General features: G+C 42.6%; 5 protein-coding genes across 5 annotated transcripts; 4 read left to right on the forward strand and 1 right to left on the reverse strand.

The window, feature by feature from the left end:
- Nucleotides 1-1013: 1013 nt before the first annotated feature.
- On the forward strand, nt 1014-34248 carry TRPC3 (transient receptor potential cation channel subfamily C member 3). The gene is made up of 12 exons (XM_036382209.2): nt 1014-1638; nt 9557-10328; nt 18466-18651; nt 23069-23233; nt 25315-25531; nt 26581-26814; nt 28010-28274; nt 28786-28981; nt 30066-30275; nt 30776-30859; nt 31353-31428; nt 33676-34248. The coding sequence occupies exons 1-12, from the start codon at nt 1415-1417 to the stop codon at nt 33816-33818; spliced, it is 2772 nt and encodes a 923-aa protein (XP_036238102.1). The 5' UTR covers nt 1014-1414; the 3' UTR covers nt 33819-34248.
- A 250-nt stretch (nt 34249-34498) lies between these two features.
- On the forward strand, nt 34499-51075 carry BBS7 (Bardet-Biedl syndrome 7). Its single transcript, XM_036382210.2, has 19 exons — nt 34499-34804; nt 34961-35026; nt 36261-36323; nt 37155-37330; nt 37868-38054; nt 38711-38783; nt 39705-39821; nt 40646-40776; nt 41358-41442; nt 42848-42950; nt 43552-43744; nt 44725-44799; nt 45865-45930; nt 46863-47002; nt 47968-48132; nt 48209-48318; nt 48426-48529; nt 49981-50104; nt 50406-51075. The coding sequence occupies exons 1-19, from the start codon at nt 34769-34771 to the stop codon at nt 50537-50539; spliced, it is 2148 nt and encodes a 715-aa protein (XP_036238103.1). The 5' UTR covers nt 34499-34768; the 3' UTR covers nt 50540-51075.
- A 979-nt stretch (nt 51076-52054) lies between these two features.
- On the forward strand, nt 52055-59455 carry CCNA2 (cyclin A2). Its single transcript, XM_036382272.2, has 8 exons — nt 52055-52195; nt 52286-52520; nt 53341-53456; nt 53789-54012; nt 54535-54739; nt 55435-55548; nt 55826-55959; nt 56378-59455. The coding sequence occupies exons 1-8, from the start codon at nt 52055-52057 to the stop codon at nt 56427-56429; spliced, it is 1221 nt and encodes a 406-aa protein (XP_036238165.1). The 3' UTR covers nt 56430-59455.
- Nucleotides 59456-59645: 190 nt separating this feature from the next.
- EXOSC9 (exosome component 9) lies at nt 59646-64504 on the reverse strand. The gene is made up of 12 exons (XM_036382969.1): nt 64401-64504; nt 64145-64239; nt 63400-63519; nt 63211-63313; nt 62666-62803; nt 62469-62551; nt 62168-62300; nt 61627-61715; nt 61307-61453; nt 60792-60985; nt 60415-60493; nt 59646-59902 (listed from the first exon to the last, which is right to left on the reverse strand). The coding sequence occupies exons 1-12, from the start codon at nt 64464-64466 to the stop codon at nt 59821-59823; spliced, it is 1329 nt and encodes a 442-aa protein (XP_036238862.1). The 5' UTR covers nt 64467-64504; the 3' UTR covers nt 59646-59820.
- A 5406-nt stretch (nt 64505-69910) lies between these two features.
- On the forward strand, nt 69911-106139 carry ANXA5 (annexin A5). Its single transcript, XM_036382662.2, has 15 exons — nt 69911-69915; nt 70004-70122; nt 83296-83376; nt 86592-86634; nt 93072-93157; nt 94162-94256; nt 94633-94746; nt 97335-97425; nt 98350-98429; nt 98852-98908; nt 101345-101438; nt 101813-101908; nt 102359-102417; nt 104440-104562; nt 105607-106139. Exons 1-15 carry the CDS (start codon nt 69911-69913, stop codon nt 105667-105669), a joined length of 1206 nt encoding a protein of 401 aa, XP_036238555.1. The 3' UTR covers nt 105670-106139.
- The last annotated feature ends 35535 nt before the right edge of the window (nt 106140-141674 follow it).

A 141674-nucleotide genomic window follows, 5' to 3' on the forward strand; every position in this document is an offset into this window, starting at 1 on the left:
CTACCTGATGATGCTCACAAATGAGAATTTCATCCTAGTGGTGATAGGTGGATAACAAGTCCACTTTCTCTGAAGTAATAGGAAAGCTAAAATAAATTTCAACTTCAGCAGCACCTGAATGCAGATTTGGAATATGGTTGCATGGAAATTTATACCCATACTGCTTAAAAAAGTTTAAAGCAAGAGAAAATTGGCATCTCAGCAGAATGCAGACAAAGTAAAGGCTTTACTATACATAAATTAACACACGCACTCCATATGTACCTACCATTCTGAATGCTGTGCATAAAAAAAGTACACAGGGTCTGCCTTGATTGTAAAGGGGCTTTCCTCACAAAATAATATTGCCTGTGAAATATGGCACCAAAAAAAAAGTCTCCTAATAAGGAAAGAGGTAATATGCCTCTACAGCAGGAATCTTTGTGACTAGGCTCTATAGAGCATAATTTGCTCTGATCATATGCCATGGGCATCTCAGCATCCTCCCACTGTTTTTCAGCTTGGCACCACACAGAAATAAAATAGTCAAGCCGAAGGCAGAGACATCTGAAACACTTTGGGGAACCTCAGCTCGCTCGGTAAGTCAGTCAAAAGCGCCTCTTTTTTACCTACAAATTTTAACTCCACCTGTTTCCAATGTGGGGCTGCATATTTATCTGAGCACCTGCCGAGCTTTGCGCAGCTTTTGTCGGGCTGTTGGCCGCTTTTGGGCCGCTTTGGCCAGATCTACCTTGCTGCTGGCAGACCCCCGCCTCACGGCTCCGGGGTCCCTCAGGACTCGGCGGGCACCTCCCGAGGGCTTCCCCTCACGCCCGGCTCGGCGGGCACCGCCCCAGGGCTTCCCCTCACGCCCGGCTCGGCGGGAGCAGGGTTCACCGCAAGCCAGCAACAGCAGCGGGCGGCTGAGGGGCATTTGTAGCGCTCCTGTGGCAGCGCACCGCCCCCTCACGCCCCCCCGCTCCGGGCCTTGAGGGGCGGAGGTGGGACGGGCGCGTCTCCTCCTCTCCGGAGCGCTCGCTGCGGGAGGCGGGTGCACTCTCCGTAGCCCCGCTGTCTCCGTGATGATGCTGTCCTAGCGAGGGATGATGACAGGCAGAAGAGGAGGCGGAGGAGGAGGTGGAAGAGGGGGGCAGAGTCGCCGCTGCCGCTGGGAGCCCTGTCTTTTGCTCGCCTCGCCGGTAGTTCTCGGTTCCCGCTGCCGGGCTGCGTATCGCGCCGGCTTGCCGACGGGTGGCGGGGTGGCCGTGGGGTTGTGGTGAAGGATTTGTCCTCGCCAGGTGCTCTATCCCCCGCTGAGCAGGGCTTGTGTCTTTTTCTCCATCTCCTGCTTCCTTTCCCGCCGCACACGCTGCCGGACGAGGCCGGCCGGGAGTGGGAGCAGCGGCGCTCGCCGCCGCCTAAGGGGACCCTGACCATGTCAAGCAAGGGCAGGAAGAGCAAGGAGCAGGGGAGAGTGACCTTCCCCCCGCAGCAGGAGGAGGAGGAGGAAGGGGCAGAGGAAGAGGAGCAGCAGCGCCGGCGCCGCGGCTGGAGAGGTGTCAATGGGGGGCCGGAGCCCCCTCCGCCGCCGCAAAGAGCTGTCAAAACCCTCCGGGAGCCCTACGGATACTACCCGCCCCCACCTTTTGCCAGCACCATGTAAGTGGGGCCCGAGGGGTGTTCGCAGGGGCAACTTCCCCGGAGCAGGGCTGCGGCTCCCGGCGAGTTTTGGGCCCGGGGGTGCGGCCCCGTCCCGGCCGGCCCCGGCAGCGGCCGCTCGGCTCCCAGCGCCCCGAGGGGCTCCAAGTGCCGCCGTCCGGCCCCGGCCTGGCCTCGGCCCCCTCACCAGCCCCCGGCTCGGCTTCCTCGGCGTCAGGCGGGCACAGGTCTGTGCCGGGGCAGGGAAGAGTCCATGCCTTCCTTGTTTTTTCCCTGGATGCAAGTGCAGTTGCCGGGGAATTGACCAATTGTTGGCTTGGCTAAGGTTTAAAGAACCCGTTGCTAATGCTGCTTTTTTATTCTTAGATGCTTTTAAAAGCTATGCTGAGATAAAAATGAATTCCCCACAGAAATCTAGGACACGTGTGCAGAAAAGCCTTAGTTCTGGAGAGGTACCTTATGGTACCTTGCTTGGATGTGCTTTTCTGAAATATCTGTTTATTTTCAAAGGTGCAATCCTAAACATCTATCTATGTAGATATATAAAGAGATGCTGCCCATGCAACTAGACCTGCTGCAAAATAAATGCATTCAATTTTACTTGTAGGGATGTTAACTTTCTTTTCCCTGACTTGTAAAATGTAGGTTGTCCATGAATAATTCACTAATTTTTATAACATGCTGCAGTTTAGGTAGATTTAACCTCAGAGGATTGCTTGACTATTTTATGTTTTCATGACAACAATTAGTTCTTAATTAAATATTTTAATTACCGGATAGCAAACACTGAGTTTTAAGATAAGATATTCAGCACTTGTAGAAGCCTTAATTAAAATCACCCCAGAGAAAACTGTAAAATACAGAAATAATTAGGGTAATGCTTAGAATGGGATAACCACAAATAAAAGTGGAGTTTACCGTCCCTGTGCAGAAATTCTTCACAAATACCCTGTGCCCAGCAATTTGCACTTGGAGTGAATTGGTCTTTCACATGTCTTCAGCTGTCAGAAAGTTAGTTGTGCTTGAGTTACTTGTCTAGACTCCCATGTAGATGATGGAATGGGAGCAGAAATAGCAGTGGGAAAAGCAGCATAGCCATTTATCTTCTTTTTTGGAGGTGCCTGTCTTTATCTGCCATAAAAAGAGACTTGGACACATTATTTTTAGACAGTTGAAGCTGGTTCAGATGAATTGTAAGCTATGAGTCCTCAACTTCTGGATCCCAAGTGTCCTTCTAGAGAGATTGACATATTCCTGTGTTGAAGAAATGGATACTACACCACGGGGGGGATCAAACTGGAGTGCAGTTTACACAGCTGTAGGTGTTTGAGCCTGCAGTGAGCTCTGTCTCATGGAATTGTTTCTGGTAGATAATTCTTGATATCCTGGGAATCTGTGAGCCCAATGAAAAAAGAATTGACATGGGTTAATGTAGTGAGAGTATGTTGAACTGTTGGGGTATAGAGGCAAAAGACACAGAACTAGATTTTCCCTGTTATGTCACTGTGGTCATCCTTGGTGTAGCAGTGGGATTTTTCTCCTGGAGTAACATTCTGGGCTGGGTGCTAGTGCCTAAAATCCTTGAGCATGTTAATGAGGTAAAGGTGAGCATCAGCTTGCTCCTGATGTGCTCAGATTGACACATGTCAGGCTTTAGCAGGCCCAGGGTGAGAGTCCTTGGCTGGAAGGGTTTGTAGTGTAAATATTCAGCACAAGGTGTAAGGGAAGGAGGCAGGAAGATGTGAAGTAGTTTGCCCATGAAGGCAGACATGGCTGGGTTCTGAAATCTCTGGAAGCAGCAGCCTGTGCAAAGTGCCTGTCAGTGTACAGCCGGCTCCCTCCTGTGCCAAATATTGCTGGGAAAAAAAGTAATTAACCTCGGATTCCCACTAAGATTGCAGACTGGAGGTAATACTTGGTACTCTATGTCTTAGTGGGAAAAAGGTAGACAAGACCTGTAAATTAAGTGTACTAGGCATCAGATACCTGACTTCCTGAGTCTCTCTGAAAATCACAGCGTAGTTTTCTGGCTGGAGAGACAGAACACAAAGAATGGACTAAGTTTCAAAGGAGCTTTACAGTTCTTTGTTGGTACAGAGAATTAACTTGGTTCTTTCCTGGTGAGATGTTTGCCTTGTTCTGTGCGTGTATAGATGCCCTCCTGCCATCAATATATGGCCCTTTTTTCCCACAGGAATTCAGATGGTTGGTATTTTCCTTTGAGGAGTTATTGAAGGGTAATGGTCAGAAAAAGCTCTGAATAGTTTTATGGGGCAGGAGTTTGTTCCATCCCCTAAGTGCATGTACCCCTCCTCCTGATATTTCACTGTAGTTTTTTTTTCCATTTTTTTGGACTAAATCTTTCCAGTTTGGAGCCAGCACTTCTGTGAGATGACATGAGGGCATTTTGGATGATGGATTATGTCGTTTCAGACCAGTGGGAGAGTATAGACCTCAGTCAGATCTTGCAGCTGGCCTGATTTATGTTCTGCTGTACAGCTGAATTAGCCTCCCTCTTCTGGAAAGCCCAGGCAGTAGCTCACAGAAAGGAAAAGGAAGCTCTCATTTCATGCATTTTTGGATTTGGTGCAGGGACTCCCAGATTTTTTGGAACATGAGCCAGCGTGCATGAAGGCGACGCCAGTTTTAGTGGTGAAGGAACAAATTTACCGGTGACCCATTCTGACACATGGGAAGCAGAGATGGGAGAGATGGGAAAGCCTTCCTTTGGGAAAGGCAGTGAGGATGGGGGATCGCCCCTCCAGCACTGCTTGTGGTCCTGCTCTGAGCCAGGAGCTGCTTCCTCCCATGGAAGAGCTGTTTGGTTCTGTTGCAGTAGCAAATAAAACACTTGAGATGGCTTACTTTGAGAAATCTCAGGAGACATTAGCTACAACTGCTCTTGTGTGTGTGTGCGTGTCTGAGCACTTCTGTAAGGTGATTATGGGTCTTTAATTTTAAAACTGGGACCTCAGAGATGACCTTTGGTAGAGCAAGAGGCACAATCTGCATCTCCTGCTCGGCTGACTCTGGTGTTGTTTCTTTTAAGAGCTGTTGGCATTATGTGCTTACCAGATCTGTCTGTTACCACTGGGCTGCATTTCCTTTTCAGGGCTAGAAGAGACTCATGATCACTCATGTACTGTAGTTTAGCAGGGGGGTAAGCTGCTTGTAAATTGTTGATGCCATCTTTTATTGCTTGTGATAGTTCAGGGAGAGTAGCAGCCTGTTCTTCGGCACAAATTGCTCTATGGATCTGGCAAGACCCAGGATAAAATCTCTGTTTCTCCACCTACTCTCCTTTCCTTTAAAATTGCTTATGCTGTGTGCAGTGTTAAAAAGTAGACTTAGAAACAAGACTATAAATCTTTTGGATTGCTGTAGATAACGAGCGGGATAAGGAAAAAGGAATTCTCAGGTCAACTCTTCATCCCACATTTCTTTTCTGCTGCAGTTCTAGATTGAACATGAAAAGGGATAGGTAGAGTAACACAGCAGAAATCTGTAATTGAAACAGCCCATGGCCGAAGCAGAGAGATTGTTGTGCTTTTTTCTAGCCCTTTGCAGTTGCTGTGCTGCTCAAATGTCTTGCTTTGTACATTCCTTGTAGGAATAACTGTGACCAGGCAAGGATATGAGGCAGTGTAAGGTCATAGTAAAACAGGAGACAAGTGGGCATTGATTGTTCCATGGAAAATCTTTTTTTAAATAATTTTTTATTTCCCATATGAAGGTCATACATTTTAAATGAAAATACTTGAGCTAAGCATAAACATGTTAGAATGTAGGAGAGGTTTTTGTATGTCTTATTTACCAGATCTGTAATGAACCAATGAATTGTTCAGAGTACACACAACATTGCTGCGTCTGACAGCTTGTGATGCTTGTCATTAGGTAAAGGTCTGGAAAGGTGATGTGCTCCTTTAGGAGCCTTGGCCTCACTCGTGTGGGAGTTCTGCTGCAAAGCAGAGCTGAGGAATAACTGATCCTGAAGGTTGCTGCACAGTTCCTGACGTTCTTCCTTCTTTCCAGTCAAGTTTTTCCGTTCCTCAAAGCAGCTGCTTCACTGCTGCAGGCTCAGGGCCAAGTGGAACGTGTCCAGATGTGGTGGGACAGGTGTGCTTCATTCAGTTAACATCACTGATCTCCAATTCCATCCTTATTTATCTCTACTGGCTAATACAGAATAATTGGGCATTTTTCTTACTTGGTTCTTTTGTGGTTTTATTGCCATGCATTCTACAGATAGCTTGATGTTTTTGTCTATGTGTTCTTTCAACTATTTGGAACAGTTGGGAGGAGGAGCATCATGATTCCCATCTCTTCTTCCCTCTTTTTTAAATTAGATTGTCAGTACCTTACAGAGACAAGGCTGAGTATTTGAACTTTAAAGGCTTTGCAAATAGAACACAACTAATTAATGCACACTTAGTTCTATTTTAATCATATTTTTAAGCCAGTCTAATGATTTTGAGAGATGCAACTTGAGATTTTGCTGGTTTGATTATTTCAGATGGCAAATAATAAATATAAAATATGCTGAAAATGGAAACTAAAATCCTAACTATTTTATTCATAGTTTGGGATAGCTAAAGTATTAGATGTAAGAAAAGGAAAGCAGAAAATGGAATAGGAGACCTTGTACCTGATTGTTGCATGCCTTACTCTGACCAGAGCTATGCTGGCTTCGAGGTCCTTGAATTTGCTGAGGGAAAAGTGGAAAAAAAGAGGGGAGAAGTGTGGATGAACACAGCAGCCTCGTGGCCCTGTGGTGCTGCACAAGATTTTTTGCTTTAAATTTTTTTTGGGATGTCTTGACAATATTTTAGTCATTAAAATACCAAGCATCGTCCATCCTTATTTTGAGAAGTATTGCAGTCACTTCAGATCCATCATTTCTGTCACAAGGTTTCCAGTTAAGGATATCTTCCTTCCTAGGAAGCCACTCTTGAGAGGACACTTTTGAAAGGATGTGTGTGTCTCTACAGAGGTCAGATGAATCACCTCAGTGAAAACCCAGATAGTGGGGTTTGAAAGGGAGGTAGATAAAATGAAAATAACTGTCATATTTCAAATTATGCTGAAAAATTAAACTGAATATATAAGAATAAATGTATTGTGTATTTCATAAAACATAAATGAGATTCAAATTGGCAGTTTAGAGTCTTCTTAAAGCAAGAAGTCAGCATGAGTCAATTTGTTTTGTCCTTGTTACATTTTTAATAGCTATAACTTTTTTTTCTTCATAGCATTAAACACTACATTTCTGTATCTGTGTGGTTTTGGATGTGGAGGATAAGTGCAACGGCAAAGACAAGAAGATCTTCTTTAAAAAGAAACTCTGAGAAGACAACGTATCTGGTTTTAATTCTGATTTTGCTGGGGAATAAGATAGCGGCACACTGTGGCTGTTCACGATGTGCACTCTGGGCTCAAGTCTTTATTTCTGAGTACTCCTAAGTGGGAAATATGCCTGAGGTTTAAGACATTAAATCAATTCTGTGTTTAAAGAGTTAGAAATCCTCTCTGTTATGCAGCTTTTTTTATAGATTTAAAGAAAGTGGTATCGAAGTGGGGAAAAAAAAGAAAGAAAGAATGGATCATGTCATGTTTGCCTGAGCAGTTTTGCCACATCTTTGAAAAAGTGAATAGCAGTTAACATTGCTTATTCCATGGTGCCACTCAGACTATTTCAGGTAGTCCAGAAATGCCAGCCACAGATAACAGGGTAAAAAGATCAAATGCTTCATCCCAGGAGAGACCTGCCCTTGCTAATGAGTTTCACAGTCTCTTTGCTTGATGTGCAACTGAGCTGCCCGTTTGCATTCACTGAAACGCTCAGGGCTTGGACTGGGTTTTAGGGTGTTTGTAGCTGTGATCAAGTGATTAGGACTGTACATTGGGATGTAGATAGCTGGAAGGGCAGGCCTGTCCTTACAACCTGGATGGAATTAGTTCTGCCCAGTGAGAACTCCTGGGGCCGGCAGTGCTACATCCAGAGATGGCAAGGGGCGTATTTTGTGCAGTGTCAACAGAGCTCGTTGTTGAGAGACCACACCCACAAAAATCAACCCCCACAGCACTTAGGAGGCTGTTTCTCTGTCCGTGGGTTTGAACCTGCATCAGTTTGGATGTTTATCTTCCAAAGCTGCCCATGCAGATGCTACTGTGTCCACTTTAACGCAGAGCCCTTGCGTGTCCAAAGGTGTGTGTGGCACTTTTTCCCTTGGTTCTTTTTTGCAGACTGACAGTGTTTGCTTAAAAAGGGCTGTTTAATATTTTGGTTTGCCCTTGGCATTCATTACATGGACTCACATCTCTTCTAATGCACTGAGGGTAGAAGGATTAATTTCCTTTTCAGTTTTTCTGTCTGGCTTTTTACTCCTGTGTCTGAGTTTTTCAGCAAAGTGAAAAAAAAAAATTAATTTTCACAATGCTCCTGTAAGATGGGAGCCAACTGTTCTTTTTTCTAAAGATGAGGAACAGAGGCACGTAGGGCCTAAGAAACAAATTTGGAACTTGAAAGATTTCTTTATCTCTAGGTATTGTGTGTGTATGTATATATATATATATAGTGCATTGTATGTATTCAAAGCACACCCTCCATGAAGTCATGTTGTTTATCAGCAGCACTTGGTGTCTCCATGCCCATGAAATCATCCCAAGTGATCTCTGTCTCTTGAGCTACTGGATGAACTGATAGCAGCTGGAGGCTGCCTTCCTCACTGTTGAGCTGGACTAGAAAAGGCAAGGGAGATTGCTGACCTTGCCAGGCAGTTGTCTCCTGCTGCTGTTTGCTCCAGCTGGGCCGTGTCTGCTCCTCAGCCTCTCATTCCTCTTTGCAATTTCTATCCAAGGTCCCTTCTCTTTGCAATTTCTATCCAGTCTCACTGCTCTGAACCTCCCTACCCCTCTCTTGTTTCCTTGCCTTGCTAGATCCAGCTTAGCATCCAATCTGCCTGTTCTCTGAGCACATTCACTGGTTCATAATTCCAGTTTCTGTGTTTGCCCAATTAGCTTGCTCACCCATTCTTTTCACCTGTTACCCTTCTCTTTCCTCCCTCTTTATTCTTTTGCAACTGGTTTCTGTGGAGAGTTGACACATTCCCTGGTTCTCATTTTCCTTTAAAACATTTCACTTTCCTACGCCCAGGTTTCCTCTTTCTAGTGCAGCAGTTATCCTAATTTTCATTCACAGACCCTCTCAGCTCCTGAAATGTGTGATGTAGAAACAGGCCCAGCACAATCCACAGCATTGCAGGAGTCCACTGGAATGAGAGCTGATCCCAGTCTGTACTGGATGACTCCTGGTGCCTGGAACCTGTGAACAGTTTACTTGTAGAAAGTCTGCTGAATATGTATGTAGTATTGTTGTCCAAAAAATCTGTAATTTGACCGAAGTGACTTGTGAGTAGAAGCTTCCAGGTTTAACATTTCTAGTAGTAACACAAGAAGCTATGATCAGGCTTCATCATGTGTTGCTTGGCAGGACATCCTGAGGAAAATGTGTTTTCACCTCACTTTTATGTGATCTACAACATGGTAAGCATTAAGTATTGCCTTACTTATACCATCAGCTTGAATGCCTGTGATGGATAATATTAGTTACTACTGAAAGCAGTAGATGAGTTATCATTTTATATATGGGAGGGATTTCTGAAGAGGAGCGATGTCTTAAAAGGAATGAAAAATGTTAATAAATCTTGACCATGCTAAGAGAACAGCAGTGGCCCGAGGCATTGAGCCTGTGAGTGCCTTTAGATTGCAGACAAGCAAGAGCAATCCCAATTCAGGATACTGCTTGTCAGGAAATGAGCGGAGGACAAGGCACAAAATAAGTTGTTGCAGCCGCAGGATTGGAAGTTACAAATTACCACCAGAGTGAAAACTTGTTACCTCTAGCTCGTTTTCTCCTTAGGTACATCGAAGAGAGCCCGTCCCTGAGGCGGATGACCATGATGAGGGAGAAGGGAAGGCGACAGGCCATCCGGGGCCCGGCCTTCATGTTCAACAACAGGGGCACGAGCCTGACGGCCGAGGAGGAGCGATTCCTGGACGCTGCCGAGTACGGCAACATCCCCGTGGTGCGCAAAATGCTCGAGGAGTCCAAGACGCTGAATGTCAACTGCGTTGACTACATGGGCCAGAACGCCTTGCAGCTTGCTGTGGGGAACGAACATTTGGAGGTGACAGAACTTCTGTTAAAAAAAGAGAACTTGGCACGGATTGGAGATGCCCTGCTGCTCGCAATCAGCAAGGGTTACATTAGGATAGTGGAAGCAATTTTGAATCATCCTGGGTTTTCGGTAAACAAGCGACTGACTCTGAGCCCTTGTGAGCAGGAGCTCCAGGATGATGATTTTTATTCCTATGACGAAGACGGTACCCGCTTTTCTCCAGACATCACTCCCATCATTTTAGCCGCCCACTGCCAAAAATACGAAGTCGTACACATGCTGTTGATGAAAGGAGCGAGGATAGAAAGACCTCATGATTATTTCTGCAAATGTAATGACTGTACAGAGAAGCAAAAACATGATTCTTTCAGTCACTCTAGGTCAAGAATAAATGCGTACAAAGGACTGGCCAGTCCGGCTTATCTGTCCCTCTCCAGCGAAGATCCAGTGCTCACTGCTCTCGAACTCAGCAATGAACTTGCCAAGTTGGCCAACATTGAAAAAGAATTCAAGGTAATGGGTTTGTGTTTCTCTGTCTTTGTTATTGTTTTATAGTTGCTGCTACTTCACGTTGTCCTTAGATGCTGAAATGATTCCCTGTGCTTTTACTTTTTCAATTACAAATACTCTCATGCATTTACTGTCTCTTTTATTCTTGATACATAAGCCTTTAGAAGGAATTTTTAATGGATGAAATTGCTTTTGCACCTGCTGTGTTTGGAGAAATTTGGTAAAATTGGAAACTGGAAAAAGCGTGCGTTCTGATAAGCTTGCAGCAGACAGGAAACAATTCTGGTTGCTGCAGCACACAAGGACTGTTCTTAGTTACAAATGCTGAGTAATATCAGTACAAAAAGCAGAAACATTTGGCTTTTCTTGGGGGCACTGCAGCACTGACCTTATTCCTTCTTCTTAATTTGTACTGATTTTGATGTCTCCAAATTGTTAAAAATACCCAAACTGGTTGTTTTTTGGATGCACCTTTTAGGAATGTCACATGTTCAAAACCAGCTGTTAGTCTGCTTACAGATGTTGGTGGTCTTTCCTGGTTTTCAGCTGTATCTGGTTTTGTATGTCAGTGCCCTGACTTCTTTATATATTTCAATTAATGGCTTAGTTAACTGTTGCCCAGTGCTTTTTTTAATTCTTTTTCTGTTCAGTTGGATACCTTGAGAAGGACCTTTCCTCTTGTTCTCTCTTCTCCCCCTGCAGCCAAACCCCAGTAGACTGCTTGTAATGAGAAAAGCTTGGCTCAGGGAACGGCAGATTGCTCTCCATGGGTGGAGATATTCACAGCATTGTCTCTTGGTGTAGCAGCAACTTTATTGGGGGTCTGCAAGGCCACTGTTGGGTACCACTTGCTCATTGAATATCTTGAAAGATGATCTGAGAGAAACAAAAGATGCATTAACCTCTCCACACTGCTTACCCTGTGGAGTACTCAGAGGAATATCCGACAACCCAGAGAAGGACAAGCAGAAATTAACCAAGTGAAATTTAACAGAAGAGGGAAAAAAAATCCTGAGAAAGAATAGGTCCATATTCAGCTGAGTGAGTTAAAATAGAATTTAAAAAATAAATTTTCAGTGGTGAGAAGGATTAATGTATTATAACACACGCTGATGAAATGTAAAATTCAGCTTTAACCCTTCCTCTCCTTTCTTTGCTGAAGGAACTCACTCATACCATGCTGTGTATTGTGTAACCTGGCAAATTAATGGAATACTTCCTCAATGTATTTATTCAGGGAAAAATGTCAGATTTTTCTTTTTCCTCAGATGAAAAAGTACCCTGCCACCAAAAGCTAAATTAGGGCAAGCTGCATTGTGGTTTTGTTAGGCAAGGATGTAAGTGATTAGAATTGCATAGAAAAATTACAGTGGAAAGAAATTCATGGGAGACTCCCATCTTACAGATACTAATACCATGCATACAAATTTCATTAGAAAAACAAGTAGCTTGAAATTTTGGACGAGAAAAGGTGAAGTTTTTTTGATTGAGCTTTTCATTTCAAACCAGAGCTTTAAAAAATTATTTCAGTTTTTAAAATGGTAATTCCCTGCTATTTTGGAATGCCTAAAACCCCAAGAAATCCACTGTTTTCACAGATTTCAGTATTTTTGGATAGCACTTTCATGGCTACTAAGCTTGCCAGGTGTATCAGATGATTCAGTTTTGGCACCTACAGTAAAAATTGTCCCAGACTCCTTGCTGGCATGGAAATTCCAACTTCTCATCAATGTCAAAACATTCCAGTGAAGTAATTACTGTCCTCATTGACGTCATCTCTCTTTTTTTCCCTTCTGTTTCTATCAAGCCTGATGGGAGAACTGAGTGTTTCCCTGGAGTTCTCCCGTCTGCACCTCCCTTTTCAGTGCTTTCTTCCCTACAGATCTGTCATCTGAAGGTGTTTGGCTGATAACTTGTGTGCTTTGTCACATCCCAGAGGAGAAGGCTTCTAATCCAGCATTTGCATTCCTGCAGTCTTCTGCTGCACTCTCCTCTAGGATCATCACTGCAAATTCTCCAGTATTCCACTCAAATTCCATCTGTAGCACAGCACTGAGCAGAACTGTTTCAGGGTGGGCAAAGTACTTCATCTCTCTCACAACAAAAAAATGGACAAATCTGTTCAAGTCATGATTTATTCTCAGTAGCTCTGGAATATTAAGGGCCATGATGTTTCCTGTGCGTGCTCCACTTCCAGGATGCAGAGCACTCCTACAGAAAATACTGTTCTGGGTGGGTTTCCCACAGAGAAAGAGCATAGGTTCAACCTGTTGAAAAACACCTGAGGGCCAAGTTTCCTGGTGAATGCTTGTTAAATTGAACCTAACATCCATTGCATATGCAAAGCCCAGTCTGCCCCTCTTGCTTATCATTTACACTAAGAAATTCTAATGCACAAACCAGTGTTGGCACAAGTGAATTAGAAAAGTGGGAAGGTGACTTAGGACATTGTTTCATGACAGTCAGTTCCTCAAGAAAACCTGATTCATCACATTGATTTTTAGGTTTTATTTTATTTTCCTTTAGGATAAAGGATTCAAAGAAACCACAGAGCCCTGATTTTTCTTGGAAGATGCACGACACTAGCAAAAAAAAAAGTACTGAAAATTAAAAAAAATAGATGAGGAAACTGGAGCCTTAAAGACCCTTTCCTTCTACTCCTTTCATCTCCAAGCTTCCTCACTTCCAATTGTGAAATCCTTGTTTCAAGCTGCTGTTTGTCCTTTTGCTCTCCATCTATTATATTTATTTCTTCTTGACGCTTTTGAGCCTTTCTGATCTTTGTGTCCACTTGTCTTCTTCCCATGTATTCCTCTATTCAATTCTCTGATGGCCAGGGCAGGGAGTACAGTATTTCTCTGACTTGACTTGGTGTTCCTAGTCCCCCTGGTCTCCTAATTCCAGGGATTGCCTGCAGGATTTCAGATGGCATCAGGAATTTCAGTTTGATCTTGGTCAGGAATGCTACCAAATTGTAAAAACTGGAACTGTTTCTTGTCTTAATGTAAAAAAGTGACCATTACCATAGTTGGAGAATTATCTTTTCCTTTCCAGTAGCACCACAAAGTACTTTGCAGTACAAATATTCCCGATTTTAATCTTTTCCTGTTCTCCTGTTTTTAGCAGACTGTGGCCACTGCAGCTTGCCTTGGGGAGTGTTGGGGTTGGTTTACTGAAGTTAATTGATATTCACCCTCCTCCCTGAGAGCTTTAAAGCTGTTATTGCCCAGGGAAGGGAGGATTTCTGGCAGTCAGAACAGCTGATGGAACTTTCCTTTGGAGTCACCATAGGAAGAGAGAGGACAAGGTAGCTAAAAAGCCCCGTGGTTATCTCTTTATACCAGCTTTCAACTAAATACTGTCCTGTGTAAGCAAGCTCAGTTCTCCCAGCTGAAATTACTCTGGCAAGGATCAAAAAGGTTGTAGTCCTGCTTTCTATAGGATAAAAAAAAATCCCTGTTCCCAGTTTTGCTAAAAGCTCCTACTGAACCAAGGGAAGATGTGGATGTGCATCTAAAAGCAGAATCTGTCAGTGTTCCAAGTAAATTTACATAGTGTTGTCTCAGCTGAACTAACAAAGAGTGTGCAAGCTTGATCTAGGTTTAGGCTCAGCTTTTGAAAGGACAGGGCCCAGATCCATAACCATTAGTGCAGTTATGTGCTTTATTTGCATATACAGTTACACGTGCAAACTCACCATGTATGTAATATCCAAGTGGCCCTTTACCAGATAATAACATAAATTTATGATTCAGTGAAATGGCTGTGAATTAGTTGTGCATTGCTTGTGAGCTTTGGTGCTTGCAGGAGTGTAACAGAACACAGATCCCTACATTTTGTTTGACTGCCTATGATGGCTCAGTATAAATTTCCTTTGCAGTGGTTACAAATCTTGAGTGGAATCAGCTGAAGGTTTTCTGTTTGTGTGCTTCGTCCTTTGCACACAGACTGCTACTTTATTTGTCAAGACTCCAGATGAATTCACAGGGCAGTTCTTGATGTTAGGAGGAGAACAGAACACACAAATTTGGGCAAGCTGAGGTGCAGCTTTTGAAGTGTGTCAGAGTCCTCTGAAACTGCTTGTGAGACACAGCCTTGCATTTCCAGTCATTGTCAGTTGGCCTCAATGTCCCAGAGTCACCTGGGAACTGGAAACACGGGGTGCAGGCTGATTTTTTTTTGATGTTACCAAGATATTTGTGCAACTGTTAGTGTTGATCTGGTGGCTTAATTTGTATGCTCTCAGGAGTGAGCAGAGGTGATGTGGATGACTGGGACCATAGATTAAAATTTCTGATGTTCACACAACGCCCTAGAGGTAGAAAGTTGTTTGAGAATCAGGTACTGTTTGTCTGTTTAATTCTGTAAAGCAATCAGATAGACTGGGATAAATTTGATTTGCTAATACATAGGTAAATAAAGACCTGGAGAGGGAAATCTGACAAGTTTTCCTGCTATAAGATTCAAATCCAGAGTGGGATATTGAGAATGCATGTACTGGTTTGCAGTTCTCATAACAGCATTTGTGAATAATGTAGGCTGTATTTATTCCTTAAATGTGGCAGAATAAAACATCATCCATGATATCGTTAATCTTATATGGCAATAAGCCTAATTTTTATAAGCAAGTGGAGTATCTACCAATGAAGAAACATGTCATTCATGTTTCTACTCTTCTTCTACTGCTATTAGAAGAAATCTGGGTAACTCTCGTGGTAGGCAAACATGCAAAGTGTGGAAATAACTGTTATTTCCTGACTACTAGAAATCCACTATTTCTTTTTCCATATCTTCACAATTAGCAAAATAATGAGAAAACACTTTGTAATTGAAGCCTCTCCCTGCAACTGGACAGCACATGTTTATTCATACAAGGACAAAATTTGGGTTGTGTTACATCATAAAGCACTTGAATAATAAAAAACCTGTTCTAGCAGTTTGTACTTAGAGTTTTGGCCTCTGTGATGAAGCTCTTTCTTGACTAGGCTGTCATGAAAGACTGTTCCTCTTTGTTGTTTTCCTGGTTTTTTTTTTGACTGCTGCTATTTTCTAGCCACCATCCTGGAGTCTGCTTTTGCAGGGTTTTTATCTTTGTAGCGTGTGAGATATAATCACATTTCATGCAAAAACTCTATCTGCATTCAGACCTCCATGCAGGCAAATATATTTCTCTCCCTTGATTAGCTTTTTTATGACACTTTGCTGTAGGGGGATACAGTATGGGTAAATGAAGGTGGTAGAGAATGTAATTGCATCCCCTAAAGAGTTGCAGCTGGACCAATTACTAAAGATCAGGAGCAGGTGTGATGTTAACAGGCCACACCTGTAGCCAATAAGAGCAGTGGTATAAAAGAGTGGATTGGTGGGCTCTGGAGCCACACCTGCAGCCAATAAGAGCAGTGCTATAAAAGAGTGGATTGGTGGGCTCTGGAGCCACACCTGTAGCCAATAAGAGCAGTGCTATAAAAGAGTGGATTGGTGGGAGCTGGAGCCACACCTGCAGCCAATAAGAGCAGTGCTATAAAAGAGTGGATTGGTGGCAGCTGGAGTCAGTTGGCTGCTGCAAGGACCAGGAGCAGTCAGTGCTTAGAGGAGCTGCCTGTGAGAAACATGGAGGAGGTATGAAACTCTGGTGATATGGACTCCTTGCACTATAATGATAATTGAACTCCTGATATATGAGACAACACGTTGCCTTTTTCTAAGTCCTAAATCTTGGTCATACATTACCTTGCTTATCCCTTCACTGAATTTCATCACACATCCCAGTATTATTTTTATAATTGGGTCTTCTGTCCTGTTTCTCTTGGTTACCAAAAGCAAATTTAAATAACCTTACATCCTGTTGCTGCACTGACAACTGAATTAATTTGTCCTCTATGACCAAGGAAATAACAGGATCCTGTTTAAGGTCTATGATTAGAACTGGTTGTTTCCAAGTCTGTATCAGGGATGTTAGTCTTGTGTAATAGCACAACTTGTAGGAGTATTTGTTTGTCTCCAGTAGTGTTTCATTTGGATTCATATCTGAATCTGACCTATGGGATTGATAGCTGATTCTTGCACTTACCCTATGCAGCCTCTTTTCCCATCATTTCCCAAAATAATTTGAAACTACTGAAAGCACATTAGTTTCTCTGCCTCATTGTGTAGATGCTAAGTTGAAAATTTAGCAAAACTACCGGTAGGTAGTTTTGGAGGAGGTAAAATTACTTAGGAAAGGAGGAAGAAGTGAGGGTTTCAGGAAAAAAAAAAAAGTTTAAGTGAGAAAATTATGAGGGCAGAAGCAGTAAGGAAACATTTTTGAAAAGACAGGCACCTCTAAGGGAAATTCTACACCCTCAAAAAGTGATTTTGTAAAGGCAATACCTGGAAATGAACAGTAAAACAGAAAAATGGAGAGGCAGAGGGCTCAAATGAGTGTTTTGGTGGTCTGGCAGAGGAAAAAAAACCTGAAGCTATGGAGTAATTGAAAAAGGTAGTTGTGCTGTTTCTAGTTGGGCACTGAAGGTAAAATTGGCAGATTCAGTCAAGGTTCCTCCTCCAGCTGTAGCCTCATGTGAGGAAATCAGAGGTCACTTCTCAGGTATGGAATTTCTAGGAATCTGTCTGAGAGGACATGGACACAAAAATGAAGACTGAGGTTTGTGCTGAAGCAGAGATCAAGATAAAACTTCATAGGTAATGTCACAGAGGTGGTGGGAGACATTTATAAGTATAAACAACAGTACAAGCAAAATTTCAGATGTGCATGTTTTACAGAGTTAGCTACAAATTCTGAAATGCAGCCACAAATATTTTGTCAGAGGAGGAGGAAGATTAGAGAGAAGCAAATATTTGATGTTGATATGATAGTCCTTGGAAAGACTGAACAGGTGTGGAAGATGAATTCTCCTGTTCTTTCCAGAGCACTCTTACCAGACATTTGGGGTATTTTGCCCACAACGCTGGTGTCCAAGCTTGTCCTGCAGTTACTCTATGCAGTTACTCTGTAACCCACTGTGCCAGTTGTTGGGTGGGAGACATTCCAAGAGAAGGTAGGAAAGGAAAAAGGGGGAAATGTACCTGGTGTACATCAGAGTAATGAGCAATCAGCCACTTTAGCAGTGTAGCAAGAGCTAAATGGTATTGGTAGCCTCACAGACAATTACTTCATTAGTTGTCAGCAAAGTTTTTGCAGCAATGAGGTTACTTTTTTAATAGTCCTAGTCCTGCATTGTTTGTGAAATTGTTACATTTTCAGCTGCCCTTTGTTGCCCATCCAGGTTATTTTTATATAGTGGTGTATGCTCCCATGCTCTGTTATACATCTGCTGTTAGGTGTTGACCTTGTGTCAGAGAATGAATGATTCTCCCTCGGGATCTTTTGGTGGTCGCTGTGACCCCAAGAGATGTTGAAAGTCTCTTTTCCCAGCCTGAGCACTTGAAGAATGAGTCGGAGCTCTTCAGTTCTTGGTCTCAAGGTTGTTTATTTTCCCTTATCTATAAAATTTTTCTCCTGCCCTGCTGAGGTCCATCCAGCAGGACAGTTCCAGGCACTCTGCCTGCCCCCGGGGCAGTGTTATGTCTTTATACTAAAAACTATGTGTACAATGTTTACAATTGCTTCCCAATACCCATCACCTATGTTAGACAGTGAGCTGCTACTCTAAACCCATCTGGAAGTGCCAACATCACAGCAGAAGATGGAGGCCAAGAAGAAGAAGGAGAAAGGCTGGACATGCCCAGATGCCTCCATCTTGCCTCCTGAGCCCCCATGCCAGAAACCCCAAAATCTACTTTTCCACCCTGTGATAACTTCACTATTATTCTACCTAAACTGTTGTGGCTTGCTATTCTTCACATAAGGTTGGTAATTTGCTCCACGGGTCATAATCAAACCCACAGGTGTTTTGGGCTCTGTGCCAGGGCTTCTGAGCCCCCTGGCAGGGGTCTTGGCCGCTCTGGACAGCCAGAGGGGATGTTCTGGGTTCCCACGATGCTGCTGTACGAAAATTCTGTAATATCTGATACACTCCAAAAGTGACACGGTAAAAATCCAACACTTCATTTTTATCAATTTGTACAGGTCCTCTTCTCCTCACCACTGACTCATAAGCACATGTGTGACAGGCCATTTTCTGTCCCCCTCCCATTCCAGAACGACTACCGCAAGCTGTCCATGCAGTGCAAGGACTTCGTGGTGGGCGTCCTGGACCTGTGCCGGGACTCGGAGGAGGTGGAGGCCATTCTGAATGGGGATCTGAACGCGGAGCCGCTGGAGGCGCAGAGGCACCGAGCGTCCCTGAGCCGCGTCAAGCTGGCCATTAAGTACGAAGTCAAAAAGGTAACTCCTCACAGCTCTCGGGCACTGTGGCAGCAGGGCAGTGCCACCTCCTCCCTTCTGCAGGTGGTCAGATGCGCAACTGAGACGTGGGGTGAGTAATCAAGGCTCTCACAGGGCAGAAGGGGACTGTAATGAAGGAGTTCAGTTTAATCTACTTCCCACTGCTGAGAAGTGGCAGGAGATTGTAATGACATAAATGAGGTGTGCTAGCCAGGCTTTGCACAGTTGGTCAGGTCCTTCTCCTGAATAACTCAAAAGGTGTTTCAGTAGAGCCAGATTTTCACTCAGTGACACTCAGGCTGTGTCTTCTGTCAGTTAATGCAATAATACCTACTCCAAAGAGAAGTCTCTGTTGATTTCAACCCATAAGTAACTCATCTGCAACTGTGTGTTGTAGTGAGAAATTCCATGTGATTTACCATGCTTGTTCCTTTAAAAATATTTTAAAACTCAGCCCTGGAAATGCATGGAATGTGTCTGTGGCTGCTTGGTCAATTCATTTCAGTTCTTCAATAAACACAGGTACAAAGGTGGTGTTTTGGCAAGCATTTTCAGTAGATGCCTCTCTCAAAGTAGTTTGTATTTTGTGGATGAATGTTATGCGTTGAGAAAAGGAGCTATGCATCACATATTTGACATAAATACATATCCTTTCACTGTAGTTTTTATTGTATTGCTATGTTGTTCTCCTCAAGATGCCACATTAGGCTAGCACAGAAAATAGTTAATACTGTGTCCTGTTGTGAGAGGAGGCAGGAAGTACAGCAGGGCCTATGTATTATTTACAGCTACCTTTTTGTGTGATTAGCATCACTTCCATTCCTTACAGCCATTATAGTTTCATCATCTCCACAAGAAGCCTTGTGTCTCTCAGAATAAATAACCCTGTGTTCTGTGGCCACCTCTTGAGCCAATCTGCCATATAAAACAAATTGTAAGGACCCTGCCAGAGCAAAGGCGGATTGCTGGTGTTTATGACGGCCCCAAAAGATTGATAATAAGAATTGTAAACACATATGCCAAGCAACAAATCATCATTTCCAGTAAAGGATTGGTCTACAGCAGATAAATGCATATTAATTGCCAAAAATCAAGGTAAATATATACAAGCATTAAACTAGTTTAAAAGACTGGAACTGGGGCAAAAAAATCAAAGTGCATAAGCATGCTTTAGTGTCTAAATATATACTTCTTTATGCTATTGCAGTGTAATGTGTACCAAAACTTTGTTGATGCTCATTTCTCAGCTTTCACACTGAAGGCTGTGATTTTCTTTTATGAGTGTGTTGTCACTGATGAAATTCACTGCTGAGCAAAGGGCCACACTGATCTGTTAAGAATAGCAGAAGTCTAAATAATACCAAAAAAAAAAGAGAATTCCTCATAGCAAACTTGTTGATCTTGTTGGGAGGAAATAGATGGTGCAGAGTTGTTACCATACATGTGCAGTTCGCTGTAAGTGGCCATTACACAGGGCATGGCAAGGAGGGGAATGTCTCTGCCATGGTGGTCCTTTCATGCTGGGATTTGCTCTGTCAGAGCTGTGGTGGATTCTAGTGATATCCTGACTGGAACAGATTCAGATGTGGGAGCTCCACATGGGACTACTTTAACCCTTTCACCACAGGGAGCAGACAAGGGTGTGGTGGGTTTCCTTAGTTTTCTGTATTTCTAGTTGTGCTTCCAGGTCAGGTCCATCAAGGTCAGTGCCCTGTTGCCAGCAGTGCAGCCAAACAGAGCAGCAGGTCCATGAAATAGGTAATGAGCCTATGCCCTGTCCAGAGGGACGAGAGGCAGGAAAAAACATGTGACAAGTAGCAAATGTGCTCAGAACCTCACTGCTAGGGGAAGGGAGTTTTTAATTCTATTAGTAGTGAAACTCTTGCACTTAATGCCCTGGGTACTGCACCCAAGTGGAGCCCATCTTTTAAACATGATCTGATTTTGAAGCTAAGGTTCAGACTGAAACTGCAGCCCCAATAGGGAAGGACTAAGGGAATTACGAGAGGAAAATAAAAAAAAGAGAACAAGTTAATCTTGCTCTGTACGCTGAATTACTGCCATAGTAGTGCTTTTAGTTTTGTGTCTCAACTCTGTCTTTAGATTGCCAACAAAATTCCAGAGAAGAGCTGCAACTGGCCCAACTAATCTGCAGTTCTTGCTGATACAAAAATCAGGATGGAATTTCCAAGTGAAATCAATAAGAGCTGGAATAAAATCACAGGAGTTAATTTTCAAACCCTGAAGTGTTCAACTGATAGATAAGAAAGAAGATGCAAAATTCTCATTGTGTTTTGTGTGTTAGTGTATCGGAGTGTGCCAGGATTTGTTCTTGCTCCATCTAAACCCAGCCATTATGATGACAGAAATAAATAACATAATCACTCTGAGTCATACAGAAAAATATTTACATACTGATTACTTGGTTCACGGTCATGAAACTGAAAACATCAGAAGTGTTACTGTCAATTATGCTTGGAAAAGCAGCTACATTAAAATTGGGATATTTTTTCTTTTAGTGACCAGATACTGTTCTCATGCATCATTTTTGTTCACTGAGGTTCTGCTTGGAGCTGAAAGTATTAGATACATGTGATAATAAGCTCAACACATGTAATGAAAAGTGAGAAACTGCATGGAAAATAGAGTGAGAGAGGAAATGCAGGAAGAACAAGGTTGTAGGATGCTGTGAGCAGTAGGTAAAATCCGATGTGAACCTACTGCCCTTGGAGGAGATGAAGCTGCAGGCAAATACAGGTAAAACAGAGACACACGCAGCAGGGGTGGGCATAGTTTAAAGTTGCTGAAAATAAAACAAACATAATCATAAGTTCAAGTATTTCAATAAAGACTGAGAGAGGAGGGATGAATTTCAGAGCTTTTATGGACGAGAAGTGACACAACTCGCTCCGAGGGCTTGGAAGTGGTGCGCATTGTGCAGTTGCCAGCAGTTGAATAAGTCACTAAGATCCTCTCAAGAGCCTTTAGACTCACTGCCAGAGAAGATCTTGCCCATAACTCTTGGCATCTTATTCACTAAGTCTTCTCTTTTTTTTTTTTTTTTTTTTTTTTTAATTTTTTTGGAAATGGTAGCAGATTTCCTCTTAGTGTCAGATGAAAATGTTGATAGATCAGGAGAATAAACCAGCACAGAACTCTGGATGAGGTGCCACAGGGCCCATGGGCTGATTCCCAGCCCTGGGTAAACTTCCTTAAAGCTCCTTTAATGTTTCTTCCCATTCCCCGTGGTAACAGAAGGAATGATGTGGGTGTTTCTTCCCTCCTCTTCCCTACAGTTTTAAGCCTGATTTTTCCAATGTCTTTGTAATTTGAAATAATTATTTACTTTCCTGCCTTTGTCCACAGTTAATCTGCTGTGGGATTTGTCCCTTTGATGTCCTGAGTTGACAATGAAATTTATCTTAGCAAAAGAAGAGGCTGGGGGCATATGTCAGAATGCACAAACACACAAAAACCCAATCTCTTCTTCTCAAATGGGCCAGGCTGGCAGTTTTTATGGTGCATAAGCTTCAAAAGTGACAGCCTAATAAAAAGAACAGAAGCAGTTGGATTCGACATGAATTTCTTAAAGAACTTTTTTACAATCTCTTTATTTATTTCTCTTGGCCACTCCACTTTATGTACAAACTGCAGTAATATGTGAAGTAACTGCTTAATGCATCACATACTAAAATGCTTAGGGACTTTAATTTTACAGCAAAGTAGATTAAAGTATGAAGATTGCCTTCCTTTTTAAAGTTCATGCAGCAGTTTCAGATTGCTCTTCTTGAGAGGTTTAAGGCTCCCTGTTTTCATTGCCAATGATTTAATTTGATTTTCTTTAGGAAGTCTGTCCTGTTGTACTACTACTCTATGCACTTTTTAATGAGATTTGGAATATTAATAGAGTTTTGCAAGCAAGACCTGGCAAACAACAGTCTATGTAGTACATAATGATCTCTGCAGAGTACAAGGGATAATAAAATGGGTATCCAAGGTTTACAGTATTTTCATTCTTTTTTCCAGAGTATAACCAACTGACATCAAATCTCACTCTTAATCCAACACAAATTATCAGTTATCAGATTTATTTTCAAACCTTTTTTTGTGAAACACCTAGCCTTCTTTATTCTCATTCACTAGTTATTGGTAAGTGTATTACCAGGTTTCTTCAAACTGCTGTGAAACCAGGCTGCTCCACCTTGTGCTTAACTGGTGTCCCACGTGCTCTTAGGAGTGGCAGCTTCTTCTTTATTAACCTTTGTTCAAAAGGGAATGAGAAAAAAGCTACGGTTCTTAAATAACTGGTGTTGATTTAGACCTTAGGTGGTTGCAATTGTGCATGTGGCAGTTATGTAACTCTTCTTATTAATGACAGCATGTCTTGGTTTTTCTTTCTTTTTCCTTTTCTTTGCAGTTTGTGGCCCATCCAAACTGTCAGCAACAGCTGCTGACAATCTGGTATGAAAATCTCTCAGGATTACGGGAGCAGACCATAGCCATCAAGTGTCTGGTGGTGCTGGTTGTGGCACTGGGCCTTCCCTTTCTAGCCATTGGTTATTGGATTGCACCATGTAGCAGGGTACTGAATTTTATAAATTATGTGTCTTGTGCTGTTCTCAGAGCTGCTTTTCCTTTCCTGGCAGTCAACATGCAACTTCTGCTGCTTCCAAATTTTAACTAATTAATGATATTTTTAGCAATCCCTAAACTCGTGCCCAAAGATGCTAAGGGGGCTTTTGTTACTTGCACTGTAAGGAGGGGACCGCAGTGATGAAGTATGACTATAAACTAACATTAAACTGAAGAGAGAATAATAACCTTCTCAGAGAGCTTTTTTTCTTTTTTAAGTTTCCCTAGGTTATGCTCACCTCACAGTATCTGCTGTGTAATTTATTATATTGGTAACATGGATTTTTTGAAAGTCAGCACTCAGATTCTTTATTAAGTCTCCTCTGGTGGCATCCTAAGGTCTCATGCTGTTCCCATATAAACCATTAACAGAACATCTGTTGGCTTTACTGATGCAGAACTTAATCTTAAGTAAAATATTTGTTATCCCAGCCCTCGGAGGTCTGTTTGCCAGCTGAACCATAGAGCAGAAATTAAATTAAATCCATCATTCTGACCATGTAGTGGGGCTGTATTTGTCAAAAAAGCATAGCTGTAAACTCTTACCTTTTAAAAAATATGTTAACACGTAAGGGTGCTCCCACCTTTGCTGCTGGTCTCACAAGGAAAGGAACAGCAGTTTGTTTGAAATCCTCATGGTCTGTAGCACGTGAATTGTTTGCAAATCAGGTGTATTCAGTGATCTTTGGTATATCAGATGAAGGAAGATTTCTCTGTTGCATTAACATTTAAAAAAATTTTTAGTACGTTTACTCCTGTGCTGAATGTGATCTTTCAATTTTATTTCCCAAGCAAGTGTAAAGCAAAGAAATGTGAGTTTATTTTATATTTCATTCTTTCAGTTCATCTCGAAGAGGATAAGGTTTTTCTCATCTACATATTTGAAGGGAACCTGATCTTTTCTCTGGGTTAAATATTTATTTACTTTGAAGATAAACCTTTATGAAAATAATGTAATTGTTACTCTCATTATTCTCTGAAATGTCACTTTCTATTAATATCTTTAGTAAATATATTCCTCACAGCTCCATATAATAGGAACATCTTAATGTATTTTTAGCTGGTGTCTAATATGGAAAAGTGACATTTGTCCTTGAGCTCTAATTCCCAGTAGCAGAAACATCTGATGTATTTCCTCAGTGCTCGTGTCAAATAAAAGTGCTATACATTCAGGTCAGTGGTTGGATATTGCAATTACAAAATGCCTTCTAAAGGTCAGGAGCAGGAAGGGAACCTGAGATTGTTTGCCCAGGTAGTAAGTGCAGTTTAATGTGTGCTGGTTTGCTTAGTTCATAGTAGCTGACCCAAATTTCAAGGAAAACAATTCCTAGAAATAAGAAAGCTCATGTGGTCTTCTGTAAGATGCTGGTCCCCTCTTCTGGTGCAGACAGACTTCCCCTACTGCTGCTGTTCTATTCTTTTACTAGGTGCAGAGATGAATTAAACCTGCTTAATTTATTTATAAAACCACTAATATTTCTGATCTTATCTTCCTTAGTCCTTTTTGTGGAACAGTCATTAGTTTTGATAGACACAGGTACTTATTTTGGCACTTAGAGCTCTGAACATGTGTTCTGTGAATGAAATATAGTGACCAGACATAAGAAAACAACTAATTCTTCCTATAGCTGTAGTTATAGAAAAGTTAATAGTACACTTTTGTTGTTAGGGAAAATATTTTGCTGGAGTTGGAGATGAGAATAATTTATCTTACCCTGGGCTTGCTTTACAAACTTCCTGGTCATGGCCATGGTACATTTGCAGCTCCTTGGAGTGTTTCCCCTCAAACATTGCCATCTAGAGCTTGTGGAATATCATGAGCACTCACTAACAGAACAATGTACTCTGTGAAGCTCCCTGTGGGAGCCTTTTGTCGGAAATGGCAAAGCACCACAGCTGAGTGCTCTTGGAAGAATATCCTTTAAGGATGAGGTTTCTGGCTGTCCTGAGCTCTGTGTGCCCATTTATGCTGCTGGAATGCCTGGTGTTTCTTTGGGAAAATTGAGTGACTGCTTTCATTCTGCCTTGCAGCTTGGAAGAATTCTTCGAAGCCCATTTATGAAATTTGTGGCACATGCAGCGTCCTTCATTATTTTCTTAGGCCTGCTGGTGTTCAATGCTTCAGACAGATTTGAGGGCATAACCACGCTGCCCAATGTCACTGTCACTGATTACCCCAAGCAGATCTTTAGGGTGAAGACCACCCAGTTCACCTGGACAGAAATGCTGATCATGGTGTGGGTTCTTGGTAGGTATATTGCCCCTTCATCTTCCTCTTTTCCTGCAAATAGAAATTCTGAAAGGGAGGAGAGAAGCCCAGGTCCCAAAGCTTTGATCCAGCTGCTGTGTGCAGCAACTAATAAACGCTTAGGGCAGGTAAGAGGGCATTGGAACAGATTTTGAGTAATTTCATCCAAAACTGTGTCAGGGTAGAGAGGTGAGTATCACTTGCATGCTGCCTTTTGGGAGTCCCAGCGCTTTCTCTTGATTTGACAGAAGGCAAGGACTGCCGTGTTCCAATCCAATGTGTGGCTGCTCTGAGTGTAGTTGGGATGGCAGCAGCAGCCCCTTTGAATTACACAGCCAGGGAAACAAGAAAAAGTTTGCGGGGTTGTGATTTTGCTTTTTGTTGTGGTTTTATTTTCCCTAAGAAGCCTCTTTGGATCAAGCAAAAGGTCTTGATTCACAACAACTGCATCTCATGGTTATGGTGAGGCTGTGGTTGGATTAAATCCACACAAATTAATTTCTGAGAAGAAGTTTAAGTGAGAAAGCCGAATTACACATAGCTAAATTCCACTTTCTATACTGAAAATAATCTTATTCTGTAAAGTGGAAAAACAGTAGTATAATTGTGCCCCTTATATTTGGTCATCTGTGTTGTTGGGTAGTTGTGTTCTTGTGGAAAAATTAAACTCTCTGATTCAGAAGTGGCTGAGGGATGTAAATGGTAGGAAAGTAGGAGGACATTTTTTCCCTATGCTTTTTTTTTTCTCCTTTGGAATTACAGAGGTTTTGTTGTTTGGCCACAATACTTGTGCAAAGTCAAGGCTCTACTCTACCCTCTGTGGGGTGATGTCTGAACTATATTTCCATTAATTAATCTCAATTAATACCTTGCTATTTAACCCTGTTGAAACTAAGAGAGCATAACCTTGGTGATGAGGCTGTGATACTTCAAATAAGGGAATCTCTGCTCCACTGGTATCATCCCCTTCCATGAAATAGGAGAATGCAGGGAATTTAAGTTACAACAGATGGGTGAACATTGCTGTGCTTTTTCATTTCTTGTTGCAGGTATGATGTGGTCAGAATGCAAAGAGCTGTGGCTGGAAGGACCCAGGGAATACATCTTGCAGTTATGGAATGTTCTGGATTTCGGGATGCTGTCCATTTTTATTGCTGCTTTCACAGCCAGGCTCCTGGCATTCCTTCAGGCCACAAAAGCACAACAGTATGTGGACAACTACATTGAGGAGAACGACCTCTCCGAGGTCACACTTCCTCCAGAAATTGAATATTTTACTTATGGTGAGCTTAGTTTTTCTGCCAAACAGATCTGAACATAGGAAAGCTTGAAGGATGCATTTAGAAGCCTCTCTTTACCCTAGAGCTAAATTTGAACCCCTTGATTTTAAACATTTGGAAGTTATATTTTATTCTTGGCTAATTGCACAACAGATGAAATGTTGATGTGATTAATTTCTCTGTTTTTTGGTTCAGTTGTTTGAGAGTTATTCATGGTCATGAACATATATCAGCATTTCCTCCTGTCTATTTAAATAGAATAAAACTACAAAATACTTATTGCAGTGCAGGAATTGTCAGTAAAGGTGTGATTCATCTGTATTTACAACACAAGAAAATGCCTCTGACAGTGTATTTTAGGATGGGCTTCAATATATTGTAACAGCAGACTTGGTTGTGTTAATTACCTTAATTGCAGTATAACCAATCTGAATATTGTATACTGAATATAATATCTGAATATAACCATTGTGCATATGTAAATACACATTTAGAAACACAGGGTATTTTGATAGTCACATTTTAATATTTTGATAGTCACATTTTAATATTTTGATAGTCACATTTTTGATAAACACATTATAATTCAGTGTTGCTGCTAAGATGGTGCGTGAAGTCACATAGGAATTTCTGTATAACTGAATTTCTGTATAACTGAATTTCTGTATAACTCAATTGTTTCTGTGCACATTGTGTGTAAAACCCACAATCCTATTTCTTTTGAGGTAATTGGCAAAAATCTTTATGGTCGCTATGGGAGCTAGGTGATATCCTGCAAAAAGAAAAGGCTTGGTGTGACTAATAAATGAAATGGTTCATCAGGCAGCACTTATCTGCCCATCAATAAAAGACCAAATATAGGAATACATTTCCCAGCTTTAGCATAGTGCTTGTTAAGATAGCTAATACAGACAAGTTTAAAAATGCAGTGAAAAATTAATTATTGTCTAGTTCAGGTTAAAATGCAAACTGCAGACGAAAATGTCATGTGTCTTCAAGTCTCTTTTCTTCTAACAGAAGGTAATGTAACTCATACTCCTAATTTGTGACTTAAATGAAAAAGGAATAGAGCAGCAACTATTAGACTCTTCAAATATCTGTCTCAACTAAATTCAGACATGTTAATGGAAAAATCCTATCAAGGTTTATTCCTTAAGGTTGTGATGAATGAGTAACCCCTGTATTTCATATCTTCCAGCTAGAGATAAATGGCTCCCATCTGATCCTCAGATAATATCTGAAGGCCTTTATGCAATTGCTGTTGTTCTCAGCTTTTCTCGGATCGCCTACATCCTGCCTGCAAATGAGAGTTTTGGGCCCTTGCAGATCTCCCTTGGAAGGACTGTTAAGGACATCTTCAAGTTTATGGTCCTTTTTATTATGGTATTTCTTGCATTTATGATTGGAATGTTCATACTGTACTCCTACTACCTTGGAGCTAAACTGAACCCAGCCTTTACGACGTAAGTATGAGGTTTCAGTGTAACTAAAAAGCCAATCAAAACTTTCAGGTTTTTCATTAACATGACAAAGTCTGTGAGACATTGTGTGCTCTCTGTTAGCATTAAAATAAAACTGAATACCTCAGAAAGCAGAACACAAAAGACCAGTTGTTCCCTGTTTGTATAATGGAAGCTTTCATTTCAGCCTGAAATAATTTCACCTGTATATATTTCAGTCACATAGACTTGTGGGCAACCAATAGGAAGAAAATATTATTTGATAGAAAATACCTTCCTAGTTCCTGTTGTTCTGCAGGTATTGTTACAGCTCTATTAGCTATGATGGATAGGTGGAGCACAGAGGACAAATGGAAAGTGCTGTGGAAAGTGCTTCCCTGCATGTTTGTTGTTTTGATCATTGCTCTGATTCACAGAGAAATTAATGGAGGTTGTTTATCAGTCACTGTAAAGACAACTTTTATTTTTTTTTTGCGTAGTTAGTAATAATGCCTTCCTCTTTTTTTCCCTACAGTGTGGAAGAAAGTTTCAAGACCTTATTTTGGTCGATATTTGGCTTGTCTGAAGTAACCTCTGTTGTCCTCAAATACGATCACAAGTTCATTGAGAACATTGGTTATGTTCTTTATGGCATATACAATGTCACAATGGTGGTGGTTCTGCTCAACATGCTGATTGCTATGATCAACAGTTCATATCAAGAAATTGAGGTGAGTTCTCTTCTCAAGTTGTTCTCTTCTGTTATGCTGTAAAAAGGACACAATTAATAGGAATTATTTCAGTGGTATGCAAAAAGTACACAGAGATTACCACAGGAAAAGATGGCACAAAATGTATAAAAGAAGGCTGACTGTATCTAACAACTCAGCCAAGCTGCAGAACCTCACAGGATCTAAACAAGTTTATCTCATGTTGTGTACACGTTATATTTGGCATCCAACTGCAATTAAAAAACAAATCAGAAAATGTATATCATGCAAGATCCTTGGGTTTCAAAAATAAATCTCAGATTGCTGAAATGAAAGTAAAAGTGTATTTTATGGTGCCAGCTTACCAGACCATGAGTTCAAAGAGTACTACATTCACACAGATGCAGGCACACGCCCACACAAACAGGAAGAACAATTATCTAAGACATGGTGTACAAATGGATATGTCATTCCCAGTCTTTTCAATGAGTTCTGGGAAATGTTAGGGAATTCAGCAGAGAAAACTAGTTATAATCCAGCCTTGGAATACTTCAGTAAGAATGTATGAGGACAAAATAGATTTTTCAGTATTTAACACAATTTCTTCAGGACCACAAAGTTGGCATTTTCTGTACTCCATTATAAATCAGAGTTTCTTGTCCTGGTTATGTAAAAAGCTCTGAGCACTACCATTTTAAGCCATTTTTTGCCTTGAGTCTAATACTTCAACACTTGTGCAAGTACCAAGCCCATGTGACCACTTTAATAAGAAAAACAAGGCTTGAAAAACCCCTGAAAGCTCCACTTGAAATAGCAGGGAGTTTATCTGTTGGCTTTCACTTGATGCAAAAATTATGCTTGCTTAAATACTTCATGTGCTTGGACTAAGTATTCTCAATGAAATGTTGCATAAAGAGACAACTGAAATTTGGTTAAAATAGACTAAGTAAAGTGGTTGCCTTTTTGCAGAACTGCTGGAAGTCTTACTAGAAAGAAAATAATATTTTATCTCAAACCAGAAAGATATTTCAAAGCAGCTGCATTTGAAAGAAGCTTTGCATTTCCTAAAAACCAACAGTATCATCTGTTTTATTTCCTAACACAGGATGACAGTGATGTAGAGTGGAAGTTTGCTCGTTCTAAGCTTTGGCTGTCATATTTTGATGATGGAAAAACATTACCTCCACCCTTCAGTCTTGTACCCAGCCCCAAATCGTTTTTCTATTTCATCATGAGGATCATTAACTTTTCCAAGTGCAGGAGGAGACGGTTACAGAAGGACATTGAAATGGGAATGGGAAACTCCAAATCAAGGGTAGGTTCTAAGATCTTTTCATTGCAGGGAAGAATTGTGTGTCTGTTCCAGCAGTCTTCTTTTCTTTTTAGTTTTAGCCTATAATCCATGCTTCTGATGGTAGTAATTAATCATTTATAGCAATAAATCTCTATTTCAGACTGCCTCAACATAGTGCATAAAACAAGAAATAGAATTAAATTTTGTTAGAACAGCCAAATCTGGGGAAACACAGTTAAAAGAAAAATTGATGAGTATTCAAAGATGAAAATAATTCCTACAAGGAGTTACTTGAATATTGATTAGAGATACTTTAAGCCTATTTCCTCAGAACAGAATGGCCAAAATTATCAGCTTTAAAAAAACAAAACCAACATCTAATTCAAGGCAATCTCATTTTTTTCAAAACAATACTCTGATAGAGTAAAAGATGGAACAACATGTCTTAAAAAATAATAATGGAGCTGAGTCCTAACTTTGTATTCCATAATTTGTTTTAATTTTGTCTTATTTCTTCCTAGTTAAACCTTTTCACTCAGTCCAATTCCCGAGTTTTTGAATCCCACAGTTTTAACAGCATTCTCAATCAGCCGACACGCTATCAGGTAAGTACATAGGGTGACCACTGTCCTGAGTAATAGATCTGTGAGAAGGGTCTAGCAGAATTTCATGTTTCAAGTACAGTTTGCCTTCACCAGAGAAAGAAAACCTCCTGTAGAAATCGAACTCTAGGATGCTCCTTAAAAAAAAAAAGATAGGTACTGTCCAAGCCCATTATTTGAAGCATTTCAAAACTAGTTCATGCAGTACTTAAAATTGGTCTTTGATGTCCCCCTTGGGAAAATGTGAGGAGCAAACATCTGAAACTGGTGAAGGAATATCTGAAATGGGTTTTTGGGTAAGGGATGTGAAAGCTGACTAGGTTGGCTGCTCCCTTCCTTTCTCAGCATGCCCCCAGAAAAGCCTATTTGAGGCAAGTACTTTGTCTGGGGCTGTTCATGCTTTCTCTTAGGCTGATGTGACAGAGCTAAGAAAGAAAAAGGAACAATGTTTAATTATATAATCTCAGCTGATTATGTAACTGTTTTAATCTGGCAGCAAATAATGAAGAGACTGATAAAACGTTATGTTCTGAAAGCACAAGTGGACAAAGAAAATGATGAAGTCAATGAAGGTAAGAAAGAGACTGCAATATTCAGAGGCAGTTTTTTTCATGTTGTATTAGGAGCCAGTATTACACCGATGCATGGGGGTTTTGAGTGAAAAGAGGCATTGTTTCTATTTCACATGCACTCAGGCTCAGATAGTAATGGAAAGTATGCCCATGTCATCAAAAAAAATGGAAAAGTAGGACTAAAGAAGTAGAACAGAGAAATATTATGGCTCTGATTTTACAGATGGAAAATGAGAGCACAGACAATGCACAGAGGAAATCTGTGAAGGAGCCATTACTTCCAGAGTCCTAATCAAAGCTGCAGGATCTTCCTCTCTGTTTCATTCAACTGAACACACAACTGCACACAATTTACCACTTTACACCATGAGCTATTTGTCCTCCCTTCAAAAAGCTGTGAGGAATAATCACCTGTGAAGCTGCCCATCATTAAACAAAGCTCTACAGTCAGCTGCATGGTGATAAAAAATGACAAAAGTAACTTGTATTTTAGTGGGAGACCTTTTGAGAAGAGTGGATCTGAACTCCCTGGCAGATGTGAGAGGTGCTTGCTCCAGTTGCACACCCTAACTCACCACTGGGGTGAGATTTTGGCAAAGGTTGTCCTCCTCCCTTCAACCTTCCAGGAATGAAACACAGGCCTGCAGTCCAACAAGGAAACTCCTCTGCTCTGGGCAGATCCCCAAACAAAAACTCTGGCTAGAATGTTATCAAGCAATAGAGTGATGCAGGGATGGACAGCCTGGGGTCAGAACAAGTTTTACTGGCATGGCAGCACCAGGCAGCTGTGTGCATGTGTGATGTGAGGGGCCTGAAAGGGCTGCTCAGCTCTCAGCTGGGGCAGCAAGGCTTCTGTTTTGCTCCTTAGTTGCTCTCTGCTTACCTAAAACTCTCTTCAGCAAGAAGCAGGGAGCAAAAAAGATTAAATTAAATCCCCCTCAGTGCCTTCAAAAGGCAAGCATTGTGCACTGACTGTTATCCTGACACTTCCCCATCCTGTGTGGCTGTACAGAGCTGTGATTGTCAGTGACAAAAGCAGAAAGGCTCCTAAAAGTGAATCCTCTCAGTGTGCTGCTCTCCTGAATTCCCACTGCTTTCCTCATGTTCCTGCTCTGTGATGTAGGATATCATCTACCTAGTGACTGATGAAAAGACTCTTCTGTAACCAGCAGTGCCAGCCCTTTCCAGGTCCCTGATGCCACTTTGGTGTTGACAGAAATGTGTTTAAATTAGAAAGACAGCGCAGAAGAATGAGGGTTTACTGACATCATGGTTCTGGCTTTGGCACCAGGTTTTGTAGAGGGCAAGTAACCCTTGAGCTCTTGAGTTTGACTCTTCAGCTGCACAGCCAAGTGCTCTGTGTCCTGAGGATCTCATTGGTACCCAAAGCCAAGACCCAGCCGCTGAAGACATTCTTGAAGTCTGTTGTACCCTAAACAGAAAACATTGGCATTTCTGTACTAGAACTACTTTAACAAAGTCTAGAGATTTTCCCTGTTCTGCATCACTAGAGAATTGAGATGTCTCTTCATACTCTTTTATTTCATACATGACAAATCATTTCCTGAGGCAGGTGCTGTGTGGGAATTCACATCCCTGACACTTGCTCGAAGAACAGATTGCAACACTTTGAAAAGCTTTTGCTCTTGAACTGAATATCCTACAAGGGGCAACATGCTGCTGATTATTATGAGCCTGGTTTTGACAGCTGTCTTTGTTTAAATGTTTTTTTTTTGTGTTTGTGTCAAATTATAACATCATGTTAAATGGGTTGACTTTTTCTAATTCCAAGGATGTTGGTAAGGAAGAGGAGAGAGACTCAGAAGCTGTGAGTTTTACTGCCAGCTCTGCCACACTTTTCCTTGTGATTCTGGCACAACTCTTCAGAAAAAAAACCCTCTTTTCCTTTTCTCTCTAAAATGGGGATACTAATATTTACCAGCTGATCAGCAGTGTTGGTGTGATTAATTCATTAACCTTTGTACAGCCCTTTGGGAATCTGGTGTTGTGTATACACGTGGAGCACAGTGCGAGACCCCAAGGGACTGTTCAAATTCCTTTGGTGCTATTTAGGGCTGGAGACACATCTCACTGAGAATGAAGATGAGGTAAATCCTCCTGACCCATCCTGTACCTGCTCTCATGAACATTTTGGGATGATAATCTGAAATAAGCACTGATGTGATTTAAGAGATGCACTGAATGTCAAAGTTGGCTACTGAGTGTTTCTTTCTGTTATTAATGCAGGTGAATTAAAGGAAATCAAACAGGACATCTCCAGTCTTCGCTATGAACTGTTGGAGGATAAGTCCCAAGCAACAGAAGAGTTGGCAATTTTAATACATAAACTCAGTGAGAAACTAAATCCCAACATGCTGAGATGTGAATGATTCAGCAAAGGAACCGTGGCTTCGACTACAGCACAACTATTTATTGGCAATAATATTTCAGTATCTTATACTTGAAAAAAATGTATTGTAGATTTTTAGCACTAAATAACTTTATGTACAGCTTCTCTGGAATTTAGTCTTAGGAACTTTTATTAACTCATCACAAAAAGATTGCTCTCTTCATTTTAATTGTCTAAAAGCAAGAACTATCATAACTTTTTTTTTTGCATTTATGCATTAAAAAGGTATAATGGTATCGATTGCTGATATTTTAACCGGTTTATGATTACATATGGAGAATTCTTTGCACTAAATTTGCAAGACAAAAAATTAACAGATACAGCGTAATACTCTGTTCCTTGCAGTGTCCAGGTACAAAATAGGATTTTTCATACTACAATAAACCAACCTAGAGATGAGTGGAGGATTACTTGAAATCTTTGTTCTTTATTAGTGGTGCTAGTAACGCGTGTAAGCCCAGAACTCATGGTTATGACCACAAGGAATTGTTGAGACCCAGGTAAGTGGGAATGCGATGGCAGCAGCGCTGTTTAACATGTCTGTGTATTCACGTACCCGCACCGACCCTTTCTTAATTCAGTGTGTTTACCCTGCGGAGAGTAAGGACTTAGACCTGCCCTGCACAGGGTCTGAGTTAAAAAATTTTTCGTTTCGTTGTTAAACAAACCCTTCCTCCCGCACGGTTCGGCACCGAGCCCGGCAACCCCCTCGGGGCCGTTCCCGCGGGAGCCGCCCCGGGGCGCTCCCGCCTCTGCCCGCCCCTTGCCCCGCCCCGGTGAATTCCAGCCAATCGCAGGGCCCGTCTGGCCGAGTCCCCGCCCCCCGTCCGCCCGCCCAGCCAATGGGAGGCGGGCCCCGCGCGGAGGTTGCCGCGGTGACGGGCGGCGGGCGCGCCGTGCCCGCGGGAGGGACGCGCGTCCCGCGGAGCGATGGAGCCGAGCCTGGCACGCGTGGATTACCTGCAGGTGGGCACGGCAGCGCCCCCGCAGTGCCCCAGCACGGGGACGACGCGGAACGGCCCGCCCGGGGCCGAGGGGCCGCCGTGCCACGGGGCCTGCGAGCGGCCCGAGGCGCGTCCCGGCGCTCCGGGCCCCGCTGTGCAGCATCTCTTACATCCACAGGTGGGAGTCACGGCGCAGAAGACGATGAGGCTGCTGCCCGCCTCCGGGAAGAAGGCCACGCAGAAGGTACCGAGCACCCGGTGCTTCGCTGTCTCTCATCTCTTCTGGCTCATCCTAGCGTTAAATCAATTCCAGATTTCCTTAGAGATAGGACGTCATAGGGAAAGACTGTGCAACCCCATGTTGGGGGGTTTGGAAAACCTTTTTTTTGGAGAAAAACAGAAAAAAACCCTAAATTTGTGATTGGAAAACTTCAAAACCAGGAGGGGATTTCTGTAGTTTACACCATTGCTGAAATCACAAGGGAGTTCTTCCATAATTCTCTATTTTGGTTTTACTAACACTTAAGACTAGAGGAAATGGCCTGAAGCTGAGATGTAATAACGTTACTGGTATACCTGATATGTTACCTGAAGTAATAACATTGCTGTTTGGAGGGTCAAGCATTGGAATAGGCTGCCCAGGGAGCTGGAGGAGTCACCATCCCTGGAGGTGTTTAAGAGGTGTCTGGATCTGGCACTGGGTCGGTGCCATGGTTTAGGGGTTACAGTAATAATGACAACTTGATGGTTGAATTTCATGATCTTAAAGGTCTTTTCCAACTTTGATTCTATAAAATATTTATTTTTAAGTATTTCCTCATTTAGTTGAGTAAACCTTGTTAGGGAAACTCAATATAAATAGCTGCATTTTTTTTCCCTCAGTAATAAAGTCTTAGTGTGAAAATACAACTTTTCCCAAATACGTCTTCACCTCATGGTTGCTGAGTTTACAAGTAGAAGCAGGAAAAGGATTGTAAATGCCTGTACTTGGACTGCTGTTCCATGTCCTATTTCTAGCATTTTTAAAGATCTTTAAAGTATGTAATTAAATAGTCCTTAAATATTTGAAGTCCTTAAATATTTGAAAATACAATTAATTTTATAATAGAGGGACTATTTACAATAGCATGTAGTGACCAGACAAGGGGGGATGGCTTCAAACTGACAAGAGAGTAGGTTTAGATTAAATATTAGGAAAAAATTATTCCCTGTAAGGGTGGTGAGGTACTGGCACAGGTTACCCACAGAAGCTGTGGCTGCTCCATCCCTGGAAGAGTTCAGAGTCAGGTTGGATGGAGCTTGAGCAACTTGGGATAGTGGAAGGTGTCCCTGTCCCTGGCAAGGGGCTGGAGCTGAGAGATCTTTAAGGTCCCTTCCAGCCCAAACCATTCTGTGATTCTGTTAAATACAGGAGGAGCATGATGTAAAACTCCTGTTGTGTGTGTAATAAAAAATAATAATGTATTATACTTTTGAAGGTGGTTGTTGGAGATCAGCATGGGGTCGTTACGTGCTTTGGCATAAAAAAGGGCGAAGCTGTGGTAAGTGGAGATGTTCCATTTAAAATTTTGGTTTTGGAATGTTCTTCCCAGTGAACTTTGGAAGTCCATTATTTATTCACGTGGCAAATAAGATGCCAGTGGAAGGTGTCTAGGTTGAGCTGTGGACTGATGCCTAACTGTGGTGAGGGCATGCTGATCTCAAGCCTGGTCAAGCACAGGATTCTCCACAGTTACAGTCAAAAACTAATGTGGAAAAAAAAGTAATTTCTACACATATTGTGCTTCAGTTAAGTTGGGCCTAAGCCCGGGCACATACACCCTTATTGTAATGGGACAAAAACCTGAAGAGATTCATTGAATCACCTTAGGGATTTGTACAAACTGATTGCTTTTTATGCCCAGCTCAATAAAAAATTATTTTCTTTCATGGGTTTTCTTCTCCAGGAAGTTGATGGTTAGCTCATAAGTATTCTATAGCAATACAAACAAATCAATGTAGACTTCTGGAATAAGAATGTAATGTGTGAGAGGGAGGGATTGTGTGTGTGTTTTTCTTTAAAATAAAAAACAAACCACAAAAAAAAAAAGAGCTGACAGCAGTGCTGAATTTTTCCTATGGATGACTTAATAACAATGAAGTAATGAAGTCATAATTTATTATGTTTCAAAGCTTTTTTGTATATAAATTACTCGTAAAATGCTGGGTTACTCTGTGATTCTGAAATAATTATACAGATTATTTTTGTCTGTGTACAACCCATTGCATCTTAGTTTTGCCAGAAATTGGAAAATAAATTTCTTATCCTTTATGTTAAAAGATTGCCAGAAATATGATATTGTGATTGATGAAAATTGCTTTTCTGTTGACAGCCAGTGTTCAAGACACTACCAGGACAAAAGATCTCCAGACTGGAGCTGGGAGGAGCTCTTAATACACCACAAGAGAAAATTTTTGTGGCTATAGGATCTGAAGTCAGAGGTTTCACAAAAAGAGGGAAGCAGTTTCTTTCCTTTGAAACTAACCTTACTGAAAGCATCAAAGCTATGTATGTATGATACTTTGCGTTTTTGAGAGCTGTAGCAGATTGTTAGTTTATGATTTTATGCAATACTTTTAAGCATATTGTAGGTGACACTAAGTGCCAGTCCAGCTTCAGCTTGTGCTGCGACCTGTGGGAGGAATTTGGAATATCTTGCAAGTGTGGGGGGAATTGGGAGTGGTCTGGAGGCTCACACTCTGTGTGAGCAGAGCTGGGGTTATTGCCACAGTGTGTCCTGTGCACAGAGCTCCTGGAGCAAAATCTCTTTTGGATCGTGTTGTAAGATGCTGCCACAGACAAATCAGCATAAAAAATAGAGTAATCAAATATCTAAAAAGATATTCTTAGGGATTTACCTGAAGATAGAGTGGAAATGTGAGAGTTGTAGAAACCATATGGTTTTAGTATTTATAAGGAACTCCAAAAGCTGGAACAGCTTGCAGGGCCCCATAATACCTTGGAGCTGTGAGCACAGTAGGGCATAAAAGCATAAAGGACTCCTGCTGCAGCAGAATGCTACAGGAAGTGTTTTCTTCTCCCCAGGCACATTTCAGGAGCAGATCTCTTTCTCTGTGCAAGCTACATCTATAACCATTACTGTGACTGCAAGGACCAGCACTACTTCCTCTCAGGAGATAAAATCAATGATGTTCTCTGCCTTCCTGTGGACAAAGTGAACTGCATCACACCAGTGCTTGCATGTCAGGACAGAGTGCTCAGGGTGTTACAGGTTCAAATGTCTCCTTCTTTATGTTTTATGTATGGCTTCTATGGAATTGGATTAATTATGAAGGGAACAGGGCTTAAACATCATAAGAATCAGTGTATTGTGCCTTACTTGGGAGTGTTGCTGCTGGTGCATTCCTTTCTGCTGGTCTTTTAAAGGAAAATCATTATCATAAACGTGTAAAAAATGAGGATTAATGAAACCACTGTGAACAGGCTTTGGAATTCATAGGTGGAAGTTGATGACACATTGGTCCCTTCTAACTACAAATGCTCACATACACGTTTAATTTCCTGAAGTCTTTATCACTTTGGGAATTCTTGCTCTCATCAATTACTGTTGCGACAAGTCTTGAGTGATATTAAGCTGTTTAACAAATTAAATTGCCAGATGAGTTCCTGGATCATTTTTAATGATAATAACGTTTTAAGAGTCCTATGTTTTATTTATACAGATTTCACCCTGTTTTAGGCTTAGAAATGGTTTTCTCATAGGAGTTTGAATAAGTAAATCTTACCTTTTAGTATGATCCATAATAATTTTGTCTTTGTGGGACATTGGTTTGGTATGTGGCTGGTGTTTTGGAGTTGTTCCTTTTTTTTCTCGTTTTGGGGGATTTTTTTAACAAATTAATTGAAGATTGTTTTCTTGGTCTTCAGGGGTCTAATTTGCTGTATGAAGTACAACTTCCTGGACCACCTGCTGTTCTTGCTCTGAGCAATGGAAATGGGGGTAACAAGACTTTGGATACACACATAATTAATAATACTATTGTACTGTATTTTAAAGATTTTGTAGCTTGTCTTTGTTAGTTATTTTATCTTGATTTTTAAGCTGTTGCTAAAAATGCAACATAAAAGTGACTATGCAAGGTAATTTTTTTACATATAAATATCCATAGAGATATGACTGTTTTAGACAGTTCTGGATTATATTCACAATTAAGGCCTCTTGTAAGCACTAGTGAGGTCTGAGGGGTCTCATTGTGTAAAAGCAAACTGGACTTCTGGGGGCCATGCTCAGATTTTGGGTTTGTGTTTCCCTTACACATGGATTTCCATAACTGGAATACATGGATGGATGAGAGTATTGAGTAGAGCTAACATAAACTGAGCCTGGAAGGTTCAAACTTAAAATAGTTTTGATCGTCCTTCCTGCTAATCTGCTCTAACCTCACAGAAATCTCTTTAGGGTGTTAATCTGGTGCTTAATTTAGTTTCAGTTAGATTGTGTGACAAACATCCAGAGCTGGTTTGGAACAGTAGTTGTTAATTGCTGAAATTTTGGCACAACATTCACTGCTGGGCGCGTGTTGTTAAAGGACTTCTCTGGCTTTCTTCTGTAAAGTCCATTGAATGGCCTTTGTACTTCAGCCTAACTTTGCTGAAATACAGAGTAATAAATACTGACTGGTTTTTAGGCAGAACTCCAGTGCAGGGGTGCAGCCAAACACAGAATGGTGATAACCACAAGGAAATGATGAGGATGGGTGCAGTTGTCATGGATTTGTTTTCAGGTTTGAAGCCTGACAGTTCCATTGTACGTCACTAATTCAGTGTTTTCTTTTCCCATGGGCTGCAGAGTGTAAGTACACAACATTTTGAAGTTGGTGTGCTTGATTTTATCAATTCTAAATTCAGTTTCTATGTTCAGGTGATTCTGGGGAAGAAATTGTGTATGGGACTTCTGATGGGAAATTGGGTGTCATGCAGATTACTGGTACCAAGGCAATACCAAGGTGGGAAATTGGAAATGAAAAGAAGAGAGGAGGTATGTGATGTGTCTTAATTTCTCACTCTTTAGCTTTCCAGCATACCTGAGGCTTTGTTAAGAATAGGGTAATCAGGAATCTTATTCATAGATAACTCTGGAGGCATATTGTGATTTGTCAGTATGTGATATTAATATGACTGAGGTCTCTTTAATTCTTCTGATTTTCTGACAAATAATTTGATTCAGATTGTCTTGCTTTGGATTTTGTGTTCATATCATTTCCAGTATTCTAGCAAACTTTTATTTTTACACTATTTTTAAAGTGGTGTTTGTAAAACAGTGTTGATTCAAACATGATTGATTGAGATCTTTTTCATTTTTCTATTTCTAAGCGTGCATATATTTGGCAAATACACCTGCCCAACTTATGAGATATTGAGTGGTTTTAAGGTCTCTAGAGTCATAATAAAGGGTTTTGTCTGAAGGTGGAATTTGTCTCCACAATAACTGATCAAAACTTTCCCAGTTTTAGTCTTGGTGTGCTGCTTCTGGAACATCTATTAGCCCCTACTGCTTTGTAAAGGACAAGATCAGGAATGGAATGTATAAATACATTTCTATTTAATTATAATAGTTATCTCCACATTATTTTCTTAAAATGCCTCTTACTATGTCCCTAGTCTTTCTGTGAAATATGGAGCCAAAAAAGTTAACCTTGAGTCTGAAGCACAGGGGAGGGACTTCATCTTTGAGGACTCACCCAGAAATCTCATTAAAAGCTGGCCAGAACTCTCTTTCTGTGTAACTGAGTGTGGCCTGTGTATTATTGTATCAGAAACTAATAAAGATGAAGCAAATGGCTTTATTTTCTTCTTCATTAGGTATTCTGTGCATTGATAGCTTTGACATTCTGGGAGATGGAGTTAAGGAATTACTTGTTGGACGAGATGATGGCATGATAGAGATTTATAACTTTGAGAGTGCTGATGATCCTGTCCTTCGACATGATTATGTAAGTCCTCATTCTTCATACTCTGCTGGGGAAAAAACCCATTAATTAAAAATAAAAATCTGTATTTCGAAACTTACAGGATTGTTACTGCTAAAATACGTGGTTTGGTTTTAATTTAAGAGGTTTGTAACATTGACAATATGAACTTGAAATCAGTATGGTGACATGTAAGAACCAGGAAGTGAAGTAGTTGTGATTTGAGCAAAAATCAAACTAATGTGGAGAGTGTGTATTGAAGTTTTGGCTTAGTTGACTGCTGGGTGAAACCTAATCCAGAGTTGCTCTCTGAGTGAAAAACCCAAGAGTGTTGTGTTTAGTCTGTGATTTACAGGTTAATAAATGGAAGCTGCCAGGGCTTCACTGAACATACTTACTTTGGTTATCAGTTGTTTAAAATAGTAATTGGATCCAGAGGGATCATTTCACTTCAGTCAGATTGCTATTTTCTGCTGGAAAAACACTGTCTATCAGTGTTTTGCTTTCAACTTTTCAATATGTTTGCTTTGTGGAGTAGAATCTTCTACAAGCTTCTAAAATGAGTGCAGTGATATTTGCCTCTGCTTGAATGTGTTTATTTGAAGGCTTTGTCAGAGAGCATTTCATCAGTCCAGGGTGGCTGTGTGGGAAAAGATGGCTATGATGAAATTTTAGCCGCAACATACTCAGGTAAGCTTCGTATCATTGACACAATAAATGCCATGTGTGGTGAGGGGATAAAATGAAGCAGGTTATATTGTTAGTGCAACTCACACCTCTTAAAAATCTGTGTTGAAAAGATCTCTTCTGATTTCATATTTACACTTGAAAAGTTTTTCCTACACTTAAGCTGTGGGGATTCTATATTTTAAGATATTCATCATCTGTTATGCATGGGCTGACTATATTTTGGTGTAAACTGCTGCTTTAATGTGATGAATTAATGAATATGTCTGAAGGAATTATTTATGATTTTTTAATATATATTAAAAATGTTGGTATACAAGCATGTTTTTAATTTATTTCTCCATCTTTGGTGTAATTTCATTCCTTTTCAGCTTCACAGTGCTTTAAATGTGGTTCATTTTGATTTTAGTAGGTAATGAAGCTCCCCTGTGTGAGGCATCCCAGCAGCTCTTCTGTAAGCCTTGAGCTATTGGCCTGTCTGTGACAGAGGCCATGAAAACATGCTGCATTTGTTAGCTGGGAGCTAAAATATTGCTAATTCTCTCCCTTTAATTACCTTCAGTGCTAAAAGTTAACCTGTTGAAATGTCTTGTAATGAAAATCATGTCATTTGGCAAGATACACTCCTCAGTCAGTTACTGAGAAATAATGGTGTTCCAAGTACCTCTTTTAAACATTTTTGAGTGATCAAAAGTCCCTTGCACCTGACCTCACATGAATTGTGTTGGTATGATTGGCAGTACTTGGAACTGTTGCACCCTAAGTCCTTTGTGGCTTCTTTTGGTTGGAATGTTGTAAAGATCCTGGATCACAGAAGGAAGGGAAAAAGTGAAAGCCCATGTTTCCCTGTGGGCTTTCAAAGGTGATTTCTGGTAGGATGTGCACTGGACTGGTTTTGGCAGAGAACTAGAGCTATAAGCACCCATTCATCTCTGCATATCATGCCTGAGGTATCAGAATATAATCAATTAGTATTTGCTTTTAGAAAGAAATGTAACTTAGTAAGCAAAAGTATAACTTTTTTCAAGCAGCAACATCCAACCTCTAAGCCCACTGAGCAGCATCCAGTTTGCTATAAACAGATTACACAGTTTTTGTTTTTTTTTCAGTTCTGCCAGTAATTCAAGGTTTTGTGAGAAAAAAATCCAACTGCTTAGTTAAACACTGTTAAAGAAGAATGTATTGCTCAAAGTACTTCATGAAAAAAAAGTAATGTTTTTCAATTTAAGCATGAAACCCATAAAAAATGATGCTTAGTGTCTAGGATTAATACTACAAAAAAGGATGAAATTGGGCTCAATTCTCTCTACCCAGTGTGTGGAACAAACATCACTCCACACATAAAATAGCTGAGTGTAGAATTTTCTTTTTAGCTTATAAGGAATATAAACTTCATATATTGGTTTAGGCTGGCTGACAGGACTGACTACAGAACCTGTCCATAGAGAAGGTGGATCAGGTGAAGAACTTAAATTAAGTCAAGAAATGCAGAACAAGATTTCATCCTTAAGGTAATTGTGCTAGAAAGAAATTTGAATGGAAGAATGAAAATGTTAAAAACTGAAATGTCATCTCTCCTTCCTATCTCACTGGATTTTCTTTATCACTAATATATCTAGAAGTAGAATCAAACCTTTTCAAAGTAGAAATGAATAGCAGCCTCATTTCACAGCCTTTTTCTATCTTGCCTTCACAGGATGATGTCTTAATGCTTTCTGCCTCAGTATCAGCAAGATAAAATTCCTTTCTTCCTTGCTGCTCTATAGCTTCTAAATGATGGCAGGAAGGAGCTCACTATCATATTATTCAAAATGCTTTGTACTCTTGAAGGAAAAAGTTTGTCCTTTCCTGTGTCTCAAAAACCTCTTTTGGCAAGGAACACGTAAAATCCACGTGTCCATGTGATAGAGTTTATATTTTATTTTTGCTAAGTACATTTAAGGGGAGCCATCAGTCACTTCTGGCTGAAAAACTGAGGACAGGAGATAAACACGATTGCCTTGCAAGTTTAAACTATTTAATTTCTAGTGTAGCTCTGTAGTTGCCTTTTTTGAAGACATGATGAGTGGTTTCCCTTTTCTGAAGACATGATGAGTGGTTTCCCTTTTCTAGGAATGAGTTGGAACAATTGCAGATAAAAGTCCTTCAGGAACGGGAGAAATACCAGCAGTCCTCTCACTCCAGCACTGCAGTTTCCTCAGTACCTGCCTTCAGTGTCAATGACAAGTTCACACTGAACAAGGATGATGCCAGCTACAGCCTCATCTTGGAGGTGCAGACAGCCATAGATAATGTCCTGGTGCAGGTCAGTGGGGCTTTGTTCTTGGTGGATTTCTTGATGCATAAATAAAACACTCAGACTTGCTAGTTCAGAAAGCCAAGTTACAGCGTCTTAAGGACACGCTTGTTAGGGAGCAAATACAACAAATTCATATTGAGCAGAGCAGCTTTACATTACCAAAATAGACCGGAGTGGCTGCTGTAACAGAAGATTTCTTTGTAACTTTGTGTTTGCTTTTGCATGTCCTAATTTAAACACCAATTAAATGGGGTGCACATCCTCACTTGCCTGGTTAAGTGCCCTCTGTAGTGGAAAATTAATATCAGAATGTTATGGGCCACCTGTTCACTTCCAGTGTGGAACAGTGTCTGATTTGTGTGCAGCTGGGGAGAAATAGTCCTGCCCATTACAGCCACCTTAATTAATTTTTCCTCCTACTGTATCAGCTGAGATTAGTGCCATCTTTGGTAGTCAGAAAGAGTAGCAGTACTGAATCACCCATTTTGGGAAATGCATGAGGAGAAAAATGTGACAAGGAGGAATTTATGAGGTGATTTTTCTATAACAAATGGAAAAGAAGTATTCTAGGAATTTATTTTTCACTTCTTAATAAAAATCCTGTTTTTATTAAGGATGTCACAGAGCAATGCTAAGCTGCAGCTAATTTGCCACAGTATAATATCAGATGTTTCCATAGCTAAATGAGAAAAAAATGGTTTAATCAACCTTTCATGTCTGAAAGACAGTTACAGATTTTACACTGAGGTTGTGGTAAAGCAGCCTCCCAGGAGTTCAGGACTCTGTGAAGGGAATAAGAGAAAGATCATCATGCTACTCCAGGATTAAGTAGTAAGCTGCATGTCTGTTAGGCTTTTGCCTCTGAGATGAAGCAATCTCCTTGCCTCTCTCTGCTTCCAAAGCTTGATGACAGTTAGAGGATAAATGCACTTGGAGCTACTCAGCAATGTAAGCTCTTGCTTTTTCCCTCCTCCTGTGTTCTGCAGAGTGATGTCCCACTGGACTTGCTGGATGTGGATAAAAATTCTGCCGTTGTTAGTTTTAGCAGCTGTGATTCTGAGGTGAGTGAAACTGAAGAGGGGATGTCTGGAGAGATGGCATGATGGAAACTCTTAATATTGTGTAGCAAAAATAGAACTTGGGTGCGTATATCTCTGATTTAAAATACATTCAGTTAAACTGCTCATCTGGTAGTTGTGGAGAGCACAGCTTCTTTAGAGATAGTGCAGAATTAGGAGCTAAAGGCAGGTCCTGATGTAAGACAAACCTAAATATGTGCAAATATTTCCTCTTTCCCTTTTTTTTGTTCCTGAGGAGGATTGTGAGAGACATAGTCAGTATTGCTCTCTTCTCTGGATTTTATAGACTCATCTACATTTACTTCCAAGTAATTTAGGTGAAAAGTGTTACATTTCTTAGTTAATTCCTAAAAATTATCTTTAGGATGTGACAGTTCTGCTGTGTGGGGAGTCCAATGTTTGCATGCCTTTTTTTATATGTTATAACTACAGACTTAAATAGTTACAGAATTACTATTGACACTGAGGCTGGGGAGAAAATCCTGAAACCACCTTAGGATTTATTAAAATCTTCTGTAAAATCTTCTCCCTTCTAACAGTCTTTTATTTTAGTTTTAAGAACTGAATTTATACGTAATTGTTCTGCCCTGGAGCTCCCAGAAATCAGCTTTTTATTTTCAGTTTTTGTCATTTGTGATGATTAACTTAGTGCTTTTTGGGGTGTATTTTTTACTGATCCTGCTTTAGCTTTTGCAAGTTGAACTAATTTTGCAGATGAGTGGGGTGGGCTGACATGCATTTTTCAGATGAAAAGTAATAATCTATGTAATCTTTGTAGAGATATTAAAGAGTGTAAGAGGCTTTGGTTGTATTCTTCTAACAGAGAAATTTTTTTTTAACTCTATCATAATTAAAACTAATTGGAACATTCAAGGGAACCAAGGATTGCTTTTTTGTATTTAACTCTTGTAAATAGCTGTGCATGCATAGCAAAAACTTCACTGTAACATAGCTACAGTTAAAAAATACTAGTAGAAAGTTTGTGAATCCACAGACCTATTTTGTACTATTTTCTTGTTTAGTTCTTTTTTTTTTTCCTTTTTTCAGCCAAATAGCAACTTTCTTCTTGCAACTTACAGATGCCAAGCAAATACTACAAGACTTGAACTTAAGGTAAAATGCTCAAAAATATGTTCCATAAAATTAATGGTTAGTCCTGCTTTGGAATGAAGAGTTCTCCATGTGGATCAGTCAAATTTCTACTGCTGTTTTTTTCCTGAGACCTTCTAACTTCGGGCTTGTGTTCCTTTTTATTTGTCTTTAGGATTTCTAAGGGCTTCTAAAAATATGTCAGAGGAGAGTCTGGGATCTTTCTGAGTGTCCCTAAGATGAAAGCAGTGGGGACACCACAGATTGGGAAAACACAGGATTCTGAAGGCCATGTGTAGAACTTAAAGCTCAGGGAGGTGTGGGAGAGAAAGCTGACTGTTATTCTCTCAAGTGTTTGAAGGAAGTTACATTGGGAACTAACAAGAGAATATAGGCTCAATTTGTATTTTGGAGAGGAAGCAAATCCTTCATCCCATGCTTATTATACTTAAAGGCATGTGGGTGTTTTGGAATTTATTTTAAGGGATCCACCAAATTCATACATTTTATGGCAACCACCACAGGAAATAATGAAGGAAATCCTGATTAGGAAAATCCTCAGCATGCCCACAGGCATGAGGTTTTCTCTTTTTTACTGCAGCCTTCTAATCTGATACATGTTTACGTAAAACTCTCGATTTTTGAGGGTTTTTATTTTAACTGATCAGAAAATGAGTTAGAGGGTGTTATTTTATTAATATTCATCTACAGCATCTACACATACAGCAGCACTTGACTGGACTATGTTCCATTTAGTTTTAAATTCATCCATTTAGTTTTAAACTCATCTGCTTTATTTATAGTGGCACTATCAAGTAAATATAGTACTATAAAAATTCTTGAAATACTAGTGGCTTTCTTTAACACACTCTGAATATTCAGTAAATTTCCAAACAGTGGTAAAATTATCTTTTCCCTTTCTTTCTTCTCTGTGGGTTCTTCTTTGCTCTCTGCAGGTTCGCTCGATTGAAGGACAGTACGGGACACTTCAAGTGTATGTAACTCCAAGAATCCAACCAAAAACCTGTCAAGTTCTTCAATATCAAATTAAGCCACTTTCACTTCACCAGAGAACTCATTCTATTGACCAGGACAGGTATGTGCAAAGCAAAATCAATACCTTTTTTCACTTGGAAAAAATGACACAAGGCAGCTGAAACGTTTGCTCAGTAAACTTATGGATGGAATTTCTAAGCCCTAACCTACACTTTTGAGCCTGTAGTTCCATTTCATGGATTTCCTAATAGAAATAATGGATTAAATGGGTTCCTTGCCACTCTTGTTTTGGGGCTATTTTTCATTTTTCTGCCCTGGGTTACAGTTCAGCCCCCTGTGTTAGCAAAGCTGAGGGTGTGGTAGAAAGGAAGCTTTCCTCTGTAGGTAACTGTGTGTTTTCAGTTTCAGCCTCATCCTCTGCTCCACCCTTTTCCTCTATTTTTTTTCTCACAGCTAACTTGGCCCCAAAACTAAGCCAAGACTTTTTTACCTTTATCTCTCTGTTATAGGAGTTTTTTATTTTACACAATTTCTGATGGATTTTTGTCCACCTCGCTAGCATCTCGTATTGCCTCCAAGGATCTGCTTGTTCAAACCAAAACTGAAAGACTGAAGGGAGAGATACCAAAGGCTTCGGTGTGCAAATGAGCTCCACCACGCCTTGTTCTTGATAAAAATGCTCCATCTGAGGTTTACAGCATGGGAGGCTCTTGAAGCTCTGTCTTAGTCATATTTGCTCTTGTCAGTTATTTACCTTTGTCCTTAATTTCAGGTTTAACAACTTGCAGTGGGACATGAAAAACTTCCAACTTGTTTTTTTTTTGCCTAGATCTGACATGCCTAGTGGGAGGTAATACTTGAATATGCATGTAGCTTTGCATTTTGATGTACAGAAAAATAGCTGTAATCTGCAATATGTATCTGTGCTTAGGGAGACACCTGATTTTCTACAGGGTGCTGATGAAAAGGAAACCACCACATGGAACTGAACTTTTTTTACATGGACAGTGTCCCTCCTTCTTAACTATTAACTGTCCTTTTTCTCTTAATTTCACAATGCCACAGGCCCATGAATACACTGATGCTCAAAGGCCAGTTCAGTTTTGCTGAAATTCACTCCTGGGTTGTGTTTTGCTTGCCTGAGGTACCTGAAAAGACTCCTGCTGGAGAGTGCATCACCTTTTATTTTCAGAACACTTTCCTGGGAACACAGCTTGAAAGTACCTACAGGTAAAATAGAATTACTAAACCTAATGCATGCATGTGTGTTGAAGTTTATATATTTTAAACTGTTCTTCTTTTATAGAAAAGGTGAGGGATATTTTAAATCTGACAACATCTCTACAATATCCATCCTCAAAGATGTGCTTTCCAAAGAGGCTACTAAAAGGAAGATTAATCTCAACATATCATATGGTAAAAATTTTTCTCTATTTTCTTGTCCTTGAGTTCATTTGTTATTCCCATAAATGGAATATGTAGTACTCATTTGCTTGTTGGGGTTCTTTTTTACTCCTTGCTAGATGTAAATGAAGAATCTGTAAGGCACACATTAAAGCTTATCCACCCTAAATTAGAGTATCAGCAGCTGCTGGCCAAGAAGGTGCACTTAATAGATGCTTTGAGAGTAAGTATCTGAAATCTTGGGGTTTGATCTTTATGGGGGGTTATGCTGTCAGATAAACTAAACCATGGCTCAAGTCAGGTGTGTGTCATTTGGGGTCTGTTCCCTTAAATTAAATTAAAGCATGTATTTCAAGTGTCTAGGAGAGAAATCTCTTCAATGAAAATTCTCTTTTTTACTGTATAACTAGTGAATAACATGTAGGATTATTGAAGATGCTTAAATTGGATGGTAGGAGGGCAGCCAGCTTTATCATCTAATGTTCTCTCCTAGCCTGCTGTTATTTTCCAGCTCTTTCTGTCCCTCTTCCCACTAACATTTATAGTTTTTTAGGTCACCCAGGCCAGATGCAACTTCTTTGCTTTGGAACTTCATCCCAGTGTCTCATAATTTCTAAATCATCTGCTTTTGAATCTTTTGCTTAATACCTTCCTCAATAGCCTTTGGGAGGTACCAGTTAGGCAGCTCATCTCAGTTCTTAGACTTTTTTCCCAACAACCAGGATTTTGCTGTCAAAAGCTCACTATCATCGAGTTGGCATTTATTATTTAAGGGGAGGGGAGGTGAAAATGTTCAGCCAGTTCTCTTTTGTCCTTTTGGGGGACTCAAATACTTGTCAGAGCTCTTAAGATGGCGGAAAAGCTGGCTACCAGTGAGAACAGTGTGAATCTTTATTATCACTGAAAGAGTTTTACTTGGGCTTGGTTTGGGATTTAAACAATATTTTTTGGGCAAACCAGGGATTTAAACAATAATAGAGAATTAATTCTTATTGCACATTGTCTGTGCAATAATAATGGTGTTGTGCATCTTGTTTGTTTTAGACATCAAATCTTTGACAAATTTTTTAGTCACTCATTTTTTGCATGGTAACTTATTGACAGGCAGTAAAATAATCTAATGATGGATGAAAGCTGTTTTCCCAGCAGACTCACAGTGCACAACATCATTACCTCTTGTCTAGAAGAGAAGTGCCTTTCTCTGGAGGATAAAAAGATCTGTACTATCAACCATCCCAAATTGGTGTGCTGATAGACTGAGGCTTTTTAGAAGAGGCATTCAAAACTTTTTGCTGCCACAAATGGAGTGATACTTTCAGAGTTTACTTTTACCTTCAGACTTCACTGAATGCTAGACTTTTTTTAAGAATTCACTTATTCTAAAAATGAAGGTATGGTCTAGGCTTGAGTCTGCATGGTGTGATCCTGTTCTGGCTCAGAGCTGGAAGCTGAAATAAACAGGATTTTGAGAATCCAGTCTATGAAGTGACACCAGGCATTTCATTAGCAGACTAGAAAATGAGGCACTGTGAAATAACACTTGCTAGTTTAGAAGGAGATTTTCTTCCCTTTGAAGTACTTTCTTTGACATATCTAAGCTTCATTTCTTCTGACTTAGCTGCTCTTATGATACTTACCTGCTGTTAGTTCTTACCATTTTAAACTGTCTTTGAGGAATTAAAAGTCCATGAAGGCAATGTGGACTTCCTGCTCCCAAAATACCGCAGCATTTTGGAAGAGGCAGATCAGCTGCTGGAGGAATACAAGAGACAACCTGCACATCTCGAGAGACTTTATGGTTTGTTGACAATTCAGCTTTATTTAAATGGGGCTTAACATCCAGAGACATGGCTGAAATAGCTGCTTTTATTTAGATGATTCTTGTCTTTATGGACATGGTTAAAGATGGTGTTCAAATTCAGGATGGCACTTAAGAATGTATAAAAGTTAAGTGGCTTGGATTTGTTTACAATTAAACCATTGTTTAAAATGTCAACTTTAAAAACTCTTCTAACAACTGGAATATTTGGTACATAATCATGAGTTAAAAGTAGAGATAGCTCCTACTGAAAATAATTCCTGGAATTTTACCTTTACAGGTATGATCACAGACCTCTTCATAGATAAATTTAAATTTAAAGGCACCAATGTGAAAACCAAAGTTCCTCTCCTTCTGGAAATTCTGGATGGCTGTGATCAAGATGGATTGATCGCTTTTTTTGATGCTGCCTGACAAGGAAAAAGCAGAGTAATTTTTCTGGTTTTAACCAAGGCATTTCGGTATCAAGTCAAAAACACTTTTACTCTTTGGTTGTACTGTCAGTTCTTAGGTTTTATTCATATTTATTACCATATTGGATACAGTAGGAAACTTCATATCAACTGTTGTGCATGTTAACTGTGTGCAGAGGTTTTATGTATGTACAGTGTTAATAGCTCAAGAAAGATCACATGTAAATACCAAATATCCTCTTGGCAAAAATGTTTTCACTACTGTTTAGGATGACATGGAGTAGCCTGTCCCCCAGCTGCAAGAATGGATGAAGAAACTGGTTTCCAGAAACTTGGATGGATTTGGAGGCAATCTGTGTCCTTAAGCTGTACCTAACTTAGTTTTTCTGTTGTGTTGAGAATGTGTGAGAATCTCACCAGACTTGATGTAGCTGGTGTGTACAGAGGGGGGAGAACTCTGAATTTTAGACTGATGACAGCTCCATTTAAAGCCACGTTTGTTTAGGAATGGATGGCATTAAACTTCCTCAGTACTTCTCCAGCCTCCCTGTGCTTCATTTCAAAACCCCACCTGCTTTCTCACTTGGTTTTATTTAAAATTAGGAGAAATGAAGCAGCCAGCGGAGACAGAGATCTGTTTGCAAGTCAAAAAGATCAACTCCATTGAAGTGACATAGAATCACTAAGGGTGGAAGAGACCTTTGAGATCATCAAGTCCAACGACCAACTTGTCATCATCGCTGTAACCCCTAGACCACATCCCCCAGTCCCATATCCAGACACCTCTTAAACACCTCCAGGGCTGGTGCCTCATCCTAACAGTGATAATTTTTTCCTAATTGTCTCGTCTGAGGATGAGACAGGTTACCGGGAGAAGCTATGGATCCCCCATCCCATCAAGGTCAGGTTCAATGGGGCTCTGAGCAGCCTGCTCTAAGATGAAAGGTGTCCCTGCCCAGAGCAAGCTCCTTGGAACACGAGTACCTCTGCGGTCTGCGATTCTTTGATAATCGAAAGATTATTATGGTCTCATCGTGAGGCCATTTCCTCTTGTCGCCTCGCGGCGGACACCTCACTATCCCCTCGTTTCAGAGAGCTGGAGAGAGCGATGAGGTCTCGCCTTGAGCCTCCCTTTATCCCGGCCAACCCCCCCCCTCCCGGGACACGTTCAGGGGCCCGGCTGGACAAGCTCCAGCTCGCTTCCCACACACGTTTCCCGGCGGGAACCCCCGAGACTCTTCTCTCCCTCCCTTGGGCGGGCGCGGGGCCTGCCGTCCCCGGCAGCCGCGCTCCCTCCCCGTGGGCTCCCCGCCCTCCGCGTCCGCCCGTGTCTGTCTGTCCGTCCCTCTGTCCGCCCCATCCGGCGCGGCCGTGACGCCGCGCTCGCCCATTGGGCGGTTCAAGAGTCGCGGGCTACTTGAACGGCGCGGGCGGCTCCAGGCGCGCCCGTCCCCGGCCCCGCCGCTCCGGCCCCGCCGTCCCCTCCGCCGCGCTCCCCCCGGCTCCTGCTGCGGCCATGCTGGCGGAGCTGGAGAACCAGGAGAACGTGCCCCCGCCGGCGGCCGGCAAAGCCGCGGCGCCGCCGCCTGCCGCCGGCACCCGCGTGGCGCTGGGGCTGCTGCGGGGGGCGCAGCAGCGCGCCGGGATCCCGCTGCAGGTGAGGGGGGAGCGGCGGGAGCGGGGCGGTGTGGAAGGGGCGGCGGCGGGAGCTGTCAGGGCCCGGCGCTGACGGCCGCTCTCCCCACAGGCGGCGCGGGGCGGCTGCGAGGGCCATGGAGCGGCGGCGGGGCTGCAGCAGCACCAACACCAGCCCTTCTCCGTCCATGTGGACGAGCCCGACGGGGAGCGGGAGCCGCGGCGGCAGCGGGGTGTCCCGGCCGGGCAGAAGGAGGAGGCGGCGATGGGGCTGCGTGCGGCCGTGTGTACCCTGGGCGAGCGGCGGCCCCTGGCTCCCCTGGGCAACGCCATGGAGCTGAGCTTCGGTACGTGAGAGCTCGGCCCCGGGGCGCCGTGCAGGCCGCGTCCCACCTGCTCCCCTCAGGGCCCTGCCTGCCCCCGGGCAGCGAGGAGGAGCTCGCCCAGGGAAGGGCTCCCAGAGCCAGCTGCAGGGCTGTGGCCTGGGACGCGGGCTGGTTTGGTTCCTTTGAGCCTGCCACCAGGATGCAACAGCTCTTCCATGCAGCTGAGCCTCTGTTCTTATCCCCTGCTGTTTTAGGCCGTTTTGTAATTTATAACTTTAGCTATCAGTACCTCATGAGAGAAGCCAGATTACAAACAAAATCAACCTATAAAGCCTCGCCCTTTGCTATCACTACAGAGTTAGAAAGGGACTTTACCCAGATCCCAAGATGTAAAAGGTTTTTCTGCCAGTTAGTGGTGCAAGTGTTTTGAGGTCTTTCCAGTATGTGAAAAATGGGAACTGCCAGATCCATCTTCTGTAGCACGTGTCTGAATATCTGGGGGCTGGTTTTCCTCTGATCCGCTTAGGGAGGCTACAAAAAGCTCCGGCACCCCTGCCCTGTTTTAAGACGCAATCTAAGCTTGCAGGATCCACATCTATGTTACAAGGTAACACAGGGTGCACTGAGCACTACATAATTGCAAGAGAGTTTTCCATCTCTTTATTCTTAGCGGGAAGAGGAGAAAGGGGAAGGGGAAAACTTCCCTGTTGCCCCAACATTTCACTTTCGTAGAGCCTCCCCAACTCCCAGTCCAGCTGAGTGAGCCTGCACAAGGTTCCCTGTGCTGTGAGGAAATGATGTGATGGTGCCCATTTTAACATGGCTGTTATCCTCTGCTTAGATTCTCCAAGTATTATGGATATGTCAATAACCTCAGAAACAGAAGAGAAAGCACCAAACGTTAATAACGTGCCAGACTATATCAGTGAAATCCATTCATACCTGAGGGAAATGGAGGTGAGCTGCTGTCCCTTTTCTTATTTGCATACAGCCCATGGGGGAAGAGTTTGGGGTGGAGAAATGTATCTGAACATGAGTTACCAAGACAGTGACTAAATTAGAGCTTGCTAGAAAGGGAGAAATAAGAGCACGGGACTGCTTTATTGTGATAAAGTTTATTGTGCCACGCACAAGCTGGGAAGCAAGATTACAGAAATAGAACTTACTGATCCTAAACTCCCCAGTGTTTACTTCTGATTTGTTAAACTGTGATAAATGGAGTTTAAACAGTTGCTTCCCTACCAGCACGTGGTCCAGCCTCAACTCTTATCTGTCATCTAAACCTACAGGTGAAGTGCAAGCCCAAAATAGGTTACATGAGGAAGCAACCTGATATCACAAACAACATGCGGGCTATTCTTGTGGACTGGCTGGTGGAAGTTGGAGAAGAATACAAATTACAGAATGAAACCCTGCACTTAGCTGTGAATTACATTGATAGGTTTCTTTCTTCCATGTCTGTTTTGAGAGGAAAACTTCAGCTTGTGGGTACTGCAGCTATGCTGCTCGCATCGTAAGTGAAATTGCTTCATTTCAAGTTCCACCTGCTGGTTTCATAGAGATGAAAATCTTGTGGCTGTTCTGTTGCCTAGAGCAGGACTGACTTGGGAGGGCTTCACAGTAGGATAAAAATCAGGAGTTATCCACCTAAAAGCTTGGCAGTTATCTTTGAAGTTTACCCCTGAAGTAAGGATCTGTTATTTCCAGCTGCAGCTGTCGGCATCTAAAACAGTATTTGAGGGAATATGCCTAAGGCATGTGAAAAGCAAGTTGTGCTTGCCCCCTTTGCTAATTCAGTGTGTTATTCTGGAGTTTCAGTGACTCCAGGTACTAAATTCCTTAGTCCTGATTTATCATGCTGTTGTAGCTCTAATTTCAAATCCTGGTGATTCAAGAGCTACCGAACCAACTGCAGCAAACTTGTTTGGCACCAGTGCCCAGCTCCTTCTCAAGTCAGAATTTAAATGAGCATTTCATTGAATGTTGGTGGTTTTCTAGTACTCAATTATTTACTCATAAACGTTTCTCCTGGCAGAAAGTTTGAAGAGATCTACCCTCCTGAAGTAGCCGAGTTTGTCTACATCACAGATGATACCTACACCAAGAAGCAGGTCCTAAGGATGGAGCACTTAATTCTGAAGGTTTTGTCATTTGACTTGGCGGCTCCAACAATCAACCAGTTCCTCACCCAGTACTTCCTACACCAAGAGACGGATGCTAAAGTGGAGAGCCTGTCCATGGTAAGTAGGAATTCCTAGCTCAGCTCGTGTAATTAGAGAGTTTTATTGCAGATACTTATTGCACATGTATGTATATATGTATAACACTCCTATTGCCACTTTCTGTTTGGGATACTCCATTCTTATCAGAGGCTGGCACTTGGCCTGGCTCAAGCATGCACCCTTATTCAGAGGAGGCAGAGATTAATGAACTTGAAATTGGGGCTTGTTGCACTGCTAGATAGATGTTTCCCTCTCTCTTATCTACAGCTGCCACACCTACCCCCACACACTTTGGCAAAAAAAGGACTTTTGGTTTGGTTTTCTCCTCAACCAGCAGCAAGCTCTAAATCCAGAGACTAATTTCTAGAGCAGAGCACAGATAACCTTTCAGCTGAAGTTATAGTAAATCCTAGCTCTCTGGTAGGTACTAGAGGTCCTAAACACAAGTATTTGTCTTTCTGTGCAAAGGTCAGACCTGAATAACACTCTTCCCTCTAGTTCTTTTATGTTTGTAAATATAAAATGTACTGGGAAAGCATGTGTTGGGAATGCTGTTTGGCAGTAGCTAGCAGGAGATGCTTAAAGAGAAAGTAAGTGGAAACTGATAAAAGATGTCCTTCCAGCTGATGGCAGGATTGGAAGCTCAAGTTAGGGTTCTAGAGCAACTGTTAACTTTTGGAAGGAGATGATTCCCTTTTTCATTTCTCTTGCAGTACCTGGGAGAGCTGAGTCTAATTGATGCTGATCCTTACCTGAAATACTTGCCATCAGTTATTGCTGCTGCAGCATTTCATCTGGCAGGTTACACACTCACTGGACAAAGCTGGGTACGTAGCATTCCAGCGTGAGCCTTCACAGGCCTCTGTGTGTGCCCAGTGTATTTGTACACAGTTCTGAGTGCTGGGCCTGGGGTCCAGCAATTGCAGCCCCTCTGTGCTCCTGGACTCTTAATTAGGGATTGCTCCCTGTGGCATTTGAAAAATGGGGTGGCGGGGGTGAGGTGTAAATATGGTTCAACAGGAAGCTGAAAACTCCACCACTGGCAATCAGCATAAGTGAACAGCAACATTCAAATGTCCCTCAGCCTTTCTTTTTTCCCCTCAGCCTGAATCCCTGTGCAAAGTAACGGGCTACACCCTTGAAGACATCAAGCCTTGCCTCATAGACCTACACAACACCTACCTCAAAGCAGCCCAGCACACACAACAGTCCATAAGGGAAAAGTACAAGAGTACCAAGTGAGTACCTGTGGAGGTGTTAATGTCTGATTTGTCCAAGCATGTAAGTGCCTGGCAGGGTGCGGGTGTGGGATACATATATCTTTTGAGTCTTCAGGCAGACTCAATTAACCAAGTTCACCTCTTCAGTGAGAGGGTGACAAGACACTCCTTGGGTTTTTTACATGGTAGTTTGTCAGGCAATACTTTCTCTTGCTGCCTGAACTGTCAGGTAGAAACTGGAGGAATTTCCTTGACATTCCTACAGTTGGGTGATACCTAATTCTCCTGAAAATCTGCATGGGGCATGGCAGCCAACAAGCCTCAGAATGTTTCCTGCCTGCCTGGTAGGAAATGTGCTTTGCTGCAGTTATGCTGCTCTTTGTGGCAAAGAGCTCTTGAGCAAGATGACATCCTGCCTCTTTTGTTCCCTCTCTAGGTACCATGGAGTATCTCTCATTGACCCACCAGACACACTAAACTTATTGTAGTAATCAAGAGACTGATCTTTTTAAGAGATGTATATTACCAGGAAATGATGTACAGTTTTAAACATGGTTCAGGATCCTAGATATGATCACTCAGAACATGAATACAGGCTTTGATGACTTCAATTATGAAGTTTAGTTTCATGTGGTTTTAATGTAAATCTTTTGTACATGCAATCTTGTTAAGAGTTTTAGCTGTGTTTTTATCAAAATGTTCTCTTCAGGCACAGAATTAACCATGCAGGCCACGTGAAGTCTGAGACTGCTTATCTAATTATAGACTAAAAGTTAATACTAGCAGTGCGTTATTATAGTAGGGCTTTTTCTCCTTCTGAGTAAGAAAGATTTGGTCCCCACAGAGTATCAGTAGCATTTTTATTCTGTCTAGTTTAAACTGAGACTTAGCATAGATCCAAAACATTGCCTTAATGGCTACAAAACTGGAAGAAACTCTCTGGCCACCAGGAGAGCTCCTTGCTGGAACCGACTCATGAAGATCTTTAGGACGTGCCCCAGTTGCTGTATAATGTAGTGCCAGATGCTTCATCAGGGGAAAGAAAGGCTGAATGCTCTGCTGCAGGGACTGCACAGTTAAAACCCCTGCACCAGTTCATACCTTGTGCTTCCACTACACAGAAAATGGTCTTGCTGTCAGTATCTTCTGATCCAAGTGTAAAACCGATACTAATCTAAACCCATGGAGTTCCCACTGATGTGTTGGCTGTCCCAAAAGTCCATTGATGCCTACTGAGAGCATTAATCCTCAGTCTGCTTGCCTTGTACCTCTTTAGGGGTGATGGAGAGGTTAAACTGCAGTGGGTGAGCTGCTGCTCTGTGGCCTCAAGAGCAGGGAATTTCTTCTGACATGGATGGGCTGCATGCAGAGCAGCAGGAATTCTGTATGCCACTCACACTTGGGAGGAGCCCCTCTCTGGCACACAGCAAAAATGTGCTATGTTGTTCCTTAGTTCTGGAATTGTTACACCAGCAAACTGGCATTCAATCAGCATTAGATCAAGTGGATGTTTACCTTCAGCCTGTGTAAATGGAGTGATGCTGCCCTGTACTGCTGCTGTTGGCATGTAAAGCAGTGAGTGCACGGAAGTGGGCTGAATTGAGCCATTTCCAGGTTGGCTAATAAACAGTTTTTGTATCTGATGTTAGTGGTCTTGCCAAGAGCTTAAAATCACTGAGGGGTACTGCTGTCATCTTAAACTGGCATTCATTTCTAAAGCCTTTTGGCAAGGGCTGCCCTGTGAAACCTGTGCCTCTTCAACTTGGTGCTGTCTCTGGTTATCTGGGCACCCAGCAGTATAAACTCCTCCTCACAGATGTCCAACAGCTGTTTGGGTGTGGGCTATTTGAAATAACTTTTTTCAAATCGTCATCTCTGTCAGGCTGAGCAGCAGCAGTTAATGAGAAAGAACTCCTTGTCTCATCCCAGCAGCTACAAAGTTACTCCTCTGCCCCAACCCTTGTGCTGCTGCCTGAGCCTTCCCTGAACCACCCCAACTACAAAACCAACGGTGATCAAAATTCTGGTTGAAATAAGCAGCAGGAGTGGCCTTTTTGGCCAATCTGATCTTCTTAGGATGCGCTTGGACTTTTATGCATGTTCTAATGGTTAATGAAGAACCACATTTCATTGGCCAACAGCCTTTGTTTAGATTCATTTCAGTGGGCTGATACTGAAATGCTAAAGTGAATTTGGGACAGCCTGTGCAGTGTTATCATGTCTGGTGCTTGGGGTTGGAAACACTTTAACCTTGCAGGACGGGGAGTTTGCATAGGGAGGAATGTGTTTTTCACTGTGACCTTGGAAAGGCAACTGGCAACGCTGACTGCTAGCAATTACTTGAAGGTTCCAGGCCACAGTGCTCTTCCTGGGAAACTGGGTTCTGCCTTCCCCTTCCTTTCTGTGGTTTATTCCAAGACCACTGAGAAATATCAGTATTGGAGGGGTAATTTAAAGGAAGCTTATGAAGTATTTTCTCCAGAAAAGGAGCAAGTAGCAGTACTTTAGGTGAAAAGACTTCAGTGGGTTTTAGTATTAATTTAGTGCTTAATCAAAGAGCTGTGCTCAAGTTTCAATGGAATTTGTTCCCATAGCATGGAGGAAAATTCTTCCATGCTCCCTGAGCTTTATCTTCACCATTATCAACCCGACTTCCTCTGCAGCCTAACAAAAAAATCTCCAGTCAGGGGCTGGCATCTCTGCCCAGCATGACAATGTTCCTCCTTCCTCAGGGCAGCTCTTGCTTCTGCTATTAAGTGCTATCTTTTTCCACCTTCTCATTTTCCAAAGTTAATATGGGACAATTCCAGCTTTTGCTTCTAAGCCATGAACAAAATATCCCAGGTTGTACTGTACTACTGTTAAGCCTATCCAGGTTAACTTCTGATCATTTCCAACTCAAGGCTCTAAGGAATACAGGGATGTTATGTGTGAAGAAGGGAGAAACAGCAGTGCAAAAAATACTGTTCTTTTTTCTGAAGAAGTTTACAGTCTTGTGGTACTACAGAACTACGAAGGAACTGCATCTTCACCCATTTTTGTACTCAGGACAGTGACTTTGGGTTGGAAGAACTGACACTAAGAAAATGCACTGATTTAGCTCCTGGAGAAAAGAAGTTTTGTGTGTTGGTCCCTTCCTGAAAGAGCACAACTTGATTCAAGCTTTGCCTGGCTGGGAGCAATGTTATATACATATCGTTTGGGTTTTTTTTTTTTACATTAAGTTCTTAACCTGATTTGGGGAATGTAAAATCTGCAACAGTAACTTCTCTCCTGTTCACAGCTCATGTAACACTGAGGTCACCTGTAAAATAGCCCTGCTTCACTCTGTAAATATGTGTGTGTTTCCAGGGTCACTTGTTTGCTAACAAAGTGCCCAGATCAGGTATTTTGCGATCCTCCTTGTCTCTTCGTTTTGCCTGATCCTAAACTGAGAGCATAACTCTTCGCCTATAGTTCAAGAAGCATTCCTGTCTGTTGCATGTAATATTTAAGTAAACTTTTAAAGAAACTCCACTGCTGAAGTTCTGTGCTAGTTTGTTAAGTCCATGCATTTCTGCTGATTTTCATACAAAGTGGTCCGGGTACAAGCTAAGATGTGGAGTAGTGGGGGCAAGAAGGTTTTAATCACAGCACATTGATTTTTCCCTGTGAAGAAAGCTGACTAGGTGAGTTTTTGCTGCAGCTGGATGCCAAACCTAGGATTTCAGTTACAGGCACCATTTTTTTATTTAAATCTGTGTACAATCATTTAACATATACATAAAAGCAAAACCAGATATTCGGAGGGGAGGAAATAAAATTATCTACAAAAATAAGCTCAGTAATAATACACCAAAATCCATATGATACAGCATTCCTGCAGGAGGGATGATGGCTTTAATGAGTAGTTCTCTTCTTTCTTCTCCTTTTGTTAAATGCTTTCTTACTTGGATTTTCTTGTTTGGAGCTGGTCTGTGTTCTGTCAGCAAACAACAGTTGTATCAGAGAAACATACTGAGTAGTTTTTCAAAATAACACAGGCTGATTATCCATAACTTGGCAACTCCCCACCATGCTCGGGGCCAAGGTGTAAGCTAATCTTTTGAAAGTGCACTAACAACAAGGGTTTCCATGGATACAGCAGCAAATCTCACTTCTTGGAGGTAAAATTCAACATCAGCTCTAGTGCAGTACACAGAATGTCTGCAGCAGCTCTCAGGAGCCTCTCACTGAGATCCACTTGTATGTTCTCACTCCCTCTGGAAGTACTAAAATGAGTCAAATGACCAAAACCATCTCAGACAGCTGCAGACCAGACAGCTTCTGGCCTCCCAGGACAAGAGATTTAGCCTGGATTTAAACTTCCTTGCTCTCAGCTATATATGTATTCCCTTTTATCCACTGAAACCTTTCTTGGCCTTGCCAAAATCCTGCCCTTCCTGGTAATACTCCTTACAAACCTTTACCCTCCTAATTCCACTTGCTGGTTACCTGGTTTTCCTTGGTAGTTCTTGTGGTTCCAGAATGACAACTTCTTCCTCCTCACTGTCAGACACAACAATGGGTTCATCTAAAAAACACACAAACCCACCAACCCCAAAGTGCTGGTCAGTTTTGTACAAACAACCCCTGTAAATAATAACCACAGCATTTTTAAAGAAACGTCCAGAGGGGCTACTGATTCGTTTAGAGCCCTCCCTATACTACAGAAATCAACTCTTGAAAAGAACCGACTGGGTCAAGTGGAATTAGCTAATGTGTAAAGTGGCTACAATGGTTCTTTCTTCCTACAGACCTTTCACATTTTAATTATGAACTATTAATAAAGTGGTACAATAAGATCTGATATTAAGAAAACAAATACTTACCACTCTTAGTTTCCTTCAGTGTACTTGTATCCTCAGTCTCCACCTTCTCACATTCAAAAGCAGCTGCCTCACTTTCACCTTCCTCTTCTGAAGCTGCTTCTTCCTTCTCAGATTCTTCAAGGTCTCCCCAGGAACTCTCTAGTCCTTCCCCAATTTGGGCTGTCCCAGGAGTGTGCACTACTGGACTGGCAGAACTGCAGGAGTTAAGAAAAACCTTGGTGCTTGCCGGTCAATTTCTTTGTATTCTGAGAGCAAACCGGCGGTTTATAAGCTGGGGAGAACAGCCCTAAAGGGCAGTTCAGAGAGCCACTTCTCCAGTCACTGTAATCATCACAGCTCTGACCTCAGCTTTGCACTTAGGGCAAGGAATTAAAATCACACCGAACCAAGACCAGGATGATGATGATGAGGATGATGATGTTTCCTCTCAAGGTTATATGGCTACCTAAGCTATGAGGAATCTTAGCTGTGTGTTTAGCCTGGTCTTCCCCTGAGTAATACCCGGGAAAAGATACACTTCTGAGGGAGGGTCAGCTTTAGCAATGATTTCTCCAGCCTGCTCTTCCACATCGTTGGTGTCCACAGCAGCACTCTCCATTTTGAAGGCAGTGATCCTTTGGTTGGGGATGGATTCTGCAAAGCCGAACTTCCCGCCTTCTTTCCTGGTCATTCAGCAACAGACATTATTTCAGGATAACTAAAAATTGCTTCTCTTTTCAAGTTCAAATATACAAATGCTTGTTATTTAAAGCAAATACAAGGGAAGACAATTTGCTGCTGAAACCACAATCTGACATTATTCCCTAAAAACCCCAGCCCTTCCCAAAACACTCACCTGGCTTTCTGGTCATTTTCCAAGGCTTTCTGAATCAGTTCTGTTATTTCTGCGACCTTAACAGCTGTTATTTTACTGCACCTCAGAATCTGTTACACACACAAAAAGCAGCTTACAACCAGGAAATCAAGAGGTTTTCAACTGAAACTACAGAGCATCATAAGCATCACAGACATTTAAATCACAGGAATTACAAACACAATACGGCACCTTAGCATGAGGGACTGGATTCGCTGAGACTTATGCAAAAAGTTAATAGCTTCAGAGTGCAACTGGAAGTAATTTGCAGGGTTTTTTTTCAGCCAAATCTCAGGGAAAATAAAAATCTGACCAAAACCAATGCATTTTGTACATCCCTTCTGCAGCATGGTACACAGTACTATGCTCTTCCACTAAGACAAAAAATAGCTCATCTTTTCCAATAACATCAGAAGTTAATTGACTTCTCAGCTTCCAAATGTCATGGATATTTCCACATCAAGACTGCAGCACAGGAAGCAGTCTGTACACCACAGAAGGACTGGTCAGAGCAAAGGTTCACCTGATCCTGCAGCAGCATGACCACTCCACTGGACTGGATGGTACAAATTTCATGGTGTTTATTCATGGCAATTACCAGGAGCCCATCCATCACCCGCTCCTCACGTTCAGTTGGATCCACCAACAAATAGGTCCTAGAATCAAGGTTTGAAACATGAGGCAACAGTAGGAAGTCGAGCTATCTTACTACCCTTAAACACAATTAAACAAAGGAGCTGGTTTGCATATTAATAACTATGGTATACAAGGGGTATACAAGATTTATACCCTTTATATGGGTATATAAGACCTCAAAATCTTACCCTTGATGGAAGAAGGCAAAACTGACACAAATGGGCATGTGGTGGATACTCAAGGGGACAGGATCACGTTCCTCAGGAGTGTACTTTGAAAGGAATTGGCCCAGAACACAGTTATTTATGAAACTTGTTTGATTTTAAAGTGACAAAGAAATTTCAAGAAATTAAAAAAAACCCACCAAAACCCAAAAACAACTTACCACAGTTACTTCCTCTCCTTGCACAGACACATCTGGCCTGCGAAAATGGCACAGAGCTACAATCCCTGCTATGCTGGCAGCATCAGTGATGTTGCCATCATGGTTTAACAGGTGCATGTCCAGCCGAATTTGCCAAACCTGACAAAAACACAAAAAATACAAAACTGCTGGATTCTGCAGAAGCTTTTTTTTTTTTTTTTAACTAGTTCATTTTTTTTTTGAACCAGAAAAAGAACCAGTATATTTTCCTTAGGTCTTTGGCTAAGAAGATGAGAGATCTTGGTATATTTGAAGATACCCAGATTTAATTATGACAAAGTATGCAGCACTTCAGCACAATTTAAACATCATTCTATAGGGTCCCAGCTAGTTCAGAAAGCCTATGCAGACAGGCAAAGTTAAAAATACCTCTCAAATCAGACGACTGGATCTTTACACTAACCTAAAATCAGTACTTCTACTATCCAACACAAGACAGAGGCCAGTTTAAAATTGGACTACACGTATCTTTTAGTTTAAACCCACCAGAAGTGAAGTTTTCCTACCTTTTCACCAGCAACAACGCAGAGAGATTCAGTCTCAATGCACTTGGAATCTCTGAGGCATCGCTCCAGTAGTCTGTTCAGTGACACCAGCAACTCGGATTGCCTATTGGAACAAAATTAACCCAAACTCAACACGATGACAGTGGCTTTTATACCATCCCTGTTTAGTCCTCTTAAGACATTCACTACCTGCCAGGCTCCAGCCCAGGTGCAGCCATGGGTGAGAGCTCCAGGTTAAAGAAGAGCACGCCTTCCGTGGGCCGACTGGGCTTAGGGGGAACGAGTTCACACGAGACCTGGGCAAGAACCCTGCCAAGGCAAAGAAAGCACCAAGTCAAAGAGCGTACCAGGGAAAATCTAGAAACAAAACACATACTTGGGAAAAAAGCACGTGGTTAGGGTTTTACTTTGTAATTCTCACTCTGACAGTTTCTTGTTCAACGCCTGTCATACATATTTGGTCAACAATTGAAAGAACCAAAGTCAACAATTGAAAGAACCAAATGTTAAGAACTAGAACATACTCCTGTCTTTTAAGACTAAAAATTGACTCGAACACATGAGAAAATGTAATGAAATATTGTGCATAAATTCATAATGCAATAATTCATATTGTGCATATTCATATGCATAAAGTGCTTATATTTCATTTTTGCACAGGCAAAAAAGGGTCGTTTGGTTTGGGGAAGAATGCAAAATGCGAGATATAGGGAAACTAGGGAACAATTTTGCATTTTATAAATTAGCTGTAACTACAATAATCACGGAAACACCATCCCTTTCCCGCTTACTTAATTCCCATCTTCTCCTCTTTGCTCCTACCCTTGAAATACTACGGCATTAAGGCCTGAAAGGTTACAATCTGTTTACAGAGATCCCTGGGAACCTCAGGCTCTAGCTGAGCCGCGGCCCGCAGCCGAGCGCCCGCTCCCACCTGGTCCTGCCCAGCTCCACGATGCAGCAGCCGCGGTCGGCGCCGAAGGAGATGCGGATGTTGCGGTAGTCGTAGCATTGCCTCCCGTCCAGGCGCTGCGGGAACACACGGACACACACGCGGAGAGGGTCAGCGCGCCATGCCCGGCACGCCACGGCACCGCGCGGGGGCGGATCCCGGGGACAGCCGGGCAGCGGGGAAGGAGATCGGGGAAGGGATGGAGAAAGGGGCACGGAGGGGGATGCCGGCGCCGCACCTTCTTCTCCTGGATGGCTCGCAGGAGGAAGCGCCGCTCGCAGTTGGAGAGCGGCGTCGCCTTCATGGCCGCGCCGTGAGGGTGACGGGGCTGGGGGGGGGAGAAGGAGGGGGAGCGCGCGCGCGTCATCGCCGCGCGCCGCGCGTGCCCAGCCCGCACGCGCCGCGCTCCAGCCCTCGCGCGCGTCCCCTCAGGACGGGCACGGCCCTGAGAATCCCTTACGGGGCGCGAACGCGCTCTGCTTGGAAAAATTTTCCCCGCTCTCCAAGCTAAACCTGCCCCAACTCGGCTTCATGCTGTCTCCTCGAGTCCTGTCCCTGGTCATCAGGGTGCAGAGATCCGCATGTGCCCCTCCGCCCCCCGTCCCGAGGATGCTGAGGTCTCCCCTCAGTCTCCGCCAGCTGGACGGACCAAGTGCCCTCAGCCGCCCCCTCACACGGCTTCCCCTCCAGGCCCTTCAGCATCCTCGTGCTGTCCAACAGCTCCATGTCTTTTCCGTATTGTTTCCATTTTAGTGCCTAAAATTGCATACAGCACCCAAGGAGAAGCCGCAGCAGCGCAGGGTGTGCGCCTCAGCCGTGAGGTGGCACACGAGGGACAGAGGCAGCGTGAGCTGATGCCGGAGTGCCGGTCGTCGGGAAAACCATCTAGAATTTAGAAAAAAACCCCATGAACATGCATGCCAGACATTTGGAGTGGTTAACACTATTGTGATGCCCTGCAGCCCTCAGGAAACAGCCGGGCCGGTGTCGGGAACACGGCGGTCAGTGCTGCAGGCAAAAATGCAGCCAAGACACCCAGGCTGCCCAAGGAACATCCCTCCCTGCTGTTCTGAAATGTTGCCCGTGAGTAAAAAGGCCTTTACGAGTGGCTTTTATGCTTAGTTCGAGCTAAAACGAGAAAATCTGTTCTCTTCCCACTAACATTAAACTGCAGACACTGGCGTTTTCCACACACAGGTGTTGAAATATCTTAGTTACGCTGTCTTTTCAAACCTTGTTAACACACTACAGTTCTAGTACAAACTAAAATCTAAGTTGTGTTTCTGAAACTCACAAGTTTGTGTTGGTGAGGACAAGTGCTGCCTGATTTTCCCATGTTGGTTTTGTACTTTCAGTTTAGGATAAATATCATCACAAATATTAAGTGTTAGACAATATCGATGACATTATAGAAAGACACTCCTTCTCCAAGGACAAAAATAAGCAAATAGCCCTTGGAGTTTTACTGGCAATCTTTACGTGGAAATTCTGTCTGATTTTACTTTTTTTGTTGTGTGAATTTGGTGACAATATTCATTAGTGAAGGCTTGGGGTTAAATTCTGTTACTCTTCAAGTTTACTAAGAGTAAATTCAGAAGGGTTTTTATTGTTTGTGGGAGTCGTCCAAACTACTTTACTCTTCGTCAGTTACAAAAAGATGCTAATTTCAGTGTTTACTCTTCGTCAATTACAAAAATATGTTAATTTCACTGTATGTTGAGATTTCTGCTTGGAGTGGGAAAAACTCCTCTTCCTGCTCTCTCAGTGAACTTCTAGGTGCCTCGATCCATCAGGCTGGTGGTAAATCACCCTTTTCAAAACAGAGAAGGTGGTGGTGGTGATTCAGGGGGAGCTGGATGTAATTCCAGGGGAAATAAGTCATGTACTGGGGCTGGAAATCAGCTGTGTCCCCTTTGATCCATGCCTGTCTTTTTCACACAAAGGCTACTTTACAGAAGGGTGAAGGATTTAATGGACAAATGAAGGAGGTGTAAAACCACAGCATTGGAAATCCGTAGGAGGAGGGTACACAGAAAATAAGGTCAGTAGAAATGGTTAATGAAATAGAAGCTGAGAAATTTCTGTGTTTCTGAACAGTGAAGGGCAGGGTTACAGTGGTAATGAAATAATGGAAACACTCTGGGTGTTCAGAAGGAGTGAGTGTCACACCCTGCAGAGTGAATAAATGAGCAAATAAATCACAGGTACTTAGGCTAAAGCAGGAATTTTTAGAAAGAAGATCCTGATGATGTACTGTGCCCACATGGAAGCGTTTCTTCCTTTGAGCTGAATGCTCTGTGGGCTGAAATGCTTGAATTGGATTATCTTCCTGAACCGAGCCTGGAGGGAAAATCTCATTTGAGGACTGGAGAAGAAAACCAAACTGCATCAGAATCTCTGCATCTTGACAGCAAGCTGCCAGCAATTTTTATGGCCTAATCCAAATAAATAAGAAATTGACCTTCTCTTTCCATGGCAGCCTTAATGGCAGTGTGCCTTTGCTGCTTGGCTGCAAGTCCTGCTCATTTACACATCCATGCATGACATGATGTATGCATTATTCCAGCTGATAAGGTTATTTGGGAAGAAAGGCTCTGCCTAGATGGAATAATGTAATTTATAATTTGTTTCTATGATGAACAGTTCCAGGGGGGGTGGGAGGATGGGCAATCCTTGCAAGCAGCGCTGCTGGCAGAAGTGAGGCGGGAGCAGTACCTCCCGCTGAGGTGAGGAACAGGAAATTCTGGCCAGGATCCAGGGAAGCACTCCAAGAAGCTCCTTATCTGAAGCACAGATAAGCACCTTTGTCCCTTACATATTAGAAGGAATGTGTCACAGCTTCCAAGGCTAAAATTTAGGAAAGGAGTTGCCTAGTATATATGCTCAAATAATTTTTATTAAAAAAAGCAAACCAACCAAACAAACAAACAAAAAAAACCTCACCCAAAAAACAAAAACCACACAAAACCCCCCAAAAAAACAAACAAAAAACCCCACCCACCCAAACAACAACAACAACAAAACAAACAAAGAAAAAAACAAACAAACAAAACCCCAAAAGAGAGAGAGAGAAAAAAAAGGGATCCAGAACTGCCAGAAAATCATCCAAACACCAGCTTAAGGCAAATTGGTAATAATATCTCCATCTGCTTGCTGGATGCTTCTTGCTTGATCATCTTCCATAGGCTAGATTTCAGGGTAAACCCCAAAATATTCTTGCTGTTTCCACCTGTACTTTAACCTTCACATCACCTCTTGGGGTTTACTGCTCTCATGAAAGAAGTTTTTTTGCTCCAAAGGGTCCTGCCAGAAATTCTGATCCTGCAGACAGTGCTGCATTGAATGAACTCTGGTTCCCAACCCTCAGCAATCCCTTGAGGAAAGTGGGAAGTGTTTCCAGGGCTGGATGCCAGGCAAGCAACAAAGTCAGAGGAAAATAAGTTACACTTCTCCTTTTTTTGTCTCCTCACCCTGCAATTTCCCTGTCTCCAGGCAAACTGTTTCCATGATTTCTATGGATTCAAGTGAAACCAGTTGCTGAGTTGTCATGCTAAGCCAGAATTGTTACAGCTTGAGTTGAAGGCTCTGAATATACAAAACCAATGTCTGAGTTCAGATTTTAATGTGGTTTAAGATTTTCAAATCTTTTAGAAGCATCTTCAAATTCTCTTAAGAAGCAACAGGTGTCTATGTTAAAGTAGAAACTGTAATTTCGTTTCATGGGGAGTAGGCAGAAATAGAACAAAATTGTTGCCTGAAAAAAAAAGCACTTTCTCATATCCTAATCTTAAATATTACTTGAGAAGTAGGTTAAATACTGGCTTGATGCAAGAGCTCAGGAGTGTGAAAATTAAGTGAATATCTATTTGGAATCTAGTTGGTTTTTTTTTTTTTTCCCTGTTGGAAAGGTGTCAGAAAATGTTTGCTGGTACCAGATATTGATAGTCCTACAATACAGAGGAAATCCAGAGTACTGACAAGCTTATGAGCCCCATCTGATCCCTGAGAGATGACAGCACATTTAATAACATTGGGGATAATCAGATAATCAAGTTAAACCGTTAAATCAAAATGGCTTTTTTTTTTTCAGTTATTTCTCCTGCTTATTCAGCTTCCAAGTATCTCTTACAGACCAGAAATTAATTTTGACTGCCTTGAAATGCTGGAAGTCATAATCTTTCTCAATCAAGTGGTTTTGTTGTTCTGCATGGACAGCCTCTCTTAAAATCTTGATACTAAAATGCTCCATTTAAAACAGGGGATGCATCTTTTTGTTGATTTGGCTGATTTTACACGAAATTTCACATTTACAGTTGTATCTTAGAATGCAGGTGTTGTTAAAAGATAGAAGTGTGGTTGAGAAGTGTCCCCTTGTTGTGTAGAGCATCCACTCACCAGGGGTCTCAAGCACAAGAGCAGGCTGTCTCACATGAAGTATTCTCTGTGCCACATGTGTTAATCTCTCCATATTTTCCAAAGATCCCAAGTCTTCATTCCCTGCCCAGAAATGCTTACAGGAAAACTGTTGTGAGTAGTTGAATTCCTCGTAGTAATACAAGCAAAATGGGAAAGTGTCCAATTATTGTGTCCAAGACCACAGAGCCAGGATGAGCTCTAGAGCATGATGGATGCTGGTCTTGCCTTTTTCCACCAGGTAATGTTTTCTACAGTATGGATGAAGCTGTCAGGATGATGTTTTGTTACTTCAAGAAAAGGTAAGTGATCATTTTCCCAAATTGCCTCAAATTATTATATGGAGCTTTATTGTGAAGCATTATTCAGAGGTCCAACAAGGATAGAAGATTTGGTGTAAAATGATAGCTCAGTACGTATTTGTCTCCTTAGCTCAGACTTGGGGTGATGCTATACTTATGTTAAGAATTTGGGAGGCTTGGTGGAGTAGAATTTATGAGCTTTTTTTAATACATAATTCTTCAGAAAACAATACACTTTCTCAGGCCCTCACAAAATTTGCAGTATATGCAGCCGTGCTAATGTTCCCTCTCTGAAATTTCACTTCCCTGGCTTATAAATCCTTGGAAGCTTTGGGAATATGACTTGAGCCCAGACAAATCATGCAGGGAAGTGGACAGATGGTACCATGAAAAGCAGAACTCATGGTGGGTCCATCACAACTGCATCGTTCACCAAAATCTGAGTCAAGTGGCCAAAACTCGGAATAACTTTCCCACTGCCACGGCAATACGTGACGAGTGTTTTTGCTTTGGGCCACGGGCAGGGTTCTCAAATGTCTTCAAGGGGAGAGACATTTCCTGGTGCCGCGGGCCTTCGGAGCTGTTTGGCCTGTGCCGGTGTAAGGTGACACGGGCTGGGGAGGCAGGGAGGATGGGTGCACATGTGGGCATTTCAGTCTGCATGGGAGGCTCCGACTCGAAGCGAGCCTCCCCAGGAGCTTCTCCTGCCGGTGACAGGTGGTCTCGGAGCATCTTTTGAGTGACAGGGGACCTGTGCCCAAGGAGCAGGGACAACACGCGCCTGCTCGGAGCAGCGGCGCGGCGCAGCCCCGGTGCCCCCTGCACCCACCGCCCCCGTCCCGGTGCCCTCCTGCCGCCGGGGCTGCCCCGCCGGGAGGTGCCGCAGAGGCGGGGGGTGAAGGCAGGACGGGCTCCGCGGCCCCTCCGCCCGGTGCCCCTCTCCTGCCGCAGGGGAGGAGGCTCGGCCGCCGCCGGCACCGGCACCGAGCGGTCCGCGGGGAGCCGAGCCGAGCCGAGCCGCGCCGCGGGCGGCATGGAGTGGGAGCTCAACCTGCTCCTCTACCTGGCGCTGTTCTTGCTGCTGCTGCTGCTCCTGCTGCTCCTGCTGTGCCTGCTCCTCCGGCAGCTGCGGGGCTCGGCGGGAGCAGCCCCGCGCCGCCTCCCGCCACCCCGGCAGCCCTGGGCTGAGCGCCGGGAGCCGGGAGCTGGGAGCTGCCCGCCACCGCCGCCTCGGGCCGCCCCCAGGTGAGTCCGCGACACGCAGGGAGGGTTGGGGGCCGCCCCCGGGGCCGCCTCCGCCTCTCCGCGTCCCCCGGGAAGGCACGGGCTGAGTGCTGCTCCGCCGATGCAGCATCCCCTGCCCTCGACCGCCCTCCGAGCCCGCGCTCTCTAGAGTAGCTATGTCTGCCACGTAAAATTCAGGGGAAATTTGAAGGTGCGCCCACCCTGCAGCTTTTACTCTGTAAGAAAGTATTATAAAACTCCCCTCAGTCTCTCTTTGCGGAGGAGGTTATGTTGGCTTTCATTTGGCGTGCAGAGATCCGAATTTGACCCCATTACAGAATTTTAAAATGTAGGGTTTTCCAGTGCGGGAGACACCTTTTAAAAGAACTTCTGCCCCCCGCCCCCAGCTTCAACCACATCTAATTCAGTTTTCCTCGTTTTACTCCACAGGAGCTCCCCAGGTAATGCCTGGGGCTGGTGTCGATGTAGTGAGGCTGAGCAGCTGCCGACTGCCCCATCCTGTGCAGGGCATCAGGGGCTGCACCGACAATGAAGCAATTCGGCTGCTGGGCCTTTAGGAAATTTGTGCAGACCTTTGGCTGCAGACCTTTCCCAGCACGCTTTTTGATAGCTCTGGAACCAGGGTGTCTTTCAGAGTGTGAGTTTACGTGAACATGAGTGCTGACCTGCGCTCACTCTGGTGAATTTCTGCACCATGGCAAAAGATGGACAGACACCAGTTTGTCCTTACAGGAAGGGCCTGTAGAGAAGCTAAGAATAGGTGCTATCAGCTGTGCAGTGAGATTGGCAAAAAGAAATTATTTTAGTGCTATAGAGCTGGTGTTCTTGTTTAAAAGTGTGGGGTTTAGGGGCTCTTCTTTAAGCCACATTTAGATGGCAGCTGTTGGGGCGGTGTGGCTGCAGGCAGCCAGGTCTCCAGCATTGCTGTGGGGTGTGTTTTTACAGGGCAGCTTGCTGCTAATTCAACAAGTGCCTCTCAGTGCACGATCTGCCTGCTCCGCTCCTGCTGTGCATCGCTCTGTTAGAAGGCAGCGTGCTGCGAGCACGAGGACGCGGCTGGAGGGAACACAGCATATTCCAGCTCTCCAGCCCTTGCTGCAGTGATCTGAGCTCTCTTCTCCTGCTCGCTGCTGGGTGACTTGGCATGGGGGAAGAGTCTGCTAATGGTGCAGGGGTAGTTACAATCAAGTTGGAGAGGCCCTCCTCCAGAGGGTGTTGGGATTGCTCTGGCCCTTCTTTCAGCTGGTTCACTATGGCTTTTTATTTCAAGCTTTTAAAATTGTTGCACACTCTGGGATTTAGAACAGGTCTTTTATTTGCATCATTACAGATCCATCATCTCTTATGCAGACTGTCCCAACGTGCAGTCCTGCTTGGCAGGGGCTTTGCAAGACACAGGACATGCTCTTTGGGGTGCTAGTCCTGGAGCTGATGCCATGCTGCCTCACACACCTCGGGCCATAAGGATTTGCTGTCTGTAGCCCCTCCTAGTGCCTGGTGCCTCAGCTGCCCTTCTCCACTCTTGGCTGGTTTTTTCAGTCATGGGAAAATGATGAGAGAACAATCCAGTGTAGCTTTCCCTGCCAGTGACTCATCAGCCTCGTATCTCTGCAGTTTTCTTGTTCTTCCTCTGTGAAAATGGTGGGAATGATTTTGGCCTCACATCAGTGATTAAAAAGAAGGTGACTAATGGTTTTGCTCAATTAATGTGAGTAGCCATAAAACTGCAACACATATTCTGCATGAGCACCAAGAGATTACCTTCAGAATGTGACTTCACAGATAAGTGAAGTGTTTAAAATCTTGACAATGATTGGGGCACTTGTAATAACTTGTGTTGCAGAAGCCCTTCATACTTACTGTATTGCATGGAGCAGAGAGATTGTGATTTTTGTAATGACTCTTTACAAGCACGACTGACAGGGCACAGTTGCTGTTCTCTGGAAAATGAAAACTAGTACATGATTTTTCTGACATATAAGCATTTTACACCAACAGTGCAGGAGAAAAGTTTATGGGGGCTACTCAGTGAAACATCTGCAGGTCAGAGGATTATAATCTCTTTGCTTTGTCTTGTTTTGCTACTAGTGCTGCATCTCAAATGTTGTCATTTCTCAAATACCTGCAGTGCAGCAATAAATACCTCAAATTCACAAGATGAGTGCTTCTTTTAAGTAAGCTCCATGTTCCAGTGCTGTCATCTGCAGTGTCATTTGGAAGGACAAGCAGGGGAGTTGTTTGGCATCACACACCCAAGTGGCATCAAACATCTGCTCCATTCAAACAATTTTCCATTTCTTGATGTGCGTTTTAGGGCACAGCTGTGGAGGCAGCAGTTTCCCCTCTGCGGATGGAAGGTGGATGGTTATACAGCTCTTCAGTGCTGGTGTTATAGGTGATTTGTTTTCCCAGAGATTGATGCTGCCAATCCTTTGATTGATCCTTTGCTCAGGAAGGAGGGCAGGCTGCCCCTGGTGCAAAGAGTCTGTCCCACTGTCCAGAGATCTTCTAGGAAGTTTCTAAATTCCCAGTGTCCAACCTCTCAAGAGAAGGTGTACGCCCTTTTGTTTAATCAGTGATGAGAGGCAGAAGTAAGCCAAAGGCTCTAAAAGATTAGCCCGATGAATCATCGAGGGAAGATGTAAACAAGCCGCAGGGTGAGAGAAAGACAAGATGGAATCGTCCGTAGGAAATTACTCCGGAGCCCAGCGTGTTGCTGAAGTGCACGGACACAGGTATCCTGTCCTGGGAGGGGGCAAGGTTTCCCTTCTGTCCAGCACCGAGGTATTGGGACACCTCATCACTGGGCCATTGCCGGCAACACCAGAGGGCAGTCAGATAAGGGCCGTGAAAAGCCCTTGGGGAATCCAGAAGGAAAGAGTAAAACAGGTCAATATGTATGCTTTTGTTAGCTAGCAGCTATAGGGCAACCAAATCATCTGCAAGTATTTGAAAGATACAAACTCTGAGGAAGAGGATAATTTATTTAACAAGATCTGTAACGGCACAAGAGAGTACAGATGGGGACTGCTAACACTACAGGCAGGAGAAAGTACTTGACAACAAGGTGTGTCAACTCAAGAAATGATCTCCCAGGGAAGACACACAAAGCTCGATGTTTACCCCTTGAAAATTAGACTGTCACTAGAGGGAATAATGCTGCTCCTCTCTTATGAAGAGGCACTAACCATGCTGTCACCTCTCTTCCTATCTGCAGATTAAAAGACACAAAGGCTCATTGGACCAGAACAGTTCCCAGTGAGGCCTGAGGAATTATGCCAGAAATGTCCTAATTTGGGTAATTACAAATACTCTAAAGCAAACACAGCAATCTGTTTCTTTTTCTGATGATTAATCTGGTGTGTTTTCACAGTGACAGGTAGTGGCACAGCTCCACTCACAGCCACAGCTGTGCAAGGCCTCCTCAGTATCTTTAATTTTTTGGCATTCCTGAGAAACTCTCTACTGTGTTGCTTCCTTTCAAATGTTGTTACATCTCTCAAATTCCACTTTGAAAATCCACCTCTGTGAAGGGCTGTCAAAATTCTAACAGTCATTTAAGATCTGTTTTGAGGTGCCTTGGGGGGACTTCAGCCAAAGCAGGTTTTCTGTTCAGGTGTATGGGCACATCTGAGCTGACAAAACTTTCAATACAGAATATGATGGTCCATCTTCTTTGGACTTACAAAAGATATTATTATTATTATTATTATTATTATTATTATTATTATTATTATTATTATTATTATTATTACTACTACTACTACTACTACTACTACTACTACTACTACTACTACTATTATTACTACTGTTACTTTGATATTTTACCACGCAGCAATGACTGCAGGTTTTAGAGAATGGGGAATATATTGCTTCATGTAGTTACAAAAATTGAAGTATTAATCAGTTCTGTGAGAAATCTATATAATTATTGGAGGAAATTTATGGAAAGCCTGACAAATCCAAATGTTACATGTTTTCAGTGTGACTTTCAGTGAAATTCAACAGCATGTGCTTCAGGTGGTTTCTCTCTGAAAATGAATATCCTATTTTTGATTCCAGAAAAATTATCATCAGAACAGATCTTGTCAATAGCAATGGTGTTAAAATGGTATTTTGCATTTCCTGGATAATTTTTTTAATAATTAGGGATAAAATGTACATCCTCAGTCTGCTTAGTTTATTATTTCTGTCTTTATGGGTGGGTTTTTTTAAAATTTAATTTTGTACTTTTTTTGCATCTGTGTTGACAGAAATGGCACTCTGCAAAAATGGTTAAAAGACAAGTCCCTGCTTGCTGAAGAATGCAGTTGATAGAGAAAAACAAATTAATTTTCATTCTAGCCTTTGTGCACAAGGCTTTACTTAATCTCCCTGTTAGCAAATGGCTTTTCTGCTTTTTCGAGATTTCATATGTTTAAAAGCTGAGTTCACTGCCAGTGTGCTGCGCTCACCAGGGCACACTCACACCTATTTAACACCTGGGAAGTGCTGTGTGCTGGCTTATTAAAATTTATGCCGCATTAAGGAGCCTGTCAAGAGGCTCACGCATGGTAATGAAGTTTTCAGAGGAATCTGGTCTTTCGCAAAAGATCACCTGCCTTTGGTAGAACAGGTTTTGCTGGAGCTTTGATTGATAGCTGCACACAAGTTTAACTGCTCTGCTTGGAGAAAGGATCGCTGGTGTATACTTTCCCTCCGTTGTTTTCTCTTCTTTTGGGGTGATTGATGTACTCAAACCAGTCCTTTTTACACAACGGGAATGCCAGGTAACACCAGACGTGGCATAAAACCTTGATATTCCCGTCCTGAAAATGAGAAAAGCCTCCCAAAAACTCCCGGAACTTCAGGTCATGGCAGCGTCGCTGACTCCTTGGGACAGCCTAGGGCTGCAGCTGTGAGCCCGGGGGGATTCTGATGGCCGGGGGCACCACGGGGGGAGTGAGGACTGGCAGGACGCAGGTGTGGCCGATAGAGAGGGGGGATCAGGCTCGATTACTTGCAGCTGAGGGTGGACACAGAGAGGTTAAAAGCACTGGGACAGGCCCTTGTTGGCTCTTCTGGAGAGAGAGGAGAGCTGGGAAGTGCTGTCCCGGGTCTTGGCTGCTGCCTGGGCAGTAGTGCTACCTTCTGGGGCAGCTTGGTGGGTGTCTGTCTGTCAAGAGGAGCCAGTGAGGATGGAGGGGCCCAGGGCAGAGGAGATCCAGGAACAGCAGGTGACGTGTTTATGTGTTTCACTATGCTTGGGTTATTGTGTAGGGAAGAGCAGGGCACCTTCGAGGCTGAAGGGAAATGTGTGTGTGAGGCTTTTTTGTCTTCTTCAGCCAAAGAGTTCCCAGGAGAACAGTGAGGCCTTACAAAGCAGGTGATGATGAGGGGTCTCCTGCTTTGCCAAATCTCCCCAGCACTTCCATAGCAGTTTTTGTGTCTGCATAGAGTATTTTCTGTCTGTCCTGTGAACACAGCTTAGCACCCTTTTCCTAGACAGAGGGGTACCATGTGTTGGGTTGATGTGTCCTCCTTTACTTAAAAATTGTGGAAATTAGACAGTATATCTTCTTGGTCTTTTCATAAGCCCCTAATGAAATAATTTTGTTAAGAGTGCCAGTAATTGAAGTGATGTCCAAAATTTCTTTGTTACAATGCACAGTTTGGTTGAAGTAGAAGTCTATAAGTTTTATAATTCTGCTTTAGTAAAGTCTCCTTTAAGGGACTTGTCTGTCTGCTGCCCTGATTCACATATAAACCCTTGGAGACTCATCAGCTGTCAGAAAATTATGGCTGTTTAGCAGAGGAATTAGAGGTCTGCAAAATGTTGTTGAGCAAAGAATAAGCATGGAGGAAAAGAGGTTCATTGCTGCTCTGCCCCAGCCCTGTACTCACATACCTCATTCAAACCTGCCTGAATTCAATCACTTTATCCATGGCTCAAAAAAACTGGGAGGGAAATGTGTGCCCCTGGCCTGTGTGTGCCCTGCTCATCTTCTCCTGGCTGTTGGTTACCCTGATTCCTCAGGTGGGGAAACAGAGGCAGAAAGTGGTTCTAAGCAGGGATACAGTGCAAGCCTCTGGTGGGGATCACCTGAGTTTGTGTGCCTCTCAAAACCTGGGTGTGGGCAGTCACCCTCCTGCCTCAAGGCCCCCGGTGGCTGAAGCCAAACATTTGGGTTCCTGGAGCTGAATACAAATGGATTCAGGGCTGCTCCTGCGTGCACTGTTGCCTGCCACTTGAATGCAGGTCAGAAAGCCAGAAGACTGCCAGAGAGTGTGTTATAATCCCAGCTAAGAAAGCTTGCAATCTGGCCTTCAGCTCAGGGACAAGAGCACTTTCCCCCTGGTCCTGTTGTGGTATGGAAGGCAGGTGAATGTACTTAAGGAAAAAGAGTTTGTTTTGCCCTCTGGGTGGCTGGTTACTGGGAATGCAGTGAGGAAACTTATTTAATGAACCCACAAACGTCCCCTCCACCCTGTGATAGCAGCTTGGTGGCCTTTACATGTGGCCCTAAGCCCCCAAACAAATTTTCTTTTCAACCTCCTGTTTCTGCCACCAGTTCTGTAAGTAACAGCAGGCTCCATGGAAAACACAAAGGTTTGATAGCATTTTAGGAATAGAAGACCTCAAGAATCAGCTAATGCTTGTGACAGGGCAGAGCTGTGTGACCTGTAACAAACTCATTTGTCTGCTTGTCTTAGCCTGCAGCTCTGGGAGTTTCTGTAGAAATAATTTAACTTTTAAAGGAAATGCCTAGTCATGGGACTGTGCAATATTAATTTAAACAGAAATTAAATTAAAAAGTGATGGGTTTTTTTTTAAATCTTGTTCCTTCACTTTAGTCTGGTCCTTTGAGCCTAGTCAAGGCATGGCTGGATTTCTCATTCGGTATTTGAAAGCTGTTTGCTTGATATCATTTATGAATATCAAATTTAAAAAAAAATGGTTTTCTTGCCCAAAATCTGCCTTGACTGCAGAGATATCTCACTGTTGTAAAATGTTTCCCCTTTCAGTTTTCCTTTAAGGGGAATTATTTGAACACTGGCAAGCGCTGAAATGCTATTCACTGCTAGTACAGAGGAAGGCATGAAATGCTTTTGTGAATTGTGGTGATTTTGGTTGCAGTCTCCACTGAAGTAAGCTGACTAATCAAGGGGGTTTACTGTTTTCTCTTTTGTTCATCACAGCTGTTGGGTTAGTTTGCAGTCTTTTGGGCATTAACTATTTCCTCAATGTGTGACATATAACCCCAAATTAAATGCAAAGTCTTAATAAGCGTTGGTGACAAAAAAAAATTTAAAAACCCAAACCAGGACCTTTTATTTTTTCTGCTATTGATCCTATTGCATCTGTATTGGATTTATTTTGAGCTCAGCAGGGTTTTCCTGTGTTAAAGACAAGCTCTTAGCATGAGCTTATCTATTCTGTGGAAAATTTGGCTGACAGAAGCCTGCTCAGTTTGATACTACAGAAAGCAGAGCTGGTGGAGGACCTGCCTGGAGCTGCTGGGAATGTTTGGTAAGCAGAAATATTCTGGGATCAAATATGAGGGTGTGTGGGTAAAAAAAGCCTTCCTCTTTTCCCCCGTAGTGCCGCACTTCCCGAGCAGTGCCACGAGATGGCGCGCGTTCTGTAAGGTTCAGCCCTCCTTCAAACCCCCTGGGACTATTGGATATATAGGAAGGGATTTCAGCAAGTCAGCGTTTACATTATTCATCTCTTCACTGCCCCTTTGACTATTACCATACCTATTTTTGAAAAAATTGCTGCTGAGCATGGCTTAAGGTGCTTCAACTGGAGTTCCTACAGTCACTGAGACGGGAAGCCTGACAAAAAGCAGGCATCCATCCTCCTCTGCCACTGTGTTCAGGAGAGGAACTTGTGGTCAGTTGGTATTAAGCTGCTTACAGCAATTGTTTATATTCCTACACTGGGATGTAGATCCTGGTGCAGCATGGAGGCTGGGCTTGCTGACAAGTTGGTGTTTCCTGGTTTCTCCCTCTGGTTGGAGGCACAGCAGCTGCTCCCTGTTCCTAGGCCCTATGGCATTGCCTCTTGTTCGGGTCAGGTGCACCTCTCAACCCTGAGAGGCAATTCCTAATTAGCCATAAATATTTATTTATTTTGGCTGAAGGCAAATAGGTAGTTTAAGTCCACAGCTGTCTTCAGCAAATAATAGCACACCAGGAAGGAGATAGGTTAGCCATTAAAAGAATAAATGCATCTGCTCCTGCTTGGTAGTTTGGATGCAGAGTTTAAACGTGCTGGTTTGCCAGATGCCATGGCACAGATGGGATTGCACCACCTTTTCCTGCAGCTCACTGCCTAATGCTGCAAGTCTGCACTGTTGTGCCTAAGGGCTTTAGAGGTGTTGGAAGGATCAGGGCAGGAATTTCTTCCCTCTTAGCAGTCCAGAGTTAGGAGTTGTGCAGTTAGAGAGGAATAAGATTTGCTGTGTTGCAAAATTTGTGTGACAAAACCTCAGTTTCACCCATGCCAGGGGATAACAAGGTCAGGATGCTTCTCTCTTCGCATTCTGGGAAGATGATTTGACTGGCTCAGTTATGACATCTCTTTCCTTCTTAACTCCACTCTTGGATCTGGGCATTTGCTTTTTTGAGCAATGACCTCCAGACCTGGAATGGAATAGCAATTTCCTTTTTAGGATTTTGATTACCTGGAGTGTGGTCAAGCAGGTGGTGTTGCAGGCAGCTCATGAGAAGTCAGCTGAACCACCGACTGAAAATAGATACAACAAAATGAGGAGCTCAGGAGAGAGGAGAAGGCAGGGAATGACATTTAACATCAGGCATCTGTGGTTCCCCTTGCAAATGGGGTTATCCTGTAGCATCTGAATGCCAAAAACCCACTCTGGTCCTTGGTCTGGTGAGGGGTCAGGATATGTGGCAGGAGTTACATGAACACATCAAAACCAATTTCAATCTGTAGTTTAGGGTTTAGTGCTTGCTACTAGTTCTTGGGTAGAGATTTGCATCAAGGCACTTTTATTAAGAATAAATACTGTTTTAACCATATCACTCCTGGACAAAGAGGCTTGAGGTTTCATAGGAGCCTAAGAGTGGATCTTGAAAAGACTTGCAGCCCCTGACTTTGAATTCATCCTCTAATCTGACAAAACTAGCATTAAAAATGCTATCAGTAGAAGCAAGGAAACCAAGTTTTCCTTTGTGAGTACCTGAATAATGACTATTATTGCCAAGTTATTGCTGGGCATGGGAGGGGGAACACATTTCAGTGAACAGAGCTGCAGTTTGCATCAGGATGTTCTTTGTTTCTGGACTTTAACCTGGCTCTGGTTTACCTACAGCTCTGCTGTCATTAACACTGCAAGTTGTTGGTATGCTATATTAATTGTTTTAACCTTGAAAATGTGAGTTCAAGTGACAAAAACTCCACTAAAAGAGGAGATGCAGAGGCCCTGAGGTTTTTTAGAGGAGCAATACCACGGGCATTTCTCTGCAACTTGTAGGTTATTCCCAGGCAAAAAGCTAGTTTAGGTAGAGTAAAAATATTCTCTCATACAGCCAACTCTTTAAAAATATAATGGAGGTGAGAAATTTAAACTACTGATAGTGTCCTATTTTTAACAGTAGGGCCAGTAATCCATGGAGGAAAAAAACCCTTTGTGCCTGGCAATTATCAGGGTGGGATTAGTAGAATGCTAAGAAATGCTATTTTAAATTGTCTTTTAATATTTTTATTGAGGTTGGGGTTTATACAGTGACAAACCCTTCAGCCTTGATCTTTGTGGGTCCCTTCCAACTCAGAATATTGTGTTTCTGTTGATGGTGAATGACAGTGAGCAAGAGAAGGTTTATGGAATTTTGTCCTATCCATGGTTATGCCCAAAGCCCCATGTTTGAATGGCTTTGTTCATGCGTAATCCTTTGAGTGACCTGCTTGCTTTTAAAGTTTAAAAATTAAGAAATTAAGATATGGAGCATTTTACTCTAGAGTGTCTGTGTGTGTGTTGGCAATGAGGAATTAAAAAACACGTTACTTATGTGCTGACAGTTTAGGCAGGTTTGTCTCAGTTCAGGTGTCAAAATGTATTGTAGAAACCAGGAGAGTGGCTTTAGAAGTCTTGAGCTAAGTGCTAAAAATATTCTTGTTTTTTTGAGTACTAAACACGAGGTATTGAGGATTATATGGAAAGTTATAGACAGAATGAAATTAAGTTCCAAACAAATCATTAAAGCTCTGTGGGGCACAAATGTCTCCTGATAAAACTGTCGGGTTATTTGGGTTTGATGTGGGCTCCCTGCAGTTTGAAATGAAATGAGACTCTTAGTCAGGGTTTTGGTGAATAGCCACTTGGAAGGTTGAGATAACCATGTTTTAGAAACTTAATGAAAGGCTGAAAAGAAGTTGATGTAAGCTTTGGTTTTGTCTCCAGGCTTACTTCTTCATAATCAAAGCAGAAATCTGTGGGCCTGGTTCTGCTCTTCCTTATGGGAGCCAAGGCTTTTGCTGTGTCAGGTGAGAACAGCCACATGGAGGTGGGAGGGTGCTTCTTATCCTGGCACCTGCAGAATAATTTATGGGTTCTTTTCTTCGTGAGTCAATAGGTAAATCAAGGAGGTAGTTCTCAGTGACACAGAGGTCCTTTGGCAAGTAGAGAGAGAAAGAACAAAGCAGAGCAAAGTCAGTAGCTTGTGACTTGAAACCTGGGCTCAGTTATCTGTTCCCTGCAGTGACCTTGGGGACACCACTGAGCCTCAGCTTGCCTTTATTCTCCGTTTGAAAATGAAGATAATGCTGTTCCTGTATCCCAGGACTCTTGTGTGGCTTCTAGGGGAAAAGAAAGAGGCCTTGTTACAAGACCTCACTTAGAAGTGTTTTAGGGAACAGTAAATGCCAAGCCCACACTTGTTTAGTGACCTTATGCCAGTTCATTTCAGCTAGACTTATTTCTCTTCTCCACAGAGAGGGAAACAACCTCTCATGGGTGGTTTTTACTTTTGTGCCTCAGATTTCTTGAATTTCCATTAAGCTAAGAGAACTCAATTCTTTTTCCTCTCTTCTCTCCTAAGTAGAACTAATGGCCTTAATTGTTAAGGGAAACAGCTTTCTGAACTTGGATTGGTTGCTCTGGATAGGTACTTAGTGCTATCCCAAAGTTCCTGCATGGGGGACAAGAGAAGTGTTTGCTGTTGTAGATGCGCTGTGCCCTCATACACCATTTGTGTGTGGAAGTGTAGAGCACCAAGCCCAAGTGATCTGCTCATGATAAGCTGTAGCTTGGAACAACTAGAAATGCAGGGATACAGCCTGAGCACCTGGCTCCTTTTCTCACTCCTTTCCCTAGAGGAGGAGTCCTTATCATGAGTAATGAGGGATGTAAACTGTGTTCCTCATGGAGAATTAGCCTGGAAATCAATGCCTTAGTACAGGGCTGTAGAGCTGTCCTAGTAACCAAGAGTAGCAAGCATCAAGGACTAGAATCTGGCTCCAGTGATTTGTCTTTGCTTGAATTGAGACTATTGCACTGATGGCAACCTTGTGATGCGTCTTACTCTAAAGACAATTTCAAAGCAACCTGCACCTCCTCTGAGTAAATGAAAATAACATTGTTTTCCAGTAAGAGAGATTCAGCTGCCTGCTGCTGTAATTGGTATGAATGCCTGTACCTCCCATTAACCTCTTCACATTGTACTGGTGTCCCCAGAGAAATCAGGAATCTGTCAGAGTGCTGCTCTGTAATGGCTTGTGGATTAGAAGTAATGAATCACTTGCAGGAAGTTGTCTTTGCTGGAATATAAAACAACATTGAGTCTCCAAAGCAACTCTCCAAGTGCTTTAAGAAACAACAAAATCTTCTACTTTGTACTCTTAGCTGTCCTTCAGCAGCCCCCTGATGCCAGCACATGCAGCAAGGAACGCATTTTATAAACTTTCTGTCAGTGGTAAACTTTGAAGTTGTTTTCCCCTGCCTGTAAACCAGTGAAACTCTCTTCTTGTCCCTTATTTTAGTGGTGTTACTGCTTAGCGTTGGCCTCACACCTTCCACCCACGAGGTGCTGGAGTGCAGCACAAAGCTCTCTCCAATTGTGCTGAGCTGTCCTCAAGTAGGAGCTCAGGGAAAGGAGGCACTGGGAAATTTCTATCCTCTGGCACCAAGTCTGGAACAAAACAGATTCCTCTCTGTCAGTGTTAATCAAATCATGAACTTGAAACTGCTCGATTTTTCCCACCCTCACCTTTACTTCTGACAGTGGTTCATCAAGGATTTTGGACTCTGACTTCCATAGAGACATTCAAGTGTGGAAAAGCATTAACGGTTGATCTTCATTTATAATTCCATAAGCAAATGGTCTGCTCCATGGAATTTCCAAAGCTTGAAATCTCCCTTGGTAAGCCTATTGTCCCTCAGTACCTCTACAATAGGCTTTTAAAATATTTTACAAGGAGATTTTATTTTTAGGAGGAAATATTTTAACTAGGACAATAACAGGCCTTGGCCTTTCTATCCTGTGTGAGAAATGCTTTAATGTGATATGCTCCAACTCTGTTTGATAAATTGAAGGACCTTTGCATTTTCAGCAGCTTCTGGATACATAGCAGAGCAAACTCTGCTTTAAGGAGGGCCTTGCTCTTTTATTCTCTTCTGTGATGCATTTAAAGGTAGTTACATAGGATCACATAACAGCTCAGGAATAGCATTGGTAGCAAAATGAGGCACAATGCTTTTGGGCAGGAGCTGAGGACCTGCTGGGAGACTGCCTTAATACAGCAAACCATCCATCTTGCTGCTTATTTATTGTTTACTAACTCCTTACAACAACTTCAAGGGGCTGTGCTTCTGAAATGAGCTGCTTTTGTCCTAGCTTTTCATCCCCCTGGACTTTTCCATTGTTTCCAGAAAAACACACAGATGTGTTTTAGTGCTGCAACAGACTCTGAAATTTTTTCAAGTCCCTATTAGAAACCCCACATCAAATTAATTATTTCTCCTATCTGATGACTCCTGCATGCCCTCTTGCCTTCCTGTCCAGCTACAACCCCAGGATGTCACTCTGTGTGCACAAGTCTTGTGCCTGGAAATGGATTGGGAACTGACAGGGCCCTGCTTGCCAAGTCTCAATGCGTGCCAGAGCTAAATATACTATTAAGGCAATGCCACTCTTTTTCTGATATTTTACTGCTGGTTTTTGTTCCAGGTGTTTGCAGCTCTGTGTTAAGGAAGAACTGGAAGTGCACTGTGCCAGCAGCAGCCCTGGGAAGCAGACTGTTACATCCTGGTATGATTTTACTGGTGATTGAAGATGCAAAGAGCAGGGAGGGGCTTGGAAGGTGAAAAGATTATGACCTCATGTGGTTTCTTAACTTGTGTGAAAATTTGTCTTCATTTTTAAAAAATGAGAAGAAGAATTAAACTGTATCTAGAAGCCTTCATTTGTGACTTGTGGGTGGGCGCTATTGACTGTTAGAGCTGCTGTCAGCTGAAACACCTGCCCAGGGTGGCCATGAAGGTCTTGCAGCTTGCTGTGAGTCACCATCTCCAACTGTTTTAGCCTAACTTGAAGTGTTTCTGCTGAAGTGCAATCACTGCATTTCTCTCCAGGCACATTTTCATCTCTTCAGGTTCATCCTGGATTTGCTCATAGGGCTATTCTTACCTTTTCCTTTTGTGTTCAAATTGATGCAAAGGCTGGAATTCTGTGATAATCAGATCTATTTTCTTTTCAAACATCAGCTCTTTCCAAATGGCCTGGTGAATCTTTCCCATGGTTTTACTCTAACATTTCCCCCTGCTCCCCAGGCCTCTTTGCTTAATGAAGTTATGTAAATATTCCCTTGCTTAAACACACATTGATAACATTTTAGATTGACTGGAGTGAGTTTTACTTCCAGCGTCCATTGGCAAGAAGATCCATTCTGTTTAACCTTTTCCTACCATTGCAATTCATCATGCATTACAGACCCTTTCCAGAGCAGAAAAATTTTCTGTGTTCTCAGTCCCAAGATTCTTTTCCTTGTTATTCACTGATTAGAAATCCAATGGTAGCCTCCCATTGACTGAATGTTACCTCACGTTTGTTCACAAAGAACAGAATAGTGAGCTGGTTGATGGTGTTTTGATTTTGATTAGAATAGATTTTGAGTGGAATGTTTTGGTTTTGAATGGAATAGACTTTTGCCTCTGGAAATGAGAAGCAAAGTGTACGCAGAGACATTGACTGCAGAATAAAAGGTATGTGTTAATTTGATTCCAAATCACAGCCCCCAACACCAAGTTTAAAGGGCAAAATGGAATTCAATACATATGTTGGATCATTTCTTAGAGTCTGAGAGTTCCTATCAAGTAATAAGTATACCAAATAAGGCATAGGAAACAAAAATCCTATAATCCAGAAAAATCCATTCTCCTAAATTGAAAGGTAAAAAGCCAAGCTCTCCCCCCCTTGCCTCTTAATGTGCTATTATACACATGCCACAGTTGGAACAGATTTTTTAGGACAGCAGGAGTTGTGTGTCACTGTACCTGCATTAAACTATACCCAGCATTTCAGGGAGCCAAGGATTCAAACCTTGGATTGTAGCACTGGGAGCTGGGATGGGCTTGCTGCAGCAAGGAGAGGGAGGTAGAGCAGATGTATTCCAGGTGGTCCCATGCTAACTGCTAAATAATTTGTCAGACAAACGGACACATTTTTCCAAGTTATGCAAGGATCTGTTTTATTTGTGAAGTCTAGTACATTTTTTGTCTCAATCAAAGTAACTTACTGACCTTTGTGTGATATTTACTGTAGTAGTGGTTCTATTAACATATTTCACAGTAATGATGATTACAGATTTATTTGTTCCTGGAGTCTCATTAGTTGCTCACATGATACTGATACTGCTTTTTTCAAATTTCTGCCTCACCCAATAATTTTTTCTTTATCACACATCTGATTCACTAATGAGGTTTGACTTCCATGTGGCACTCAAGGAGCCTTTACTGCAGTGTTCCCGTGCCTCATTCTGATGGACAGAATTTTGGAGTGTGTTAAACACAGTGGGTTTAGCTCCCACTGCATTTCTGTATGTCTGCACTCTATGGATGGTACAGCTTGAAGCATGATTCAGTGTGGCCTGTGTCTCCTCTGGGTGTCATGTGTAAGGAGAAAGGGACTTAACTTAATTTTGCACAAAGGGGTGGATGTCTAAGCAAGGTTGTGCTTAAATAAAAAGTAACCAATTTGAGTATCAACTACCCTTTTCTAAAACAATCTATAACGTTTTCTTTCATATTGTGATTCTACATCTAATCCAATTTCCACATGCATGCTGTGAGCAGCTCTCAATTCCCTTCATGCATCTTTGGGCATGTGTGGAATGCCACTTCAATGGATTAGATTGAAATCACAGTTTAATAAGTAAATCAGGGCATTTGAGCAAACAGTTTGCTCCTTGGTCCTGCAGAGGAAGCCAGATGGGTGGATCCCATGTTTTTGCTGAACTCTATGTGCACTGCTGGGGCAACAAGAAATGCTGGACAAAATATTTAAATTTACATAATCTATGTTTCTCTTGCTGTTTGTGAGGTAAATGCAACTTACTTTCAGACAGAAGTGACTGTTACGTGTTAAAATGCTCACACAGCGGGATTATATTCATGTTTTATTTTGGCAGAGGCAGTGAATTCCATTTGCATTGCAGCCACTTTTCCTCCTTCTGACTCAAGGCTGTGTGGTGAGGCAGTCAGTCTGTCTGCAGCTTAGATGGAGCAGCTCTTCGAGTAACCCTGCAGACTGCATCCTCCTTGCCTCCTAAACTGGATGTATCTTCCCTATTCCTGGGCTAGGGAAATGGTCCTGATAGAAGACATGAAGGAAAAAATTGTCATGACCTGAAATCCCTGCAATTTCTGAAGTACAGCCCTAACGTTCTGTTCAACACTGTGCTTGTTGTGCTAACCTGGCTTACTTGGAAGCCAGGCTAGGTCAGCTGATGAAGTGTCTGCTTTTTACCGAATTCAGTTCAGACTTGCCCTATAGTACTGGGATAGGATCCCCTTCATTTTAATGGGAACCGATTTTATACAGACTTCGTCCGGAGGGCGCTTGAGCACCTTCTGGAGGCTGTCTATCGGCAAATGTAATTTTTCTTTTAAAAGGTTCACGATGGCTAAGAACCAAGCACTAATGCCACCCTCCCAGGGCACGGCAGGGATGGAGGGGGAAGCCGGGACGCGGCCGGCGGTGCCCGGCCTGCAGGCAGCGCCAGGGAGGCGGCCGAGGCTCGCTGCCCGCCCCGGGTGGGGCCGGCCCGGCCCCCGGCTGAGGCAAGAGCAGCGGGACCTCCTCCCTCTTCTCTCTTGCCTCGCTCCTGCGTCTCTCGGTGCCTCGCTCGGTGCTCCCGGTGGCTCAGGGCGGCGCGGCGGCAGGTCAGGGGCGCGGGCAGCCGAGGCGGCGGGGCGCTGTCGCTTTCTGCTCCTCGCTGTCCCTCACTGTCGCATCTCTCTTTGCAGACTCGGACTCGGCCCCACCCGGAGGATCGCAGAGATGGCGAAGGTGAGGAAGGCGGCGGCTCCGGGAGGACACGGCCTGACAGCCCGTGCCCGGCCGCTCCCGGGGACGTCCTCGTATTATCCCTCTCCTTACTTCTTTCACTCCTCACCGATTTCTTTTCGGGCTCCGCTAAACCAGCCCGTCCACAAGCCCGGGCGGACGGCAGGGGAACGGGGATCATGTGAGGGACACGTCAGGCAGAACTTTTTTCTTTCTTTCCACCAGTTTCCACTAATTTGGCCAAGTTTTCGGTACCCTGTGTTTATATTGCGCATGGGTGGAGGCTCCTTCCACTGAGAGGAAGGAGAAAAAAAAACACCGCCGTGGCAGTGCCTAGTGGGGGCTCGGTATTTCTATTCCCAGTTTTCCCACAGCTAACATGAGTTTTTCTGGGAGCCTTGGAGCTATTGTGCAGTTCTTAGTTTGGGGGGGGACTTTGTTGTGCAGCCCTTTGGTTGCTGTGGTTTGAGCCTGGATGAAGGTGTGGAAAATGGGGCGGGCTCCAGCATTTGTTTCTATAACTGCGCCAAATGCATACACTCTGAAAAGTAAAATAGGAGTTTAATGGCTTATTTGTAGAGGTTTGTAATGGCTTTATGGGGTTTGTACTGCTGTGGAAAGTGAAAGCAATCGAGGTCTGTTAGGGCTTTCACAAAGGTCAGAATAATTGCACTTAATGAGTGAAGTGATTACTAGTTTTAATACCCTTGTGAATATTTACTTATGTCTGGATTTAGTTATAAAAGAAAGAAAGAGAACTCTTGCAAAGAAAAAAGTTTTTAATAGCATTTTTCTAAATTCTTGAATTTGTGGTTTTTTGGGAGGTTTTCTTTTGAGTGAAAAGAAGGGGTTTTTCTTTCTCTAAATACCAGGCCTGGATTGTAGGATGCATGTTAGGAGAACAGGAGCCCTTACCCATGCCAGTGCAGGACACCTGGCCAGAGGGGTATACTTGGACAATAAGCATTTTATTACAGTGTGTGTAGCATTGCTTATAGGCTTAAGGGTAACTTCCTTTTAGTAAGAGCATGGAAATGGACAATATTCTCATCTGTCCCACAGAGACAAACTTTAATTCATCTTGTTAACAGGAATGTTTCATTCTTCACTAGTGCAAACCAGTTACTCTTGGCTTCAGGTACTAAATTTTGTACTGCCTGAGGTGACACTTGGAGATGGCTTTTTATCTGTGGTGCATGTTGGTAGATGGAAGTCATTGGAACAATGGGGGTTTTTATTAGGGAGGCCTTGTTCTCCAGTTTCCACAGTCAGAGGGCTGCTTTCCACGTAAGCCGTATTCTTTGCCTGTGCAGTCCCAAAAGACTGGGAGTGTTAAAGCATTGTAGCCTGTAAGTCATTTTATGAAAATAAAAAAAGCCAAGTTGAAGAAGCTCTACTTCTCACGACAGCTGTCTGTTCTATATGTTGCATTATGAAATGGAGGTAAGAGTGAAAATGCCTATGAAATGCTGACTGTCAGTTGACAGAAGCTCCTTGTGTACAGCTAAAGCTGCAGAGTTCACAAAGGCTGCACAGCGCAGTGTACTGGAGTTCAATTTAGCCTGGGTACATCACTGAAGAATAAAACCTTTGAAGAAGGTAAGCTATATTTGGAGTCTTGGTCACTGAAATGCCTCTCCTTGGCCTTTTTTTTTTTTCCTTTGCCCAAAGGCCTGGGGAACTTTGTGTGTTCACTGTCCAGAAGAGCAAGGTTCATTCATTTTGTAGGAAAACTACAGCATGTGCTTCACAGGCTGGTGTCTGTCTGCCTGTGTTTATCTTCTTGCTTTGAGGGAGCACTGCTGCCCTGACAAGCCACCCTTGTCTCCCAGCTGTGTGTGCAGTGGTCTTTGTTACTGCAGCAATGCACAAGGCACCATCTCCTCCTCAGTGAACAGGCTGAGCTGCTGTCCTGTGCTTGCTGGCTCAGAAATCTGCAAAGAAAGCAGCAGGTGCTGTGGACTAGTCTGTTTTGGTCTTCTACTCCTGTTTTTTTCCCTGAATAAAACTTTGGGAGTATTTGGTGTGACCGTATTTAAACTGCCAGGAAAGGATTGCTTGCTGCTGCTTGAAGGTGTGGCTGCTCTGCACTCCATCTGCAGTTCTCGTTCTGCCCATGTGCACGTGTGACTTGGAGCACAGGGATAGTATCCATAGTGCTCCAGAAGCCTGTCTCACATTCCAAAATACAAGCACCCCTTCAGAATTGGGCTCTGAGCAGCCCCCTCTGGCTCTGTTGAGTTTACTCCTGAGGATGAGTTTCTCCAATGTCTCGCTGTTGGTTCCTACATGGCTGCTGCTGGGTGTTCTCCTTCTCTTCCACCCCTTCTCTTCCTTTTTTTTTCCATCCCTCCTCCCTGTCTTCGATATCTCTGTGGTGTACTGACTCAGAGTTCACCACAGACGTTGTGTAATTGTTTTTTCTCAAGAGTTTAAATTTAGTGGGGCAGATGTGAGTAGTCTGCTGAGCTGAGCTTACTCCTCCTGTTTAAGGAGACAGTCTGAAGCACTGTTAAACTTGGAGAGGTGTTTTGCAGACATGTCTCTTTAGCTTTACATCTGCATAAGCTCTGTGCCTGTATCCATCCACTCACAATGCCATTTGCCCTGTACTGCCCTTGAAATGTCAGGAATTAATGGCATATTTCTTGTAACATGTTGGTTTTAGACCACAGTTTGAACTGGCATCTCTGTGTGGACTCCAATGGCTCTGAAGGCTTTCAGGTCAGCAGTGAGCACTGTGTTGTGTTTATCTGCGAGATGGGTCTTGTGTAAGACATCTTACAGCAGTCTATCATTTATTCAAGCACATGACCTTCTGGGCTGTCCTCAGTCTGCTGGAAATAGCATACTTTCTCTCTTTGCTGCTAAATATTCCCCATTTCCAGTTTTACCACTCCACAGTTTTCCTGTGCAATCTTGTAAACAAATAGCTGCTTAAAAAAAGAAAAAACCAAAAGTCTCACAGCACCTTCTTTACACTAAATACCAGGTTTTCCAGCAGCACATTTTTGAGACTCTGCTTCTGTTGCTGCAGAGCAAGGGGGTGGCTCTTCATCTGTGGAACTCTGACTGAGAAGAAGGTGCTGTAGGTGGTACAGAGCCATGGTAGTGGGGAAGGAGTCGCAGTCAGTTCAAGTATGGTCTGTTGTTTGCTGATATCAATGCTCTGCATTCAAGAGTGGCTAAACACAGGGCCTTGTGGGTGGGAAATATTTTGTGTCTTGGTGAGGAAAATGAAAAGGAACCTCGTTAAGTGGCTCTTGTTACTGTTGCCAGGATATGTGGCACTGTTAGTTTGTGATGCTAAATAAATTGTCTTTTGGGAGACATTCACTTGGAGGTGCTGGTTAGAAACATTTCACCTGAGGTTTCATCTTGTCCTGGAAACCTTTGCTAGCGTAGAATTGGACAAAAATACCAGAGAATGTGCATTTGCTCATTTGGAGTGGCATAAATTCTAAAGCAATATTATCTCTTGCTTTGTAGTATTTTTATTTTTTTTCCCTCTGCCTTTTCATGCTAATTTTGTGTTTCTAGGGGCTTTATTGGTCTCATTGGAAAGTGTCTGGAGAAAATGAAAGCTGCTGTTTATTTCTAGTGTGTAATCACAAATTTCACTTGCAGTACACATGACTCCTTAAAAACAATCACTGTATTGGAGGACATAGACAGAAAAGAATGTGTGTAGGTCTGGGGTGTTCTAATCTTGTGATACACAATATTGTGAGGTTTTTTTGTGTTGTGCTTATCTTTTTATTTTACTGCCTGGTGTGAGGTGTGGTGATTGAGTAAAGGATAACTCAAGATTACAAAAGGATTTATATCAAAGACTGTTTGCCTTTTTCATTCATGTGCTACTGGGTGGGGAGCTTACTATCCAAAGAAAGAAGGACCTGTGAGGCTGTAGTGTTACTGTGTATCTGCTTACTTAAACAAGGAGTGTTTCTAGTGGTACTAAAGATACCTCTTCGTAGAGGTAAATAAATAATGAAGTTTGTCTGGTTCATAGCTCCTTTTCAGATTTGCTGTGACAGCAGGTTTGGGTCAGGCTGTGGTGGTGGTTCAGAAGAGGTGCTGCCCTCTCTTTATTTGGCAAAATGTGCCATGTTTGGGACGGGGGAGACAGCTTTTCCCTCCGTGGACTGAGTCTTACTGCTGCAGAGCTTTCTGCTCTTGGCCATTGATTTCACAAATGAGAAATCTGAACTGGAGTAACTAAAAGGGCACTTGTGAGTAGTGGAGTGTTGTAGATGGATTGTGGTTGTTGAACACAGTGTGCCTGAGTAATCTCTGCTGTACCCCAGTTGTCAGGCCACACTGCAGTGCTCTAAAAAGCACTAGGTTGAGTTGTGCTCTGATGTGAAGTTAGGGATAGTCTCACCCTTTCCCAGTACTATTGGGAGTGTCACATCTGCCCACATCTGTGGCTCCTACAGGCAGGTGTGACTCAGGTTCTGGTGGAGAGTGGTTGTGGCAGGTGGGGAGCCAAAATCCACTGAGTGCTGTGTGCCGCAGGGGAATGCCTGGAATGCAAACGGTGCTCAGACAGCAGGAAAAGTCTTTGAGGTTTCAGCTGCACCAGATTTTCAGGAACTGCTCATCAAGCTTAGTGTGTGTTCAGGCTTTCTATGCAGCGCTTTGGAAAAGAGAGTTTTGAAGGATTCCTGTCAGTTAACAAAAATGAGAAAGGCCATGCAGAGAGATTTCATCTGGCATTTAGTGTTCACACATACTTTGTCTATAACAGCCACATAGGAATGTTGGGCTGTTGTCACAAGATGTAAGAATTGTGGAGGGGAATTCCACTTGCTTATAACAAGATAAGCAAAAGAAAGCACAAGATCAATATCTGCTTTCTCTGAGATTTGTTGACTTTGGTCATTTCCAAAGGAGAGTTGTGGTACTTGTGTAATATTCATTATGTTGACATGATATGGAACAAAAATAAAATAAATAACCCCTGGCTGGAGTCGTAGTAAGGGAGGAGGAAGGAAAGACTTTTCAGTCTTTATCTGTTTTACCAAATTTAATTCAGTGCATAAGAGTGAGTCCCAAATCCTTGGGATTGTTTTCATGGTAGCCTTTGGAATTAGCTAGGAAGATAAGAAATACATTCCAAGTACTTGCTGAAGAAATGGCTTATAATGGGACAAGCAGAGTGTTCCAGTGAGATTGTCACACCTCTGAACTCTCCTGGCTATTGGAAACCACGTCCCACTAAGAAATTTGTTGTTGCCATTTAGCACTGTGACGCTTTTGTTCTGATCTGTCAGAATGTGAGAAGTGAACCTGACTCCTGGCTGCCGCTGCAGTGGGAGCCTGGGGAGTCTCTGCTGGTAGGAGCACAAGGGAGCCCCGGGGCACTTTCTGGTTACTGCTCTTTTCTCCCTGCCCTTCTGGCTGACCTGTCTCTGATGAGTACATTTACTGGAGACCAGAGTGGCTGAAATTCCTCACTCCAGGGAAGGCCAGATGGCTGTGCTGCCTCTGGAGTAATCCCGTGCCAATCTCAGTAGGTGTCTTGGCACTTGCTATCGTGCTCTTTCTTGAGAGTGGAAAAATGCCCTGCCTCTTCTGATTTGCTGTGTTTTTATGGCTGTGCCTACAGGAAATTTCCCCTCTTGAGCTGTTGGAAACACCTTCCTGTTCCCCAAATGCAGCTATTTCCCCTTTTGGCCACTTCCGTAGTTAACTACTGTGCTAAACACATACAGGTTCCTGAGCTATCCTATTTAAATAAAGGCAAAACTTTTCCACAGAGATGATGAATGTCCTTTTGTGTTTGATCCAAAGAGAAATTCCCTCAAGAGCCATGTTCCATGGAAACCTAGTGGAATTGTTTTTGTGTTTGGACGAACTGATCTCTTACCCTTATGTTTGAACTGGTTTTTTTTTTTAGTTATAAACTAATGTAGCTGAATCACTTTTTAAGAAGTTGCTCATGTCAAAAGCACTATGATGAAATATTGAAAACCATTGTAGAATTCAGTGGGTTGCGGGGTGGTGGAAAATATTGGCTTGAGAGTTCCAATAGGGTTTCCCTTGCGAAGTTCTTAATTCCATATGTGTCTTTGTACCATTTGCCTAGCATAAATGGTTTGTGCAATTAGTTTTTCAAATTACTTTAGCAAATGATAAATTCTTAGTCATTTCCCTGCATTCAGGTTCCAGTGTTGGAGATAACAGTAGTTTGCTGAATTGGTGTGTAAATACACCCAAATTTAGCTGCACTGCTAAGGGAATCCATAGTAGTGCCTCTGAAGTGAGCTGTGTTTAAACCCCCACAGACTGCTCTTTAGCCAGACAATTTCAAGAAAAAGACAGTCAGCTTTTGGGTTGTGAATTCAAATTTAACCTAAGCTCATGTATGAACTGAAAGATGCTAAATTCTATTTAATGGCTTTTTCTCTCTCCCCCGACCCCTTTTTCCCCTCCAGTACACGAGAGGCACCGGTGACAGCCTTTGCTCCTTTTGATGCCAGAGCTGATGCAGAAGCCCTTCGTAAGGCCATGAAGGGATTGGGTAAGGATCATTTTTATTTTACAGGAAGGAAAAGGCTCTTCCTCCTTTCTTTTCTTTTTTGTCTCCGTAGATGAGGGTAGGGCATGTGTTTACAAGCCATGGAATGACAGCCCTGGGACTGCACTGGTCTGGGCGTGTCCTGGTTGTGACTGTGCAGCTCTCAAGGGTGTTTATTTTTGGGTTAGCATGAGGGAAAAGGGAAGGGGTTTGCACATTCCCCGTTAAGAAATAGATGTTCCATGTGCTATTCGGGGCACACTGAAGTTTTACAGTGCAGTAGCTCTGGATTTACAGGGACAGCTGTGGAGAATTACAGCAGCATGGTAGGAGCTCTGCACGGAAAATCCGCAGCAGCTTCCTGGCCCTGGAATTGCGTGAGCACAGTTACTGGGGCAAGGAATGCGAGCACACAGCGTGAATGCAGACTAAGAAGTGGTCTGTAAACCCACACGGGAGCTTTCTGCGCCAAAATTTCTGGGGAGGGGAAACCCTGATTTGCTGCTTTCTCTGAAGTGGAAGGAAGCAGAAGGAGGGGCAGGAGGGATGCGTGATACACCTCAGCCTACAGGCAAACTCAGTAAGGCTGGGAGGACCTACCTTGCAAGTTTGGTGTCTAAAGTGGATAATAGCTCCACACTGCTGCCCTCTGAGGTGTTTGGGTTTGCTGGACTGAGTTTTGCTGGGAGTTGGCAGTTTGCTGGTGAGCCCAAAGGCAAGGCCTTTCTGTGGAAAACAGACTGACTAAATGTTATAGCTGGTGCTCGGAGCAGAGTCTGGATGAGAGCACTGATGGAGAACAAACAGCACGTTTGGTTCTCCAGTCGTGTTTTTGCACCAAACTTGATGGCTCAGCTTGGGGTACGGTGACATTTGTTATTTGAGTGATTTTGCTGTTGGCCAGTAGGCTTTTGTTGTCCAAGCATCTTTCACTGCCTTTTGAGTTTGTGCCACTGCAGTTGGTTTCTCAGAGTGTGTTTGTAACTTCTTGTTCTTTCTACCTTCAGGGACTGATGAAGAAACTGTGCTGACAATCCTCACCACCAGAAACAATGCTCAGCGTCAAGAAATCGCTTCTGCCTTTAAAACCTTATTTGGCAGGGTAAGAAGAAGAAGAAATAGCTCTGGAAATGAGCTGGTTCTGGTCAACAATGGTTACTTTAAAATATGAGGCACATTGACCATATTCCTTGTAAAACATTCCTTGCAAGAATATCTACTTTTGCTTTTGCGTCCCCCTGTCCTCCACCCTGCCTTATCCTAAAAAAAATCAGAATGTGTTTCAGGTTTTCCAAATGCCAGTTCATCCTTTTCTCCTGCCTTATTTGCTTCAGCTGAGGTACCAATTATAAGAAAAAGGACAGGTGTCCCTTGTCTTTTTTGCTGTGTCCCCAGAGCCTTTCAGCTTGCAGACTCATGTGCGTCCTTTTAAAAATGCTTAGTCCTTGTTCATCACAGCACTGTTTGTTCTGCACTAGGATCTTGTGGATGACCTGAAATCAGAACTTACTGGCAAGTTTGAAACCTTGATGGTGTCTCTGATGAGACCAGCGTATATTTTTGATGCTCATGCACTGAAACATGCCATCAAGGTAAGAGGAGAGAGAATTCATGTGTTACATGAAAGGATTGGTGCTTTTGGTTGATTTGGTTTTCTTTTTGAATGAACTTTGATTGCTAAAAGGAGTGCTAATAGAAGTAGGCTTAAAAAAAGATTAGCCAAGTTATGCTGACTGATGCCAGTGCCATGGTTTTGCCTGGGTGTTTTCTCATCCTAATAACTCAGAGGCAGTTTAGAAATCTACACAGCATAAGAGTTGTTCCTTCTGGTTTAAAGACAATGAGTAGATGTGCAGTTGCTCTCATAATCTTTTTGCTGTTTAAGTGCAGTGCTGAAGTTCAGAGGGCTCTGCATTTTTCTGCTGTGAGCAGCTGAGGTTTTATAACTACTCAGCTGTGTGAAAATTAGTTCAGAGCATTTAACAGAAATGTGGTGCTCTTTGTTTCTTCCTGGCTGTTATTTAAGCTACAGAGTGTGTTACCCCTGATGGATTGCAGTGCAAGTCCAAAACTGATGAGCTTGTGTAAAGTGGTGTCCACCAAAATTATGAGCAGGTATTGTCTGTAGTATTGAATGACCTCTAAAAAACTGCCTTCAGTAACACAGAGGGAATAATTGATGAGCCTGTCAGTGTCCCCCCTCTTAATTTTCTCTTTAGTGAATGCGTTTAGTGCCTTTCTGGGCAGGCTAGGTAAAGAAACAATTTACAATGTGGATGTGTAGAAATTTCAGTGTCTCTTCCGTGTGCTCTATTTTTCTGTCTCTGTCACATCTATGGAATTTCAGGAACTGGATGTCCCTGGACTATTTACAGTATTGATCAAAATAGAGGACACTGACCTTGACTCTAGTGTGAGGTAGTGCTTTGTGGAATGACACTTGTGTGCAAACTCCCGAGATCCTGGATGAGCAGCTGGTTAATATGTAGGCTTTAGTCAACTGTGCAAGTGCTCATGACTCAGTTGACTCACGCACACCTCATGCTCCCAGCAAATAATCCCTCAGGCAACAGAAACTTCATTCCTGGAGGTTTTCTGTAATGCCTTTGTGTGCACTGGGGGAAGGGATGGTGGTACCTGACAGAGAAACTGATAAAGGCCTTGTTGATTAATAAAAAATTGTATTCCCAAGTTCCTCTTATTGATTTAGGAGTCAAAGACTGACAGGGAAATGACAGAACAGGTGACTGTAGGCGGGAAAGTAGAAGTAGTGAAACAGGAGGGGTTTTGTTCTTGTCACTGAAAAAAAAAAGTTAAACCCAACACCATGGAGTTTTAGAGAATGTGTTTGCACAGGAGAGGATGTCAGTACTGGCTGCAGCTCAGCCAAGGGGGTAGCAGTAAAGCAGATGTGATAGTAGGGACTTCACTGCAAGGCAACTCAGCCAAGAGCACTAGCTCTGTGCTGAAGGCTGTCCCATCCATTTTCAGTGCTGCTGCTTGGATTAGGGTGAGTTTAACTGTGCCTGCCTCCCTTGTTGAGTAGACATGTTCATGAAACAATCTGCATTTTGGAAATGATTGCCTGAAACCTGGCAGGTTTGTGTTCTGGATAGCTTTGTGTGCAGTTGCATATGTTTGTATGCGTTTAGTATTCAGTGTTTTCCTTACAGGAAAGGTTGTAAATACCATGTTGAAGCAAAAAATGGTCAGTATTGCATTTCAGTGTTGCTTTTGTGACTCCTTTGTATGTGTAAAGAGCAGTGGATTGTTCTTGCAAACAAAGGATTAGACTTGTGGAAACAAGATATTGGCCTGGCTTTTGTAAGTTCTATCCTTGTAAAAATGAAAGAGTGGCTGTTGTTTCTGCTGTCATGAAGAACTGCAGAGTTGCTGGAACTATCTGGGTTAGCAATTGTGTTGTACAGTGTTTCCAGTGGAAGCAGGGGTTTGTTTAATAGTGTAGTTCACAGCAGGCGGCAGATCTGTGCTGTGTGGCTCTGTGCTTATCTGTGTCTTGGCTGGTGGCAGACACTGTATGAATTAGAGCTAAGATGGAAACTTACTCCATTCACTTCACTTGATGTCCTTGATGGTAATAGCAAGGAACTGAGGTGTAGGCACAGAGTTTGTGGTGATTGGGAGTGGGGCTGCAGCTGAGCCCATCCCCAATGGGCTGCAGGTGTGAGCAGCATTGAAGGTAAGGAGTGCCCAGGGGCACTGAGCAAGCACCAAAGGGAGCAGAGGGCACACAGGTGCAGGGCATCAACAGGAGGGGATAAAAGGCTGGGCTGGGGGACAAGAAGGGCAGATACCTGCAGCCTTCTGGAGTGCTGTGGTGTTACTCTGTGTGGGGTGAGGCTTCTGAAATGATATGGTGACACTCTATTATGGCTGCCTCAGCTGTGACATGAGGCACACCTGGCTGTGCTTGGGTGTGGAAGGGCCCCTCTGAATTGTGTAGCACTGGGCTTTTATCAGTTGTTGGGTTGGTTTTGAAAACAATCAAGACAAACTGGGAGAAATTATCTTGAAAACCCCCACAGCGTATCAGAAAGAAGAAAATATTTTTGTTTATTTGATCCAAATATATAACCTTATGTTTGGTTTTGATTGTCAAAGGGATTTCTTGTTTTCCTCTTGTTATTCCATCAACTGATTCATACTTGCACCCCTGCAGGGAGCAGGAACCAATGAGAAAGTGTTGACTGAAATTCTTGCCTCCAGAACACCTGCTGAAGTGCAGAATATTAAACAGGTTTATCAGCAAGGTAATTTTCTGTGTAAAATAAGGGTCTCCATTCTATTCCTTTAATATGATTTTAGCCATCTTTCAAATAAGGTCTATCTCTGAACGAATTGATGTGTCCAATACAAGGGAATTCTTTCTGCTGTGTTGCAAAATTACATATTGAAGGGAACTAGAATTTGAATTGTAAATTGAAATAGTTTATTTCAGGGTTGTGACTGCAGGTTGTGGTGCTTCGTGCTTTATAGTTAGAATTCTTTCAAAAGCATTTATTTCCTCCACCCATTATTTTCCTCCCTTGAACTGAGAGGCAATTCTCAGTTATTGGAAACAAGAGAACAGTCGTATAAAAACCCACAAATGTGGGGTTTTTTTACCTTATGCTCTATGTTGTGTTCAAGTGCACTTATGCTAAAGCAGGTGCAGCTTTTGGCTGTCCACAGGAGTAGATGCTTTTACCCTGTGACTGTGGTCTTCTTTTTCAGGGCAATGTTTAATTCAACAGATTCCTTTTAGTTCTGTGCAGATTCCTGCCACAGAAGAAATTGTCATGTTTTAACAAGTTTTGAGCCCAAAGACAGGCTCTAGGGACAAAATTTATTAGTAGCAACCTTCTCTGGGCTCATGATTTTTGTACAGTGAGACTGCCATATTTTAGCATGACTCCATGTCTGTATCCTCTGTAGTTCCTTAAGGAGCTGAATGCATGCATGTCACCTTGTACTTCAAAATATTGTGGGTAATCTGTTCCTGACATGAGGTGTGAGGTGCTTTATTTTCCAGTTTTGGAGTAGTGTAATGTAAGTGAAAGCAGAACGTCCTGAGTGTTAAAGGTGTTTCTGATAGATGTTTCTACAAATTGTGAGTCAAGTGGACTTTTTGCCTTTCCTTGCTCAGAACAGCCAGGGAACCTGCAAAGTGGTGAGTGGATGTTGCTCTTTTGCAGAGTATGAAGCTGACCTGGAGGATAAGATCACAGGGGAAACCTCAGGCCATTTCCAGAGGCTGCTGGTGGTGCTGCTACAGGTTGGTGTCCTGTTGTGGGGTGACTCTCACTGCTGGGTGCACTTAGCCCTTCCTGCTGACTAAGCTGGGTTCTGGATGGGCCTGTGCTAGGCAGGACTGCCTCTGGAGCTCAGGCACTTGCTCTGACATGCAGGGTCAGCCTTGGGCTCCTCTGAGTCACTTCCATATCACTGAAGCAAAACACTTGTGTGATGCCCATGGGTGTAGCAGGTGCTGCTACATGGGGTTTGGAGGGCAAAAGGAGAAGAGGACCCTTATTTCATACAGACACATGAAAGTAAAAGGGAAAAACAGGGTGGTTTTGGACAAGATGCCTTAGGGGGTGACTTGTCACAGTAACTTACAGAATCAATGTAAGAGATAACTGCTTTTTGACTTATCTGCTAATTTTTCAGTTTAACAACTTCTGAATTTGTGTTTAGGGGAACAGAGATCCTGATGTTGGAGTTGATGAGGCTCTTGTTGAGCAGGATGCTCAGGTGGGTGACTGACTTAGGGTTTGGGGTATTTTGAGTTACCTCACAAAGATGGCTGGTATTCAAATGTGAAAGTGATAGTTAAGGTTGTGGTTTTTTTTATGTTTTCATGTGCTTTTGTATGTTCTGGACAAAAGTGTCAAAACCTGAAATAGCGGGATCAAAATGTTTTGCACTTTCATGCTTCAGTTTTGCTTATTACTTAATGAGGGACCTGAATAAAACAGTGAGTAGATGATTGCAAGAGGCTGAGCCTTGGGGATGCTGAGGGACCCACTGCTGGGGGATGTCAGCTCAGATGTTAACAGTTCATTCCTTCATACCTGACTTGGACTTCTCTCTGAATTGAATCCCTTGTCCATGACTGCTCCCTAACCCTGTGCTCTGGATGGAAAGCAATGCTAGCAGTTAACCCATGTCCTTGCCTGTCTCTAGCTGGTGCCATTTGCTTTGTTGGAGTGATGGTTGATATTTCAGTGATTTGATTACAACTCATTTAATACATGTTTCTTCTCAGTTATTTCAGGCAACTCTGCATGAGACATATTCTTCTCATAAATTGGCTGTTGAGATGAAAGAAATACAGGGATTGTTTCAAGGTGACACAGAGTAAACACAGAATATTAGATCAATAAAACATTCTCCTGAAAGCACAGCGAGATGGAGAGACAGATTGGCAAAATATATTTTACTGGTACAAGCCTATCGTTTGTCACTTAAATGCAGAAAGCATTGTTGTTCTGCTGTCCAGGTTAATTTCCTGTGACAATTACAGATGGAAAATTAGAGGAGCAAATGTTTGAATTGTGCCCTAGAGTGTTTCATGAAATTTTCAGTCTTGCTTTTAGCTGGGCCTATGTAATTGAGGAAACATAGGGAAGCACTGTTCCTGGTAGGCAGATAGATTCCTTTTGGCCTCTTTAATAGGGTTTAAATGAGCAGCTAAATTTAGGAGGCACTAAAACCCAGCTCTTGAGAAGGTCCTGGTTTTCCAAACAGTCTCTGTGGTTTGCTGCATACATTTAACTTGGGCTGGGACCTTGAGTCAATGGACTTTTCCATTCACCACCCAACAGAGCTGGAACAGGTTCAGTCATTTTCTAATTGCTATGGGCAGGTACAGATGGTCAGAACTGGGGTACATGACTGTGCAGATGTAGGACTATTTTTGGCTTCCCAATGTTTTTCTTGAGTCATATATTCTGGAAGGGACTTGATACATTAGAAGGCAAACTTTTTGCTCAGTGGTGATTTTTAATTTTTTTGTTTATGATTACTAAATATTAATTCAAAGCAATTATGAGACTTTGCTGAGAATGCCTGAAGGAGAAAGTCTGTCTTTTTGGAAAAGCTTTTGTGAATATCACTTCTTTCAAGTTAGACGTTTGAGGTACATTTTGTGTATTGCCCAGTGGCAAGACAGGTACAAATTTAAAGCTGACAAAGTTCTATTTGCAAATTGTAGTATCTCTAAATCAATCTTTTGCTGGTGTTTTTCTAAATGCTGTACTGGGACTTCTCATTTGCTACTGGATGGAGAGTGCTGGTATTCATTTGGAGGGCTTAGCACATGTTGTTTGTAATAAATATCCTGGCATTGAGTGCCTTGAGAGCTTTTTGCTCTCCACCTTTTTTTCACTCTGTACCATGAATATTAGAAAGATCATATATACTACAGTATGTTCAACCTTTCTCCTTACAGAGGAGCTTAGCGAACAGTTTGGAAAAGGGCAAAGTTTTCCAGCTGTCAGGAAAAAGAACTTGTTTCATTTTCCAAATTTCTTTTTCTTTCTTGTTTTCTCCTGGCTGTTGCTCAGTCCAACTTCTTGAAGTGCTTTACTTTGCTGGTGCTGAAAATGCACCCAGGTCTTTGCAGCAAATACAGACGTGCCTGAAAAGCCATGGATGTGCTAAAACCATGATTAAAATCGGGTTTCAAACAGCTAAGAATATATCAGCCTGAAAGTCATCTTTCTGAGAGCTTCTAGATCCATCTTCCCCTCCTCCTTGGGGAACTGCTTGGGCCAAGTTGGTGTGGTTTTGCTGTTGAAGCCAATCATGTAACAAATTTTTGCCATACTGTTTGAAAAAGGGAAGGGGAAAAAAGGGCAGAAAAGGCAGTACTGTGAATAGATTTTATCTGTTGTATTATCACAGCTTCAGCAAACTTCAGTCCTTATGAAGAGGACTATGCACAGTCAGTTTCAGGGCCTGAAGCTGCATTACTCATGGAAATGCCTTCACAGTCAATTTCAGATTTTTTTTTCATTTATTTCTAAGATTAATTCAGTATTTGGCAATTTCATTTAACTTTTTTCCTTCCAGCTATGGCTTGTTAGTGAATTTAATGCTCCTTAAAGTGAGACAAATGGGGCTTTTCAACAGGAGGTGTGGACACAAAACAAATGCTGATGCTTTGATATCTTGAATTTGTAACAGGTTTTGTTCAGAGCTGGGGAGCTGAAGTGGGGAACAGATGAAGAGAAGTTCATCACTATCTTGGGAACCCGCAGCGTTTCCCACTTGAGGAGGGGTAGGTAGTGTGGCTACTGATGGGCTGAGAACCTCTGCCTGAAATCCAGCCTGGCAAAGCTCAGCCCATATTGAGGTGCCTACTTTGAGCTGATAATAGAGGGACAATGCCTTTTTCCCTACTCCTTGCCCATCCAGAAGTCTCTTTTACCAATCTGTTTAGGCCATTGGGAATAATGCATGGAGCTGTTCCTTCCAGGTGCAGGGGAGGGGCTGTACAGGGGGCATCTGATGGGAAATGGGTGCTCAGAACAAGACAGGGAGTGGCCAATAGCACCTGAACTGTAGGTTCACCCACAGGTGGCATTGTCCTGAGCTGAGGGGCACTGGCAGCAATGTTGGCTGTTCCCTGACTGAGCACACTTTGTTTTGCAGTGTTTGACAAGTACATGACCATTTCTGGCTTCCAGATTGAGGAGACCATTGACCGGGAGACGTCTGGAGACTTGGAGAAGCTGCTCCTGGCAGTGGGTAATTGAGTCCTGGCGTGCCTAGCCCTAGGCTGCCTTTGCTTACTCCCAGGCCTCCTGCAATTGCAGGTGTCACAGAGGCTGGTGGGAAAACAGGGTTCCTTTAGGAACATCATCACCTGGGGATCTATTTTTATTTCTGGAGAAGAGGTGGTGAACTGCATTCTGTTTGGTCATGTGCACCTCTGCCAGAGCTGAGGCAGAGCTCTGCCTTCACCTGCATTCCTGACAGCTTATCTAGGACAGTGTTGGAGAGTTTGACTAGTAAAGTCTGTCTGCTATCAGAAACAAATGTTTGTTGTAAATCCCAGAACCCAAAGAGCTGTTACAGAGGAAGAGACCAGGTGACACCACTGGAGAGAATAACCCAGTGACACGCACCTTGTCTTGGCAATCAGAGATTGCCCTGTATTTAATAGCAGTCAATAATTCAAACATTTGTCTTTTCCAGTGAAATGCATCCGAAGTGTGCCTGCCTATTTTGCTGAGACGCTGTATTATTCCATGAAGGTATGTAAATCTTTTCCCTAGGTCACTTTCCATCTCCTCCAGCTACGATTCCTCTCCCTTTAGCTTGTTCTTAATTTCTTCTGCCACTGTAAATGCTGACAGTATCACTAACTATCTGCAAAAGATTCAGGGAGTGCAGGGCTGGGAGGGGATACAAATAATTCATGGTTTCCTTGGGGTTGGTTATGGATTTCTCAGACCACAGACCTTTTAGTCTGATCAGCTGTTTTTTGGTTTGCTGTTGCTGCACTGGAAAATGTCTGGCAATATCCACTGGGCGCTTCCCAGCTGATTAAACGCCAGTTGTCTTTAGGTGGTGGATGTACTGAGGAAGGAAAGAATTTTAGATTGTGCAAATTAGTACTCATTGATTTGGATGTGAGTGTTTACTGACCGAGGGCATTGGGTAGCTTTGGAACACATTTTGGTTACTATCCATCCTGTTTGGAGAAGCAAAAGAAACTCAGCAGAAAAAAGGAAAGGCTTAAACAGCTGCAAAAGATTACATGTGGGAATTGCATTAGCAGTGCATCCATGTTTCTGTTGGCTTCACCTTCTCTTGGATGGGAAGAGATAAGCAGGGAAAGCTATGATTTTTAACTCCCAGGGGGTAATATTAATTAAACCAGAGGCAGATACTTTATTGTTTTCAGGCAAGTTATCAGCTTCCTTGAGGAATTCCTCCCTTGCCCTTGGTGGAGAGCCCTGAAGCACATTTGTCAGAAGATGAGGTGACAGCTTGAGAGTTAGTGATGAGACACAAAATGATATCTTAATTTTTAAAAGTCCTTTACTGCTTCTGTGGATACCAATGTAGAATTCAGTTCAGGTGAAAAATAGAAAGAATTGTATCAGTAGGATGAGCTGTCTAAGGAGGATTCCTTTGCTCTCGATTATTTTTATTTTTTAAAGACTGTAAGTTTCCTGTAGGCTTTAGATTCTTATACACTTCTATTGTGAGGAGCCTGACCAATGTGTGCTGGTGAGATCCCCCAAGTTTTTTTTTGAATATAAATAAAAAATCATTCATCACTTCAGATAAGAAAGTTTTTTGTCAATAATTACTTTGACAGAGGAGTTTTTACTTCTAATTTATCGGTTTGGCATAACAAAGTTCTGCGCTGGGCAGAGCTGGCTTTCATGATTAGGTCGGGCAGAGCTTGGCTTTTATTCCCCAGAAACCACTGGACTCATGGCATAACTTTTGAGCAGCTTCAGGGCATTTTTAGGTGTAATCCAGGATTATTGCACCCAGAAGGACTGAGTGGCCCTGGACGTTAGGCTGAAGATGACCGTGGGGGCTCTGCCAAGTCCTTCCCTGAGGTGCATCCGCAGGTCAGCACATCCAAGTTTGTACGGCTTCAGCTTGTGTGGAGTCTGCCTGGTCTTAGCAGAGGGTCAGGGCCTTGGTCTGCACAGGAAGGTGAAATGTTTCAAGCACTGAGCATGGCAAACAGAGTGGGGCACGTTTGTGTGGTTGGAAAAGGTTTGTGAAGCTGTGCCCCCAATAATGAACAGCTGGAGAGTTGGTGGGATGAGTTGCTCTGCCTGTGTCCTGCTGTATGATGTTGCTTTGTCCTGGTCACCGCTGGGACTGAGGTGCCCAGTTCCAGAACTGAGTGCAGTTGTGCAGCCTCAGGGTGCCCTGCAGGGGGGGTTACACGTGGTTCTGATTGTGGTGAGCAGCTGTGCTACTGCGTGAGCTTGGAACTGGGATCTTTGACATTTATGTGGGTGTTCACAGCTGAAGCCTGAGATGAAACATGAAATAAGAGGCCTGAGCATCTGGCACTTGATAGAGGTCCAGGGATCAGAGCTTCTCTGTTCCCCACATTTCAGTGTGAATGTCTCATGATGCTGTCCCAAATATTCTGTTTTGGAGCTGAACCGTAATGCAGGAGTGGTTTGAGATGCCACTTGTTGCTTTCATGTTGTACAATACTTGTTTGTATTTCATGTTTTGTTGCAGCATCTGTCCAGAACAGACTCATATTTGAAAGTTATTTGGTTTTTTCCTTTTAGGGGGCTGGCACTGATGATGACACCCTGATCAGAGTCATGGTTTCAAGAAGTGAAGTTGATCTCCTGGATATTAGACAAGAATTCAGAAAGAATTTTGCCAAGTCCTTGTATCAAATGATTCAGGTAAAATTACTGTTCTGTTCTCAGGGAACGCAGGGGTGATTGAGATGTCACTGTTTTTGCTGCTGTTGTTCTTGGCACAGGATGGGTGTGGGTAGAGCTCAGTGACCTGGACTCTGAGATGGAGTTCCTCTGCAGTTTTGACATGGCATTGTTGAAGAGGGGGACACTTCCTATGGAAAAATGTTTCCTTCCAGTGTTCACTAGGGCAAATGATGTGGTTTTCTGAAATGGCAATTACTCATACACCGTATTTAGCTACTGCATCATTTCCTTGTTCTTGCCTGGGTTCCTTATTGTGCAGTGCTTCAGAGAGGGTGCTGGCTCCAGAGAAAACTCTTGGGTTGGGAGTCTGAGGTTGAAGTTTAGATCTTGGGTTGTGATGTGGAACCCTTGGCAACATTTCCAAGTGAAAAGGGTTTCACTGAGGAACCACTCTGAGTTATAATTTCCTTTGAGTGGATGGGAAGGAACAGGAAGGGAAAGAGCCAGCAAGAAATCCGGAGCCAGCTGCTGCTGCAAAGTTAAGCCAAAAGACTTTTATTTTTCTCCTCTTGTTTTATACTGAAAGTCCTGGGTTTTTATTATTTTTCTGTTGACATTCCTGACATTATGCTCCCTTAACTAGCCTGGGTGGAGTTTTTTTGGCACTGCTTGCCAGGCCCATACAGATTTCATATCAGAGCTTCCCATTGATTACAGGGAGCAGAGCTGGTGCCTTTTAGGCAGTGGCAGGTCCACCTTTCCCATGTGTTCCTTTTGGTGCTGCTTTGGGCTTCTTCTTTGGGCTTTCCCCTGCAGACAAATGTGTCAAATGTGCAACAGGCAGCTCTGTTTTCTAGTAAAGCTTTTGGAGATTTTTTGTCTCTGGCAGCCTGTCTGTGTAAATACAGCTGTCATGTAAGAGGCAGAGAATTTCCTTGCGTCGTTCCTGAGCAGAGAGTCATCCGTGTGGATTTCCTGTGGGTGGGATGAGTGTGTCACAGGCTGGGGCCCTCCTTGGCAGCTGCCCTGGTGACTCACGGTGCTGCTGTGCTGCCTTGACAGAAAGACACTTCCGGGGACTACAGGAAAGCGCTGCTGCTCCTCTGCGGCGGAGACGACGACTGACGGGCGGGGACACGCAGCTCTCCTTGTCCTCCAGCTTTGCAGCCCTTCATTAGCATGTCTGCCTGAGGTTTTGTATCTTAATGCTTTGTGGCTGCTTGAATTTGTACTAGGATTGCACTTAGTAGAAAGGAGTGCATTGCTATCCCTTCTCTTCCCCACATCCCAACTTCCAGGAATTTCAAGTGCCTTCTGTGATCTGCGAGAGTCACCTTTGTGGGAGGTGGGTGCTGAGCACAGAACCCAGTTCTTTATAGGTATTTTGCTGAAATAGGAAAAAATAATCATGTATTTCACAATAAATTCAAGGTTATCCTTTTTGCTTTTTATTCCTTACATTTCCACTGAGTGTTAAGCTAATTCTAACATGGTAAGCAAGGAAATCCTTTGTATGTAATATTGGAATGAATTTGCTGAACATATTACAAGCAATCATTGGAAATCTAAAGGACCAATAAATTTTTCCCCTCTCATCACAGTTGTATGTGGTTTTTAATCTAAAGTTTTTGATACGTTTTCCCTTTGATATGATTTCACTGCCTCAGACTGTTGGTCTATATTTCCTCCCATTATTGAGTTTTTGTGGTATCTGTGGTGCTTTGCAGCTCTCCATCCTCATGTCTAGCCTTGGATATGGGTGCTGTGGTGATGCTATTGTTCAGTACAGTTGGAAAACAAAAATATTGGTGCTTGCTTGGGCATTGCATTATCGTTTTGTGCTGCTTTGTGTTTTTCTTCTCCTCTTAAGCTGGGGCAGGGAAGGAAGGAGAGTTGCTGTCCAGGGCCAATGTAGAGCAGATGTGCTGCACTCTAGGACTGGTCAAGGATGTCTGGGATGGAAGCAGGTGAGGAAGAGATGGGATCTGTTCTGCAGATAAGAAAGCTCTTTGTCAATTATTGGTTTGACAGAGGAGTTTGTACTTTGATTTATTGGTTTGGGATAACAAGGTTCTGCACTGGCAGAGATGGCAGGGGTTTTGTGATAAAGGAGGATGGCTGCAGCATCCCTCCCCTCAGGTGATCAGGGAGCAGAGTGCAGGGTGAGCGGAGCACCAGCCCATTTTGTGGGCTGCCTTGAATTCTCTGCTTTGGTTCAGCATTTATGACTGGATCTGAAAATCAAATTGACGTGTATGAAGGAGAATAAAGAGGCTTCTCTCTCATGCCTTGGTAAGGTCTGAACACCATGGCTCTAAACTTGACTTATCAATCAGTCACACCAGCTGCAGGAACTGCACTTTTTAATAGTTCTTCTGAAACTGAGTCTTTACAGGTTATTAAGAGCTTTAAAACTTTAATGTTCAATAAATGTAAAGGTTAAATTTTCTGCTTTGTAATTCTGAATTAGTACTGTCATGATCTCTTGCTACTAAGTGCTTTGTTTTCAGTGTAAAATATGCAGAAGAAAAAATTATCTTCAGTTATCTATATATTTATGTTCAGATGTTGTTTACTTCCTTTTGCTGAGATGAGTTGTCAGTGTTTGTCAGTTTTGCTTTTTGTGGAACCTTTACAAATGTGTTAGCAAGGATTGTTAATTTACAGCTCTTCATGCTGGAATGATGTAGCCAGCTGCACACACTGCCAGCTTGGCATGACCACTGGCCTGGAAATACCTTGGGATGGATAGCAGGAGGTTTTGGGGGTTTATGGTAGTTATGGTTTTTATCCTTTTCTTTTTAATGACTTAAAATTTCCCAAGGCAAAATCATATACAAAAATCTTGAAGGCACTGCTTTCTACTCGTTTAGAGATTAGACTATATGTAACTTTTCAGCTTCCTTCCATTTCTTTAGAATTCTTAGGAAAGCACCATCTGATCTTCATGATCTGTTTTCAGTTCTTTGGTAGATATTTGGTTCACATGTGAAGCTATTGCAGCAGAGTCTGACCCTTAGGATTTAAATGGAATGGTCTAAGTTACTTGCAGAATTTTTAAGTAGTGGCTCTGACCTGGAGTTGTTAGGGGCCAGTATGGTATCAGTCATCTGCAGAAAGTTTTAGGATGCAAGTGGACAAAAGCGTTTGAATTTCCCTTTTGAAGAAATTAAACAGAAAACAAAATCTGAGAACATTTTTTTATTCTAACAAGTCTAATTAACACGTAAAGAAGTTAATTGAATTGCAATATTTGTAGTATTTACTGTGTGACGTCCCTCTAGGAGTACAAGATTTGGAATCTTCAGTACAGTGCATTCCTAAGAGAGCTTTCCATTTCAGCTGCCAGTGAATTAATTACTTCCTCTGTGGCAATAGTTAATCATTCGTGTGTTTGGCTTTTTCTCTCCATCTTCTCATTTTGAGTCATGAAAATTTGTGTTGTGTTCGTTTTGCCACAATTCAGAAGTGGTGAGAAATCCTGTCCATCTCTTTGCAAAGTCAAACTTCAGTAAGTACAATATTGTTGGTTTTCCCTGAAGAGCTACTGTCCCTTCCTGCTTGGTTTCTCTTCCCCCCACAGGATAGTGTTAAGGGGCTCCTATTTTACTGCCAGAAGTATGATATTCTTTATTTCCTTTCATCACAGTATGTTTGTCTTTGCATTATTGAACACAGTGTAGGGGGGGAAAGGAGCTTATGAGCTTCTTTACTTGATTTCTTTTCCCTCAGTTTTCTTATTCATGCATAATCAAGTTAGGATTTAGCTTGCTTTAGATTCATAAGTGCTATTCATATTGTTTCTTTATCCCACTTCAGCTCCCTGACAGCTGGAATTGCTGTGGGCATCCAGTTTCTCCAATATGTGCTGAAAGCAGTAATTTATGAACAAGGCAATGTTATGCGTGAAAAGCCTGAGCAATAACTCTTCTTTTTGATTTAGTGTAGAATTCAGCTGGAAGTCAGAGAAGTGGTGAGTCATTACAGTGAGGAGTGGTGGGTCACAGCTTTGGTGGTGTTGGGCTATTTCTGGTGTCCTCTGGAAATGCCACTTGATGTTTTACCTGGAAGTAGGTACGTGGAATGTGCCTAAACAGCACTTGGTAGGAAACTCAGCTGCCCACTGTCTGGAATTCATCCTGACATGGCACTTCTGACATGAAAATGAGAAGGTTTCACCTCTTTATTTCAGCAAAGCTTTTAGCATGTGGTTATTTTGTTCCTGTCCCAACAAAGCATCTGCAGAAACACTGAAACCTCATGGAGTGGCTGCACATGAACCACGCACAGCTTTTTCTAGCGGTGCCTTCAAGAAGCGTTGCTCTAATCAGCAAACAGAGCAAAGTGGAAAGCCTTGTTTCAGCTCTTAGTGCCTCTGGTCAGAGCTCCAGTTGCTCCAGTGCAGTGAGTTGAATTCCCATTTCCCAAATGGGACAGGAGTATCATTTTCCCAGGCCTGTGGTGTTTGCCATGTGGGCAGGGGATGGTGCTGTTGTTCCAGCTAATCTCATTCAGGCTGTAGTGGTGCTCAAATTCTCTCATTCTCTCTTCAATCGCTTCCTGATGGTTTTTTTTGGTTTTTTGGTGCCTTTTTCAGGTTGCTTTATCTAGTTTCCTTTACCTAAAGCATGAGTCAGAAAATTGAATTTTCTGTAATGTTTTCAGAATCTTTTAATGTAATCTTGTGTCCACTATGAAATGAGAGAGAGCAGTGAACAAAATACTTCATTGGAAATAGAAGCTGTGTTTATACACATGACATTATTAATGTTAAGTGTTTGCCTGCTGCAGCCTGAGCATAGACAATGTCCACTCTAACTCCTCAGTTATGGGAAATGAGAAAATGTTTTTGTTCAGCTCACACATTCACAATTGGGAATTTAGTGGAACAGATTTTCCTGTGCAGTATTATTTGATTCAGAGGGATTTCAAACCTGCAATACCTGAATTACTGCTGGGTCTGAGTAAGCCTAAGGTGTTATTTCATATCATTCAAGCACCAGCATAAGTGCCCTGCACTCTCTGAAGAAATTGGAAGGCTGTGCAGGATCTGATATTTTAGAAAGTAACAGTGTAATTAGCAGGAAAAAGTTGTGGGGTGGAAAGGATAGGTAAGATGTTGTTTTGGGTTTTTGGTTTGTTTTATTTTTACTTTCAAACAGTTGTCATAACAGATGTGGCATTTATAGGATGTCATGAAAAATTCTTAAAGCAGGAGAAGGGAAGAATGTTTTAAGATCTTTTCTACCACAAGAAAAAATGGCCAAAGTAATCATCCACTCATCTGTGGGAAATGGGCTCATAAATCTTCCTGGATCTAGAGCACATGTGAATAGAATTTCATCCACAGAATAATCTGATAGCTTTAACTTTTTGGCTCATTCTAGCCTTTATTTCAATAGGTAGCAGAATGGTATAACAAAAGGTCCAAGTCTTGGTCATTCTTACACACATCTATGAAGTGTTTCATGACATTGTGGGAATCAGAAGCAAGGAAATGGAGAGAAAAGCCAAATTGTGTAGGTGAATATTTCCACACACTTGGCAGTAAATGTGCTTTCCTCTTACCTTTCCTGTTCCCAAAGCCTCCTTCAATAAGAGAAGGCTACAGGTTGCATATAATGAGGCATGGTAGTATTTCACTGAAATCCAGTGAAAATGTCATTAGAAGTCTTGCTCTGTATCAGTTGCCAAATATTAATCACATGTTCTGTTCTTTCACACTGATTGCTTTGTCTTTGTATGCAGAAATATGAAATCAGGGAAGTTACCCTGTGGATGCCTCTATAGCTTTGTTAACTACTTGACCTATTTATCTCTGCTCACCCTTCTGCCATTTTATGTTTACTTTGAGAAAACAATCTTCTGGTGATAAGGATAACTGGAGGAGATCGAGTTTATAGATCCTGACTGTGCTGGCAGCACCAAGTGACTATCAGTGATAAAATAAGAAAAAAAGGACCCATTCATTTTTGAGGACTTGGAGCAGTGGCAGCTTAGCAAGAGAACTGACTTTACACCATGGCCATCCACTGCTCCTAACAAATAAATTTAGTAAGGAAGTGTTTTGTCACTGCTTGCACTTGATCATATTCACTGTCTCAGCAGCTCTGCTTGCAGCATGGGCAGTTCCACATGTGCACCTCACTTGAAATGGTCTGGGAGGTTGTTCCTTAATGGACACAACCAAAATTTGCCTTAGCAATGGTACAGGTATGGCTCATATGACCTCTGAAGGGAAGAATGAAGCTGGGGTTTTTTTTAGTTTTATTTTTTGGGTTTTTCCCCTCCCCTTTTCCTTCTGGCTTTATGCCTAGGTGTTAAAACATTTTATAGAGGCTGTCATCTGCAGGTAATCTGACTTGCTGCTTCCTGAGTGATTTTCCCATGCAGCTGGGTATAAAGCATCTGTTAACCTTAAGGGCATAACACAGCAATCACCTCTTAATGCCGTTTACATTGAGTAAAAATACACTGTGATCTGTCAAAGGCATCCCCTGGCTAGAGGAAACAAAACCCAGTCAGAATGATTGCCTAATTATTTAACCTGTTTATGTTGTGTTTTGCCTTGGCTCAGCACCTACTGTGTCACCTTCACTCCACACTGATGAATCATCATGTGGGTTTGTTTAGAGCCTCCTTGTTTGTTTCATCTGTCTTACCAGGCTCTTGTGTTGCAGATGAGGATGCAAGCAGGCATGGCTTGAGTGAACACTGAATTTAAACAAAAGATCACTTGTCACACTTGGCTTCAGTCCATGTGCAGGTAGAGCCTTGATGGTATGGTGACTTATAGACTGTATACATTGCCTAGAGTCTGAAAATGACTGGTGGGAAGGAAGGATAAGAGAAGACGGTAAACTGATGAGTGACCAGGAGAAGAGGAGTCATTATTTACTGTCCTCAGACTAGAAGAACCAGGGCACCCCAACAATATTGCCAGGTAGGAAGTTGAGAAACAAAATGAAAGGAAAAAAGCGTTGTGTCATGATTAAGTTACAGAACTCGCTGTTACATGGCACTGAGGAGACCATGGCTATAAATTACTCTTAGGAGCTAACAAGACATGTTCATGCAGAGGTCCATGGGTAAGTTTTAAACCAGATGCAGAGTGTAGCTCCCACTGTTCCCTGCTGCTTTTCCTGGGAGGCAGCTGGGAGCCCTGTTGGTGATGGATTTGTGACTGTCACTGCTGGCAGCCAGTTATTGGATTAAATTGCCCATCCCCTACCCGGTGCCAGTTTATTTCCCCTCCTTACCTCCCTGGCCAGCAGGGTAGTTTGTCTTCCCCATGGCTGCCTGCTGAGTCAGGTTAAAACTGCAAGCTCTTCCTGTAAGACTTTCTCTACACAAGAAAATGCCAATTTAATCAGGAGGTTGTTAATTAATGGCCTCCTGGGACTGACCTTGATGAGCTGGACCTCAGCCAAGATGAGCAGAAACCTTTCAGTGGAGAACCTTTTCAGTCTGTCTGGAGTGTTGTAGATCTGGCTGGTCCTGCCTTAGGGAGAGAAGATGAGGCAGTGTTTTTCAACCTGCTTTGGTAGAAGACTCACCTAAACATTTTGGAAAAACAAAGCAAAAGTCAACGCAAATTAAAGTAAGCTTTGGACGTGCATCTGTCCCTCCCTAATTCCCTCTACTTTTATTCATTTGCACAGGATATGTGTTGTGTGTGGAGGTGACAAGACCTTTCTGGTAAATATTTTTGTGGTTTGTAGGGCTGTGTGCCCAAGTTTTGTTTTAAGCAGACTAGGGCCATTTCCTAGTCTTGGAAACAGTGGAGAAGGAGAGATATCCCACCTCACTGCTCTCCAGGTTGTGTATGCCTGCAGCAATGCCAAACTGATGGACAGCAAGGATCTGACACCAACAGAAGCAGGTCTGTCTCTTTATTCTTGTTTTATTTCTTAGGGTTCCCACAGCTCTCAGTGCAGGACACTGGACCTGGCCTGTAGCAACCACCCCAGCTATAAAGGAACAGACACTAAATTCTATTGGTAACTGCCAGTGGGAACAGCCACACTTGTTTGTCCACAGGTGCTAGAAACTGCCACTGTTCCTTTCCAGCTGCATTCCCTTCTTTCTGCACACACTGCTTGCTCAGGACAAATTTACTTTTGAAGGCCTGACAATTGAACAGTTGGATTTTCAAGTCCCTTCCTCAAGCTGGTCAACTTAGCCTCCCCAGTAACAGCAAGGGAAAGGTCAAATAGTCAATAGCACAAAGCTTTCCAGGCATCCCAAGGCAAGGGACTTGTTAGTTTTAAAATGAGAAGATGCAACTCATAGATGTGAGTCTTGTGTAGACAAAAATGTCGTATTTCAGCATTGGCTGGATTTGCTTTAGGGTATCTTTCATGGTATTGCTAACACTTAAAGCTGTCATTGCAGCAGATGGGTGTAATACGGTCAAATTGATACCTGACCACATCAAAGTCTGAGTTGTTTCACTCTGTAGCCACGTTTTTGAACATAGAGTCTATGTTTTCAGTCTGAAATACTTAGTGGTTAGAAAGGACAGAGGCATGATTATGTTGTAGAGCCCAATCTTTCTCTACTAGACTGCAAGTCCCCTGTTGCTTCTGACAGTGATTGCCCTCCAGCTGCAGTGTTTGGCTCTATAAAATTTTGTGGTGCTGTACAAAACCTGTTCCCTGGAGCAGTGGGCTTTGCTCTATGGTAGGATCACTTCAACAGGTCTGTTTCACCAACAAGGCTGTGCAGACTGGGACTGCCCTGATATCTCTTGGTAGATGTTCTGAAGGTCATGTCTGTTACCAGTGGGTGGTGGGAAACCAATCCTTTCCAAGATTCCATTCCAATACAGTGGCTGATATTTCCCTGGCAGTCCTGTGGCCCTGGCAAGCCAGAGGCAGGAAGGGGATCCTGCCTGAGTGTCTTGGGCCAGTGACCCAGGAAGGGGGTGCATGGGCGTGTATCAGTTACCCAAAATTATTGAGAATCCTGCATGTGTCGATTGCAACAGAGCAGAAGCTTTTACAAAACCTTTTCTTACAGTGTCTTGTCCTTGTGGATTGAAGCACACAAGAGCTCTGTTGGAAGATGTGGATGCAGTTTGGGCTTTAAGGTGCTTTTTACAGGGTCCTATGTGGGAAATAGCAGTCAGGCTGCAACATGGATTAAAGAAATGGGATTAAAGTTTCACCTTTGGTTAGAGCTCTGCCAGAGGGGCTCTGAGGACTTCATGGCTCAGTGCATTTTTGATGGATTGACAACCTCTACAGAGTCTGTCTGTAACTGTCACATTTTTTCCATTTGGACAGGTCTGGATAGTTTTTCTGTGGGAGCTGTAATCTCAGCATCCTCTGAGTGCAAGTGTAACAGGCTTTCACAGCAGAGGTCCAAGAGGCAAGTTGGAAAAGAAGTGACCTTAGTGCTTTGCCGGTCAGAAGTTTTTTTCTTTGCTTCTCTGGTAAAGTCTAAACCTTTTCTGCAAGTTCGAAATTGGCCATTGTCCATAAAAAGACTTGTGCATCTGCTTAGCTGTGTTCTTCTTTTCCCTGAAATTTCTTGCAAGATTACGGGGTTTTGTCTATAAAAAGAAAGTAATTTCTGATACTGTCAGTGCTCGGTCCACTATTACTGACAAGTGGCATGAACGGAGCAATATTGAGCAAAGAATTATTCCTCCCTGAATTCTGGAAGTATGACTTGATTTTGGCCTTAGATCACAGCAGTTAGGGTCTAAGGGATATTATGTCACCCTGAAGTTATCCTAGGAAACACTGACCTGGTGATATCATTCCTTCCTCCAAGGAGCAGTGTGTTCATTTGTTGCTGGCTCATGCAGAGAAATGGGACAGATGGGGGGGGGGGGGGATGGTTTTAATTCCATAAATGTGCTGTCAGTCCTAGAGAAAGCAGTGTGGCAAAGGGCTTTCAGGGAGAGAGAGCTGTGATTAGGGTTAAGCGGTGTCAAGTCCAACCACTAAAAGCTGCAATGTGGGCAAGTTTCTAGGGAATAGAGTAACGGGAAGAAATCAAGGTTTTATGGCACTTTCAGAACAATTTTTGGTTGCCTTTCAGTCTCATTTGATGCTCACATAATGAAAACCTTGCAGAACACCATGGCTGGCCTGAAAAAAATTGCTTTCTGATGCCAGACTGTGTAAGCTTATTTTTTTCTTCATCGTTTTTCTAGCAAGTGCTACAGTAACAAAAGTACGTTATAGAAACTTGTGAAAGAGAGCAGGGAGAAACAGAATCCCTTCTGAGCCACCAGCTACTCAGAGATGTACTGGTTTGGTTTGGTACCTAGAAAACAGAACCTCATGGAGCCTATTGCACTGAGAGCCTGTTACTGTGTTATTCTAACATAGTGCTTAGCTATCAGAACTTTCAATAGCTGTAGTCATACCTGCTTTAGAGATGCACTGCAGAACATGATGTCACTGAAGATTTTGCTGCAAATGCCATTTGGGACAGTTGACCGAGCTCCCATAAAGTTGGTGCACTTCTGGGCATGCCCCAAATCAGACATTAAGTGTTTAAGCAGCTTCAGTGTAGCTTTGCAGTACTTAGGTTTTTTCTGTGTCTGCCTAAGAATGACAGACTGATAATTTCTGAATGTGAGTCTCTGTATCTCCCACCAAAGCCCAAAGGGAATAAGCAACAAGGATGTTCTTTCTCTGTCTGCTTAACCCATGAGAGAGCCTTTCACAAACGAAGGTTGAGTTTTGTAATTTTTTGGGGTAGTGGAAATAGAAGCAAAAGCACAAGTATTTGTCCAGGTTCAACACAGCAAGTCAGCGATGGCTCCCTCTTTGCTGGGATCACTGTTTTGAAATCAACAAAATGCTCAGAAAGCTACAGAAATGGTAGTTGATGACTCTTGGGGTGCTGATGGTGGCATGCCATTTAGGAGCTCTGATTGGATGTACAGGAGATAGGCAACAAAACTTTGATATCCATCGTTTTAACGGCATCAGAATTACGCATAGATGAGGAGAAAAATATCTACTGAGCTGGAAAATGTACTGAACTGGTACTTTTTCTGCATGAAGCCCAGTTCAGCTGTTGACTCACTTTTGTTATTAGTTCATCTGGCTTTATGAAGAGATGTAATTTAGTTCCCTCCATCAACATACTTGATAGAACTTGATAAAGCTAAATGGATATTCTATTTTATGGATCTCTGCTGAGTAGATCTGGAAAAGGTTTTAGTTAAGTGTTGAATAAACTCATAAATCTCCCAAGAGAGAATTCAGTAGATGCTCACGTTTTGTCATGTTTTTCCCAGCAGAGAGGGGTATTGAAAACAGGGCACTGGCATAACATATCCTTAGGAAATTCCTTGTAGAACTCACTCTGTTCTTAATGTGGGAAAATAGCAGAGAGGCAGAGAACAGCTTTCATTTTCACCTCTGCCAGAGACCTGTACCTTTGCAGATTGACTGCACTGAGGTTCAAAATCTCTTCCATTTGGCATTGATGGTGAGCTCTGAAGCTGTGAAGACAGATGTGCTCCACCAAGAAATCATGCACCTTAATGTCTTCATGTGGAGGGATAGAATGTAAGGAAGTGAGAGTGCAGAAGGTGGTCTCACACCTGAGGAGTTGCAGCTGTACCAATCACCAAAGATTAAGAATAGCTCTGCCCTGTAATAAGCCAGCAGCTGTGTCCAAATAAGATGAGTGCTACAAAAGAGTGGGTTAGTGAAGTGAAAAGAGAGTTAGAGTTAGTTAGTTGTGCTGTGAAGCAGAAAGAGTCAGTGCTGCAAAGAGCTGCTCATGAAAAAATCACCAAGGAAGTATGAGAGATTTACAATAAGATGACAACATCTTAAGGCTTCAGAAACTGCCAAAACATCTTATATAGGGGATTTAAATAGCTGGAAATCAGACCTTAACAGAGTACCAGGTGCCTCACATAAGCACTGTCTTACACAGCTGTGGGTAGATGTGGTAGAGCACATCTAGCAAGATTATGCAGCCTTTTAATGACATGGAGATGACTGAGACCTTGGTATCATGTAGTGTGTGTTGCTTTTAACATGTTTGAATAGGCCACTTCAGTAAAGCCTTTGTGCAAGGGGTCTTAAAATGACTGTGTCATTACATCTGTTACCTTTGGTCAATAATTTTTGAAACTCAAACTTACCTGCTGTTTTCCTTCCACTTGCTCTGGGCAGGCCCAGAGGGGCTCCTACCTCTTGGCTCCTTCCTTAGGGCTGCACTGAGTCCACCAGCCTGGTCCTTCCCATCTCTGCTCTGTGGCAGTTACCTGGGCTGTCAGGATACCTGGGATCTTCCTCTTCCCCTCTGCCCAGAATTGTGTTTTACTTTGTTTACTGTGAGTTTAGGGATGGCTCTTTCTGCCTCATGTGGGTTTTGGCATCAGAGCACTCAACAGCCAGACAAAATGCTCTCAAATCTGATGTTGACTTTGAAAATGTGTAAGAGTCTGTGGCCGTCTGGAGCAGTGGCTTTCTCACGGTGACTGATGGCAGAAATTCAGCCTGAGAGACCCCATCATGGGGACTTCACACTTAAAGAATGACATGAGATAAAGAGGTGGCTTTCTGTGGAAGGTAAGTGCAGATAATCAATAATGCCTTTCCTGGCTGATGGTTGAATTCGATCTCCTTCCTATGGCTTCTGATATGCAGTCACAAATTATAGTTTGAGAGTTCAGGCTGTAACAGAATGTTCTTGTTCAGATATATCACTACTTCCAGGATGTGCAGAAAGGAAAGAGGGAAGGGAATTAGGGAAGAGATGGGAAATCATCTAAGTGGTGAAGGAGGAGGGAACCTGGAACACCTTCAATTTCCCATGGAGTTAATGGTGACAAAAGCAGAAGAAGTGTCCCCCTTGGGAGGCTGGTGAGGAGCCTGGGGAAGAGAAGTGCCAGGGAGAGAAGAGCTCTGCCTTCCTAAAGCAGAGCTGAGAAAGCTAAGCAGGAAGAAGGGAGCTTGCCATGACAATCTCACGTTATTTTATGCCTGTTCTGCTTTGGAAATGTGTTTTCCAATGCCGGCATTGAACAGCTGCTTCATTTTGGGAGGCAAAATGTTTTCTGGGCAGAGGGTAGAAAAAAACTTAATGCATGCATTTACACAAAGTCTGAAAAATGGTGGCTGAATAATAAATCAGATTTCTCTTTTTTTTTTTTGTTTGGATGTATGTAATGTCTTTTCCACTTGAGCCATCTCTGTGAGTTCCAGTGAAATACACGAGGCTGTCTGGTGGTACCGCAAGGGACTTATGTTCTTTAGCTTACAACTGGCTGGAACTCTGAAAAGAGAAATTATTTAAAGGGTGACAGATATTTAGCCTGCTCTGTGAGGCCTGGCTCAGTAAATAAGTCCAGAGAAAAATGAGAGGGGAGACTTCAGCGCTGACTATAGAAAATGTGATGTTTTGAATGAAAAGTGTTAGAAAAATGGTAGGAGATACTGGTTTTTCTAGATGGTTATATAAAATCAGCTGAAACAAATACTCTGAAAATGAAATGCTAATATGCTAGTAGAAGAAGTAAGATGAAATTACTTTTTGTGATTAAACTTAGATGAATTAAACCAGCGTATATTAACAAAGTCATTGGAAATCAAGGACTGAAATTTTTTCATAATGTTAGGCAAAGACAGAACATGATACCCTTGGGCTGTTTAATTTCTTATATCTACTGAGGTTTGAGAAAAGACGACTTTTTTTGTTGTTGTTGATTATTTTTGGATCTGTTTTAATTTATAGATCTGAAAAAAAAGTGATTGTTTTTTTGGAGGGGGAGGGGTGTATATTGGCAAGTGCCGTTTTTCTCTTTCAACGATTTAGATGAGACCAAAAATGGAAATAAAACCAGATTGCTGAGAGGTATTTGTTGCTGGCTCAAATTGGTCTCAGCCAGAATCTCACTGGTGAATTAGGCACTCAGTAGACTAGAGCAGATGAGTTTGTTGGCTTGCATATATCTGAACAGACAGTTCCTTGATAATTTTTTTTTTTGAGTTGGCTATTTGGTAAGCTAATGTAGATTGATGAATGAATTGTTAACACTTACTCAAGAGTGAGCTCAGGATCTAAGAGAGAGTTTGAAGCAATGATTTTTACACAGTAACAACTTGCTTGTAGTCACAGCTTAAATGCAAAATTATTTCATGACTTTTAGCAGAGTTATTCAGTGCCAGCCGGTTCTCCAGACTACAACTTAAGGGTCCAAAAGGCTGAAAATTGAGTAATCCAACAGAAAACACGTTTAAAATTTCTTGCACTGCATTTACTGCTGAAGTGCCAAACCTGGATTGGAACCCTCCCTTTCAAGTGGGGACTCCAGTTACTACATTTTTGAAAACCAGACAAATCCCCATTTGAAAGAAGATATCACACTCAGATGACCTTGAAGGGCTTAAAAATTGTGTGCAGCAAAAGGAAAATCTTCTTTCAGTTTCTTGTTTGTGTGGATAGATTTGTGTTCATGAAGTGTAAAAGCACCTCTCTTCTCAGCAGTGGTGGAATGGGTCTCACCATTTGATTTAGGAGACTTTGTTTGCAGTGCAAGATGCCTCCTGCAGGTTCACTGGCCCAACAGCTCTTAGAGCTTTTGCATTTTGCCACTCTATTGTGTAAAATATTGTCTGTTGGACACAAGCAAGACTTCAGGTTTTGAAGCTTGTAAAGGAAAGGCACACTGAGTGCCTCTTGTCTGTGCTTCTTGCTTTTCTAATGTGCTTCTGATCGGCTTTTCAGTTACTTTTTCAGTGATTTGGATTGCGGCCCCCTTGTCAATGAAGTAGTTTATCATGAAGGAGCAGGAACCTCTAAGATTTCCTCTTGCATTCTTGTTTAAAATAACATTTCTATCTCCAGTGTGGGCCACACAGAAAATCAGCAGAAGCTGTGCACCAGCCTACTGTAGGTAGTGCTGCTGTGACCCTCCTGGTGACAAGGAGGGACCTGTCCTGCTGACAGATCCTGTGTGTATTGCAGTGCCTTTGTTTTTTTTCTTATTCTGCTGAGCAGGACTCTTTATAAAAAGTGGTTTTTGTTGGTTTGTTTTTCTATTTTAGAAAGTTGTAGTCATTTACTAAGACACAGCAAGTCATAAGGGAGTTGTCATGAGAAGAGATAAATCAGCATATATACACGGATTAAATGCATCTTCTCCTGCCCAGTATTTTTGCTAGGACTGCTTTGATGCATTCAGGAATGCTCTTATCCTGTCTATCTTACATCTTGCCTCAGAGATGCAGCCAACCTGCTCTGCCAGTCCCTTTGTAGCTGTGTTTTCATTCAGGATGAAGGCCTTAGGCAGGGAAAAGAGGAATGTTGTAAACCATTTAATGACAAAGCCATCTACTCTAATGGTGTGCTCTGGTTGCCTCCAGCTGTGTGACTGCTCAGTCTGTGTCAAGGTTTATATTTATTTTGAAACACTTGGAAATATGAATAGCTCTGAGCCCTCTATCAAATCTATCTGATGTTGGCTCAGTTATTTCCAGAGTTGTTGCAGGTTTGGGAGAAGCTGGCAAGGAACAATGGTCGAACAAACAGCATGGAATTGCACAGCTTATGCCTCATTTCCACAAGGCTGGCAATAAAAAAATTGATTTGGGGTATATATCTCCAAAGATGTGTAGGCACACAAGCTGACAATGAATACCTGCTCTTCAATCTGGCATTAAGTTTACATTGAACAGGAGCTTTGGAGGTTGTGTAGTGCAACCCAAGATGAGCTTTAAAGTGAGGTCTGGTTGTTCAGGGGCTTGTTCAGCCAAGTTTTGAACATGTCCAGGAATATCCCCCAGTTTTGCTGAGCACTCTGTTCCAGTGCTTAGCTGCTGTTGCTGTAAATATTTGATTTGTTATTGCTAGTTAAAGTTTTCCTCACAGCAGCTTGTGCCAATTAGTATTAATCTCTTTTACTCCCAAATCAATGACTGCATTACAGGCACACAGAGACAGCTGAGGAGCAGGAGAGCCAACTCTAACTTTGGCTTCCTTATTACACTGTTACAAATGAAAAGACATTTCACTCTGCTGTGAGCAAATGTAATGAAAAAATGGGCTTATTTCTCGTGAGAAGAGAAGCAATCAAAGTGTTTTGCTTGGAAAATGCGTAAGCACATAAGTTTGATTAAGGAAAAAGAAATCCATGCAGCACAAGTAGGAAGTGGAGCTGCAAAACTGGGATGAGGCCCATGAGGTATCACCCTGTGCTCATTTTTGCACACTGTCTCCCTCGCTCTCATCCTGGGCCCTTTGGGTTGGGTTATGAGACAGAGACTTTACATCATTTACATTTCAAGTCATTTGAAATGATACCTTTGTGTTATCTTTAAGGCTTTTTTGATTCCAAACTTTCTGAAAGGGAATGGATTCTGGTAAAAGTTCAGCATAGTCAGATGAGGAAATTCTGGATCTTGAAACAGGGAAAACAAAGCATTACAGAAAAGGGAATCGATTCCATTTCTGTTACGTCCTCACTGCTGCTGTGAGGTTTTTATATATGAGTTTGCAACTGCTTAGAGGAAGACCAAGTACTCCATACTTTTTATGGAATAGCTTACTCCTGGGCTTCTTGCCTGTCATGGATACCACATGAAGGAATGAGTCATACTGTAGCAACAGCAGAGTAAGAGAAGGTGCGGAGAAATATGGTGGTCAGAATTTTCATGTACATTCTGGACAGAGTCTCACTGTAGGAAGGGGAAAAAGACTTTTTATTCCCTTCACATCAGTGTCTGGTATCTTCGAAAGGGTCTGGCTGCATCTTTGTTTTTCTTTGTGTGAGCCAAGATGTCAAATGGAAAAAGTCAGTAAGTTGTTTCTGTTGCCTCATATTGACTGAGCAGGTATAAGCCAAGCTTCAGGGAGCATTATTGAAGAATAGAGAGAGATGACTTTCTGCTTGGTGTGTATCCAAAGTGAACTGCAAATAATGGTGAGCATTTGATTTTTTTTTTTTAATTTCCCTGCCCTTGAGATTTGTTAAATAAACTGTCACAGATTTGTGCGATTGCTGTACTGAAACTGAACACAAATGATGCAAGTTCTTACTGATGGTAATGCAGGCTGCTAATTTGGAGGGTAAGGGGAAGTAACTAGCATATGGCTCCAAGTTACAGACACTGTACCCTAACAATAAATTGCGAACCATCAGGATTTATTTTTGTGAAAAACTCTGGTGTATTTCTTGAGCTGTCCTTTCAACAGTCAGGTGACTGTATCAAGCAACTTCCCAGGCTATCTGCCCAGAAGTTACTGACTGGTTTTCCTTTCTGTAGGTGCCCCCCCCAGCTCTGTGTCGTGCCATGCTCGATTCTCCTTTTGTTGCCGTCCTGCTGGAAACTCCTGCCAGGTTGTAATGGATAACCCAAAATTAAATTCCAGACAAAGAAATCAGTTTCTTTTGGGCTGTATGTAAAGGCAGCAGTTTTGGTGTTTCATTTCAGGAAGACACCATAGGGAATTCATTTTGGAATTTGCTGCTTGGCATAGAACAGGCTTAGAAGGATGAGGACAGAGATGTCTTGGGGAGTCTGCAGGAGTTAATGGCATTGGTCTCAAAGCATGTCACACAATCCCAGTGTTTCACAGAGCAATGAGCAGCCTGCCCAGTTATCTGTTTGTCTGCATCTGTTGTGAAAAGTGCGGATTTTCCCTTGTGCTCCTCTCCCTTGCCACAGTCTTTGTGTACAATCTGTTTCAGTTCTGCACAAAGATACAAAGATAACACTGACTGAAGTCCTGCACTCTGACTGGATGTGTTTCTTTGGTTCTTAACCAGCAAAACCTTAAATGCCAAGGGATTTGTTTTCCCTGGAATGTCAAGTCTGGTGCATGACTTGAAAGAAAGCTGATCTGGAAAATGGTTATTTAAGTGAAGCAGTTTTTTGGGGAGCATGTTCTGTTCCAGGCTTACTGGAAACGTCATCCCCGCTGGTGTGAGACCAGTGCGGAGTCAACAGCCTCTTGCTAGTTTAGATGCTTTCTGTGTCTTAGTCTTGCTTTTGAATGTGCTAAGGAAAGACTCTTGAATCTCTGGCAGGTCTCTATTTTGGCATATGGCTCAAAATAAGACTGTAATAAATTATTTAGTAGCCACATAATAAAGGGGATGTATTTTCTGAGCCTTTAGAATGCTGTGATAGAACATTACAAGGCAACTGGTTTGTCAGCACTGCAGACGAGAAGGAGAGTGGCTCTACACTTGAAAATTGCTCCTTGGAGTTTGCATCAGAGCATTCCTGAGCTCTTTGTGTAATTCAATAAGTGACTTGCACGGCTCAGTTGGCTCCAGTGGTATTCAGAGTACACTTGTCTCTAAAGGAGGGCGAAGTAAGACGGACAGACATCCATAGGTGGAGACTGCTGGTTTATGAAGGGATAAATGCTGCCAGCATGCTGTGCTCTCTGAGGTGGGCTTCAGGAAACTCAGTTTCCCTACATGGAAGTACCTGGTGTCGGGCCAAAAGCCTTTTTGCTCCAAATCTGTCCTTAGGGACACTGGCTGTAATGATATCACAGTGTTAGCCTTGTTAGCTTGCATGAGCTCTGTTTAATCTTGCAGGGATTGAGGGACCTGGGGAAATGACTTGTTGTAGAGATACAGGGCATTTGAAGGTATTAGGAAGAAGTAAGGGTTTGAATGAAAGCAGTCAAAATGAAGCAATTATTTGTACCAGAAATGGTTTTGTGCTGCAGAGGTTTAGAACAGTTCTCTGAGAACGGAGTTTGAGTTTTCAGCGAACTCAGAGAGGCTACTGTGTGCCTCTTATATAGAAGTCTTAGAGAAAGCCTCTTATAGAAAGTCCCTTAGACCAGGAGTGATGAAAAAAATATAATTATACACATTTTGGAGGAGCACATCCTGTCTGAGGTCTCTTGGAGATTGATAGTCTAATGAGGAAAAAGTCACAGGGTTGCTTTAGAGATTTCCTGTTTGAGAACACTCCAAGCATGAAACTGTGCAAAACAGGATGGAACTTGGGCTCATGAGATAGCAACCTAATGGAAAACCTGGAATATTTTGTGTGTTTATTACTCTTTAAAGACGCTGGCAGTGAAGCATGGAATTAGAGGCCCAACTTCAGTCTCAAGGATCTAAGTCCTCATGCCTTCAAGAAACAATTATAAGGTAGAAAAAATAAGGCATCAACTTTATCGCTTAAACATGTTTCCAGGATTTTTTTAAACTATTGTCCCTGAAACATCTGTCACAGTAACGTTCAAAATCTTCATGATTGTGTGAATCATTTATCCTCTGGGTGTCACTTAAGCTGCAGACATTATTTTGCATAGTAAACAGAGATTTTTTTTCTTGCCCTGTGGCTCCAGTTATCTGCTGCGATGCATAAAGGAACAAAACTCCTTTGGTGTAAAGCAGTGTTGCTGTTTTATACAGGCTTAATCAAAAAAACCCAAACCCTAAACAAACAAAAACCCACCCCAAAACTCAGTTCCAGCCTGTGTATCTTAGAGGAGAGATTTCTGAGTGCAGATGTGTCATTCAAGCCATATCCTGTAGCATCTTATTAAGGCATGCCTACAAAGCAGGAGACAGGCACATCACAGATTTTCACACACAGAAGCAATCAGAATATGGATGCTGATACCTTTTCAGGTTTATGATGTGCATCACTCTCTTTTGTGCAGGTTTAAACTACCTTGTCATTATTGTGGCCTTGGTTACCTGTTGCCATGCTATCCTGTAACAGCTGTCAGCTCTGGAATTAATTGGTCTGGCGAAAGTGATGTTTGTTACTCTGTTGTGATGTACAAATCCTTTAATCTGCTCCTTTGCCATTCCTCTGGCAGCCTGCTCAGGGATCAGGGCTGCTGGTGGCTGGGGATTAGGTGACCCTGGGCACTCTGGTTGGCGTAACACATTTGGGATGTAATGTGGGAGCTTCAGAGAAGCTCTGCACTGATGAAACATGAGAGCTGGGCTGCAAGATGTTACCCTGTGTAGCTTCTTGAAGTTTGATTTTCATCCTGGCTCTTGAGCTTTGGGCTGCCATCTGTGTGGAGAACTGTGGAGAGATAGAATGTAGGAAAATAAAGATAGTGCAGAAGGTGGTCTCACACCCGAGGAGTTGCACCTGTACAAATCACCAAAGATGAGGAACAGGCCTGCCCTTAACAGGCCACAGCTGTGTCCAATAAGAAGCTGAGTGCTACACAAGGGGGGGTTAGCTGGGTGAGGGGAGAGATGGAGCTTTGTTGGCTGTGCTGTGAAGAAGGAGTCAGTGCTGCAAGGAACTGCCCATGAGAAATCACCAAGAAGGTATGGGACTTGCTTTTGCAATAAGAGAACAACAATTGGTTGACCCTGTTGTAATCCCATGGTGATTCAGGTAGAGAACTGTAGAGAGAGCAGTAAGGACATCATCCCGTGGTGGTTTGGGAAAAAGGACTTAAATATGAAGCCATGTGATTCCAAGGTGATTCAGGCAAGATGACTGCAGACTTAAGAGAAATAAGACGGTGGAGTCAGGCAGACCAAGAGCCTGAGAGCCTAAAAATCCAGATCAGCTATAGCCAGGCACACCTGGGAGTCTAGAAGTCAGTACCATGTATAAGATACCACCCCCAAGAAGAAGAGCGTTGGATATGAGGAGCGAATGCTACGCACTTGACTTATTTGGTGCATTGGAGCAGGCCCCGTGCTCCCTGCCAAGGTATGGCCACAGTCCAGAGGGGACCCAGGACGGTGCAGGGTTCCTCCAGAATGGCAGTGCGTGCAGCAGGACACAGGAGTGGTGCGATACAAGTGGCAAATGGCCTGGCCACAGGAGCAGCTGGTGCCTCAGCAATGGCACCTGCCACTGAGGAGTACAGGGGGAGGTTTGCCAGGTTGTTGCTGCGTGAGCACTGGAACAAAAGCAACGTGGAGCTCTGAGAAACAGAGTCAGAGCTGCACCATGTGCAAGAGAAGCCCTCTAAAATTGTGTTGTGGCCATCTCCACAGTAACCTGATGTGATTTGGGATTGGGCTGTAGGGCGAGGTGCAGCCAGAGATGGAGCCCAGTGTGGTATTGAGAGCAGCAGGGGAGGCTGCCTGCTCCGGACCTGACAGATTTTGGCACCTGGAGTACAGGTGAGCTGCTGGGGACACAATGGGAAACATAGCAAGTGAAGAACAGATGGTTTTATCTACATGCAAGACAGCAGGGCAAGAGAGGCTTGCAGTGGCCAACTAATACAACAAAAAATGGTAAAAGGAAGAAGAGAATTATTAAAGCACCAGTGGGACCTGAAGACAGAGTAGCTCTGTCATTCAGTATGGTGTATTCATTTGCTGATGAAACATGTGCATTTTGGTTGTGAATTGCAACTATTAATCTTTGATTAGGCATAAGTGTAAAAGTTTATATTCCATAAGCATAAGTACACTCGATACACAGATACTGGATCGATGTTGTTCAAGTTTTGTAGCTATTGAGAAAATTATGTGACTGTTGATTTGTTACTATCCTAATATATATGTATAGCCTTTAGCTTATTCTTGTGAGTTGCCTTATAAAGTTGTACAGCTATTGATATTGTCAGTATTCTAGAAGTGTAAGAGTTTCTGATAATATGTCATGTAAATTTGAGTAATGAATCAAGGTCAGGGCACAGACATATTCCAAAGTTAAATCGAAGTTAGACAAAAGATGATTGTACTGGGTTTACTATCTTTTGCAGAGGGCCCTGCAAAAGATAGTAAACACAAACTTAGTTCATGAAAAGCCTTAGATTGATGTTCCTACTGTGATCTGTTGTCTGAACTCTTGTATACTGTTAGTCCTAAGTGAGATAGGCGAATATGTTATAGTATTGATTTACTCAAACATATCTTTCCAGAGATGCTGCAGCTTTGTAATTAAAAGAAAATGGGGAACTGTGGAGGGATAGAATATAAGAAAATAAAGATAGTGCAGAAGGTAGTCTCAGCCCTGAGGAGTTGCAGCTGTACCAATCACCAAAGGTTAGGAGCAGGCCTGCCCTTAACAGGCCGCAGCTGTGTTCACTAAGACGACGAGTGCCACAAAAGAGTGGGTTAGCTGGGTGAGGGGAGAGATGGAGCTGGTTGGTTGTGCTGTGAGGAGAGATCGAGTTTGTTGGCTGTGCTGTGAAGAAGGAGTCAGTGCTGCAAGGAGCTGCCCATGAGAAATCACCAGGAAGCTATGGGAGTTTTGCAATAAGATGACAACAAAGAAGAACAGGAAAATGCAGGAAGTGTTTTCTGCAGCCTTTGGGGAGTGACGTGCAGCACTGAGCACGTGGGTGGAAAGGCTCGGTGCAAAGAGCCAAGGGGTTGCTTGTGCTCAAGCGGAAGTGCAGACCTCGAGTTCCAGGCTGCTGCAGACAAACAACTTTTGTCCCTGCCTGTGTTGTGCCGTACTGGGATAACTCTTGGAGCTGGCTCTTGTGCTGGGTACAGTGCTGGCACACCAGGGATGCTCTAGGGCTGCATTTCTGTGTGTGGGATGAGACCTGAGCCTTTGAGGTAAACTTACTAAGACCTGCTCCATGAGAGCCAACTGAAAAGAAATTTATAAATTAAAAGTCAGAGAACCGAAGACTTATTTTTTCCCCCTGCTTAAGAGTTCAAGGGCAGGCAAGACAGAGTAGAGGAGGAATGGTAATGCTGTCTTCCCTATGTCCTACTGCAGTGGTGGTTCTGCACTTGTTCTGAGAACTTCTAGTTGACAAACCCCGCTGAGGCCCTTCAGACACCTGAATCTGAGTGTGCCTGTTTCCCAGGCTCCACTTGTGCTGCTGCCTGGATTTCAGTCTCTTTCCCAGCCTTTTATTTCTAGTCTTGAAAACTTCTTTCTCTGGACCTTGCAGAGATGCTGCCGAAACTGATCTGCCTAATTCTTTCCTTTTGGAGTGAGGTTCCTTCCACAGCTTCAGCCAGAACTTGGGCAAAGCATGACTTAGTTTGCTGCTTAGGCGTGGTGTTTAAAAGGAACCTAGTTCTGTGACTTAAACCAAATAAATCAAATGCAATTCAAGGGCTGATGGATCCATGCATAGCAACCTGTGTGTCCCAAGAACAAATAAACTGCGTGACACAGAGGAAAGGTAGAAGTACAAAGGAGCTTGATTTCCCTGCTGTTACCATGCTGCAGGAGGCTGGTGCTTTTTCTCTTGATTTTTGTGATGTCTCAAGTAATTTCATGGTGTTCAGCAATTAATTCAGGCTCCCAGCTGTCATAGCAGGGTTAAAGGGAGAATTAAGCTTACCTTCCTCAGCTGTTCTGCTTTTCAGAAAAATATCTCTGGTTTTTGAGTGGATAAATACAGGATCTTCAGGACCTGCAAGGTTTTCTGTGTTCAGATGGGGGGATTTTGTTTGGGTACTTGTAGACCACTGAGTACTTTACGGCCATGCCACAGGGTCATTGTGCTCTTGGTTTTGAGGAACAACCTTGGGGAGCAGGTAAGGAATCCTCTAGTACTCATTCATATGTGCTTAGTTGCAGAGAGATGTAAAATATTCAGCATTTCCTTATATGTTGGGACTCTCTCATTTAATGTGGTAGAGGAACATGAGCAACTTTGAAATCAAAGACCTTGTCTTAGCAAGCAGGAATTTTTTAATAATGAGGAAAAAATCATTGTATCTATTTGGCTGACCGATTGAAATACAGAAATAGTTACTTTTAATATTGAAAATAGGACACTTGGGCTATTTAATTTACTGTTTACTGATAAGAAGTGTGTACATGCTTCTGGCTGTAGGGGGACTGCCAGTTTGCAAACCTAATTTATGTGTAAGAAGATCACTTCTAGATATGAGTAATAGCTCGGGGCCAGAGATCTCGCGATGTGGTCAGAAAACTTGACAGTGAACTAGGAAAAGTGCAAATTAGCACATAAAAAGGAGAAAATAATCCAAGTGAGGAGATGATAGATCTGAGGCAGAAACTTGGAAAATAAGGTAATGCGAAGAGGAACTTAGAGATGGGTGAGTAGATGGCAGCTGCTGTGTTGTGTAACTGCAACAGGAGCCATTCGGCTGGTCTGAGGAACCTTGTTACCAAGCGGGGAACAAACCCTTTTTCTACTGATTCATCTTGGCTTTTTGGAAGACTGGATTTGAGATCCTATTTAGGCAAAGGTTTTTGGCAAACAAGATGGAGTCTTAACACCAATTGGAAGGTAATGAAAGAACAGATGTGTTACAAACATTAAGCAGAAGATAGATGAAGAATTTATGGTTTGTCTACAGCCGAAATAAAGGGATGAAATCAAGCCAGGTACAACATTTACTATGAAATTTTGTTATGGTGAGAACTACTGGCTTTGTAAGTGGATTCCTGGGAAGCATTGAACCCTCATGGCTGGGACTGTTGTAGAACCTGTAGGGGTGAAAAGCTGATAAAGGTCCAATAAAGAGAACCAGTCTTTGTGAAGAGAGAGGGATGTTGTAGCTCCATGACAAGGACTTTTTCCTGCTTTGGACAGTGGAGGAGCTTTCCAGTAGCCTAAATGAGGAATGCTTTATTGATTCAGTCTTACTCCTTCATTGCTCCATTACTTGATTTTTAGAGATGTCTGGAGCAGAAAGGCTGCATGCAGTGACCACTCTGAGGCTGCCAGAACACCTGAGAAACAGCCCCAGGAGGTGCCAGCAGCCCAAGGCCATGCTGCAGGGACTGCTGTGCATCTCACTGGGGGAAGGATTCTTTATGCAGCTCTAACAAGGACCACTGTTAGAATTTGTAGCCTTGGACACTTGTTACCAGATCTCATTTCAAAACTGATTGTGCTCATTGTACTGGTACGTGAAAGCTTTTATGCTGGAGGCCTTTTTTTAACACACTGAGTGGGTCTGTTGGGAAGATGAGCATTTGCAAGCTCTGCTGGTAGTGATGAGTGACTGTTGTACCAATTAAATTGACCAAGTGCTTAGTTATGTGTAATTTCAAAAGCTGACTGGAACCTCAGAGCGTTGCTCTGGAGTGAAGTGACAGCCCTTCCAAACAAGAATTTTTTTTACCAGCATACTGAGGGATTATTTAGTGATAAGACATTTATGGCTCTTTAATGGTAATCTTAGGGCAGTGACCTCATGATAGCATCCAGGATATTTTCCTTTATGGGCTGTCTTTATGGGAAGGTCACTGATGGTGCATTTAGAATGCACCAAAATTGAACCTTTTTCAGTTCATGTGTTCTAGAACTTTCCTTCTACTTGTGTTTCCAATATTTTCCTCTCAAACAATATTTCACAGGAGTGATGTTTTCCTTTGCTGTAACTGTAAGCACGAAGCCTGTACCGGGTGCAGGAATGTAAACAGCCCCACTGTCTCAGTTCTGGAATTTGGAATGCTTCCCCAGTGCTGCAGTAATGTGATTTGATCAGTCATTAGGATGTTATATAGTTGGTCTGCTCCTTTCTAGCCCCTCTTGGGAAGATCCAGCAATCTGTGAACATACCTCCCTTTGTATCTTACAGGATCTTGCTGCTGATGTTATACTTGTTTTGTTTTGCAGAAAATTGTTTATATAATTTCACTTAGCCTAGGCTATTCTATCCTTGAGGGGGAACACTTGGACTTGAATTATTTGCTGGATGAATCTCAAGGTGTGTTTTTGATTCAAGTCCCATGTTTAATTTAATACGGGTGAATTAGCTTGCAAACTTAAAAATAACACAAAAGGAAATTTTGTATTTCTTTTTCAAAGAGCTATTCTAGGCATATATTTGGTATTCTTGCCCCTAAAGCCCACCCCTCTCCCTTGTTCCTGCTGGTTTTTTTCTCTTGTATCAGTTTTGATATAATTAAATCACAGAATCAAAGAATGGCCTGAAAAAGACCTTAAAGATCATCTTGTTCCACCCCCTGCCATGGGCAGGGACACCTTCCACGATCCCAGGTTGCTCGGAGCCTCATCCAGCCTGGCCTTGAGCACTGCCAGGGATGGGGCAGCCACAGCTCTCTGGGCAACCTGCACCAGTGCCTCACGACCCTCACAGGGTGAGTTTAGATTAATTAATTAATAATTAATAATTAATATCAAATCTAAACCTCTATTCTCTGTCAGTTTAGAGCCATTCCCCCTTGTCCTGTCACTCCAGACCCTTGTAAAATGTCCCTCTCCAGCTTTCTTGTAGGCTCCCTTCAGGTACCGGGAGGGTTGCAATTAGCTAACCCCAAAACCTTCTTGTTTCCAAGCTGAAAAATCCCAATTCTCTTTCCCTTTCCTCATAGGGGAGCTGTTCCTTCCCTCTAATCATCTTGTTTGCTGGCTCCAACAGGCCAAAGCCCTTCCTGTGCTGGGGACCCCAGAGCTGGATGCAGCACTGCGGGTGGGTCTCACCAGAGCAGGGTTAGGAGGTTTTGTTGCATCAGGGGAAACAGCTCATTAGTTTGCAATAGTTAAACTTGGTTTGTGATTTGTATGAGCCACAGAAGGAAGGGGTAGATCTGACTGGATCATAATTGTGCCTTGGGCATCTCATTCTGCTGCAGGCAGTGCAGAGGGTGAAACCCTGTGCTGTGGAGCCTGCACCAGGCTTATCAGGCTCACATGGAGTGGCTGCCTTGGCTTTGGTTGTCATTCACATCATTCAATTAATGTGCATTTCACAGAGCAACTCCTCTTTGCCACCTCGGGCTGTAAATACTGAGAGGAAGAGCAGGGGAGGGAAGCAGGTGGTCACAGACTGCTGGCTCTCACTGGCTTGGGGCTGCAGTAACAGCACTTGCTGTTACAAATCAAAATCCATGTGATATGGCACATGGACCTAATCTGAAGTGGGCTGCAATCTTTTAGTAATTGCCTAAAATGAATTACAAGGAACAAGCCCAAAATAACTAAAATGTTCCTGTGGAAGCCATAGGAAGCTCTTCTTTAGTATTGCTGTAGTATTCTGATAGTGGATTGACCGGGGCTGTTTCTGCGAAGAGCTTGCCCAGCCCCCCAAGGATGCACTGAGAGCCTTATTTGCAAATGAGGTGATGAGGTGCTTTCTGCATGTATTTCCTTCCAGGCTGGAGGCTGACCTGGAGCTCTGCCACAGAGCTTGGCTGTGAGAATCTCTTGCTGAGGGTGAGTTTGGCCTGAGTCCCAGCACTTTTCCTGTCCCCTTCAGGCAGGTGACTGAGAGCTTTCTCAAAGTGGGATGAACTGCGTTTGCCTTGGTCAGTGTTAGAGTGAGACTGGCAAAAAAAAGACCCTTAAGGCCTTAAAGGTTATGGACAGCAGCTAAAGCCAAGTCTGGGATGGGAAAGGGAAGTGGGACACCTGCTGCATTAAGTTCAGACTGCAGGGGAATTTCCTGTGTACATGAAGCCTGAATATGAAATGCAAATATCTGTGACACCTATTATCTCTGCAGGCTTAGCCCTCCTCCACTGATGTGCCAAATACAACATGGGAAGGAGAGGGCCTTCCTGATGAGCATTTCCCAAAGAATTGTCTGCTTCACAGGATTTTATTTGGTACAGTGAGTTTGAAAATGGTTTCATCCTCCCAAAAAAGCCAGCGGGTCCTGGTGTTGTGCATTAGGCTGTGTATGAAACCAAAATGTCACAGGGCTGCTTCTGACTCGGGATCTTATTATGGGTCATTAGCAATTCTCCCTGCGAGTGCTTGTAGGGGAAGCAAGAGATGGTGCTTGCTGAGAATAGGGAGAGAATTTAAAGTAGGGAAAATGTAAGCATCAATTTTTTTGATGGAGAATGGTGTGTTCTGGAAAGAAGCGGGATGGAGGGAGTTTTAGGAGTGCAGGTGGTTGAAATATTTATATAAATAATGCATCATTTATGTGAAAAAAACAAAGTGGATGTTTTCTTTCAAGTAGCTAAAATCGCTCAAGGACCTCTCAAGTTGTGTTCTATGCTGCCTGTTGAGGTAGGATGGCAGTTTAAGTGGCAGAGGAGGCAGTTTGTGGTGAAAACACAAGCAATTTCAGAACAGCCTGGTTTTACAGTGAGACAAGAACAGCTCTGCTTTCCCTGCAAGTGAGAGGTGGGTCCCTTTCCATAGCTTTGGAACAAGAGGCAGGGGAGGAAAGCGAGCCTCCATACACGGTCTGTGAGTAAAGATAGGAAGCTAATGAGCATTCATGGAGAGAGGCATGGGGTTACATTTACCCCTGTTTTTGAAACTGCTGTTTAGATTTTGTTCTCTTTCATGTAAACTTGTGGGTTGTTGTGATTAATCCCAGGCATTTTGCTCTGCTCAGTGCCCCAATAAACATATAAATTAGCTCATTCCCTAAATGTTCCTTCATTAGCAGTGAGCTCAGTTAAATAAAAAGTAGCAAATACATGTTCACTTGAAGCCTCTATTACTCACTCAAGGGCTGCTCAGCTTGCAGGGTGGGAATTGCACACCATCTGCTGTGATGTGATGATTGATACACAGTAGGATCTGCTCCAGAGCTGCAGTTTATCAATTTCTTACTTTTTTGAACCATTGGAGACGTGGATGTGCCACATCTCTTAGAGGAGCAAGAGTTAAGCTTTCCAGGTGGCAGAAGCAGGGTTGGTGAGGGCACAGCCTGAGTGCCCTGCTGAGAGCTGGGGAGCCGTGCAGCCCGAATGCTGTGCCTCCCAGAGCTGAAATTAGCAAAAACCACAGTCTCATGTTGTGCACTTGGCCACTCACTCACTCGCTCATTGCCCAGTTAGTCACCCCTCTGTACTTCACGTACTGACTGACGCTTGTGCAGCGCGGCTGTCAGCTGTCTCAGCCCTTTATGGTTTGTAGTCATACACGTGAAAATAATTACGTAGGGTACAGAGAAGTGGAGACTGGGACAATGTGTGCCATTCCTCCCACTGCGCTGGTGCTGCCAGGTTAGGTAGATAAACATGAGGTAAAAGTTTTTGTTGAAGGTGAATGCAGAAACAAAACCTTTTAACTCTCTGACTGTGACTTTGATGCTTGTAGTCTTCCTCTGAATTTAATTGCTGTACTTCTGCCTCATGTTTGATAGGTTTTGTCCTGCATTTACAGTGAAACATGATGATACAGGGAAAAGAAATCAGTGGAACAGGCTCTATGCTAATTCTTGTTGCTGTAAAAACAAGCAAAATATTTTTTGGAAGCTGTCAGTTGTAGAAGTAGTTTAATACAACCTAGTTCTATCTAAATTAGGTCAAAATAGCCTGGTTATCTTAAATAGATTTCAATGACATTGTATCCACTTCTATACACCAATGCTTCTCATTAGTAAAATAAAATCCACTTACAGTTCTGAATTGAAATAATAGTTCTGTACTTCTGAAAAAAGATCGAGGCATTTCTTTTGAGGCGGAGATTTCTGTTGGTTTGATTGCTGCTTTTGACATTTTCATTCAGAACAGAAAAAAAAATCACTATTAGAATTTCCCATATGTAGAAGGTCCATATTTTGAAACAGCTGAAGTAATTATTTAGCCTTTCAATTAAGACTCTCAGAATATTGTAGTTAGCAATTGTAAAGCTTAGCATTGGTAGTGTAGGTTTTTAAAATGGATAATGTGGGTCTTCTCAATTACATTTGAGTTGAAATTAATCTGGAAACATCTACATGAAGGGCATGGTGAATTATCTTTCCCGAGGCTGCCATTTGCTCACAGCCAAATACAGGTTATCAGGTGTTTTGGCAAGGAGCAGCAGTGGAAGCCACTATTAGGTGAATAATGCTGAGGGATGGCAGAACAGGGCTGGCTGTTCCATTTCTCTGTTTTCCACTGTATGCACCAGTCTGTATTTCTTGCTGCTTCAAATCTTGATTATTTTATTGGTAGAGCTTTTTTTTCCCTCTCATTATTCTGTTCTGAGTAGAATATCATATTCCAAGTAGAACACTGTATTTGGAAAAGCCATAGCCAAACATAAGGGCTGCAGATTCTGACCTATGACTTCTCCATCGTTTTGAATTGTGCAATCGTTAATATTTTCAAAAAGCGACAGTAGGATGATGCCTAATTCCTATGTAGTGGGCTCCATAATTATGGCATAAATAGGTGACGTGCAAGGAATATAAAAATCCAGCTTGCATTTACCACCTAAATGCTTTCATGTATGTGGTGTTTTTTCTTTATAGCATGTTAAACCTTTGTCTTCAGAACCATGCAAGTATTTAATTTTAAAAAGCACAATTTAACAGGGGTGGGCTGGAATGCCTTTTATAGCCAGAGCTCCAATATTAATTATCAATTAATTAACAACTAATTATTATGAAATAATTCATTAAAAGGTACTTGTTAGTATTTAACTGGATGTAAAATGGCTGAGGTCAATATGACCGTTCTCAGTGCTAATTTTTCTAGTGATCTGTAAGATGAGTCCCTGAGTGTGTGACCTGTTAGTCCATGTTCCTCTGCCTGCTCTTCATAACCGCACCTCAGAACCAGCTGCTTGGCAATGATGCTGGTCCCACTCAGGAATTGGGATGGCAGTTTTTCATTTGCTATTTTCATTTTGCCAGCCCTCAGGTCTCACTTTGTCCTCTCTGGCATAATTCTGTCACTAACATGTTCAGGAATCTGATTTTAATGTCTTTATTGCCTTGGTATGCTCCATGGGCAGCTGGTTTAGTCTCAGTTTACATTTTGCATAATTAACTCTGAGCTTTGAGGGCACTGAGCAATTCACTGATGTGACAGGTGCCACTTTTCAGAAGATGTGCACTTGGCTGGCACAGAGCTCATGTTTTGCTCACCTGGGGGTTCAGCAGTCCCCGTCCTGGCACTGCCAGAAATTTGAGTTAGTGTTTGAGGGGTGGAGGTAGGAGATGTGCAAATGTTGGAGTGTGATGAGGAGGCTGCTGCTGGTAGGGAAGAAGGATCAGTGGCTGGTGCCTGACCAGACAGAAGTCAGGCAGCAGACAAGGCACAGGGGTACAGTTTGGTGCTAGAGGAGCTACAGGATTTGGGAGCTAACAGGATCCTAGCTGTGTGTTTAAAGGCTTGCTGGATTCTGGAAAGCAAAGCAAGCCCAGTACAAGTGGGCTGCAGGGCCATGGGTAAATGTGGAGATAAGTGTGGGAATGCTGCCAGAGGCTGTGCAACAGAGGCTATATAGTCCCAAGATTTTATTCTGTATTATCTGTCTCCTGGCAGTTCAAATAAAAGTGATGCCTGTCCTTAAAAATAATTTCCAGCAGAAACAGTAAAATAGCAGGAAAACCTCGTTGCTCAGTGCAGCAGGGTAACTTGGGGGCGTAGGGTCCCTCATGTCACAGTAAAGAGAAGCTGCTCATTATTTTCTGTGGGCTTGCATTCACAGGGCTTTGAGGGTGCAGGGGGAAGCAATTGCAGGACTGCTGGGCTGTTCCTCCTGCCCAGTTCAGTACAATGCCCTGCTTCCCTGAGGTGGCCCAGTGCAGCCCCATGCAAAGAGGAGCCACAAGCCTCCTTCCAATGCAAGGCACGGGCTTGTGATCTCAGTAATGACGTTCTCCATAGCATCTGCCCAAGTGGGTCCTGTGACGGCTGCAGAGGAGGAAATTGGCTCTTCTGGCTCAATCCTCTGGCATGGGTGCATGAAGGTTTTCAATGCACAGAGTAATGCCAGCTTAATGTCCCTTCTGAGCTTTGGGATCAAGTGGCAGGAATACATGAAAAGACAGAAATGAATTTGGAGGCTTCAGAGAGCTTAACAAGTGCAATTATTTGCATGTTGTTTGTAATTGTTTGGGCTAAAATCTATTCCTAGGGACTTAACAAACTATGTCTACTCTGCTGTGAGCATTCAAAAGGTTTTTTGTCTAGCTTTAAGTAAGAAAGCTCGTGTATAATTCTGATTAGAAATTATTCTAGGTTGCTGTTATTAATTTAGTAACCTGTGGTAGCTGTGAGCATCCCCAGCTACTGTTTACTGACAGCCTTGTATTTATTAGCTCATGGCAACTGTGAAAATAAGAGGCTTTGTCTTTTCATTTCTGAGTTGGTAAGGAATAAAAGATTCACCTTTCCAAAGAACTGAGGAGTGGATGCTGAAACATGCTTTGTCATTTAATCTGATCTCTCAGGATGAAGCCAAGCATCTGTTGAATTAGCAAGGTCTGGTCACTTTGTTCTTGCTTTCTAAAACTTAATGTTGAAGGATGGAAGCATTAAGTAAGGAGTGAATGCAAACAAGACTTTCAGTATCACAAAAAGCCAGCATTGCTCCTTAGAGAGAGAGTCAAGAGCAAGGCAAAATGACAGCATGAAGACGTAAAGTGAGATGAACTACAAATTTCAATGCAATCAAATCTTGTTATCCTGACATATTTGAACATTTGCAAGAAGATAAGACAATCTCAATTTCAAGTTACGCAAGAGATGCAGAAGCAGTAGTTCAGATGCAGCACATTTCAAGGAATTGATTTCCATCCAGACCATTTGTTATGGTAAAACATGGACACAGGATAGATTTCTGCTACTTCTTGCATTGATCCTGTATAGCTTTGGTTTGGATTTTTTTAGTAATAAACCAAAGGCACTTCTATGAGATTGAAGTGTTGTGGTGTGCGGAGTCTGAAGTCAATATCCAGCAACTGATTTTGTCCAAGCTCAAAAAAGCCTTGAATTCTATAGGAGTTCTGATATTCCAGTAACTTGTTGAAAGAGGAGACGAGAATTAAACTAGCCTTGCGACAGGAGCATGGTGTTGCTGTCTCTGTGTGATCCCATAAATGTGCCTAAGTAGTTGCCGTGGATATGCTGTGGCTCCGCTTGTGCCTGGGGAAGGGATTGGACCTAAACAGGGGCTGTCACTCTGAGCAGTGCAAATACATAAAACTGCAGGTTTTGTCTGCGCTTGGAAAGTAGCTTTCAGTACTCTTCAAGTACAGTTGGCCTTGCCTCACTTCAACTTTCTGTTGGAAGATCTGTTACATATGGAATGTGGTAATATATTTCTTCAAGCAAAGAGAATTAAATTAGGAAATACAGCGTTAAGAGTTGCTTTTTGTCCAGCAAGGCTAGTAAGTGTGCCCACTGTCTTCTGTGCATAGCTGGTAGAAATTCCGTGCATTTGAATCTTACCAATGACATTTTCTTGTTCTGTAACATTGGGAGTTTGCCCTTCTACTCCCAGACATTCTCTGTGGGAGAAATGGCTCTGGCTGCTTTCAGGGCTGGCATCTGCAATTCCAATCAAGGGGAGCTGTTCTTGTCCCTCATTATGACAGTGTGGCTTCATAGTTTCCTGACTGACACTTCAAGCTATTTATTGCTAAAACACAGTCGAGCAGAAGAGGCAGAGGAACTCATGAAATGTGAATTAAGACTGTCACGTAGATATAAATGGGAATAAATTGCTTGTTGTTCTGATGCAGCTAATTGGTATTTCTGTGAGGTATTTCTGCACTGATTGAAATGTTGAAAGTGAAACATTAGAACTGAGATAATTTTGCCTTTATTTGCCAAATCACTCCTTGCTTTGCAGCCTGCTACAGAAATGCTTTTCTCTCACACCTGGAGTTTGTGTTGTAGTAGTACCTGTCTATGTAGTTTTTAAATTTGTGTCTTACCTAAACAGGTGGGAAAAACATTTTTTCCTTCCTTTATGTCTATATTCAAGGTCATGGGATTAAAAAGATCTCCTGCATGACCAAGGCCCGTACCTTGCTGTCATAGCCCCCATATCCTACAATCTTCTTTGTAAATGTATTTATTCCATCTTGTAAGTGGCTTACTTGTCTTCACTTCCTTTTGTCCTGACTGTCCCAGGACATCATTGCTCTACTGATCCTCCTAATTTTCAGTTTAAAATCAGCCACTGTGTGGACATTCTCAGTTCAGTCAAAGAGAGAACAGAGACCATTTCTCCCAGGCTGTGCCTGGGAATCTTAGACGAAAAAATTCAAACAATTATTCTCTCTTTCTGTAACCATTGTTTATAGTTATGGTTCTTTGCAGCTTGCTAGTCATAGTCACCAATAATGTGAGATGTTTCTACTTTGGGACCAATCCAGTCCCACTTAGCAAGTGAGACTATAAAAGCTCGCTGCTTCTTGCTAATAAAGGTTCTTCTTGAGCCTTCTGATCCACCTGAAGACTGGAGTCTTTCTTTCTGTCCCTGACTCAACAGTGTTACCACTGTATTCCCACTTCTTGGGAATTGTCTTTCATCTTGAGCAGCACGTACTCCTCACAGGGTTTAATGTGTTTGTGGAAAGCAGTCATGTCCTGCCTCCCAGTCCCTAACGTACCAGGCTGATTGCACAAGGGCCATCTTTAACCGTCCTCTTGGTGAGGTGGCTGCTCTGCTTTCCACCCCTGTGCACCATTTCAGCTTGGATTCCTTTTTATTTTTTGTGTATGCATGACCATAATTGCAGAATGCCAGCACTGTTCTAAAAGAACATTTCAAGTCAAATTGCCTTTTATTTCTAAAATTTTTGGAATGCACTGTCTTCCAAAGCATTTACTAATATTGCCAGAGATTTGTAAGCTGCTGAAGAAAAATATGTATGTCATGGGAAATAGGTGCATGGCTTGTTGCTAAGATGGGAGATAGTATTTCCTTTATGCATTAAGGGGGAACAGAAAATGCTGTCCCGGGTAAATGTGAAATATATCTGTATCATCAGCAAGCTTTCAAATTACAATTTTAACCACTGAAGCAGATAAGTTTTCCTTAAGATGGAATTGAATGCATGGTTTTATCTCTTGCTCGCCAGATAAAGTTGAGTACCTGATTCCCTGGAATTCCTGTTTTCAGAAATATTATCTGGCTTCTCAGCTGTCTTCTTTGCAGAAGGGGTGGTGTTGGAGGAAAGGCCAATCTGTTTGTGCCATGATACTCAAGGGGCAGCTAGAATCATGCCAAATCATGTCACAGAAATGCTTTTCCCCTCTCTCTTCTTACACTTCAGTTTCTTGGGTTTCTGAGATTCAACGTAACCTTATCTTATTTCTGCAGCAGTGTTTTCTTCTACACTTTGACTTAGAAATTAAAAAAAAAATCATTTAGCCCTGCTAGGCCTTGGAGAAAAGGTTTGATTTTTAAAGAGAAGAGTCTCTGCTTTCTCAACAGTACCACAGCTCTTCTCAGAGCCCTGGTTAGGCCCAGATTACAGGAAGAAATTAATTGTGAATAAGCAAGTACTGAAGTTGTCTCTGAAAGCAATCTCAACAGTACAAAAAACCTCCACCAAATCCCAAATGTTGCCCCCTCACCAAAGAGAACAAAAAAAAATTGCCCCCCAAGCCCCCTTGATAGGATGAATGCACAACGAGAAAAATGGCAACTAGAACATTTCCCTAAGTAGATCATTTAGGTGCCCTTCATGAAGAAAGTTTTCAGTCACTTCCTGCGTTTTGCCTGACTTCCTACCTGACTTATTGCAAAAACATTACTGAAATTAACCTGGGGCTGATCCCCTGATTCCCTCAGAGGGACTGTGACAGAGCAAACTCTCGCTCCTCAGGCTGTGTCTCTTCACTCTGCCCTGTGGTTTTCTGTGTGGCAACATCAGGATGAGTCACAAGAAGTAAAACAGATAAACCTGAATTGAACCCAGTCACGAAGACAAATTCAGCTCCTTCTATAGCAATATAATAGAATCCCTCTGTCATAGAAAGGATCAAGATAGCTTAAATACAGCCCTAGTACTTTTTGTTTAGCAATTACTTTCTGCAATTCCCTAACATATCAAATGTGTGATGAAAAAAAATAGATGAAAATGTGGTAAGTGGTGATTATCTGCACTCCAGTTATCTCTGAACAAAAATGTCTCAAATGGTTATTAAAAAGTACAAAGATTTATCAGCTGACAATCACAAGCTGGTAAAGTACTAAAATAATTGTTCTGACATCGATATTCAGAAATAAGGCATATGTTTTGTGGTGGATCATGTTAGGGGGTTTTGTGACTTGTTTTTCTTGCATTTTAATTTTTATTTCTAAAAAAATTTAACCTTGAAGATCGAATTCTCAAAATCCTCATGTAGTTCTTGGCTTCCTTAGTGGTTATGGTCTGATTTTCCATGACTATAATGAGGGCTGAAATAGCCTGGACTAATGGGATGGAGTAAGCTTTTTGTTCTTTGAAAACTGCTTTTGGTGGCTGCATTTCTGTGAGCAGCCAGTTATTCTCTTCACAGGGTTCATTTTGATGTTGCCCCAGACAGTTACATACAGCATTAGTAGCTGTACTTTTTCTTACAAACTTACAGAATTTGATCATCATTATGTCAATTTTTGGATAAATTTCAGTGAAATTAATTCTAATTTATACATTGCTCTGTAATCTACTTGATGCTTATCTCAAATGGCATTGGAGAATTTAAGGCATTTATTATCTGAGCTGGGTAATCTCTGCACTGTGATTGATTTCTTTTAAATTATTTTTATCACATCAGCTCAGCTACAGAACATGCATTAATGTCATAAACTCTTAAAAAAATTTTTTGAGCTTCTTCATTAAATAGTGGTATAAATCATTTATGCATTTTCTGATGCTCTTAGAATGATTTGTACAAGTAGTAATTGTATGTCCCTGAGAACAGAGGAAGCAGTCCCCAGTAGGATTGTCTGTTGTATAAAGCTCTGTTCTGGGTGGGATTTTGAAATATAGCTAAGGAACCATCTTTCAGAAGTTACTTTTAATTTGTATTTTGTTTGGACTTCATGCTCTCAAGAGCCCTGCTTCTGGCAACTGGTAAGCTTTCAAAAAGATAATTTTCAGAATATTTTTCAACAGAATAATTTTCATTATTGTTTACAATAAATCTGCTGACTCAATGTCAGTTTTTAAGTGTGGAGGCTCCGGCTCTACAAGCAGACTAGTGGGAGCTGTGAAACAGCAGATGTAGATGGTTCCCACTGATAAAACCCCAAGAACAGAGGGCTGACACATGGGAACTCTTAGTCACCCTTAGTTACTCTTGAAATTTTTCCTTTTCTTTTTACTAGAAAATGTAATATGAACGGCTGTCAATGCAAGGGCTTCCATACATCTTGCACAAAGATCAAGGCCAGTTTCATTCTTACTGTAGAATGAATTTTAATTAACTTGAGGAGCAATATGTAAAATGCAGCTAAGATTTATCCTGTTTTCTAATTAATTTTCCATGTTTTACATTGAATTAGTTTTCTTCAGTTATTGGATGGATGGAAAATTACTTCTATCTCTAAAATTAAGATCCATGTGGCATAATAAAGCAGAAAAAAAACTTGCTCAGAGAAACAAGAAAATTGAGCAAGATAAATGTTGACGAATCACTGAAGAA

Source organism: Molothrus ater, chromosome 4 (genome assembly GCF_012460135.2).
Source record: "Molothrus ater isolate BHLD 08-10-18 breed brown headed cowbird chromosome 4, BPBGC_Mater_1.1, whole genome shotgun sequence".
In the NCBI taxonomy this organism is placed as follows: domain Eukaryota; kingdom Metazoa; phylum Chordata; class Aves; order Passeriformes; family Icteridae; genus Molothrus; species Molothrus ater.

Excerpts from the sequence above, each read along its gene's own strand:
- TRPC3 (XM_036382209.2), top strand. The coding sequence starts at position 1,415 with ATGTCAAGCAAGGGCAGGAAGAGCAAGGAGCAGGGGAGAGTGACCTTC. Across the intron at positions 26,815-28,009 it reads AATTGAATATTTTACTTATG|CTAGAGATAAATGGCTCCCA; the intron begins GTGAGCTTAGTT and ends CATATCTTCCAG. Across the intron at positions 31,429-33,675 it reads AAATGATGAAGTCAATGAAG|GTGAATTAAAGGAAATCAAA; the intron begins GTAAGAAAGAGA and ends TTATTAATGCAG.
- BBS7 (XM_036382210.2), top strand. The coding sequence starts at position 34,769 with ATGGAGCCGAGCCTGGCACGCGTGGATTACCTGCAG. Across the intron at positions 41,443-42,847 it reads TTTAGCCGCAACATACTCAG|GCTGGCTGACAGGACTGACT; the intron begins GTAAGCTTCGTA and ends ATATTGGTTTAG. Across the intron at positions 48,530-49,980 it reads ACTTAATAGATGCTTTGAGA|GAATTAAAAGTCCATGAAGG; the intron begins GTAAGTATCTGA and ends ACTGTCTTTGAG.
- CCNA2 (XM_036382272.2), top strand. The coding sequence starts at position 52,055 with ATGCTGGCGGAGCTGGAGAACCAGGAGAACGTGCCCCCGCCGGCGGCC. Across the intron at positions 52,196-52,285 it reads GCGCCGGGATCCCGCTGCAG|GCGGCGCGGGGCGGCTGCGA; the intron begins GTGAGGGGGGAG and ends CTCTCCCCACAG. Across the intron at positions 54,013-54,534 it reads GCAGCTATGCTGCTCGCATC|AAAGTTTGAAGAGATCTACC; the intron begins GTAAGTGAAATT and ends TTCTCCTGGCAG.
- EXOSC9 (XM_036382969.1), bottom strand. The coding sequence starts at position 64,466 with ATGAAGGCGACGCCGCTCTCCAACTGCGAGCGGCGCTTCCTCCTGCGA. Across the intron at positions 63,520-64,144 it reads GTGGAGCTGGGCAGGACCAG|GGTTCTTGCCCAGGTCTCGT; the intron begins GTGGGAGCGGGC and ends TTGCCTTGGCAG. Across the intron at positions 60,986-61,306 it reads GCTGACCCTCCCTCAGAAGT|TTCTGCCAGTCCAGTAGTGC; the intron begins GTATCTTTTCCC and ends TAACTCCTGCAG.
- ANXA5 (XM_036382662.2), top strand. Across the intron at positions 70,123-83,295 it reads CCGCCTCGGGCCGCCCCCAG|GTGTTTGCAGCTCTGTGTTA; the intron begins GTGAGTCCGCGA and ends TTTTTGTTCCAG. Across the intron at positions 104,563-105,606 it reads CCTTGTATCAAATGATTCAG|AAAGACACTTCCGGGGACTA; the intron begins GTAAAATTACTG and ends CTGCCTTGACAG.